Raw genomic sequence first — 144,179 nt, 5'->3', positions numbered from 1 at the left:
AAAACTCATTATTTGTCTATTAAAAAACAAATGAAAGTTAAAAGTCCTCCAAACCTAAAATTACATCAAAAACAATACGATCTTGGTTTGATTTCTAATTTGATTTTCTCCTTTCCCCCCTGTCTTGCATGTTTGATCTCTTAGCTTGCAATGTAGCTTTGGGTCAGATTCATGGGTTTAAAGGTGAAATTTTTTCTGTTTGGTTACTTTGGTATGAAAATGCAATTTAAATAACTTCAACTTAACAGATGGTTAGTCTGACTATGGTTAGCAATGCATGTTCAATCAAAGATGAACAGTGTTGTTTCTTTCCCCCCAAAACTGACAAATGTAAGGATTTAATCCTATAGTGCACTCTTCTCCTTGACTTTCTGAGTTGAGCTTTAATAATTTAAAACATTATAATGCAAATTTGCAAGTTAAAAATCAAATTTTACAAATAGAATCAGATGTGATAATGACATAGTGTTGCAAGAATTTAAAGGAAACATCAGCTTTTCTTTCTTTTTCTTTTTCCTTTTTTTGATATTTATGCAATTAAATTTGTAGAAACTAAGCAAGATCTTTTATATTTCCATGGATCACCAACTTCATACATAATACAATTAAAGATTTCACAATGCAATATCTGCTTACAGTAGTATTATTGTACTCATTTAAATTTCATTTTTCTTATTTTTTATTGTTTCTGAAATGCAGAAGCTGCTGAAATTTCTGAGGTTGCAACTCCTTGTTGTCTACAATTAAACTGTTTTTCCAATTCTAGGTGTATCTTTGTTTTAAGCAGGAGCTGCCAATTGCCATATTCCATCTTACAAATATTATTATATTCATGCATAAAGAACCATTTTTCTTCCTGAAGTAGCAATTGTTGTAGATGATTTTTGTCTTGAAGTTGGAGCTGCTGCCTGCAATATTTGTTTTCTTCAAATTTTGCAGTCAGTTACATTTAGGTGCTATAAACTGACAAAGGAAGAATGACAAGAGTAGAGGCTATATATGCCAATACTCTGAAAATAGGATTTGTCTAACAAGGTTGCAAGTGAATAGTATGAGGTACCAATATGTTGTCTTCACCCCTACTGCATCCTATATTCTAAAAGTGATAAAAATCTTGATCACTGTTTGTGGCTACATGAGCAAAATGAGAAAGCTTCATTTAATTTGATGCCTTAGTAATGTGATCCTTGTTGCCTCTCAGGGAAGAGAGAAATTAAAGTAAAAGCGTTAGAGGCAGCTGAAGCTGCGAAGCGTCTTGAAGAAAAGAAACAAACTGAGCGTGAAATGCGGAAAGCAGCTGCGAAGGTAGGGCGTGCAAGGTTAGAGCAGGAGAAAGAACTCAAGCAAAAGCAGAAAGAAGAGGAAAGGAAGAAAAAGGAAGCAGAAGTTGCTGCAAGGAAGAGGCAGAGAGAAGAAGAAGAAAGAAAGGAAAAGGAAAGAAAGAGAAGACGTATTGACGAAGCTCGAAAATTGCAAAGGGAACAGGAGGAAAAATTCTGTGCTGAGAAAGAGGAGAGAGAGCTTCGGCGCAAAGCTGAAGTAAGCTTTTATCTCAATTTTTTTCCTGAATATTCTAATATCCATTTGAACGGTATGTTCCTTACATCAACATATATTTCGTGACTTTCATAGGCTGAGAAGGAACGGAGGAAGAAAGAATTGATGGAACAAGCAAATCGGCAACTGAAATCAGAAAAAGAGGGGGAACTTGCTGGGTGCAGAAAACCTGCTGATTTGGAAGCCGACACCACTGAGGTGGTAGTGAGGGAAAGGAAACATGGAAATAGTAACTTTGCAGGCCCCGATGTGTCTAAAGAATTAAATGATATTGAAAAGGTAATAGTGCCCTAGCAGATTTGGATTCTGCATTACTCATTAGTTGTCCTTTTGCGACCAGAAGTAATGTCATTATGCTGGCTTTGTTTACTTTAACTTCCCCATGATTTTATTTGTTTATAACTGAGTCTTTATTTGGCAATGCTGGATTCGTTTTCGCTTAAGTGCTATATGTTAGAAGGCTGTCTAAGAGGAATTTAGTTTATCAATTAGTAATGAAAATAATTGCTAGCTTGGATGAACCACAAGAGTATATTCTGCTGTTAAATTTTAAATCTGAATAGATCTGTACAATGACCTGCATCCATTCAGTATGAAGTTGCTAGCTGATCTAATAACCTTGATTCTTCTTGATCTTGATCTTATTGCTTTTGCAGTCGTATGACATGTCTCCATACAGAGACTCTGAAGTTGAGGATGATGATGCGGAAGAGGAAATTAGGCGCAAAAGGAAATACATTCCTTCATGGGCAAGGTGAACAATTGATTTCTATTTAGCTGACTATTGATAAAAGCATGCACATATCTTATAGATATTATGCTGTCATATGAGTTCATTTTCTACAAGTTTCAACAGTTTTAAAGTAGTAATTGTTGCTGCATTAATTGCATCGTGCATCTATTTAGTAACCTTAAATTTACTGAAAGTAATCCTGAAAATGAGATGATAGTATTCTGGTTGGTTAGGATCTTCATAGCAAAAAATGTCTGAATTGAGTATTGAAGTTTTCACTGGGATGTGTGACATGGACGGGCACATGCTCACATTGTTTTGATTTGCACACTAAGAGCCCTTCTTTATTACTAATTTATATAACAGGCGGTTCATTTGATTTTATATAGCACACTGGTATTTGCAGGAGAGAATGCTTGGATCAAATTTTACTTTCCAATCAACATCTAGAGCCAACAGAAATCTTCTGTCGTAAGAATTCTTTTGATTTAAATGAAGGTGAGTTCTAAGCAAAGCAACCAAGGATGCTTTATTCCCAAATGTATATTTTGCACATCAACTATAGGCTGATGGTGTTATCCGATCTTCGTTTTCTGCAGTTCTTTTGCCTCGTATTCTCCACTTGCCATCATGATAACATGGTCATGTTTTGTCACTTGCCTGCATGGTGACCTTTGATCTAGACAGTGGTGTATCTGCGGAGCTCCCTCAATGGCCTGGTTGTTGTGCCATATGTACCCGTTATTTAGGCATGATTTATGTTTAGTGAAGTATAGTTGGTTCCAGAACAACTGGTGGCAGGAGTGGTGGCACTGATTTTTCTTCTCTTTCTTTCTCTCTCTCTCTCTCTCTCTCTCTCTAGGTGTGCGAGTGTGGGTGTGGTTTGGGGGTGTCAAGGAGATGTGCATGCTCAATTACCCCCCTCCTCTGTCAACACTCCCCCACTCCAAAATATGATATACGTGAAGTTCACAGTTCTGATACCATCATGCTGTCAGTATGGTGCTCAACTTGCAACTGGAACACTAATAGTACATGTACCAATTATTTTGCATGCAGTTGGACTATTGATTGCATGGCCTTATTTTGCAGGTCCACAGAAAGTGTAAGGTCCATGATTTAACCTTCCTATTTTTGTACATAAGAAGTGATTCATAGAATGGTCGAGTTCCTTAAGGGAAACATTTTTCCACAGCTTACAAATTGACTTTTGTCAGATCTTTGCGCAGAAACTCTTATTGTTCTCCAGTGAACTCACTTGATAAAGAAAACTAGGATTTAGAAAAAGAGCACATTTGCTTACGGGTGTGTATTGAAAATACTAAATTGTCATTACGTTGTTCTAATAATGAACGCCATGAAAGTGGATGTGCATCATGGTAGGATAAGTGATCCTCTAGCTGCCTAGCATGCCTTACTTTTAACTAGAGATGGGTACTGGGCCGGGCCGCCCATGGCCCGGCACGAAACGGGCCGTGCTAGGCACGGCTCATAAAAGGGGGCCGGGCTGGGTTACCAATTCTTGGCCCGCGGGCCGAGCCCGGCACGACCCATAAGGGCCTGGGCTGGCATGACTCGTGGGCCAAGCACGGCACGGCCCGCGGGCCAGCCCGGCACAGCCCATAAGGGCCTGAGCCCGGCACGGCCCGCGAGCCAGCCCGGAACGGGCCGCGGGCCAGCCCGGCACGACCCATAAGGGCTTGAACCGGGCCTGGGCCGGGCCAGACACGACCCGTCCCCCTTAAAATAAATGAAAATAATTTTTTTAATAAATTAATAAATATTGAAAACTAAGGATTTATTAATATAAAGCCACCTTAATGGTGGGGGGTTTGGCATAGACCCCTACCAGTTTATTAATTTAAATCAAAATGGTACATGAAGGGAGGTTTGGACCTTGGTTTGACCTCCAGAATACAATAAGAAAGGAGAAAAAATAGAGATGACTCACTTTAACAATTAAAAAAATAAAAATGTACAATTATAAAAAATTAAGAAATCTTACTAATCATCAGTGATTCAGTATTCACTATTCAGTAGTGTTTGTATCATCATCATCAGAGGATATTGTATTTTGTCCATCTTTATCTTGAAGTCTCGCCTCAGCATCCAACCAATCTTTGAAGCAGAGAAGCATCTCAATCGTTTTGCCAGTCATCCTACTTCTCTTTTCGTCAAGAACACGTCGACCTGCACTAAAAGCGGATTCCGATGCTACCGTGGACATCGGCACAGCTAAAATATCGCGTGCAATTGCAGACATAACATGATATTGATTTTTAACACTCTTCCACCAAGATAATACATCTAGACTCTCTATTTGATTTTCATCATATGCAGACTGAAGATTATTTCGTAAATAAAATTCTAGTTCACTACTTAAAGATGAAGAAGATGAAGATGAACTTGAAGCATGTGTGTGTTTTCTCTGTGCAATGAATGAAAAAATAGATGACGAACGAGAACTACTAGAAGAAGAAATAAAGCTTTGCACGGAGAATCTAGATCCACGAATTTTTTCATCATATATAGCATAAATATCATAAAGAAGTTGTTTTACCTCAATTTTAGCAGGTTCAGGATCTTGAATCATATTTTCACAGTATGCATCAAGTAAAATTAGCACGCCATTCAATTTAACTCTTGGATCAAATACAGCAGCTAAGTTATGCATAGGACATATCTTGTCCCAATACTCATTCCATTTAGATTCCATTTGTTCAATAATAGGCATTAAAACATCATCATATCTATATTCTGCAAATTTTTGACTAATTATATATGATTGTTGTAAAAATGAACATGAAGTTGGATAATAAATACCAGAAAGAACATTAGTAGCATTATAAAAACTAAGCAAAAAATCTTTCAAATTTTTTTTCTTTATTCTAATCAATTTCAGTCAATGTAAAGCCTAATCCACGATCATTAATATATGCACTTAATAAGTTTTTATATGGGTATGCATCATGTATCATGCTATATGTTGAGTTCCAACGAGTAATTACATCAAGTTTAAATTTTTTAAAATGTTTACCATGATTTATACATAGTTCCTTAAATTTTTGAAGTCTTGATCTTGAAGCATGAATAAAAGAAACTGCATTTCTAATTTTTGAAATGACATCTTGAATCATGCCCATGCCAACTTGAACAGAAAGATTTAAGATATAACATGCACATCTAATATGCAATAAATTTCTATTTAACATGGGATGCAATGAGTCCTTTAATAATGTAACCGCAGAATTATTATTAGATGCATTATCAAAAGTAATAGACATAATTTTATCATTAATATTATATGAACATGCAGTTTGATAAATGGCATTTGAAATTTGTTGCCCAGAATGTGGAAAATCAAAAGCACGAAAAGCAAGAATACGTTTATTTAATTGCCAATCATTATCAATATAATGAGCAGTAATGACAATAAAACAATTACTACCTACAGATGCTGACCAAATATCAGAAGTTAATGAAATTTTTACATTTAAAGTAGAAAGTGTTTCAATTAAACTTTGTCTCATTGCTAAAAAGTTAGTCATAGCTACTCTTCTAAATGTACGCCTATTAGTTCTTTTGTAAGCAGGTTGTAGGTTTAATTGAACATATTCTTCAAAATTAAAAGATTCACATAAACTAAAAGGTAATTCATCCTTAACTATCCATTTTACAAGTGCTTTTCTTTGATTTTAATGATTATATGCAAAATTACCTACAAGTGATTCCCCTTGTATATTAAAGGTACTTTGAGCATGAGAATCATGTATCCTATGACTTTCTTGATGTCTTTTTAAATTGCCTATTCCCCCACTACTACTACAACTATAAAGTTTGGCACATTTTTTACATTTTGCTTTCCAGACTCCATCAACCATAATTCTATCAAATTCATTCCATACAGCATTAGTCCTCTTACGAGAAGAGGTTTGATCTTCACTCGGTTCACTAGTTCTAGAGGAACTAGGAACATGGGGTTGGGGATTAGTTTCTTCTCCCTCAGAAACAGGAGGAATGCCAAAATGACTTTCCTCAAAAGATGACATATCTAAATTGATGAATGAAAAAAAATAAAAACTAACCACAAGGAGGAATTGAGTAGAGGGTCAGAGGGCAGAGGTAGAGCCCAGATTTTTGAGCTTCCTCTTGTGCTCTCAACAGGAGTGACCTTCTCTTCTCAACAAGAACCTCCTCTTGTGTAGCACTTGAACACTTGCTAAATGCAAACTAAAAATTAAATTGCTAGAAGAGCACTTTAGAAGAGAGAAATAGTAGTAGTAGAGAAGGAGAGAATAGTTGGTTTGGTGTGGTGAGAATGAGGGAGGAAAGGGGTATTTATAAGACTCCAAATATTTTTTTTCCAAAATACCCCTCAAATTAGCCATTTTTGGATTATTGGGAGGGGTATTTTGGGTAAAAACCAAAAAATTGCCGTTTGGAAACGGCTATTTTCTTCCCCCTGCCAGACGGGCCGTGCCCTGGCACGGCCCGTAACGGGCAGATTTTATTTGCCAGACGGGCCGTGCCAGGCACGGCCGTTTGGACCCGTTACGGGCCGTGCCTGGCACGGCCCATTTCGCGGCCCGTGATGGGCCGTGCCCGGCACGGCCCATCTCGTGCCAGGGCTCGGCACGGCCCGCCACCCCATGGGCCTAGGGTCGGGCCGGGCTTAGCTTTTAGGCTAAGCGGGCCGTGCCTGGGCCGGGCCGGTGGGCCTGGGCCGGCCCGGCACGGCCCGATGCCCGTGTCTACTTTTAACGTGGTTGCAGTTGACCAGCTGCCTCAATTGCAACCCAAGATTGGAATACTTATCTTATATCTGTTTTGTAGAACTTCTCAAAAAGCAAATTCTAGCTATTAACACCTACAGAGAACTTACAGTATTTTGTGCTGCTTGTTGAAATGTTTAGTATTTGCTAGTGAAACCAAAAAAAAATCAACTTGGAAGCAACTCATTTTTGTAGTTGGAATTTTATGTTTATTGCGGGTCACCCTTCTCGACCTTTGTGGACTACTGTGTGAAAATGCTGGCATAATATTATGTTGTATGGTGTCTAAACGTCCGCTGGTGCACTTACGCATACAGTCTGAAAGAGGGACTGGCTTTACTTAAATGAATACAGGCCTCTGATTATATTTGCATAATTTTCTTTGACTTGCATAGATGTCTTCGTTTCGATACGCGGTTTCTTTTTTTAAACGTAGTTTGATCCCAGAATTTTAAAATCTAGTAATCTTAATAAATCTTCTAGGCCAAATTTTTCATATCAACACTTATCATTATTTTTGGGCTTTGTTTTATCTAAAGTTGCTCGTATGTAACTTGAATGTTAGAAACTATGGTGATCTGACATTGGTTTGAAATTTATGCTTAAATCTGTTGAGAATTTAATGAACTAAATCGACTGCTATTTTTTTTTTTTTGCTGAAAATCGACTGCTATTTCGCCTACGACAATGGGTTTTGAGACTATTGTACTAAATAAATAGGTGCTAAACCTATGTGCTAGATCAATCTATTTATAACTTGGTACTAGCTTTGAAAGTATTGTACTATATTATGCTATGTTGCTCGAAAACCTTTACTTCTCCCCCCCATCGGGAGCCTCTCTCCTACCCCAACACCCCCAACCTCGACCTCCCCTCTTTCTCACAGTTCTCCCGCATTGGGGGCAGCCTCTCCGGCATCCTGCATTCCCTCTTCATGATGCCAACAGCGTCATTCTTGCAGCAACTCAGTTCTCCGTCCCATCGTCCATTGGCTCTGTTAATCTCTCGACGAGCCAGACTGCATAACTTTCAGGTCCGGCTTCGATGTCGGGCTCCCAACGACCACAGACGGCTCCTGGTAGCGGGCTATTAATCTTCCAACTTTCTGATGAGGAGCTTGATAACCTGTTTGCAGTTGGCAGACTTCTCCTCCATCGCCATAAGAACCCCTACGTGGCTTGCCCTCACGAAGATAGACAAAGCTCACAACAGTGTTGCTTCCATTCTGCATGCTGACTCAGCCTTATAAGCTCTCTCTCTCCTGGGGCCTTTTGCTTCTAACCATGCTGCATGCAATGGGTTTGCTTTATCTTGCATAATATGATGTTAGTGTAATGGAAATTACGTGGCCTCAGCTGCTCCTAAAAAGGATAGGGTTTGTACAAAAAAAACGAATGCTGACTATTTATAGCTTTTCTTGCAAAGAGTCCGACACCTGGTCAATCAAAAGGATAGGGTTTGTATCAGAAGGATTCATTTTCCTTCACACAAATCTACCTACCGCACAGCTCTCAAAGCACTCCAAACTTTGCCATCCATCTTCTTGTGCAGATCACAAAGCGACCACTTGGCGATCCAACAGAAAGATATATACAACCTGAAGGAGTTCGGGTCTTTATTCACCGATCTCGACTCACCTCCAGAGGACATTGGCCGACCTTTCTACCCAAATTGGCTACAGCTAGTTCTGTCCCGACTACCCCAAACTCTTCTCCATAGATCTTGATGAGGTCGGGATTTTCCCGACCTCAGATCTTAGCCCCCACCGAACTGGAACAGGAAAAGAAGACTGCGTCCCCACAGAAGGTATTATCCACTTTGAGGCAGGGTACGACACAGGTCGGCCCCTCTCACGGTTTTGCTCTTTAAAAGGCGCCTCATGAGGGAAGAGTAATCGAGCCCTCCATTTAAGGCACAGATCTTTACGCTATTCAGTCAATGCGAGAGTAAGTCCGAGACCCTTTATTCCCACAACATCAGCCTCCCAGCGCGAAGCTCCGAGCTGAGATCAAGAGCCCCTACCTGGCGTGCCAATGATGAGGTCGGGGTTCCCTCGACCTCAGACCTTAGCCCCCACTGAACTGTAACAGAGAAAGAAGATTACGTCCCTTCAGGAGGTATTGTCCGCTTTGGGGCAGGGTACAACATAGGTCGGCCTTCCTCACAGTTTTGCCCTTTAACATGCGCCTCCTTCCGAGAGAAGGATAATCGAGCCCTCCATTTAAGTAAAACAGCAGCGGTGGCTACTAAAATAGTGATAACTATGACGTTGGCGAGGATTCTAAGAGATACCTATTTCTTATTTTTAAAAATAATAAAATATAATTTTTTATTTTTAAATAATAAAAATATTTTTAAATAATAAAAAAATAATAATATGAAATATATTTATTATCTTGCTTTGTGTAATTTTATTTTTAAAATTCAGAAATAAAAAATGCTAAACTGGCAAGCATTAACGTTATCTCTTTTACCATGTCTTGGCCTATTCCTGCCGGACACCTCGTGTGGACCCACCAGGCCACCCCGCTGCCCAGCCGCCACGTGAAATGGGGGGGCAGGCGGGCCGAAGCCCTTCCCGACCGTTGTAAGCCCAATTTTCAAACATGCACGACGCGCCCATTCCGACCGTTTAACGGTAAACTCCAAATTCACAGAGCCCCTCTGAATTTGAAATTCCAGAAACCGGCCAGAGCTTATTCCTTCCCTGTGGCTTTCTGGAATGCTTCATCTCTCTCTGTCTCTCTCTCTCCCCATTCAAACTTCAGCTACTCTCATTCTTCCATGAAATCCACATCCGAGAAAATTCCTTTTCTTCTCTTTGTTCCTTCATTTCCCCTTCTTCCACTCCAATCCATCTCGCAAACTTGCTGACATTGGCCACATTTCTCGCTAAATTCCATGGGCGCTCATCTAAGATCCTCCCTCTTCCCCCTCTCCCTTCTCTTGACTTTACTACTCTCTGCACAAGCCCCTGCCAAAAAAACAAGCTTCGACTTCGCATCCTTCTCTTTCCTCAACCTTACCCTTCTCGGAGACTCCTATCTCAGGAACGGGTCCGTGGGGCTCACTAGAGAGACCGGTGTGCCCTCATCGAGCTCTGGTACTGCCATATGCAACCTCCCTATCCAGTTCTATGACCCTAGAGAGAATGTCTCTGCTTCCTTCTCTACCAAGTTCTCCTTCTCGATCACGAACCCAAATCCCGAATCATATGGAGACGGCTTCACGTTCTTCTTGTCCCCGGGCAATGGAACACTTGGAAGCACAGGCGGGTATCTTGGTCTGTTTAACTTTTTAAGTGCCACTGGCAATGTATCTATCATTGCCATTGAATTTGACACCAGGTTGGATGAGGGATTCAATGATTCGAGTGATAACCATGTCGGTTTTGACGTCAACAGCCCTATTTCAGTGAAGGCGGAGGGTCTTAGCCCCCACGGTATCGAACTCAAGAGTGGGAATCTGATCACAGCTTGGATCGATTACTACAATGACGAGAGCATGCTGAAGATCTGGCTGGGAAACTCGAGTGATGATAAGCCTGAAAATCCAATCATGTTTATGAAATATGACCTCTCAAAGCATTTTCAGGAGTACATGTATGTTGGTTTTTCAGCAGCAACGGAGGGAAGTACTGAGGTCCACACGATCGAGGGGTGGAGCTTCCAGACCTTTGGGTTCACTACCCCTAATCTCTCATCTCATGTTCCTTACAATGTGTCTGATAGCTCGTGGAGCAAGATTCCGACGATACCCGTCGCTGGCCCTCATGGTGGCTCTCCCAAGAAGCTCAGTCTCAGCCTGGCAATCATAGGTCCTGTGGCTCTTAGTATGGCCTCCGTTATCCTTGTTTGGATTTCAGTTACAAAATGGATGGAGTTCAAAGCAAGTAAAAAAGAGGGCTTGAAATCAGAGCTCTTGAAGGGCCCAAGAAAATTCAGCTATAGGGAGCTCAGCTCAGCGACCAGAGGATTTCACAGCAGCAGAATTGTTGGAAATGGAGCATTTGGAATGGTATACAAAGCGGTTCATCCTAGATCCGGCATCACATATGCAGTGAAGCGGTCGAAGCAAGCCCAACAAAGCCAGAAAGAGTTCATTGGGGAGTTGTCCATAATAGCTTGCTTGAGGCATAAGAATTTAGTCCAGCTTGAAGGTTGGTGCACCGAGAAGGATGAATTGTTGCTCGTGTACGAGTTCATGCCTAACGGGAGCCTCGACAAGGCCCTTTACTGCAGGCCCGAATCGATGCTTAAATGGTGCCGGCGGTACAATGTAGCCACTGGCATTGCCTCTGTTCTCACCTACTTGCATCAAGGATGCGAGCAGCAAGTGATCCATAGAGACATAAAGACCAGCAATATAATGCTGGATGCCAATTTTAATCCAAGACTGGGAGACTTTGGCTTGGCAAGGTTGATGGATCACAATAAGAGCCCTGTTTCAACTTTGACTGCTGGAACAATGGGGTACCTTGCACCCGAGTATCTCCAGTATGGTAAGGCCACAGAGAAGACCGATGTATTCAGCTACGGGGTCGTGATACTAGAAATTTGTTGTGGGAGGAGGCCAATTGATGCAGAAGATGGCCAGGATCATAAGTTGGTCAATTTGGTTGACTGGGTTTGGGGATTGTATTCAAAGGATAAGCTTATCGAAGCTGCAGACCGAAGATTAAATGGCGAGTTCGATAGGGAAGAAATGTTGAGACTTTTGCTTGTGGGTCTAAGCTGTGCAAATCCAGATTGCACCCAGAGGCCTACAATGAGAAGGGTTCTCCAGATTCTCAACTCTGAGGCAGAGCCCATATCTGTGCCTAGATTGAAGCCTCTCCTTGTGTTCGCTTCTCATTTGAGCATGAAGGAGATTGTTTCTGACTGTGAGGAGAGTGCAAGGTCCAGCCCACTGTATGAACTCAAAACCAATTGAGTTGAGGTGCTCGTTTTAGTTTGGATTCTAGTTATTTCTTATGAACTTAATGGGTTGAATTAATTGTTCCTTCTGCTTTGCTTATCCGAATATCTGCTGTTATGAATCTCTTTCAAATTTTGGAGGCACACTTGGCTTAATGGTATTGAAGCGAACTGGTATTTACTGTCTCAAGTTGATTTTACCACTTGGAAATTTTATATGATATCTTTACGTGTTTCTATAATTAACTTGAATAGGAATTTTGATTAGTTACATTATCTTTATCTGGAGTTTTTATTACATAATTTAATGTTGCGAATCCACTATCTGTATCTTCTAGTAAAAAAAAAAAATTCTGAAAGAGTTTGAGGTTTGTGGTTTGTCTCCCTTTGTATAGGGGAGAGTTTGGTTAATCTTATGAAATTTTGTTAACATAGCTGCATCAGAATTTTATAACAGAATCCATGTTTGTCACCACTAAATCAAGAAGACAGTAATTTGTTTAGAGTTTTTTCTATGTATTATTCAGTCTAGATTGTTATTGTAAATCTTACCTTGGAAGGTGTTGAGGGGAAATTTATTTAAATATATGATCGAGCTCCATAGGCGAAGATTGAGATCCCTACATGTGTAGCCTAGAGGAGCTTACCCAAGTCATGAGACACAAAGAAAGATTCCTTTTGGTGTAATGAAGTCTTTCTGGCGTCTAACTTATGCGAAAGGGCATTAGAAAGTCTTCTCTGTAAGGAGAAGAATAAGCATATTGAAGTTAACAGCTAACAGTGAACTCATGTTGAAATTCTTCCATGGCTACAACTCCGTGGTTTTCATCGTTCCTTATATAAACCTTTTCTGGAATTTGGAGGTACCGAAACACGATGAGGCATTTATGTTGCCCGCATTGCAGGAATGCCTTCATACTAAAGGAATTATGAGAAATAATGGACTGCGGCAATGGGATGCCGGCTTTGCAGGAATGAGCTGGCGCATAGAAAAGGTTGTAACTTCTCTACAAAACCTCATTGTAACCTATTCCTCTCCTTGTATTCTTATTCATTGTGTACAAACAAATTTTCTACAGATATTAAATTTTCTACAACCCAAGTTTGCAGGAAATTTTTATAAATCCGGGCATGTGCTAGATATTCTTGATAGAAATTCTTGATAGGATTTTTTTCCCAATATAAATTTTTGCATGAAATGTAATCATAGCTACATTTCTTAAAACTGTTTTTTCTTTTAAATGTCAGGATCTATCACTACTGCTGTAAACAGAACTAGCACACAGGTAACGGTGTTACCTGAAGCTGGTGTTGTAAAGCCCTATTGGGAGGCTGCATGATACTTCACAATGTCATATTAGGAAGCCTTCCGAATTAATCTTCAAAGTGAACTGGTATTCACTGGCTCAAGTTGATTTACCACTTGGAAATTTTATATGTCATCTTTACGTATTTCTATAATTAACTTGAATAGGAATTTTGATTAGTTAGATTATCTTATCTGGAGTTTCTATTACATAATTTAATGTTTCTATCACATTATCTTTCAGAAGTGCTCAAACTTCTTTGGCCAAAGGCTAGGAGGGCTCCGAACTCACTAACCGATTGCAAGTCGCAGTCTCCTGCTCTCTTAGACACCATTTAGCTTTCAGGGGACGTTTGTCGTTCTGTGCTCATCAAATGCATGATTACTAAGAGAGGCACAAACTTATATTAGCAACATATTAAGAACTCGTTTAGTTTGCAAAAATCAAAAAAAAAAGAGAAAAAAATGTGGTCTATGAGAAAATAAAAAAATACCTCGTATTTGGTCGAGGATTTAAAACAAAAAAAGCGATGAAAAAATAGCTTTTTTATAGGAATAAGTTTTTCATGTTTTATAGAAAAAAATCCATGTAGGAACTTAGAAAGCCACTTTCTCACCAGTTAAAAATTATGATAATTTTTTTTTTCAAAAATATGCTTAAACCATCATAATCTTTTTAATATTTTTTTAATAATTAATCTTCAAATACTAAAAATATACTATTAAAAACTACTACAATAAAAAATAATTATGGTAATTTTAATAGTATACGCAACTTTGGGTACAGAAACATCCCGAATGGTAAACGCAACTTTGATCCATTAACAATATTGTCGCATATCTTAAATACCGGAATTAGTTGCCAAATGAGTTTGATAACAAGAAAATTTCTACCTTGCAATCCAAGAAAGCAAACACCACGTTCGAGGCCTGAGTGCCAGAAAAGCTTCGGGGGCATTTTGTTAAAGTCGCAGCTGGATCAACTAAAGACAATTTCTCATGATACCAACAATCACAAAAAGAACATATAAACCAGTCTTAGGTATCGATCATATGCTAAGGTATGCATGAGTTTTCCAAGAAAAATATTCCAACCAATCTTAAGCGAAATTTCCTTCTAATAATTAGGGGAAGTTTGTTGCCCGCTTGCTCCTAACTCAACATCTCTTTCCTGGCCAGACGTTGGCGGCATCGCCGGCTGTTTCTTCTCGATTTGCCGGATGGAACAACTAAGATGCATGATGGTGTAAGAAAACAGCATCACCACGCTGATGATGCGTGAAAAATCCCGAGTGCTGCCTGCGGCGAAAGCCACCACCAATGTGAGCATACCTCCAACCACACAACCCTTGAGCAAAGCAAGCCTCAGCTCGGCACGGAAGAAGCCCTGGTTCAAGAGCAAGACGATGGTGGCTATCGACGTCGCAAAAGCGCTGGCGTTGAAGGCAAAGAAAATATCGTATCGACTTGGACTCACGTCGGCCAACACCGGATTCCCAGCAGTGTGTGATGGTGTTGAGTCTTGCCAGAAGCCACCAGGCGGGTTTAGCCCGGCGTTGTATGTTACGGAGGCGGCGAGGGTGGCGAGGACCATAAGCCAGCCTCGCATCTTCTTGACCCATTCTTCCTTTAGCCTGAGCTCCTCCCTTGCTTTCCTTTCCTCCTCGTCCTCTTCCTCCTCAACTGTGACCACCCTGTCGCCACTAGATGATGACAAGGAGTGTGGCACCGTTTGATCGTGGATTTCGGTTGCTGCCGCCATCTGATCATTTGCCACTGAAGGGTCGGGGGGGTCGGTGGAGTTACCGAGGGTCTCATGGAGTGGCAGAGTCGCAGGCAAAGGAGGTGAATTCATGGGCATTAAGGCTTGGGTCGTTGCGTTGGTTGCGGAGGTTTTCGGAAATATGGGGAGCCTTTTATTTAAGCCAAGGTGATGGTGACGCACATACAAGGCATTAGAGTTCTCGGGCTCGGCAGCTCGTATTATTTTCAAACCATTCTAGCAATAATTTATTTTGTCAAGTTTGCGCGTTCTGCAAGGGGAGAGAAATTTTAGCTCAAGATAAATTTCTTCTTGCTGCCGCGGTGCAACTGATGTAGGATATGATTTGGAATTTGGGTTGTATTTTTCGGGGAAAAAAAAAATTCATCTTCCTCCATAGTGCCAATTGATGGATCGAGCAATAATTGTTTGAGATATACGTGATGGAAGAAATTTTGGACATTCCGACCTCGGATAAGACCAACCTCGACCTCAGACGATTCTGGCCCCGGCCGAGGAGCCAACCGTACAAGGTGAATGATTTTGGCCCCTACCGAGAATCCGACCACCGGAGGTGAGCGCCTTCGGCCCCGACTAAGAAGCCCATCAGTACATATCGATAAGGACTGAGAAGCTTAACAACTGACAGCCCTACGAGCCCATAGTCGTGGCAAACCACAATCTACACCCGACCAGTGCTGTACGTCGCCCATGTGGATTGACTCCACGTCACGGCCGTACTACTAGCCGTGACTTGGCCATTAGTGCACGCCACGTTTCCTAGGTAATGACAAATCCAGCTCTCCTATATAGAGAGGCAACCTGGAAGACCTCAGGTAAGATATTTATTCCACACAGAGTACTTCACTTTACTAAAATCTTCTCCCTTCCACACTGTTGTCTCTCTATTCTGACTTAGACATCGAAAGGTCCCCACAAGAAGAGACATCGAGTCGGACTAAGATACCAACTCTAGACCAAGATACCAACTCTAGTCGTGTGATGTGGTCTTTTTAGCAAGCTGCAAATCTCACGACACCGATTTGGACATGTCCATCATATGTGCTTATATGACGTATCACATTTGGCTGGACAGGAATATCCGCATCTTTGATAGTAGGAGGGTATCCCCGAGAGTTGTAGTGGACAGAGCCATCCGTCAGGCGACGGAGATTATCGTCGCCACCTGGGCACAGTCGCCAGAGTGGGCTAGGGACATCTGGGGATCCCATTTTGCTGCTACAGCATCCCGAGGTACTCTTATTTCTTCGGCACTCCACCCTCTGGCTACCTCAAGGTGATTTTTGACGGCAGCGCATTGGCGAGAGGAGACAGAGGAGGGACGGGGTTTGTTATCCGAAATCACGACTCTAGGTTGATTGCGGCAGGCGGGAGGCGCACCTATGACATGACCGCCATTGGAGCGGAGCACAGGGCAGCATGGGAGGGAGTCACCTATGCGAGAAGGATCCTAGGTGCAGACTGCATCATCCTGGAGGGAGACTCGATTACGGTGATTGAGTGCATCGTAACGTCAGGTGATAGGGCGATGGCCACCCCCTACTCAGAGACATCCATAGTTTGGTGGCTGGTTGCAGCTCATCTCAGGTCGCCCATGTGTTTCGGGAGGCGAACACGGTAGCAGACTGAGTTGCCTCTTTTGCTGCTCACCACTCGGGAGAAGTTTTATGGATAGGATTTGTTCCTGCTCCCCTTTCTTTATGTTCTTTTATTTCTATTGACATTGAGGGTAGAACTCACGCCAGGCTAACGTGAGCTACCGTAGTACCAAAAAAAAAAAAAAAAAAAAAGAAAAAAAAAAAGAAGGAGGGAAGCGCACTAATTACGTTGGAAGCATAATGATCTAGCCAAGAGGCCGACAGATGCATCCAGACAATTGGTAAGCTTGGCGTGAAACCTAAGCGCTCTTTGTTTTGTAGTTGAATTATGCATTCATTCCTCTCAGGATGCACCGTTTATTTTGTCGACCACGGAGCTATTTTCAAAACTATATGGCTAACGTATTACATGGGGTTTTATTGGTACGACTCTAGACCAAGATACAACTCTAGTCGTGTGAGGTGGTCTTTTTAGCAAGCTTCAAAACTCACGACACTGATTTGGACCTGCCGAGGAAATAAAAGCCAGAACGCCAAAGGAAGCGGACAAATTACCTGGGAAGTATCTAGCCTAGCAAGAGGCCGGCACATGCATCCAGACAACTGGTCACTTACAAGGAAGCTTCGGGGAAGTCATGAGATAGTCAAATCAATCATGGTCAATTGAAGAAGATGAGTGAGAACCGAGTCCATCCTTGGAAATCTTGAGCGGGTGTTTCATGGTTGTTACCAACCTCGAGCGAGAAGCTCTTTCCAAGGCAAACTACTAACGGCCCAAGCCATCTCGTCTGGATTCGGCAAAAAAGGGAAGCTCCATGACAAAATAGTAAAGGGATCAAAGGCAAGTATTGACAATTTCTTTAAAGAATTGGTTTGACAATGCAGGCACAATACAAGCAGTGGAATGATTTGAGGTAGGAAAAATGGCTTCGCTCTTTCGGTCAGTCAAATTCACATTCTGAAAGAATCAAATTGATGTTATATTTGATGGCACATTGACATACTAGAGTGGCTCAATAGGAGAATCAAATACTATTCTCTCTCTCTCTCTCTCTCTCTCTCTCTCTCTCTATCTATCTCTATCTCTCGGCTTAAAAAATAATATAAAGAAATATTTCGAGGTGCCCCTAAATTGTATAAGAAATGTTCATCTAGTCTACAGTCACTAACTTGGCAAGTCCGCAATCAAATAACCGGTAGGTGTTTGGCAACAAATTCATCCTCCATTGCCACCCCATGCAAGAGAATTGTTTTAACATTCCTCTAAAATATATCATCCTCTCTCAGCTATCCACTTAAGATCACCTTATCTTGTGAGATACTGGGCTGAAGCCGGCAGACCCAACCGCCTTCAGCCCAACGCCTTTTTTGGAAGGGGCCAGAGCAGGGGATCGCGATCCCCTCCGGCTTCTCCGGGCGCAGAGACGTCACAGGCATCCCGCGGTTGCACCGCGGTTGTCCCGCATCCACCCCGCGGCTGTTGATTTCGCCCCACCGCCGCGATTTTCGCGGCGGAGAGCCGTTGAAATGGGGTTATAAAACCCCCCTTTCCTCCTTCCTTGGATCCTCCACCGAGCACCTCCTCTCCTCCTCCCTCTCCTCCCTGCTTCTCCTTCTTCTCCGATGACCGCGTGCGCCACCCCAACCGAACTCCTCCACCCCAGGTCTTCTTCTTTCTTTGGATTTTTTTTTGGTTTCCTCCGCTTCCCCTGTTTTGAGATTTAGTTTGGCTGTTGGAAAGCCCCACCGCCGCTACCACCCCAGGATCGCCGGATTGGACAACCGTAACCGAGATCTCCCCTCCGCCACTCGCTGGTGAGTTCTGCTTGTCCTTGTCCCTCTGTTTTTCTTTATTCTATACCGGACCAAGCATGCCCTCGTTTTCTTCTTCACGGCCGAGCCACCGCGGCATCGTGCCGCAGGCCGCAGCCACCTCACTGCCGGCCACGCCTCCACGGCCGGGCCATCGCCCTCCCCTTCCTCTCCCTTCTTCCTCTCCTCCCTCTCTTCTTTCCTTTCCCTTCCTCCTTGTCTCTTGGCCATCGAAAGGAAGAAAGCTCTTTGGGCCGTGATTGGGCCCTATTCAATGCGCCATATTACTTGTGGGCTGAATCCATCCATCATGGGCCAAGTTGGGCCATATCCATCCGTTGTTGGCCATAGTCATCTTGGGCCTTGTCCAATCAGGTTAGGTCGCACCTATTGTGGGCCAAATTTGGGCTCTGTTGGACCATGCCCATTGTGGGCTCATCCTGTTCATCACCATTGTGGGCCATATTGTATTCATCATTTTGGGCCATGATCATTTATTTTGAGCCTTACTCATCTATCATGGGTCATATTCCTGTTGGGCCCTATTCATCCATTGTTGGCCGAGTCTGTTCATTTTGTATCAGATACATTGATTGATCCAAATCAATCCAGGTGAAATACCTCTTTTTCGATTTTGGTCAAACCGAACTAAATAAGCCAAGCCTCTGATTGGACCTAACTAAGTAGATCAAGCCCAAAAGCTCAATTAGCCTTAAATTGTGTATTTCTTTCTCTCTCTAAGCAAGCCCACATTTTGACTCGATCCAGACCTTCTCTCTGATAGTTGGTCCGATCAATTCAGACTAAGCTCAGACTAAGATCAGACCAAATCCAGACTCGAGCTAAGATTATCTCTCCTCCTGTTTCTCTCTCTAAACAAGCTCGGGGATCCTAGTGTAAGTGATGTCCTTCTTGTAACTCAGATCCAAGTTGACCCAGTTTGGAAATTTTAAAACGAAAAGATGTAACTTAATGCTTCAAAGTGCATTTTTCTAAATTATTTGGTAAAATAATTATAGTGGATTAAATTTTGAAATATATTTTATATGTAGTAAAATGGGTCAGGCATGTTAAATTTTATTTGAAAATTATGTTATATGCTCTGAAATTCGTAAACTATGACTGAGAAATTTATGAAATCTGTTTTTATATATATGCATTCTCAGCATGGCTATGATCTGTTCTGTTCTGTTCTGGCCCCGCCAATGGGGATTATACGTTGGCCCTGTCGACTTGTATCTGTGAGGAACCGGTTTCGACACCGTACCACCGGTAATTAGAATAGTGGTATTTGTACACCGTACCACCGGTGATTAGAATAGTGGTATTTGGACACCGTACCACCGGTACTTAATAATAGTGGTGTTTGGCACTTTGTGCAACCCATGCCACTGGGTTACATGGCCATAGTCTATTATGTTGAGATTCTAGTATCAGAGTTTTTTTGTAAAAATGATAATAAGTTTTGGAAAAAAAATGCTTATTTCTGATTTAATTTCCAGTCATTATTTTGTGTTTTGTTTTGTCATCTGATATGCTATGACCTCACTCTGGGGTATTTTGTTTTTTACTGGGCTAGTGTAGCTCATTATCTTATTTTCTCTATTTTTCAAATCTAGAAGCTTGATCGTACGGGATTGGGGAGTGCGTTAGATTTTCTGATGATTCCTTCAGTTATAAGCATTTTAGTTAGATTAGCTTGGACATTTGAATTATATTGACATATGTAATTTTGAAATTTTGTAAAGCTGCTTTTGAATAACTTTAATTATTTATGTTATCTTTAAGCATCTGTGATTGCTTTGATATGATCTGCTGTCTTGCACACCTGTATAGTCCGCCGTGCGAGCGTGCGGCGTCTGTCGTGCTTTGAGTTTGAGGTCTAATAAAGAAAAGAACCCACCCCCCCCCCCCCCCCCCCCCCCCCCCCCCCAAAAACCCCTCCTCCCTCTGTGGAAGTAGATTTAGACAATATTTTATCTTACGGTGTCTCTCCAGATTACTTTACAGCTTTTTTTTTTTTTGAAGTTCTGAAAGGATGTCAGTTTATTTTACGGATGGAGGGGGATGCCACCTGCATCCGCACTAATGAACTGAACCAGATTAGGAGGAAATTCTTGTCACCATACCCATTGATGTTGATCAATGCATGTCATGCTTGACTATCGATTAGCTGCCTAATTTGCTTCACAGAGAATGTGAAAGCAAGAAAAGCTGGACAGAGTGGAGCAGAGCATCTTGACGTTCCTCATAGATGAATGCTGTGAACGCTTGTTGCCATTGATCCATTTGGCTAATTTATTTGAATCCTCTTCAAGCAAAATTTCATCATTTTGAAATATGTTTATTGCTGTTTTGAGACCAAGCCATGCAACTATTAATTCAGCTATAGGGACAAAGTTTGTAAACATAAGATTAGACGCTGCATAAAGAGTTCCTCCCAGTTGATTTCGAATAACAAACTCCACACCTACAACATTAGGCTGAGCTGATGGGTCAAAATGTTGCATCAAAAATGTATGCATATACCCCACTAATGGTGCCCTAGATGTGATGTGTCTACATAAAGTTCTATGCGGAAGTAAATCCGTATAGTGTGAACATGCGGACGTCCGTATATGAGGTGCATAATTACAGAAGTGGCATTTCCATTGTCCCAGCTCTGGCAATGCCTCCATCCCTTCATCTGTGACGCAACCACTATCATCTAAATCTCTGGCAGGTGCCTTCACTTTTTCCAAATCGGAGAGCAATCCTCAGTCCACAATCATCTCAATTCTAGAAGTGCTCAAAATTCTTTGGTCAAAGGCTAAAAAACCCAATGTCCGATCCCAATTTGGTAATGAATCCAATAACCCATTGCAAGTCGTAGTCTCCTACTTTGTTGGGCACCATTCAGCCTTCAGAGGATGTTGTAGCAATTGTATTCCAAACAAGCTCCATCAGCATGTTGGGCGGCGAGCTGAAGGCATTGGCAGCGAAAGTGGGGATGAAGGGGAGGAGTGGGCCTTCTGATGGGCAGCAGCCGGTGCTATGGGGGGAAGAGGGGGGAGATTGGGTGGGATGAAGGGGGGAGTGGAAGGAGGATGAAGGCGCATGGGGGCTTGGGGGGAGGGCAGGGTGGATGGTGGTAGGGTCGGCGTTGATGAGATTCTCGATATCATTGCTCTCGGACTAGGAGGAGGGGTGGAGAGAAATGGTGCCGTTGTGGGATATCTTCACTATTTGCAGCTATGATCGATGGCATAACTATTGGATTCGGAAAGGATGAGAAGAGAGGAGAGAGGAATTGAAGGAGAGAGAGAAAGGGGATGCTTAGACATTTTCTTTTGTTGGATTTTACGGTCGCTATTCTCAGCTGTACACTAGGCCAATTCGTGTTTTTTTTTTTTTTTCCTCACCTTCTTTCCTTGGTCGCCTCCCTCCAATCCCAACTTCTCCTAACACCAATCCCTCAAAACCCTAACCCTACCTCTCTCCTCCCCTCCCTTGCTGCCAAGTCTACCCTCCTCAACCTCATCTTCCTCCTCTGCTTTTGTGCCCTATGCTATTGCAGTGCTGGCACTTCCATCCTTGCTAACTTCATCGCCCCCCTCGCTATCAAATCCTTCTTTGTCACCCCCACTGCTTCACCGGCCCTTAGTTTGCGCGTTGTGACCACCAGATCCATAGCCTCGCAACCATAGTTGTCACCATCTCCCTCCTCTCCTTTGGTTGGGAGCGCGTCGGCTGCTTTCCTTTACCCTTCACCCCTCCTCCCACTGAGAGATGGGCCCGGGTTGCCCCTATGTTGCTCTTTTTCGTTATGGGCTTCCTTGCCAACCACGAGCGAGCCACCGCCTACTAGGTTCGCAAAGGCGATTGACCAGAGAAAGAGCGGTCGAGTGGCCGGAGCAATGCTCGTGATAGGGCGGAGAGTGGAGCAACACTCGGGAGGCGGAGAGCGCAGCCGCGCAGGCAAGAATTTTGGAAGAGGGGTCAAGTGGCCGGAGCAATGCTCGATAGGACGGAGAGTGGAGCAACACTCGGGAGGCGAAGAGCAGGCAAGAGTTTTGGAAGAGGGCAGAGGAGCAGCGCTCAGGAGTTAGAGGATGCCCGGGAGAGAGTTAAGATTAGGATGCTTGTGGCACAAGTTTGGAGGACGGTTTTATTCACTCAGTATAGAGGGGCAGGATGCTCGGCTAGGGTTTAATTTGCTCGAAAGATCGGGCAGAACGCTCACTTCTTTTTTTTCCCTTATGGTAAAGTGGCTAGAATGTCTACGTGGTGGAAATAAATTAACCCGGTGTATTAAGAATATAATTTCTCGAAAGAAAAGGGGATAGATGTAAGAAGAAGTGAAGGATAGTAGGATTAGGTCTGAGTCATGTCAGAATTTGAAATTAGCTATTTAAGCATAATATGGATCTAAATCGGCTTAGGTTTCGAGTTCATTGTTTCGATGTAGTGTTAAGCTTGGACTTCATGTCAAACTCGAATTGGGCCAACTACTAACCCGAGCCTAATCCAAAATCTAATCAGGCTATATTTTTAGGCTGAAGCTTAACATTAACAACCTCAAGTCAGCCCAAAGCCCAATCTAAAGTTCACTTGGCTCAATGAGAGCTAAGCCTATTTCCAACTTTGATAGTAGAAGTTCATACATAGATGAGAATTTCCATAGGCGGTGGTCACAAGAACTTGATGCCGATCAGTATCAATCTATTGCTTAGGTGCAAGTGTTCCCTAACTTCTTTAACAAATCTCTCTCTTATGTCTTTATCACTTTATCTCTCTCTCTCTCTCTCTCTCTCTCTCTCTCTCTCTCTCTCTCTCTCTCTCTCTCTCTCATACACAACTACATAAATTTGTTGAGGGCAAATCACAAGCACTCTCAATATTTCCATCTCGAGTGTGGTCAAGACTTTCCGCATCATGCGAATCCCTTGTTTTATTCATCTTATCGGTCTTTAATCTATTGGGCATGCTTGTAATTGGCCATCTTTGCAAGAAGAATATATTTAAGATCTGTTTCACCAGAAACACGCTACTCTATAGGTTAGTCTTTTTCATAACAAAGAGTACGTACAGTTTTAACTAATAAGATTGAGGATATTGATTTTTTGTGACATTGGTACTATAGAGATTCTTAATATAGTTTAATGATGATCTTTATATGAGAAGTTCAACTTTTGTGACCAAGTTAAAGATCGAAAGATTGAGTTTATACTTAACTTTGGGAAGGATGCTAACATAATTTGCAGTGGGCGGATCTTTTTCTTTCTTCTGCATCTTCTTCTTGTTATTATCAATTTATTTTACATTTTAAATTATGACATTTTCTATTATTACTAACTTCAAGCCACAATATTCTCCAAGTTTATCTAATAGATTTGATCTGGTTAAGAGAAATAAAAGTGCGGTGGTTGCATCATCTATTGTGAACTTAGCTCCAGGTAGAACAAAGGTAAAGCATTAAGGGATGATTATATAACATAAAAATCTAACACAACAAACATCATGCAGCTGATATGCGATGAAAAACAATATGCATCAACAGAGGTTGCAATCAGCTGTGCATGTAGATTGTACTTTGTGCTGTGAAAACATAATTTCTCAAATACACACACAGAGACATACATCATACATATAACACGCACGCAAATGCAGAGAGTCACGCATATATTTATTCAAGGACATCTCACGAAGGTCGCTGCCCGTTGGTTGACTCAACGTCCCCCCTGTGGTCCGTGGGGAACTTCTCCCTGGACGCGCGGCTCCCTGCACCACACATCATAAACAACAATCGGAAAGATCACCACCTGCAAAACTACAGCAATCACGGACGAAACCAGCTCCCGAGTTGTGCCAGCTGCGTACGCCCCTATCAACCAAAACAAGTCCAGCAGCAACCACGTTCGAAGAACGTTCAGCCTAACCTCCCCATAAAAGAACGTCACCTTCATGAGCAAAACGATTACGATTATAGAATTCACAAAAGCCATGGAGTTGAAAACATAGAATATCATGTATCTGAGCAAGGCCTTGTCGGCGAGTATCGGGTAGCCAGCGTTGTGCCCTTTCTTGTCGCCCATTGGTTCCACGGTGTCGTCCCAGAAGCCGCCGGGCGGGTTCAAGCCGGCTTGGTACGTCACCGAGGCGGCCAGAACGGCGAGCACCATCAGCCACCCTCGCATCTCTCGCACCCATTCCTCTCTCATCTGTTTCTTCCAGGCGATCTCACCGTCGATCACGGCGTCGCTCCTCGTCGCCGCGGGGTGCAGCAGCGTGCCCGGCGTCTGCGTCTGCTCGATGCTGGTGGTGGTGCCATGTCTTCCTGACATATTCCGGCGAGATGCAAGGCTGCCGTCGACGTGCAGTGGATTAATATTAGGCGGAACTGATGATTTGCCGGACATATTTGATGCCTCCAACTTTGTGGTTTTGCAGAGTCCTTCTAATGGAGTTAATGTTGGAATGCTTGGAAGGGTTTCTTGCATATATATATATATATATATATGAACGATTAGTCGATGGTATACTACGATAGCTCGATTGATTGCACTACTTGTCCCTTGAATCATTCTTTGATAAAGAAATAAGTGTTTAATTTAATATGCACGTGCTTTATATTTTATGCCGAGATGCATACTGGTTACGTTTGCTTCACGTAGTGTCCCTCGTTTCCGTTGCGGGGAATACAAAACTATAGTGGCGTTTGGTTGCGTAGTAGGTAGGGATATCCTTGTCAAACACGGGCCAAAGGTCATAACTGGCTAACTGTCCAACCACTCTGGTGGCACATTGTGAACCTGAGGAGTTGAGTTGCATAGGATATTTCGTGATGTGTTGTTTTCTGATTTTATTGAATGTGTCCGTACTCATATAGTCTAACTCACTCGTTAAGAAAAAAAAATCATAACTGGCCGTGAAAATGATGGAATAAAGTTATGCCGTAGAATAGGTTTGCCCTTACTCCCTTTGGTTATCGTATTTTACTCCTGCCCACTTTATAAAAACTCAAGGAGACGGTAATTTCATCGTTGCAGTAAATTTGAACTGTTGCAAAGTTAAATGCACATCAAATGTCCCTTATTAATTCTCTATACTTATCCCTTGCACTTATTCATCCAGCCAAATATCAAAAAGTTCCTATTCCATAAAATAGCTCTATCCTTTAATTGCACAAGGATATCCCTTCCAAAATCTATTCACAACCGAAGAGGCCCTTCAAATGCATCCTAGAGTACGAACAGATTCGAATGCATGAAAAATAAAAACAAAAAAATAAAAAATAGCCATTATAATGTTATGTTTATAGGCCTTTCACTATCATCTACATGTCAGTAAGGAAATTGTTCAAATAACAACTATTATTTAGCAGTAATTCTATTTTACGACCGTAAATAACAAAAATTAAAGTTGGCATCTAATATTTGCATTGTATGATCCAGTTTTTTGATTTAAACATGTAATATTGTCATTTTTATTTTCGTTCTTGACCATTTATTCTCAGTATAATCACAAATAAAAGCTATATAAAAGGTCATTGTTCTAATTTTCACAAATCATTTTAATTTTTTTAATAAAACGATGGAGAGATACATGGCTCATTTATGATGCATGAAACGGGGGGCAAAAAGTTGGAGGAAACTTTTAATTACAAAAAATATCATATCGAGCATATCTGACCTAATATCAATCATTGCAACTGTACTGCTATAACAATTAATCTTGCTTTGGCAGGAGGCAATTTTAATAGCATCATGGTTTTAGTAAAACCTCAGATCTGTGATTTGAGGGTATCAACTCATTGCTTAAAAGCCCGGCGATCCAACTCAAGAATCGCTCGGCCAGGTACGATTAGTTAGACTCTTGGTTGGATTATTTATGTTCTAGTAAACAATTTAATCGAAAATTTGGCGATCCAATTTGATAACTCGGTCGAGTTTTTGAATGGATCGTACTTCCAACTTAGTCAGATTTTCGAAATTATTCTTATAACGATCTATATTTCATACACTTGGATTTATATAATTATTATTTAGTACTTTGTATTTATATTTTTATATTATTTTATATTGCTTTGGTACTACATGCATTATACATATTCGTATGTAATTTGTATATATATTAAATATAAATACATAAATTTGTACTTTTGTTACTTGTATATAGTATTAGATATTTGTATTACTTAGATATTATATTATTTTACATTAATTATTTTTGTATTGATTTGTAAGTCAACTTGTCCAAATCGCTAACCCACTCGAGTTGTTGGAAATCCAAATGAATTGAGTTCTTGTGTTTTTAAATATTATCTAGTTTTAGATATAACATTTGTGAAATGCCTTGTTCCAATTTTCGAAAGATCCAACTAAATTGTGCACATATGAAACAATAGCAGATATCTGGATGATGCAAGAGTGTATGTTCCATCCTATCCAATTCTTGCCTACTCATATGCCAATCAATCACGCTTGTGTTGTGATCCTTTAAAGTGCATCTTTTGCATCACAGAGTGCTACGCATGTATAGATTGCCCCCATATCAAAATGGAAGGCTCTCACTCATTTTAGAAATCGAGACCGTCATGTAGAGCATGCAGATAGTTGCCAAACATGCTAGATACAGAAATTGTGTGAGAGCCATCTATTTATGAAATTCAAAATAGGGTGGCAATCATATGTATAACCATCTGCGGAGCAAAAGATGCATCGCATAGAATCATGCTTCCCTCTTTTCTAATACACATGCGACAGTTGATGTTGTATTAGACTTCTCCCAAGTCCACTAGGAGCTAGAGAGAATTATCTCCAAATAAAGAAGGTTATGTTGGAGTTGACCTAAAGTATGCATGAAGCATACAGAGTTAGCGCTCTTGCCTAGCACCTACTAATCTCACGTGTATATTGACATGTCTCCCTTGATGGACATAGCACATGTGACCAAGTCAGTCAAGTTGAAATTTAAAATTACAACCAACAAAGACTAAGCTTAATTTAAAGAGGGTACATTACTAGGGCTCCCTATCTATTTGATGACCAATTCTATTATTCTCAATGGTGTGCATCTGAAGTTGGATAGCATTATCAGAAATTTTCTATAGGAATCATTTGATAATTTAAAGAGGGTATATTTGATTTTCTAGGATCGTGTATGTCAGCCTATCCAAGATGATGGTTTGGGCATTTTTTTTTTTTTTGGTTGCCAAGAGTGAGGCACTAATGGCTAAATATGTTGCGAGGTTCCCTTTGGTTTAGGATGGTTTTTGGAGTTCATCCATGCAGGCAAAATATGGTACTGGGTCTCTTATGTCTTCCCCAGTTTGCCCTCCAAGTGGCTCTCCAACATGGAAAAGATTTGTTCCTATCCTGTAGTTGTTTATTCTAACATTAAATGGTGTATTAGGAATAGTGTATCTGTTGATGTGCTTTATGATCCATGGTTGTGATCCACTTCTCTAGCACAGTGGCCCACTCTTGTTGATATTGATTCATTACAAGGGCTTATGGTTAAGGATCTTTTAATTGCTTGTGAGAGTAAATGGAATCAGCCAATAGTTCCTCTGCTTTTTTGAAAGGAGTTAGCAGAAAGAGTTTTCTCTATTTCAATTCTGGGTGGCGACACCATGGACAAGTTGGGATGGGGTCGTGATACTAGAAATTTGTTCAATATTCTAGCCCACTCTAAGGGTATAAGTACAATATTCTAGTCCACTCTGCAGGGTATAAGTGCGATTCTATTTTTGGCCTAGCCACAGAGTATAAATATGACCATAGTCTAAGGCTATTGAGTTGAATGTAATATATTTCAAATCGAATTTATGATTACTTATACGAATATTTGAAAGATATAAATTTTTAATTGATTTGTGTTTTGAAACGGAATTGATTATATCTTTATATTGATTCATCATAATTTATATTTATATTTTATGTTATTATGTGAATTGTCTATCTAAAGTATTTATTACTTACTCGGTTGTCTAACCCATTATATGATTTCTTACTATTTTTTTGTAGATCCAGAGAATTAGCTCGACTTAAGAGATTTATCATAGGAGAGACAACATTTTGACATTTTTGTTTAGACTATATTTTGTTTTAGAGTTGATGCAAGATTTAAAAATATTATTGGTTTTGTAAGACTTTTGATTCTATTATTTAATTAGAATTTGAATATTATTACTTCAATTATTTCTACTATCTCATTAGGATATCATAATAAGATACCTTGCATGCTTGTGAAGAGAGTTTTCTATGAGTATACGGCGGTTGTTGCAACCCTCGGCTCATGATCTCGGGTCGGAGGTGTGACTCTTCTACCTTATTTGATTCCTCAGTACAGATCTCTATAGATGGATTAACTATAGCACCCCTCGACTCTTCTTGGCAATTTCGGTCATGATCTCTTTTGAACTTAATACAACATTCATGTGATCAAACTTCTTCTACTCCAGATTTTCTTCTGAACCTGATTGACCCTTAGGCTGATCAATTTTGCTACACCCTAAGTCTTCGAAACTTGAACTAATATCTAACTTATTAAGCTCCCTCTGATTCAAATCTTTATATTTGAATCAATTATGATTTCTTTCGAATTCTTAAAGAAGTTTGTAACTAAAATCCACTATTGAAGCAACTTTTGTTTAAAATGTCCAACATTACCTGAATTTTAGTGAACGACTGCAAGAATATCCCATGATTGAGGACCATTGGCACCATCTCTCCTCCATGGGGGAAGAATTTTTTGGCTCTTGTATATCCTGGATATAATTTTTTCTATCAACTGAAATTTGAATAATCCACATTACCTTCGTAGATTTTAGATTCAACTTTCTTTTTACAACCTCATCGTTAAGAGTATCTGTTGGCATCATCTTTGACTAATCCATGATATCCCATAAATCTTGTTTTTTTTCAGATAAGACTTGAGAATAGCCTTCCAAATTGGATAACAGTTGTTGTTCAATTTACGAAGAGAAATAGTAGTAGCAAAAGCAGTTGTATTGATGTTGGTGAGGATAGACATATTGAACCCATTGAGAGAGAAGATAGTAGCATTAGCCATGATAATTCATCTTTTGAATCACTACAACAAGAGTCCACATGCTTGCACCATTGTACAGCGAGTTACTGGATACTTTTCAGCCACACTAAGCTACGAACACACGAACTACTAATAATTAAGTAGCCGCTTTAAAAAACTATGCTCCGAATAAATATGATCGAAGCCGCAAACCGCTCATCACTCTCTAGCCTCACTCTAATACTATGTGGAACAATACGTTATGCAGAGTAGATCGTCCATGCCGGCCCAAGATCTAAAACAAACACCAAACAAAAAAAAAAGAGAAAAAAGATGCTGGAAGAAAAATAATTAGGAGAGAGAAAATATTTTATTTAAAAATTGAGCAATTCTTTAATAAGAAAGACAATTCTCACTCTTTCTTTCTCTCTTTTTTCGCGCCACACTAAAGAAGACACCAACAGTCATTTTAAATAAAGCATCAATGAGTGGGATGTTTGGTTCCTACTCAAATTCAACACTCACTAAAAGATAAAACTTATCATTACTAAAGAATAAGGATAAGTATCATCCACTAAAAGATAAGAATTATCACTACTAAAGGATAAGTATTCTAGTAGAATAAAACTAAGAATAAATCTTAAAGTTATTAAGACCAATGACCAACTAAATAAGAATCTTATTAGGATTAAAACTTGGCGATGTATCTCAACATAGTATATATTAGGATCAAAAAAATTGTGGGACAAAATGAAAAGAATAGATCGATAATGGATCTCAAGTTGAAATGCTATGTTGGACTATAATGAATACGAAGAAGTTTAATTCAGCTTGATTGGAGTTGAGTAGGTCCCACTTAATTCAACTAGAAATTAGTTTAAAAATTTGAATATGGTCCCTCAAACATAAACTTGATCCATATTTGACTCAGAATAATCAAACAACCAAACCTAGACCTACCAACTAATTGGTTGGATCTGTGTCTAAATTTTTAAATCGCTTAACTTAAACCTGGCTCAAGCAAGAGACTTGCTTCCCTGTTTTCTATTGTTTTTCTTGAGAAAAGCGAAGGCAAAACCTACCCAAGGATTTCATGAATACAGCAGAATACATGAAGGTAAAAAAAGAAACAAAAAAAAGTAGAGGAAGAAATATATAAATAAAAGGTAAAGACTCAAAAATAATAAAGATAGGTTACTAGGGATGCAGATGAATTAGGTCGGACTAGATCATAAGAGACTCTGACCCAATCCGGTTGCTTGTTTGGGTCCTAACGTTAGACACAGACCCAACCCAATAGAAGATCGTGTTGGCTTTGATTGGGTCTACGGCTAAAATTTTTGACCCAACGGGTCATTCAAGTTAGGTTGGGTTTATTTATAACCCGATCCCAACTCAAAAATTTCGGTCTGGATCGGGTCCGAGTCAGATTCCTATACTTGTCTTTCCTTGTACTTAATTTTTTTTTGTTTTTAATTCTATTCCATAGTTAAGTGGGCTTGGTTTTGGGTGGTGGCAGACATTAGAGTGAGAAAGAAATATAGAAGGAAGGGTTGTACCGTGAAGAATAAATGTAGGGGGTTGCATTTGAGAGAGTGAGATGTATCTAGGGCCGTCCTTCCAAGACTTTAGCTTCACAGTCACATTTGATCACCACATTGGGTGCAACCTCTCAGTTGGCCCACCATCGCCCAAACAACAATCAATATAGTAACTAGGCGGGCCTACATGGTTGCAGTTGAATAGGCCCATGATACTCAAATGTCATAGCCCAAGTAGTGCGGGCTACAACATTAAAATTGGGCCCAATAAATTCCGAACCTTCCAAGACCAACGGCATATCGGGTTTGAGTCGGATCGAGTTGGGTCATAAGATAGGAAATCCAAAATTGCCCCAAAAATTGAATGGGCCGGGTTGGGTCGTATTAGAATTTAGTAAATCCATATCCAATTTGGAAAATAGAATGGGTTCAATTTTAGAATATGATTCGGCCTCATGACCTCTTTAAATCGAATCGAAACGAGTAGGGCCAAATTAGGTAATGGGTCAATCCGGCCCATTTGCGGCCTATAAAGTTGCGTCCAATCATATAGTAGGGCCCGCTGAGAATATGCCATGTCGCATATGCCGGTGCCCATTTAAAAAATAAAAAACACGTGGCCCTCCTCTCATGACTTTGACGTAACCTTATTCCGTGTAATATTCTCTAGCACTCCATACTTGAACAGAAACCTATCATCCAATCGCCTATAATTTCTTATTTACTTAAATTACGATCTTACCCCACGAGTACTTTTTTTTTCTTGTTGTCAGCTGGTTATTCTTACAAGGAAAGAATTAAAGACAAAAATACCTTAACCTTAAATTCTTTTTTTTTTTTTTTCCATTTCCATGTTTTCTGTTCAATAAGGGCGGGCTGAACAAGGATATAATCGTCGTTTCATCGTAACTGACGAATCCAAAGAAATAAATAAAAGGACATTCTCGTGCTCAAAAAGTAAAATGCCACCTGTATTCCATAGTAAATGACGTGTCACGTACCTGTCTCCATCTGACCCATCAATCCCATCTAGTCCAGTCCAACGGTCGAGATTAGCCATGCCCTCGTGTCCGCGACGCGGCCAGGGCGTGCAAACGCGGGAACGCCACGAGCCCTGGGCTCCAAGCCATCCCATTGGTCCACGTTTCTAGATTCTCTTTCCTCCCAATAAACATGCGCCACGTCAATGGTGACCTTTTCTCCCATAAAACGCCACCGCTACCGCAAAATTATGGCGTTTTCGTGATCCCCTCCGGAAGCGCGCAATGGAGGCTACCGGCGCCGCCTTCTGTCGATCTCCGGCTTTCTCCGGCGCCCGAGTCCGGCGGGGGGACGCCAGAGATCCCTTATTCTCCGGTGTCCGAAGGAATTTTAGAATTTCGGCGCTGCCGAGGGGGCTTTCCGGTAGCTGCGGCGGCAAATTCTTCGACGAGGGGCATCTGAAGTATTACGTGTCGCCGGCGAGGTGTGATGCGAGGAAGAAGGAGGAGAAGAGGAGGGCGAAGCTAGTGAAGGTTCTGGTGAGGGATCTGTCGGCGTTCTACTCGATGGGCTTCGGCGTGGAGGCCGGCGATGGGCTGGCCAGCGAGGTCAAGGGGAAGATGTTTTCGGTAATGTTTCTTTTCAATTATCTCTCTTTCTTCACTTCTTTTTTTGAATTTGATCTTTCTTATTCGATTTTTTTCATGTTATCTTCTATTGTTGTATGACCTTTAGTAATTAAAGTTGGAAGCATGATAACTTCTTTGTCACGTTAGTGTCGGATTGTATGATGAACTTTCGGAACTTCTGGCAGTCTCAGATCCTTATGATTTTTTCGGAAAACCCTTATAGGGAATCTATAATTTTTTGCCCTAGTTTTCTATTTAAGATTATTATCAGATGCCTGGATGATTTATTTTGGGACCCTTTTTTTTCTTCGCCTTTTTTTTAAAATCGTTTTTGGGGTCGCAAGTAGGCATGTATTAAGTAATTGGAAATCTTGGATTAAGTAATTTTGATTTTGATTTGATAATTTCGCAGTCCTAGTTACTTTCTTATCATCCATAAGGTTGGTTTAATTTTAATTAAAACAATTGAGGTTTTAACCAATAATCCGGGGAAGCTCCCATGTTCTGTTCATTGATGTCAAGGTATCCAGGATAATCTGTTCGCATGAATTTAACAATAGATGGATCTTTAGATGATTATTAGTTTTGCCTCTCTGAAACTCTTCGTGTCGTGCCTTTGGTTTCTGAATGCAGGAAGCAGCAGAGCTCTTGCTGACACAACTGAAGCAGCTGCGGGCTCAAGAGAAGGAGATGAAGAGGAAAAGAAAAGAGAAGAAGGCCGCAAAGAAGGCTGCCAAAATGAAAGATTGCGCTGATGACAGCACCTCAAGCTCTTCATCTGAATCAAGTGACAGCGAGTGTGAATCAGTTGTCAAAATGAGGAGCCTTACAACAGCTGCAATCCCAGAACCCAAAACTGACGCCCTGACGGGTCCATCTGTAACTTCTTACTGCAAGTCAACCTCCCTTCCTCTGAAACTTAGTAAGACAGGGGAGGGTATAGAAGAAAATAGCTGTACATTGAAGCTTGGAGCAGAGTGCAATAACACCAGCGCCACCAGCAGAAGTAGTGCCTCTTGTAGTTGTTGTAGTAACAGCATTTCACTGGTCGATAGGCCTATGGATAGGATTGAGGTGTGCATGGGAGGGAAGTGCAAGAAATCAGGTGCATTACAGTTATTGGAGGAATTTGAGAAGAAGATAGGTATTGAAGGAGCTGTTGTTGGGTGCAAGTGTATGGGCAAGTGCAGAGATGGACCCAATGTTCGAGTTATCAATCACTGCACTGATGAGGATAATGTTAAGGATGTGAAAAATCCATTGTGTATTGGTGTTGGCTTAGATGATGTAGGGACAGTAGTCGCCAAATTTTTTGGTGAGAAGAAGGGTATAGGTCTTGTGACTGCATAGACAAAATTTCTATCTTGTTCTTCTGTACCTGATTGCACATGATCAATAAAAATGTTTGTGGAGAGATTATTTATGAACTCAAGAGAATAAAATATATGCTTGAATTTAGGAGATTAATCTAAGAATTTTAGTCTTTTGCTTTTCTACTTTACCAGCTTGGTTACCTGCACGGAATTGGCAACTCACCCAGTTTGATGTACAGATTTTCAAGAAATTGGATGACTAGGTTAGTAAGTTTTACTTTGTAGCTGACACTTTTGATGTGAAACATGCGTAAATGAGCATACAAAGCAGATTACGATGAATTCACTTTCCACTTAATTAGCGTTTAGTTTGTGCAGGAAGAATGAAGAGATAATTTTTCACCATACATCTGAAATGCGGCAATTTGGTAGATAAAAAAAGACAGAAATGCTACAATAAACACCTGAACGATCACAGGAAAGAGGCAACAGAAATGCCGCAAATTTCAAGCAAAAAGATAATAGAACATTTTTCTTGTAAAAGCTTAGCATGGGTATTCTGTATTAACACAATATATGTAGTTTCAGGTTTTTTGATGGAACAGTAATCAACTAGGACTGAAAGTGGATCGGATTATATTCGATTGTTTCTATTTCTGTGTCCAATTTGGATTGGATTTAGATATTATTTTTATGTTTGATTGGATTGGAGTTCAAAAATTTTACAGATATGAATGCGGATTCATGTGATTTTTTTTTTATTTGGATCCGAATATTCGTATAATAAGGATAAGTAAAAAAAATATTTAAGCTAAATTAAATTAGAAAACCAATTAAGTGAATAATTAAATCTGAACTAAAGGGAATCAAGATATTGGATTACCATCATTTAAAACAGAATATCCGGTTTGAATAATTTTTTTCAAATGACTCTACATGCTTGAAAGACTCAAAGTTTTTGTTTGTCCATTTCGTTCGGGGTTTTGAAGATTCATCCACTTTGTGATTTTCATCCGACAATTGCAATTGACGATAGTCATAAAACGCCTTTGAGACACCATATATCCCGTTTATTTTGGTGACGAGCAATCTTAAGCAGTATATTTTTTATAAAATTAATTTTTATTATTGATAAATATTTGTTAAAATTATATTTTTTAAATTAATTTTTTTTACTGTCATATTTTTATTATTAGTTTTCATCATTGAATTTTGCTTAAATTTGATTAATATCCTAAAGATATCTGATTTATATCCATATTTGGATTAAAAAATATAAATATAATTAATATCAAATTCATATCTGTATGATAAATATGGGTATACTTAATATCCGATTCATATCTATATCGGTTTAGAATAAATATAAAAATTAATTTTCATATCAATTTAATATTAATATTTTATATTTATATTTATTAAAAAATATAGATATCAATATAAATATATTCCTATCCAGCCAGTAACTAATCAGCTCTAACCACAACCTGACGATGGGACATCCTTCTTTCAAACGCCAAAAGATAATCAGGACAAAAAAAGTCAACAATTTTTGGATTCAACTAATGTAGATAAGAACCGTATAAATTGGCAGTCCATCCCGCGTTATGGTGCTAGAGCTGCTGTAAATATCTTTAGATCCCCTCCTTTTTTTATCTATCATTTTCTGAATTTTTTAAACCAAATTATGGATGGAGGCCATCCAACCTTCCAACTCCATTCATCCTCTCTTTTATAACCCTAACCAAACACAGAGTTAAAGTAACGAAGATAGATATAAAGTTTTCATGACCAATGAGCTAACAAGATCTACATGATTTGAAATCTTGATCATATATATTCATCGAGTTTTATTTCATTTTTCTAAGTTTGCTTTTCTACCTAATCTTTGTATTTTTATTTGACATACTTCTAAGTTTGTAACTTTAGTTTCCACTTTATAATTTGTATTCTTATGTGAACTTATTTGTTATTTGCTTTTCTAGTGTATATTAATGATCTATTTTTTTATTTTATTTATTAATCTTGTCTTATTTTACAATAATTTCTACTTCTTTGTTTTATGCTTTAAAGTCGGTCTATTATCCATCATTAATATTATTGTTAAATAGTATTTAATTTCCTCATTTTTAAGTCTAATCTATATTTTTACATTTTTATTTAATAAAAATAATTAATTGATGCATAATTTTTGTATAGATGTGTGTGTGTGTGTGTGTATATATATATATATATATATATATGTATGTATGTATGTATGCATTTTTTAGTATGCCTTACGTGTGCTGGGCTTTTTTTTTTATTTAATATATGGGACTTACTTTGGGTAATTTATTTATTTATTTATATATGTTGGTGAAATGTAATATAGGCCCTTGAAGGCGTGCTATTGCTCAACCAGCCACTCGGCCGACAAAACTTTACCACATCTCGGAGGGCATCTTTAACTGAACCGTTTCCCAATTCCATCCTCGAGACCTCTCGGCCGAAGCTGCTCCCCCGAAACATAGAGATCTTGTCCCAATAGATACCGCGAAGCATGTTTAGAGCCTCCCAGCTTCCCTCCCTCTCTTGTCCAGCCGCCTTCTTGTCCAACCTAAGGCTCCCAATCCTCTCCTCCCTCGATTTCTCTTCCTTTAAATCCCCGCCCTCCTTTTCCTTCTCCAAATTCCCACCTCTCCCGAGACTGAGAGCACCCGTCGCATCCCCATTCCCTTCTCCTTTCTCCAGGAGGCCCCCATCCATGGTGGGTAACCCGAGGCTTCGAGGCAAAGGTTAGTGATTCTTTTTTCTTTTTTCTTTTTTTTTCTTTATGCTTTTAGTTATATGTTAGATTTTATGTAGAAATTTCGCATCAGTTCTGTTCCTTTTGGTTGGTTAACTTCATGTAATGGCTCTTCTTTGGTTGAAGTGAGCGATCACATTCCCTATTTTGATTAACTTCATTTGAATGACTTGTGTTGATTTCGTTTACAGCTTCATTTAGTGCTGGAAGTACTGGACGAGAGAATAAAGAGTTATTGGTTCAGCATTTGCTTGTTGGTGAAGACAACCTTAAGCTGCTGCTGGATCTCCAACAGCGGCTTTCAGGAGGTTTGTTATTGTGATGCTTCTGCATTAAGCTCAACTGATCTGGCATTACTATTTCTTTTGCTTGAACAATCGCTAGTGGTTATTCTGCTATGGATATGGTGGTAAAGCTTAGGAAATGGTTGAAAGAGAGATAGAGAATGCCAAGCCTTCATTGTTTTCTCCTCCTTTTTTTCTTTTTCTGGGCTGAGTTGAACCAGTCCAAAAACAAGTTGCAACTTCTCTCCAGGACCATTTTGATTCTTTTGACCAATCCTTGGAAAACGCAGGCAACCTTGAAATCAGAAGATGCAATATTGTATCAAAAAAAGAAATCCAAAAACCAGTGAAGTAGATCAAGGTCTTATATCTTAGACTAGGATTACGTACCAACTGAACATGAACAAGTATTCTAATGTGCAAAGAAGGGCCTGTTCATGTTTTGGAAGCTAAGTATTGGCTTTCTGGATTTTCAGAAGCTTGAGAGCAGCTTATATAATTTCAAGATTTGATAAAAGTCAGTGCCGACCGTGTGGTCCGGATAAGTGCTCATACTATGGAGACTTGATTGACATGGATGTAAAGGAAAGGAAGTAACATGATAGTAGGATGGAGTAAAAGAAGAAATGGAAATTCATACTTGTTAGTCAATAGGCATGGTCATTGGGTTGGACAATTGATTACTGCAATAGTATTTAGGGCATCAAGAAGGATCTAACCATACTTAAGGTGCTGCAAATTATCTTCTTGAGGAATGGTGCTACAAATCAACATGCACAACATTGAGAAGTTGACAATGGGGGTCTCCACATTAGGTTTGGGGATAGGAGAGTTTAGGCAACAATACTGACTAGCACAAAATGGGCTTAGGATGGGGAGAGGAGCAAGGGAGGAAGAAGAAAGTAATATTAAGATAAGGGAGGGATAAGACCAAGGAATTAGAATCAAGACAATGGTAAGGTAAGAGATATGGTTGCGAAGAGGATGGGGTAGATATGGATGCAATAGTAGGGTGATGAGATCATGGTTATGGTGGGAGAGACAAGAGAAAGTAGATATCACCAGGACCTCGAGAAGGGGGTTGGGGCAATCAAAGAGAACTAATCAGGGACTATGAACTTGGTTGAGAAAATTTACTACTACCCATTAGATCTAAATTTATTGCTTGCAGTTGATATTCATTTTATCTGTTGGACTAAGATCCATTGGCTTAGACAATTTGTATTACCATTTTTTAATATTAAAATGAGTAATGACTAGTATCTTTTTGACAAGTAAATAGTAGTTAAATATGTACATATGTTGAATATTATATACTAAGATTTATTAAGCTAGAGATGAGCAATCCAAGGAGTTACCTAAATTTCCATAAAACTTTTGCTAACTTTCGTCTTTGGTTCATGCCTAGCTTGTTTTAGATGGGTGAGCTTTTTCTGAGGCAAAATAAGTGGAATGCCACTTGCTTTCCAGTGCTTTGCTGAATTAAAAATATTCTTTTTTTTAAGCTAGTCCTAAAGGTTCTACTTTATGAATTGGTAATTATTCTTCAATGGAAATGAGAACAATGCAATCACTAGTTATAATGTGGGAAAATATGACATGACTATGCTCACTATGGCTAATATTACCTACTAGAACCAAGTTTTGAGTTTCATGGACCATGCTTTGCGGACTATTGAAGACCATTACATGATTAATTTCTATAGTATTCTATTGTTAGATATAATTGTCCAGTTTGATTGATGTGATAGCTATATATACGGGAGCTTATGCTAGTAAATACTCGATATAAATATTCTTGTGCAATCAAGACAAGGATAAACCATAATCATAACATGCACAATGATAAGAAGACAAATGTTAAACATTAACAATCACATATCATGACAGTTACAAACATTTACACTTGATCAAGGTAGGCAAAACTGGTATTAAGATCTGTATTGCTTGTCCAGTGATACGGTATGGTACTATGTTGTGCTGACTTGCAGTGTACTAACAAAGGGGAGTTGAAGAGGGAAGGGGAGAGGGAGAAGGAATGAGAGGAAGAGGGAGGGAGGGAGGGCGGGGGAGAGGGAGAGGAAGGGAAAGAGAGAGGGAGAGGGAGGAGGGGAGAGAGAGGCTGAGAGATGGAAAGGGAGAGGGCTTTTGAGCTCCCTCTCATCCTGCTATGGTGTAAAGAAAGAGTGGAAAAGATAGAGAGAGGGAAGGAGGGAGAGTAGAGAGGTAGCGAGGGAGAGGCTGAGAGAGGGAGAGGGAGAGGACTTTCAATCCCATCTCCTTCGGCTATGGTGTAATAGGCGCAAAGCCATTGTTTTAAAACGACATAGGGGCTTTGGCCCTTTTTTTCGAATTTTTTTAAAGTCAACAGTCATTGCTGACTTCACTAAAAAAATCAAAAAGAAAGAAATAAAGGGGTTGGGGCTCCTGTTTTGTTTTGAAACAGGTGCTCCATCCTTGTTACATGTGCTAGAGGAGAGGGTTCTCAAACCCCCCCCCCCCCCCTCTCTCCCTCTCTCGGCCTCTCTCCCTCTTTCTCCATCTCTCTCTCTCTCTTTGCTCTCTTTCACTACCGACTTCACTAAAAAAAATTCAAAAAGAAAAAATTAAAGGGGTTGGAGCACCTGTTTTGTTCAAATAGGTGCTGTATCCTTGTTATGTGTGTCAGAGGAGAGGGTTCTCAAAACCCCCTCTCTCTCTCCCTCTCTTGGCCTCTCTCCCTCCCTCCCTCTCCCTCTCCCTCCATCCCTCTCTCTTTCCTCTCTTTCCTTCTCCCTCTTCTCCTCCCTCGTCGGTGTCTCGATCTTAGGGGCGGAACTGCATTAGTCCGCCCTGGTACGGCTCGGTATGCTCCGAACCGGGTGCTTTGGGGCGGAACCATGCACTTAATCGGAATCCTCACTGGCAAAAGTTAAAAGCTTGTCAGCCAAAAGAAGAACAAAGGCTTAATGAATAGGTGAACCAAAAGACAATTATGTTTTCAATCATATCTCCTACCGCTATGAATGTTGACAACCTTGCAGCATCTTTAAGGTTTTCTTCAATTACAATGGATAGTGGTAAGGAAAGACTAGAACCAGGGAGTAAAATGTGAATTGTCTCCAGGACGGACTTAAAGCAAACTCATGCTAGCACATGGTTGTCAAGAGGGTGGAGTAGCTGGAAATGTTGCACCTAGTCCCAAAGTTTTTAGTTGTGGAGATCTTGGTCATCTAGGAGAGAGTCCAACATTGAGATGGACTGAGATTTTAATTTATCTTAGGCGAGATGCGAAGTCCAGGAAAAATAGGAAATATCCGAGATTTCGAAGATCTAGGATGATATTAAAGGAACCAAGATCAGTTAATATAGAAAAGCCCTGGGTTAGCTTCCATGTTAAGCAAGTGATTTTAATATTTTAGTTAAACATCAATTTAAGAAACTAAAAGGTGGACTAGGAAATCTTGGCCAATATTTTGGTTATTATATCAGCGGATATATCAGGATATATCCTGATATATCAGTACATATCAACTGCTATAATGGGGGCTAAGGTATAGGTTATATCGTATTGGTGACAGTCTGATGCCGATATAAACTGATTTGGTCAAGATATCAGCCAAGAGGACTTGTTGCTTGGTCCATGGAATTGATAATGAAACCAATATCCAATACAATGACTTTCTTTGACATATTATTAGTCCAAATCTATGTATAAATATTCGCAATATGAGACTGAGGAAGTGTAAGAGAGTCAAAATGTGTGTGTGAAGAGAGAGAAGATGTTACTAAACAAATGGAAAAGGACAAAGATCGGGGAGGCTAAGGAAGTCAACATGGAGACAGGAGGGGCAATTGTGAAGGGAAACTTGGTGACAAAGAAGTATAATAATATTTATCTACGGAGTCTTAATCAATTTAGACTAGTAAAACGTTTAGCTTTATTGTTCAAGACTATAGAAACACATGCAGCCAATTAAGCAGGATTCTTTGAACAGTTAATATGTGGAGGAGAGCCATGTAAGTACAACTGAATAGTCAGGATATCGAAAGTACTGAAAAGGACTCTACTTGTCCCCAGAAAAGGATAATGAAGGCCTTCAATGGATTGGAAAATATAGTGTTTGTTATGGTAAACTATGAGGAGGGCAACTTCAACGATGATTAGCAGAAAATAGAGAGTGAACGATTTCAAGGATATAGTGGCACTTTTAACCACCAATTTGTCAATTTGTGTGCTGACATATAAGCCGAGTTAATGATGCACTTAGAAAGGAGTAAAGACTGAAACTTAGTACATATACTAAACTCTAAATTCGATGTGAAAATTCATAAAGACTTTATTAATTATATTGGTGGTGCTCAAAGTAAAAATATGTAAAGCACGAATGGTGAAAATATTATTAACAGTTTAACACCTTTTTAAAGGAATGAATTTCAGTAACGCTGTTTACACTGCATTAATAAGAAGAGTAACTGTTGGCTTTTTTCTGGAAAAAGATTGGAATAAATGGTGACGCAGTTTGTGGGCGAGGCCAAGACTGTACTGAATAACCAAGTCTGGTATGAGACATCTCCAATATATTTGATATTTAAAGATATTTACAGTAGATTGTCATACACTCACAAACATTGCTCTGGTGCATACTTTGAAGTGTTCTAATCTTAATATAATTTTCCAAAAAGAGTGCTGGCAATCTACCTCAAGTTTTATTTCCTAGGTTGTATGCTGCATCCAGTAAAAAATGTAATATTTGAGGCTTGACCCAATTAAACATTCACAGGTTTTTTAGCTTTTCTACATCTCTATCTCTGTTGATGGTCATTTATTGGGGAAATAATTGGAAAAAAAGTTCAGGTTACAACGAAGTTTTCATGCCTTTGCCCACTGGGTCGTTAGCTTGATCCTATGGTGTGCATGTTGTTATATTTAATTATTCCATCTATTGATCCTTACATGAGTGATCGTCTATCAATCTACACATGCTATGATATATTACAATCATCATGTTTCTGTTAGATTGTTTTTTTTTTCTTAAATGATTTGCAACTTTATATTGATTTGTTCAGGAGATGATCTAAGTGATTTGGCTGTGGAGTACTCAATATGCCCATCCAAAGAGAATGGTGGGATGCTTGGGTGGGTTCGAAGAGGGCAAACGGTATGCATAAGCTGGCTAATCTAAATTATTTTAGTTTTACCTAGAAAACTAGAATCATAATGATATGGCTTTGTAACAGTAGAATGTATGCTCTTTGTGTCTACATGTGAGATTATCAGTCATAACCAACAAGAACTATGGGAAAGTACACATATTTGTGTTGTCTTTGGGATATAAATTTGAGACATAGCAGCCAAGCAAGATCATGCTTCACTGTTGGTAATTGATATTGACAAAAAACCAGATAAGCTTGTATATTGATGAGAGCACTAAGAAACATAATAACCAAATGACTGGAACCCAGTTGATATGCAAAGTTCCATGCCTTAAAATCCATGAATCTTCAAAAAATGTTCAAAGAATGTTCATATACAGATTAAATAGCCTGTTCTAGATCTGCTTATCCTTGATACACTCAATTTATTTTCTATACTTCTGTATTGCACTGCACTCTAAGTCATGTCTTACTGTTGTTCTATAAAATTTTTCTTTATGTCTCCAAGATTTGTGCTTGTCGCATTATATTCCAGATGCACGACTCCACTTCATTCAACTAGCTTTAGTTCTATTACATGTATCTTCATCTATCTTCCTATTATTTTATATAATAGATCCTAAACAATAAAGTTGGTAACATTGTAGTATCTCTTATCCATCAATCTTAATTGATGTTATATCGTTATTTCCATTTTTATTAAATTTATATTGTATATACTTTGGATTTGTTCTATTTTTTTAAGCCTTGATCCTGAATATTGATTATGCTCGATGAAATTCAAACAATTACAACAAAAGGATGCTTCACTGGGGCTAAAAGAAATAGGTAATTTGTTCGGTTAATTTATTTCAAAATGCTGGAGTATACGTGAAAACATTTGCATAGTCAAATTGGTACTATTTGTCTAGTAACCGATAGTCAAATTGGTACTATTTGATTAGTAACCGACTATCATAACTGTTGGTTAAGGATTCACTTGCACACTAACTATTGTACCTAATTCTTAAGTTTCAACAGAAACCGACTATTATACTAGCTGTCTGAGGGTTCAATTAAATTCAATAACCAGAGGATTAATTTCAATCTATAAAACAAGAGCAATATGGGAGTTAACAAACATTTCAGCTGATAGAATATAGTTCACTATCAATTGCTTGAATGCTGTAAGATATAGGAGTGGCAATTTGTGACCTGACTCTGATGCAATGATCATCGAAGATCAGCTTCTAAGGTCTAAGGGAGCGTGCAACAGCTTCAAAAATCAGCTCTGAAAGCAATCACAGCTGTTCGGACCCATAAAGGGTTAGAGATTACAAGGCTATATCATAATTGAGGCATCTTAGGGCCTCATCGCACTGCAAGGAGCATCTATGAGGCAAGATGACCCCAAATATGTTGCTAACCGATTAGCCTGCTGTTTTATTTTCTTATTATGCTGTTTTCACATCAGTTTTGATCTTAGTTCAGAGATGTCACTGTTCACATTGTACTTTACTATGAACAGTATTCACTACACTGTTGTGCATAATTAGGGATCCTAAAGGTTTTAGTTAGTTAGTACGTTAAGGGGGTTTTGTTAGATATTGTTTGCTGAAGTAATTGAGCCCTAATTTGACTAAGAATAGGAAAGGTTAGGGATTTACTTAGACTTATATGGGGCCTTCTTTTGGGTGTCAAATAGTAATTTTCGCAGAAAATTTTGAAGAACTATAGAACTTCTTTGAAGCCTGGTTCGATTGTTTTCCCTTCCCTATCTCTCATATTTCTTCTTCTCTTTCTTGTTATCTCTTCGTTCGTTACTAATTTTGATCTCTATATCATTTTTTGTTAATTGATCAGTGCCATTGCTATATTCATTATCATCTGATATTCAGTTTTTTCTTCAGTATTCTAGTAGGATTTAATCACTGCCATGAAATATTTGCTGGTTGATGTTCTAGGTTCTCCTTGTTAACTTCTCTTCAGACATTATAGTTATTGACATGGCACAGGCTGGAGGGTCTAGCACAGGCTTCAGATTTTCTAGACGGAAGACTAATCAAGTGATTGATGCAAGGAATTAAATCTAAAACCTAGAATTTAAAAGCAATTATCAATTAAAAACCAAAGGCAAAGAGATCTACTTGTTAAACTAAAACTAAAGGAAAAGCATAACTAGCAGCTTCTTGCCTCGCTACCAAGAGGGCCTTGCTGTCACCAAAGACTCCACTAACTAGCCGCATCATCTTTCTCTATAATCCACCAGGGTCGCACAGAATCGACCGTGAAAGAGAAAAACGCAATATGTTCACTCAAGAAAAGAGAAGCTTATTATTAAATTTTCAATACTCAAACTGTACAGGATGTGGTATTTATAGGTCTGGAGCCCTTTCAAAGCTAGGGACATCTAGGTATCTCAGAGTTTGAAAATAATAAGAAAAGCTACTACTAAGCTAACTAAAGTAAGCAAATTCGCCTCTCTTGACCTTCTAGAAGAAAATTGCTTCTGACAGTAACCTATCTGCTACCACAATCCTTCAGATGTCAGTTATGGCCCGTCAAATCAACTGAAGGTGACTAGATCCACCGTTGATTGCCCTGGATTTGGAGTTTATCTTGGAGTAAAGGTAGGAGCCTTTTGATGGTAGGAAGCTACCATAGGATACTTTTTGATGGTGGCTAGCTCACTTTAAGTTGTGTTCTGATGGCACTCTATTATTTGTCAGTAGGGTTTTGTGTCCTAGTGCTTTATTTTAGGGCTTGCCTTGGTTTCGGCTTGGTCCTCCTGCCTGTTAAGTCTGATGTATTGACTACTGACATCAGATTATATGCATATGTCCAAATATTAAATGGAGTCTGAAAATCCTAGATTTTAATTTTCTTCCCTCCATACATAGACCTACAAGAAGATTTGGTCAATCCGAGAAAACTATGATTAGTTCTTTGCTGTCTTGTTCTCAGATCTTGGATAATATGCAATGAAGCTGCTTCAAACTGAAGCTATCCTATTCCTAGGGTCCTCCCATGCATCGCAGATGAACCCTAAGTTGTTCAGCATCAGATTTCCCGAATGACTGTAACCGACTTGAGATAAATGGGTTCGAGTTTGGCATAAATGATTTTGGATTGTAGACGGGTTGACCTGACTTAACTACTTATTAAATAGATCAGGTTCAGTTCAAAGTCCGACTCCTCGAACGCATTTCAATCTTTTTAATATTTGGGTCAGGTTTTAAATGCTATGGGACAGGGGTGTCCCGATTCCTCCATGGAATGGGACACCCTGTGCATTGTCATATCTTGGTTGAGCATCCTAGTCCTTACTTGTGACATCCTTTTTATATTATTTTAACTTAATTTTTATTAGAAACTTTTTTGTTTTATTTGTTTTTAAATATATTTGGATGGGGGTTTGATGATTGATGGCCATCAATGGGCCCTGATCCCACTTTAAAACCCAAATTGGAAGGAAACACACCTCGGGTGCTAGGGTTCCACTTAATTTGAAAAATATACATGAGAGCACAGGGGATGTCCCTAGCAAACAGAAGCAGATCCCAGATTGAAGCCTGCTGCTCTGCTGTCTCTCTTCACCATAATGCCAAGTAGGTTCCCATCGTCTCTCTCCCTTCTTATTTCCTTCCTTTGTTTCTTTTCTTCTTCCTTTCTTTTCGCCTTCTTTCCTTTTCTTTCATTTTCTTCTTCCTTCCTTCTTTGTTCTTCTTTATTTTCTTCATTATTCCTTATTTTCTTTCCTTTTCTTCTTTGTTCCTTTAGCCCGTTCTATTCCGTTTCTTTGTTCTTCTTCTTCTTCCTCCTCCACCTCTTCTTCTTCTTCTTCTTCCTCCTCCTCCTTCGTGGCTTCTTTCTTTTTTCCTCCACTTGGCTAATTTGAGTGCCTTTTCCAACTGGTCTATCCAGAGATAGAGGAGGCTAATAACCACGGGAGTTTATCTATTTAGCCATGCCAGTGGATTGGGAGTTCTAGTCCTCATCAACCATGGGACAAATTAGTGGATCACCCATACTTGTTGGTGTCTCTGACGGGATGAACGTAGGACGGTTGGGGTGTCTTGCCTGCAAAAGGTACTGTGTCTTAAAATGGACTGAATGTTCTTTGGTTTTCTGGTTTTAACGACTGATGTGATTTTGCATTTACTATCTTGAATAAAATCTTGTACAAAGGGATTAGGGAGATTTTTTATATTTGATATATTAGCTTCAAACTTGATTTGCATATCTTAACATCAATTGTCCTATCCTTTATGGTGTTTTGAGGCACATAATTACACTCTGTCATATCTATATTTGCAAATAAACATAGCTATTAATATGTGAAATTTTTTCCATGAAATCTGACCAGGTGCCAGAATTTGAGGAAGCTGTATTTAATGCTCCTTTAAATAAAGTTGTGCGTTGCAAGACTAAATTTGGCTGGCACCTCTTGCAAGTGCTTTCTGAGAGGTAGACAACCAGACCATTCTTTGCATTCAAAGCTTTGCTTCATATTGAGCAAATAGTCCACACTCTAGAATAACTCCTTTGTTGAACATGTTGCAATGCCAGGGAAGAATCTATACTACAGGATATTGAGCCAGAAGAACTTCATTCAAAAATGCAAGATCCAAGTTTCATTGAGGGAGCTCAGTTGATAGATGTCCGAGAACCTGAAGAAGTGTATGTATCCTTTTATTTCTGTCCCTCATTTTGTGATCAACATGAACTCATCCACAACATCTGTGGTATCATGGGCATCTTATGCTTGCCAAATCTCGTAGCAGGATCAAATAACAAATCAAGAATCATGAGTAACACCAATTGATAGATTTCCAGCATATTGGAATTTGGCATTTGCTATGAATTTGTCTAGAGGTGTGGGCTTAGCTCAAGCATGACTCAAATATTGAAATGCTTGTGAGTTGTGACGGTAAGATTTTGACATGAAAACTTTTTTCCGTAATTAACATTCTTGGTAAATTGGTGAGGAAGTAAAATAGAGATTATTCGTACCGAACTCCAATATGTAAAATAATGAACTTATTTTTATATAAGTTGATAAAGTAATTACTTTCTGTCTGTTATACATTATTTATATTTTTTCCAATTTATATTGAATAACATTATATTAATATAATAATCAATCACTTCTTTGAAATGGCATGATGTGAATATAACAAACTTAATGCGTACTTTAATTACGAACTTGAAGAAAGCTGGGGTTTGTTTGCAGAAATTACTCTATGAAATATTTGAAATACAGAGTTTTATTCACTTCTATTTTGTGGTTGTTTGTATAGGGCTCTTCGCCATCAATGATCTACCAAGATTACTGGGTGAAAAAATAAAGAACTAATAAACAAAAAAGCTTTCAAGTTTTTGATAAGAAATAGTAGATATTTCTTTAATTACTACAGTTGGCAAGTAAATTCTCAAGCCTGCAGCGGCCGCTCAATGCTGTAAGTTAGTATGTAGTCACCTGCTAGTGATTGGTTTTCCCATTGTTGATTTTGTTCAACTCAGTCTTCTGATGGATGATTTGTTTATGGAGCTCCCCTTATCAGCCTATTTTATCTTATGATGCTAATGTTCACATATGAATGTTTCATGGTTTGAATTTGTTGCTATTACAACAGTGAAACTCATGGTCCTTGCTGCTTTGGCCAAAGAGTTCTTGTACTTTGATTTATAAAATTAGCATTGATGATTTCCTTGACTATAGTTTGTGTGTCCACCGACATGCACGCCCTGCATCCATGCATGTATGCATGTGCTTCTTTTGAAAATTTCACTTTGTTTTAGAGGCAAATTCTTGGCACTATGGAAAGAAAATATTAGCAGAAATTGGGAGTGTTAATTTGTTCTTATCTGGAGCTGAAATCCTGCTGGCAATAAATTTTGACCGAACTTTGTTATCTAGTAGCTAGTTTCAGAGATTTTTGCCTTCAAATGTTCGTAAACCTCCCCATTCTGTTGATATATGTTGAAGGACTTTTGTTTGTTTTGCATGTCAGAGCTCAAGCTTCTTTGCCAGGTTTTAAAATACTTCCTCTCCAACAGTTTGGAACATGGGGATCTGTAATAACAGATGAGTTTGATCCTCAAAAGGACACCTACGTTTTGGTAAGTAGATATTCTTTTGGGGGACTATCCCTTCCTTAATTGGACCTCTTCTCTTTCCATTTTCATATTATACAGAAAAAATAATGCATAAAAAATTGCGGAAAGGGATCATCATATACTATCGAATCATATTGAAGAAAACCCTCACTAGGTATATGTTCTACATATCTTCCTTTGCATGCTCATTTGAAAAGAGATTCTTGCCTCCAATTTTCAGTATATATGGACAGAGTATGGGGTCTTCATATTACATTTTATTCTTGGGCATGCTGACTTGCGTGCATGATACCATTGATATGATAATTCTTTGCTTCGTTGTCATGCTTACTCTGATTTATCTGAACCAGTGTCACCATGGTGTACGGTCGTTGCAAGTAGCCAAATGGTTGCAGACTCAGGTCTCTCTCTCTCTCTCTCTCTCTCTCTCTCTGTATTTGTGTGTGTGTGTGTGTGATATACATGTGATCCCTCCATTTTTCGCTCAATGCATGCATGATTGTGGATATACACCAGCATGTGTATATTCACCTGATGAGAACTTTGGGCATAGGATAGCCTGGAAATCAGCATGCCGAGTCCGGCCTGGTCCCAATTTCGTCTAGGAGTGGAAGCTCTGGCCTGAGACCACCCAAAGTATGCCGAAGCTTCCTGTAATCTAGGCTGGGGCTCAGTCTCTTTAGGCCTTCATGCTCGGGTTGGTCTGGCCCATGACAGCCTAACTTGCAACATATTTATGCTTCTTCTTCTTCTTCTTTTTTGTGTCAAATGACTTTCAGGGATTTAAGAGGGTGTTCAATGTCTCGGGAGGGATTCATGCATATGCACTCAAGGCCGATCCTTCCATCCCAACATATTAAGCATTATCACCATTTGTCACCCGTTGGAAGAATTTGTTTGAATATGAGTTATATTGTAAAGTTGATTGTGGCAACTGGCTTTATTTTGGCAGTAGTTAGTTAGAGAATTGTGAGCTTGCAAATAAATGACCAGAGAAATGCAGGGGGATGTTGCTGAGAATTCGCAGTTTTCTTGTGAAATATGACCTTCAAAATACTTCTCAAGAAACAAAATTCTTGTTTTTCTTAATGAAATGAAGGAAACAAAATAGGTTCGTGAAAACTGGTAACAGAAGCATTTCTTTTACTGGTACCATAGTTCATTTCTTTGATCTTATTGTTCCTATCATAACAACTGTCCACTTTCTACTCAAGGACCTATCCATTTCTCAGTCCAAAAGTTTTAAAATGTGTTTAAAAAAGTTAAAAAACAGAATTTTGGAATTAATAGTTAATAAGAAATTGAAATTTAATGGAGGTGCAGGGATTCAAAAGCGGGTGCTCTACCATACGAAGAACACTGTTTTTGGATCAGGCAGCAAGAATCGAATTCTCGGCCTCATTTACTTTGCTATTTCAGAAATTAGAATATTGCATATATGCTTATCTTGTTTTTATGTTTTTTTTTTTTTAATTTTGTCTTTAAGAATGGTCCAATTTTGTTGAATGTTTTGGCCTCTGACCTCAAGAATATACTTTGTGAACTAGCATTTTGACAAATATGTGTATTTAGTATTGGAAATATATTTATCTGGATGCAAAAACATATGCACATTTAAATTTGATGGAATGAAAAGCTAGACTCCATCTGCTTGGGAGGACATTTTTGTAAAAGAAAAAAAGAAAAGCACAGTCCGGATTTGCAAAAATGAAACGTTTTCGCAAAACCCCCTTAATAGAAGCTTTCAATCAATTTTTCTCCGAAGCTTCCTCAAATTATGAAAGAGAATATCAATGTAATCATTTCTCAAAATCTTAAGATTGGCTTCTCAACTTTTGTTTGAGTCCTGTACATGCTGCAAGTGCAAGCAATTATATAAATATTTTGCAGCACCTTTATTTTGTGTCTCATGCATTGTGTGGGGGCTCACGGCCATAGGTTCCTCACTGATCAATCATCCCTAGCTATCAAAACTTCGTTTTCTAGCATGGACTTTCTTTTATGCTTCATTTTAAGGTATGGATCAATCTATCTTCAAGTTTCAGTCTCCTTTGAAACTTGAAAATCCCAAATGCAACAATATTTGAAAAGATTTTTTTTTTACAAATGATTGCTCCTTGTATGAGTAGATTAGAACCTTTTTTGGCATGCTTGAATGTTGGAGGGAAGCTCTTGATTGCCCATTTTTTGTTGGAATCTCAAATTATTGCTTTAGAAATGGTGGTTACTCTTATATTGAATGCCACTGAATGTGAAACTCTTTTCTCTTGTTTCTATTTATTTTCTATTTGTGCCATGTGTAGTTGGGCTGATGGGCTACTAGGATTAAATTGATTACATGACGTTGGTGTGGTTGTATCGGCCTAATAGGTTGGGCCAGCCAGGAGCCTGTCATAGTTTAGGTTAGTTGAAGCAGAAAATTCTAATGACAATAAGTTTAAAAGAAGAGGGACGGTTGGAGGTACACTAAAATGGGGGAGTGGGTGAAACCGGCCATGATGTGTATGCATAATCGCATAGGGAGAAAGATGATACAAAAACGAGTTTGTTGAAAGGAAAGAGGGCCTTTTCTAGAACAATGAAATCTCTTTTATATTATCTTCTTTACATTGCTATAGTTTTTATAGTAGATTTATGGCAGATCTATGTAGCATTCCATTATTCTCAAAAGTCCTTGAAGCTTCAAGGCACTCGAACCCTATCTTGTCTTCTTTGAGTTCCAACCGCAGGCCTGTGGCACGCCGTGCAAGACCCTTGCTCGACTATTAACTTGCTATCTCATTTTCGGTCAGAAAATAAGAAAAACAAGTTTTTGGCATGCCTATGACAGAATAGGCTTGGAAATATAGCCGAAGCTTCCGAGCTGAGAAGACGAGGGCGTAAACCTTTTTCTCCAACTTGGAGTACCTGTCTCGGTGTCGCACAGAATCTGACTTGTGCAATAGACTGGCTTCTGGCGCTTTTCTTCCTCCCGTACCAAGACCAAACTCATAGCAGATGGAGAAACAACCAAGTACATATAGAGCGTTTCTTCGTCTTATGGATTTGTGAGAAGAGGTGACGAGCTGAAGTACTCCTTCAATTGATCAAAGGCTACCTGGCACTTCTTGGTCCATTGGAAGTCCTTTGGATGCTTCAAGGCCTTGAAGAATGGGAGCCCACATTTCGCCGACCTGGAGACAAACCTCGCCAACGCAGCGACCCGACTAGTTAGACATTGAACCTCTTTGATGGTCTTCGAGGGTTGCATGTCTTACACTGCTTGAATCTTTTCTGAGTTCGCTTCAATGCTGCATTGTGTCATCATGAACACCAGAAATTTTTTCAAAGTGACTCTGAAGGCGTACTTCATCGGGTTGAGCTTCATCTAGTACTTTCTGAGGGTGGCAAAGGTCTCTTCTAGGTCGGTAATGTGTTACTCTACTGCTCGACTTTTTACAAGCTTGTCGTCCACATACACCTTTATGTTGTGGCCAATCTGTTCCTTGAATATCTTATTGACGAGGCGCTAGTAGGTTGCGCTTACATTCTTTAAGCCAAAGGGCATTATTTTGTAGCACTAAAGACCTTTGTTAGTAAGAAAGGTCGTCTTCTCCTCGTCTTTGGATACCATTAGGATCTGGTTATACCCGAAGAAAGCATCCATAAAGGTCGAAAGTTGGTGCCCCAAGGTTACATCCACAAGGTGATCTATCCTCAGGAGCGGAAAGTTGTTTTTTAGGCAAGCTTTATTTAGGTTGGTGTAGTCGATGTAGACTCGCCACTTTGCATTAGATTTTCTGAGAAGCACAACATTAGCCGGCTAGTCTTGATATCTTACCTCACGAACAAAGCTGGCTTCCAAGAGTTTGTCGACCTCCTAGTTTATAATCTACTGCCTTTCTATGGCGAAGTTTCTTTTCTTCTACCATACAGGTTGGTGGCTTAGGTCCATGTTGAGCTTGTGAGTGATCACCCCGAGGCTTATGCCTGGCATGTCTGCAGCCGACCAGGTGAAAACATCCTTGTTGATGCAGAAAAAGTTGATCACTTCGACGCGACGCTCTTCACTGAAGCTGGAGCCGATCTGAATGGTTCGGTCAGGCTTAGATTCTCGAGGCGACCTGCACCAACTCTTTGGTTGGTTCACCTCGTTGCTTCTTCAACTCATCCCTTGTATCCAGTCTCTTGATCGGTGGTCTCCAGCAGCTTTTTTCCTCTGAGAGTTGTAGCACTGGCGGGCTATTGTTTGGTCACCTCGAATTTTCCTCACTTCGTATCTTGTGGGAAATCGCATAAATAAGTGGCAGAGGGATACCACAGCTTGGAAAGCATTCAGGCCAGGTTGATCCAAAATTGCATGGTAGGCCGAAGGGACTCAGGCCACGAGGTAGTCTAGCTTCAATGTGGTAGAGATATTTTTTCTTCTTGTATAGTACAAAAAAGAATGGAGCACTCTTAATTTCAGTATTTTGCACACTTTATTTTTTTCAATCATACTATATATCCAATTCCTGAATTTCTTGATCAATCCTAGTTTGCTTGCTTAATCCTTTGTCTCCTAAATCTCCTTCAAATCTTAGATCAAAATATTTGTCATTGATGATTCCTCCTTGGTACATATAATCTCTACTTTATAAAATATAGATTTTGAAAAATGAGAATATTCCTCTCAGTTTTTTTATCATTTGTGATCCTAGAAATTTTATTTCACTTTTTCCTCAAGTACCTATACAATCTTAGATATATAAAAATATAAACATTTTCTTGTTTGTAGCTATAAAAAAAAAATTCTTTTTCTATTTTATTTCTAAATTCTTAAAAATCTAAACATGCTTGGTATATCTAATTATTTTAGAAACATATATATATAAATATGATGATGGTGACCAAGATGGTAATAGTAGTGGCAGAGATAGTGGAATTTGCTGGGTGGTGATAGCAGTACCAATAGTGGCGGGGCATTGTTAAGTGATGCTTATAGTGATAGCAGCTATGTGTTAGATGTCATGGTGGTGGTAGTGATGGTAAAAACGGTGGAGGTGGCAACAGTTGTAGTTCTGATAGCGATGGACGAAGTCGGGTCGGGTTGGATCCTGGGTGACCCTGATCCGATCCGATTTTTTGTTCGAATCCTAATTTTGGACCCAAACCCGACCCGGTTGAAGATCGGGTCGGGTCGGATTCGGGTCTGCATCGGGTCCATTTTTTTATGTTTTTGGGAAAGGATTTGGGCAAATCTAATTTGGTCATATCATAATTATGAGGTGTTGGGTGACCCATGACTTGAAAGACTTGCAATTGACCTCTAGTCAGAACAGATGACCCTTGACTTACTAACTAAGTCGGTCTACAAGCCAAATTTCATATCACACTATTTTTTGTCCATATGACTGATTGGACGGAACTTGGTGTCTCCCAGCTCCCCTCTCACGAGGACAAAAAAAATCCCAGACCTTCTTCCAAAATCCAATTCCATTGCAGAAAACTGGCACAAGACCCATATTCAGTTCAGTGTTCCCTCACTTCCTCCCCGCAAGAGTTAAAAAAAACAGAAATCAAAAAACCGAAGAAAAAAAAAAAAGAAAAGCCAGCTACCGAGACTCAGGTATCAACAGTGTAATAGACCGTGAGAAGATCCTGACAGACCAATAGTGCCACGACCCACACAAAAAAAAAGAAAAAAAAAAGCTATCTTTTGCTTTTTTTCCCCTTTTTCTTTTTCTCTTTGGATCCATTCGGATCGGATCGGGTCCATTCGGTAAATCCAGACCCGACCCAGAAAATGATTTGGGTCCAATTTTAGGATCCGACTCGGATCCGAGGGTCCTAAAATTCGGGTCTCGGGTCGACCAGACCCATTTGCAGCCTTACTCCTACCACTCCTTGCTCTGATTGGACACCTGCTTTTTTTTTTTTTTTGATCCGGTGGATTGAGTAACACTATTTTGACCAATTTGGTTTGTTGGCTGCAATCACCCTCCCAACCTTTTCCTTTTTCCTATTGAAATCTTTTTTTATGGTCGGCCTTGATATTATGTGAGGGTGCAGATATCCAGACAAAAAGAAGCCTAGTAAGAGATTTTATGCTCAAGTCCTTGAATTTAGGTAAACTATTAATCCTTTATTTATTTAGTTTTGAACTAAGGTAGGATAAATTTTAAACTTACGAGTATTTCAGACATTTAAACTCTAAATTAGAAAATTAATAATAATTTATTCATATTGATTTTAATTGGATATATTAGGTGTGGACTAGTACACACACTGTTTGAGTTGGTTGCCGAAAGAGGTGAGATAATTTATATACGATCACTTGTATATATAATTAATTATTTATGTATTACGTATCTGCAGTTTCTTTGGTATTGCATGGGATGATCTCATTTGTTGCATAATTGCCGCTATGAATATATATAAGTATAGTTTCTTTATTGTGTATATATGTATTAGATATCAATATTTTTAGATGCATGGAATATGATATCGGTTGCTTCGAAATTTTGCAAGAAATATGTTATAAAATTATATTTTATTGAGCAAGAATAAAATTGATTGACCAAATAGATGAGTGAGAGGTATTTGGACTAACTATGTTATTATAAATTACCTTATCATAGGCTAAAAATATGGCATTATAAATTATCCATTATGGGCAGAAAATATGACACTATCGATTGCCCAATCACAAACGTAAAATGTATCTATGTAAAACCGTAAATAAAGTATGTGCATATGAACCTATGTGGGCTCTAGGCTATATCTCATTATTATTAATTGCCCTATTATAGGCTGAAAATGTAGCAATATAGATGGTCTCATCATGGGTGGGAAATGTAATCGTGATTGGCCCAAAGTTGAAAAGATAACTTATCTCGTATACAGATCATGTTAAGAAATTTAAAAGATAAGCCACTTGCCACCACTGGTTATTTGTTAATATATGATGTTTACTATTTTATTCAAGCTATGTTTGATAATGGCTATATGATTTCATGATATTTATATTTTTTTAATATTGATTATTTGCTATTTTTAAATTTACATTATTATGTTGGTGTAGATGAATGGGAATTTCTAATGGGCTGCAAAACTCATACCATGTCTTTTCTTTTTCTTTCAGAGTTGCAGAATGCATAGTACTTGGCTATGGTTTGGGTTCACTAGTGAGACAATGAATAAGTAGAGCATCATTGATGCTAGTTAAATAATTAAATTTTGTATCAAGATTACTTTTGTTATTTATCAATGATGAAACTATTTTGTTATGAATTAAGGAACATAATTGCCCAAAATATTGACATTATGATAGAAATGTACAGGTGTTGCATATTCTCTCGGACCTTGTCTTAAAGAGTATGTGACCTTGTTACATACTGACTTGGGTGATGGATTTGGTGCATGCCAACAATAGTTGTGGTGATGATGTTGTGGAGATGACAATAGAGATAGTAGCAGCAAGATGGAATTAATTAAGATGGTAAAAGATATGAGTTTCTTATTTTTAAAAATAATAGATATAGAAATTCTTATTTTTATTTTTTCTAGAAGTAATGATAACAATTTCTAAAAATAAAAAAATAAATATTAGTAAGAAACATATCTTTTATCTCCATTCCAGTAATTTTAATTTTAAAAATAAATAAAAGGAGATAAAAAGGCCAAACAGTCTCTAGACTTCACTTTATCAATCTAACTATTAATTCCAATCCCTCCACGAAAAGCATCCCCATTCCCCACCCAAAAACCGTTGCTTCCCGCCAATCCCTCCTCGCCTTTCCTCCCACGCCCACCCAAACTTCCTGAACAAATCATCCCACCTCCTTCCCCGCTAAAACTCCTCTCAAGTCACCATCCATTCTCCCCAGTCTTCTTCCATCTTTCCTTCTACTCCGTCCTCTCCCTCCCTTATTGCATGCAAGCCCTTTCCCAAGCCTCCTTTTCATCTCTTAACAGTCATATTCCCCTTTCTTTCTTCCCATCACCATGGGCAACTGCTTGTCCCATGGCAGCAAACACAAGGCTCCGAAACCCACCAACCACCGTGCCGCACCTTTTGACGCCGTCCGAGCTTCAAAACCCTCTCCGCACAATGCTTCACCAGCCGCTGCTGCTGCCGCCACCTCCCGGCCGCCTGCCAAGCCTGCCCGCATTGGACCTGTGCTTGGCCGCCCCATGGAGGACGTCCGTTTCACATACAGCATGGGGAAAGAGCTCGGCAGAGGGCAGTTCGGCGTGACCCACCGCTGCACCCACAAGGCCACCGGCGAGCAATTCGCCTGCAAGACCATCGCCAAGCGGAAGCTCGTCAATAAGGAGGACATCCAAGATGTTCGCCGGGAGGTCCAGATCATGTACCACTTGTCGGGGCAGCCCAATATCGTCGAGTTGAAGGGGGCTTATGAGGACCAGCAGTCAGTGCACTTGGTTATGGAATTGTGCGCCGGAGGGGAGCTCTTCGACAGGATTATCGCCCGAGGGCATTACACAGAGCGCGCAGCCGCCTCACTCCTGAGGATAATCGTGCAAATAGTCCACACATGCCACTCGATGGGGGTAATTCACAGGGACCTGAAGCCGGAGAACTTCCTTCTGTTGAATAAGGATGAGAATGCCCCACTCAAGGCCACGGATTTTGGGCTCTCAGTTTTCTTCAAGCAAGGTAAGGTTTTCCTTCCCTTTTATTTTATCTTGATCTCCTGATGTTAGAAATTTATGCGTATGTATTGAGAGGATTGGTACATTTTCTTTTTTCCTAGATAAAGGGGAATGGGGTAATTGATGAGAAGAAACTCCACGCACGTTCTTTACAAGAAAAACTAACTCAACTTAGCTCAACTAAGCCTTAATCCCAAACAAGTTGGGGTATGTTCATTACTAGAAAGGGGTCACATAAAGGCATTAGTTGTTCATACAACTGACACAAACTTTCTTAAAATTTATCCTAGATCAAAATGATATCTTAAAACGATGCTTCCGGAGTAACAAACCCATTCAAATAAACTATTTCAAATGACCGACATGCTCATAATTTAGTTTATTTTTCCTGACGTACTTCTGTCAATGACCAGTAATGATCTGATCCGGAAGAAGGAAGATTTTTTTCAATCTGCTCAACTCGAATGTCTCGAAAAAAAAACTAAAAAAAGATGGTGGAATCTCGAGAGTAGGGCTTTAAGTCTCTTTTTTTTTCATTGATGATTCTTCATACCTTAAACTGAGGTACATAACCTCTATTTTTAATACTAGTGAGTTCTCTCTTTCACAATTTGGGTTGGATTCCTCTCCTAGTTCGAATAGGACTAGATATCCTAAAATAAATAGATTAATAAAAATATTTTAGAAAAAACTAAAATTTTTGAGGAGGTACATCTTGTCTTCTATATAAACTCTGCCTTATGTCGCTCCACCTGATTCTTCTCGAACAGAGAGCTATGCCCGATCAAAGCCTTACCCAAAAAGAAAATTTTCGGTTTGACTAGTCCATTTCGGAGCCTAAACGATAGAATTTTATCCCAATTCAACCTCCTAAGAGGTTTATCCAAAGTTGTAGATATTGAAAAGATACCCAATTTTAAAAAAAATATTATTCCAATTGGGCATTGTATGACAAGTTATGGTCTCCGAAAGTTTAGCATGCAGCTCGATTTTTTGATGTAACGGATCTCGCTTCTGAACTTTGTCCAGCTCTGCTCATAGTAGCCAAAATGTTCTACATTAAGTCTGGTGATCCTCCTGGATATCCGTGGTTGCCAAAGTATTTTACATCGAGTTTAGGGATCTCCTTGAATACTCGTAGTGGCCAAAGTGATCAACGTCGAGTTTAATGATCCTTCTAAATACTTATAATGGTCAAAGTGGTCTACATCGAGTCTGGTGATCCTCCTATATCAGATCTTTTCTTGTTTAGGAGATTTAGCTTTTACTAAATCAGAACTAAAGATAAAAAATTGCTTGCATCCTTGCCTCACAGCTGAACCACCTAGTTTTGCTTGAAGATAGAGTTATTGGTGCTTGTATTGGAGGTATTGCCAATCGAAACACGATCTCAGTGAGTTGGACTACCATCTTCTCTAGTTATGCGAGACATTCCATCATCTCATGATCCTTCAAGGTAAAAGTAGTAGCCATACTCACCTTTATTTTTCAATGTACTTCAAGCACGAATAATCCTTCTCTTGACTGCTTGTTCCACTCACACGTCTGGACCATGCACTAAGGCTCCCATAGATGTAAAGGACCAAAGCTCTGATACTAACTTAATTTGATTAGATCAAGTTGGAATTCCACCAAGTAAAAGCATAACTCTGATACCAACTTACTCTCATAGATGTAAAGGAACTTGGCTCTAATACCAACTTGATTCGATCGGAGAGAAGAAAGATTTCTTCAACTCGCTTAGCTCTAATCTTTTAAAAGAAAACTAGAAGAAGATGGAGGAATCTCGAAAGTAGGGCTTGAAGTCCCCTTTTCTTTCATTGATGATTCTTCACACATTAAACTGAGGCACATAGCCCTTATTTATAATACTAGTAAGGTCCGCCCTTTTACAATTTGGGTTGGATTCCTCTTTTAGTTCGTATAGGACTAAATATCCTAAAATAAATATGATTAATAAAAATATTTTAGAAAAAGCTAAAATTTTTGAAAAGGTAGATCTCGACTTGTACATCAACTCTGCCTTCTATTGCTCCGCCTGATTCTTCTCGGATAAAGACCTATGCCCAATGAAAGTCTTACCCGAAAAGAAAACTTTCAGTTTGACCAGTCTGTTTCGGAGCCTAAATGATGGAATATCAATCCGGTTCAACCTCTAGGAGTTGGCTAAAGTTGTAGATCTCAAAATGATACCCAACTTAAAAAAAAACGATCATCCCAGTTAGTCCTCATATGACTAAGTTATACCCTTCAGAAATTTGGCATGCTACTCAGCTTTCCGATATGGTGGATCTCGCTTTTGAATCTTGTCCAGTTCTGCTCGTAGTAGCTAAAGTATTCCATATCGAGTCTAATGATCTTCCTAGATATCCGTAATGGCCAAAGTGTTTCTAATCACGTTGGTAATCCTTTTGGATACTTACAGTGGCCAAAGTGATCCACATTGAGTTTGGTGATCCTCTTGAATACTTGTAGTGGTAAAAATAGTCCACATCGAGTCCAGTGATCTGCCTGGATCAAGTAAACAGTTATTATTCATATCTATTAATATATAGAACAATTGTTAATATTCACCCATGCTACAATTATAATAGAAGAAAGAGTGATGATAATGCTTGGAACCATTTCTTTTGCCCTCTTCTTGGTCATCTATCCTTATCATAAACAATTGAAAGATATGCTTTAAATTGCTCTAAGACCAGGATAATGTGTTTTGAATATTTAAAAAAGATCCTTAAGGAAGTTCATTCGCCTCTTTTGGCAGGATACAACATATCTTTATATTCTTAAAAAGAATATTCCATAACTTGATGTTCCTATGACTGTTGTGAACTGGAGGCAGTCACATTTCTCCATAGGATGAGCTTCTTGGACTACAACTTGGGAGGTGAACACCAAGTATATATGGATTTGGTAATTTACTCCTGCTAGGTCTTCCCTCTTTCTCTGAAAGGGGGAAAAAATAGTCCTCATGGTCGTAACTTTGCTTTTTGCTTTTGCTTCTTTTCTAAGCTAGGAGATGGTAACTTTAATTGTTGAAGCAAATGTTTTATTGCATCATCATCATGCCTCTTTCTTCAGTGGTTCAGTGCAAAATTTATGATCATCATTATATTAGACATGCAAATAGATGTAATGTGTTGTGAATTGTTGTCTTCATGCTTCATTTTGTCTGAATTGAAGAACTTCAATTACATGAAAACTAGCTTTTCTTGTAAAAATACTTGCATTCATCCATACCATGTTCTTTCTCCAAAATCCATTTCAGCAAAATTATACATGTTACCCATGTGCTCCTTATTTGGTAGTAATTAGATGTGTCATGACTTGTAATAGGTTCATCAGAAAATTAAGAAAAAATGGGTTAAGTCAAAAATATTCATGATCTTGATTTGGGTCAACCTCTTCCTTAGATATTTCAATACCATCTATTATTTTTTGAATCCATGTTCAATCTGCATTAATTGATCATGTCCATGAACACTTCACCCCAGCTGATGAATTATTAATGTATCATTGCATGTTTTGGCATGCTATACTTGTATAACTTGAAATGGCTTTTAAACACCTCTTAATATCTGATATTGTTTCCTTACCACAGGCGAAAAATGCACAACAAATGTCATATTTATTTTCTGTGCATATCGCTATGAGATATGACATCCATGTTATTTGTAATTTAATTTTCTAGTTTTGAGCTAACAGTTTTGTTGTTCCTAATTAGGTGAGGTATTTAGAGACATAGTTGGCAGTGCATACTACATTGCACCTGAAGTACTGAAGCGAAGATATGGGCCAGAAGCTGATATATGGAGCATTGGGGTTATTCTCTATATTCTTCTATCCGGAGTGCCTCCTTTTTGGGATGGTAATCCTCTCCTTCATTTTTTTACTTGCGCTTCTTATCCTGCTTTCGCATGAACATATATTGGCCTAATAATGGACAAGAATAAGAGAAACTAGTCATGGTAAGCTCATTGAAACAGAATCAGAGCATGGAATTTTCAATGCTATTCTGCGAGGACAAGTTGACTTTGCAAGTGACCCATGGCCGAGCATCTCCTCTGGGGCAAAGGATCTTGTCAGAAAGATGCTCAATTCTAATCCCAAGCAGAGGTTAACAGCCTTCGAAGTTCTCAGTAAGTGTCATTAAGTTTCTAATTTCTTAACAATTTCTTTAAGAAAATATATACATTACATAAAAGCTCACAAAACTCAGTAAATAAAAGTAAAACAAATTGCTTTTTGTAACAATTTGTATTTTTGGATTCTTATGTTTGTCTTGGTGATTGATGTGCCACCTCCTAGCATCCAAGCTAATGAGCTAATAAACAACACTGGTTTTCCAGTCAGTATTCCTGTAGCTTTTCTTTTGTTGCATAGTTAACAGTGTATTAATGACAACTTTTGAAGCTACATGTATTTTGTATTAGGCTGTTTTGATTTCTTTGTCACAAAAAATAATGCATTAGATTTTTTTATTTTTATATTCTTTTTTTCTTTGATGCACATTATGTCAGTTGAACATCGCATTAATCGCTTATAAACACATTCTTCCTTAGCCACCATTGGGAATATTACTGTTGGCTGAAATTTTTAAATTATAAATCATCAGTATTTCTATCTAAGGTCTTATTTTAGTTTTGTACTTCATAGGATTGTGTCTCAAATGCAAATGGTTTTTCGAAATGTTTTTAGTTACTGTGCTCTTACTATAGTAGGTCACATTCCATTGAAAATTTTGTGATTATCTTGTGGGAGTCACCATCACATAACATGGTATCTTTTATCCTGCAGATCATCCATGGATCAAGGAAGATGGAGAAGCACCTGATACACCTCTTGATAATGCTGTTCTCAACAGGCTGAAACAATTCAGAGCAATGAACAAATTCAAGAAAGCGGCCCTGAGGGTAAAATTCTTGTTTTATTTTAATGTATCGATGAAAATTAGGATGCCAGTAATTTGTTATATGATTGCTTCTAATTTCTCATCATTACTTGCATAGTCACCAAAGCTTTGTCCAACAATTTCTTGGTAAAACTATCAGCAAGTAGCATGCTGAGATAACGCATCGACCTTACTGGTTAATATTTAGCAACAAATTACACTCAGATCCAGTCATCTAGCTTGGCTACTGTTTTGTATTAAACATCTAATAAAATTTATCCCACTAAAGGTCAGTTTGTCTATTCCTACATGATTGGGCTAAAAATTCTGTAGGATTCGTAGATTGGACCATTTATTTAAGCATGATTCTGAATCAACCAACTCTACCCAAAAGAAGACCTCTATAGGTCTCTTTTTCATTATTATTCCTGCATCCCAAAGACTAGGATCTAGGTTAGGCATGGCAGGTTCTCAGAAAATGAAAACTAGATGGGCTAACAGGCCCGATTCCTACAGAATTTTCAGCCCAATCCTGTAGGAATGTCCAAACAGGCCTTAAATAAATTTTTCTGCTAAGACGTAATCAGGTCGCTACATTCATCCATTACCAAGGAAATGGCAGCACATAGTCAGATACTATCCTCTGGAAGAGAACATCCATTAGACCTTAAGACCTCAATGAACGCTACATGCTTAATCCAAATGTTTCTCATTCTGAATTCTGCAGGTGATTGCTGGGTGCTTATCAGAGGAAGAGATTATGGGTCTGAAGCAGATGTTCAAGAGCATGGACACTGACAACAATGGAACGATAACTTTTGAAGAACTAAAGCAAGGGCTCTCCAAGCAGGGGTCAAAGCTTTCGGAATATGAAGTTCAACAGCTAATGGAGGCTGTAAGTACTGCAGAAGCTTTCAAACATCGTTCAGTATTTAATTATTCATCTGCAGAGGCTGACACTGCTCAAAACAGGCTGATGCAGATGGAAATGGAACAATTGATTATGAGGAATTCATCACAGCAACAATGCACATGAACAGAATGGATAGAGAAGAGCATCTCTATACAGCATTCCAATATTTTGACAAGGATAACAGTGGGTATGTGCAAAAATGTTGATGGACTAGAAGTTTCCAACTAGTAGTTTTTATTTTTGAGAACATATTCGAATGATAAACACTGTGATGAAGTAGTTGTTGATGATATTAGTTCATTAATTCTTCAGTTATATTACAAGAGAGGAGCTTGAGCAAGCTCTTAAGGAGAAGGGCATGTACGATGGACGAGATATTAAGGACATCATTGCTGAAGCAGATGCCGACAATGTAAGTCGAAACAAATCATATACAAACATCAATTATGATTAGATAATTATCATAAAGCTCAAACCAAAATGGCAACCAGCTGATACTTCTGCTAACTTGTGGTTTAGTGATGCCATAGATTCTCTACTGTGTTCTAATTCCTCTTCATTTCCTTTATACAGGATGGAAGGATCAATTATGATGAGTTTGTGGCAATGATGAAGAAAGGGAACCCCGAGCCCAACCCAAAGAAGAGAAGAGATGTATTTGTTTGATCTCCACATGAACAAAGGAAATGGGATAGAATTGTCAGATGTTTTTGAGTGAACAATTGGCTACATCAGCATTTTGGCATGGTGAAGTATTTGAGAGGGTACATTGAGAGTGTATAGCATTCATGAAACTATATACTGAAACTGATTCACGAATTTCATGTAAAATATGTTGGGACTTGCGTGGAGCTAGCTGGGGAAGTAATTACTACATTTTCTATGGTTTAAAGGTGCCGGTTATCCTCACTTGACTTAGGAGGACAATATTCCAATTTAATCCAAAGCCTAGTAATAGATTTTAGCTATTTCTTTTTACTCTATGAATGTGATACAATTAATAATGTTGCAAATATCTAGTGGCAGTAAAGGAACAAGTTGAAAGAAGAACTTCATTTGAATATCAATTAATAGATCAGCACAGTACCCCCTGTGCAATCAATTGTACCATCAAAAGTGATATTTATGTAGCTGCGCTAATAATAACACTGCTTTAGCTTTAGTTCACTCATGCACGGACGTGCTTCGGTGTGCATCCGACTCCCATTTGTCAGGGATCAAGTTGGGATGATTTGCTTAGTCATGGATTATTACTGACCTGAGGGTTGGTTCAGTTCTAATGGAAGGAAATGAGCAGGATAGACACGCTTAGCAGTTCTATTAGTAGTTGTCACAAAAAAATTGTTACAACTTGTACTTTCTACCGGCATAGTTGCCATGCAGGTTTAACTTGTGGTCTAACTTCTAATCAAGTCATTTTTAAACTTCCAACAGTGTCGATGTTTGATTGTGGCATATTTGGCATACAAGATGTCCAAATTTTTGGACATGCTGAGCAGTTGCGTAAACAGAATTCAATTTTGGGAACTTAGTCTGCATAATGTTAGCTTCATATATCTTTAAAAATCATCAGCAACAAATAGCTTCTTGTTGCAATGGAAAAGATTTCGTAATTTATCATCGATATATTTATATTTGAGGAATCACCTTGAAAAAATTGATGTGCACATAAGCTGTTCTCATGCGGAATTATGCTTTACCATATTTACCCTCCAAAGGATTTTCATCAACTGCAAGTACATGCCATGCAGTGCCCAAAAGGTACAACAGTTTGCTATTGGAGAAATTTCATCATAAACTTTTCTTATGATATAATAAGTTAATTACCAAGCAACAGGACACCATCAATTCAATCAGAAAGGCTAAGCTAAACATATATCTCGGGTAACAATCATTAGCCTGTATAGCAAGGAAGAATATTAACAACTAGTTTAGTACCCATCACCACTGAGTTAGAAGCCTTAGCATCATGTTGGGTGAGTGCATAAACTCGCCCTTAGGTCCTAGAACTCTGTTGTCGCCCTCCTTGTTGTTGTCCATCATGAGATGCTCGCTTTGCTAGAACTTCTTGAGTGGACAGAGGCACTGGTTGCATCTGACAAGCAACTGTCTTGGAGCCCTGCTGATTACATATGAAGCAATTTCCACTAGGCTGCTTACACTCTCTCAAGTAATGAGGTCCACTACATTGGTAAGACTTGATATCATCTTGAGACTGCTCTCTGTCTCCAGCAGCAGGGTTCGATCTCTTGGTCTTTGACTCGAAGGGTCTACTACTTTGACTCTAAGAAACATTTGGTAGGACCCTTTTCTTCAAATATTTCTCCCGCAGCAAGGTTCGATCTCTTGGTCTTTGACTCGAAGGGTCTACTACTTTGACTCTAAGAAACATTTGGTAGGACCCTTTTCTTCAAATATTTCTCTTTTACAGCTTGAGCATCATTAGGTCCTTTCTCTATCATCAAGGCTTTGTTAACAACCTCTTTATAGGTGAATAGCTCAAGTGCAATCAATAGATGTTGGATTCGATCCCTAAGTCCATTTTCGAATTTTCTAATCCCGTCGCTCTCCACTGCTATCAAAGTTGGAGCATATCTGGACATTCATTCAAACTTTGTTGCATATTGGGCAATCATCATACTGCCCTGCTCCAGTCGGTAGAGCTTTCGAAATTTTTGAAATCGGATACTCTAGAGAAAATACTTCTTATAAAAGACCTCTCTAAATCCTTCCCAAGTAAAGGATGCATCATTCATCCCTAGCTTTCCTTTCTCCATCTCCCACCACTCAGTTGCCTCCCCGTGTTGCATAAAGGTGGCATAAGTAACCTTCTCTTCAACGGGACAGCTCAAGGCCTAGAAAACTATCTCCGATTCTTTTAGCCAGCTTTCAGCCTCCATGGGGTCGGAAATGCCATTCAATGCTGGAGGTGCATACCTTTTGAAGTCTATCAAATTGACTCGATGCTCCTGCTATGCCCTAGTACCCTCTTGATGTTGTTGCTGCTATTGTTGTTGTTGTTGATATAACATTTGTTGCAACTGCAACTGCTGCTACAAGAATTGTTGTTATTGATGTATTAACTATTGTTGTTGTCGTTGGATGAATTATTGTTGTTGATGTATTAACTGTTGTTGCTGTTGTTGGATGAATTGTTGTTGTTGCTATTGTTGTATCTCTGTTATCCTCATCATATCTGCTCTAGTAGCAGCTTGTTGTTGCATCAATATTTGCATCAATTGGGAGGTGTTGACTTGTTCTCTAGGCTAAATTTGAGGTTCACCTGGAGTTCCCATCTTCAAATTTCCTGTCTCAAGAGTAATATTAGGGAGGTCGATAGGATGTTCTTGCTGGGGCTAAACCTAGTCGGCGAGCGCGAAGCACCTTCTTGCCGTTTGGAAGGCTCCCAAGTAGTGGAGCCATCAGCAAATTGGGTTAGCCTCCTAGCATGCTCATGTCCACTTCCACATGTCATATCAACGTACATTCATCATTAGTAGCATCCCAAATTACTTTAGTCTAAATGACTTAAATATCACGAAGATGCCTCGTATTCATAGCAATGATTTTAATTTGCCCCAACTTGAAGGTCTACCCAAATATACTCTCCTTGAACCTAAACCCAAGGCTCCTAATCCTAAGCTCTGATAACACTTCAATTTCATCCTGAACCCATCACTTGGGTGAGCCATATGACATGGCCACATGAGTTCTAGAGCGGCGCACTAAAGATCACGTAAGGCCTAAGATGAACATTTTTTCCAATTAACTTCAAAATTTAAAACTATGGATAATAGCCAAATAATCCAACTAAATAAATCGATTATGAATAAATAATCAAACTAATTCAATTAAAAAAATTCAAACGATCATTTGGTATTAGAAAATAAACTAAGTAAAAATTCCATAGCTTGAACTCTACGCCCAAATCCATTCGAATTTATGCATTTTGCGACTCAAGAAAAAAATGCAACAAGAGATATGAGCTTTACAGCCCAATAAGAATCCTCCACATATACACACCAGCATGAATATGAAAACATCTTTTAGCAAATATATAGCTGATTAAAAATAGTAAGATTCATACATCAACAATCTGCTAATTCAATAATACTTAAAAGATCCGATGTATATATTTATAAAACATCCATATAAGCCATGTCTGCATACACATCAAGTTTTAACTATATAACAACAAAATTACATATAAATCACCATAATTGAAGACTCGAGATACATGTCATATATCACCATAGTTCTGTGTAAACACGTCATATATTGCCCAATCAACAATTCTATTCAATAGTAATTCAATGAGATTTTAACGGGTTAACATAGTTCAAACACGGACAATGTTATCATTCCAGCACTGGACAAGTCCTGCCCATGATCCAGACCATGGCTGGCCATATACACAACATTTTTGTTCATGACTAGCAACAATAATATCGTATCTCACCCTATAGCTGATATCACATATATCATAATTCATGCATGCCGGCTAGTCCAGATGCCCCTCTTATCCCTGATCTTATAATTATGCAAAAAAATCAATTTACTTATAATTAAACAAAATTTAACATCTTGATTTGATTTTGGCAACGGATTAGTCACAGCCATGCTTCAAGTCAAGGCAGGCCAAACACATGCAATGCTTCCACTCATAGCCGGCAACCATAATATCACCCACAACCGACATACCATATTTCACATATGGCCGACTAGTCCAAATGCCTACCTTTTCCCCACTCTTACATTTATGCAACATTTGATTTAATTATGTCACAACTATGATTAAATATAGATCATTATCTGGAATTGATTTTTGGCATTGGACTAATTACATCCATGCTCCAGCTTATAGTAGGCCAAGCATAATGCTTCACTTTAGCCCATGGCTGACACAACACATACACTATGTTTCTTACGTGGCCTACCAATCCAGATACTGCCCATGCCCCATCATATAATTATGCCAAAGTCATAATTTTTTTTTAAATTTATTTACACTATAGGATTTCTATAATTAGTTACCAATTAATAAGTTTCATAGAATTCTAAACTAAGTAACATCATAATCCATACAACATCAAATTATCAACACATAATACACGCCAATATGTATAACATATCCCCAATCATATAAGGTACATTTATACATAGAACTTTCATAATCATGTAGATAATTGTGTTGGAGGATTCTTACCTCGATCAATGACAGACTCAATCACTGCATATACTACTCGGCTCTTTGATCTAAGAACTAGAGCTAAGTATCTTCTCATCCAAATGATGGCTCCCCAAGAATACCAAAATCAAACATCGAAAGAATCAATAGGTGGCCATAGTCAACCAAAAAAAATTACAGAATGATATAGTAGATGATTCGTATAATGCCGGTCTAGGACCTCTCCTAGTGTCAACTCGAATCCAGAAGACATCTTTGGACCCACCATTGGTCCACTAAAACATTAGAGAGTGAAAGAAAGAGTAGAGAGAGAAAAAAGATGAGAGAGAGAGTAAGAGAGAGAATGAGAGAGAGGATATGAGAGAGAAACCTATGGTTCTACTCTTAAAAGAAATGAAGGAAGAGGGCTTTAGGGCTGGCTACCCCCACAGCAATGACCCTTGATGGCAGCAACAGCAACTCCAGCCCCCGACAACTCGAATATGGCCACATCCAGCGTTTATTGTTGTTTCGGCAAAAGAAGCAAAGAGAAAAAAAATAGGGGAGAGATAATAGGGCATCCAAATCTGGTGATTCTCTAATGGCAATCAAGCTAATGATTGCGATGGACCTCACCGGTTGACTGGGGACTAGGAACGAAGCCTAGAGGGGAAATAGGAGAGTCTTTTATAGATCGAGTCCTAGAGTTTCATTAGAATCCAGGCGAGCCTCAAAATCCTCTTCCTCGATGGACTCGGGGAGAAAGATCACTCCTTTCAGGAGTCTTCTTCTCCCTTCTCATGTTTTGGGCGCACGCTTAGCAGCCCAAGTGGCTAGTCCAAGCCAACGCAGGCTTGACCAGGCTCGCCATAAACAGGCCCTTACAATTACCTTAAAAGTGCATCTTAGAGTGAAAAAATTAAAGAGTCAATTCACATGTGATACATGTAAGTGAAAAATCATGAAGAACACTTTCTTTAGAGGATTTACACAGATATCAAATCAAGCTAGAAAAAAGATTAGCTAGTGGAATAAGAAAGGAAAACTATTAACTCAAGGCCAATTGGTGAATTCCAACACTTTGAGGACTATCTCAAATCCCGTTGGGATCTGCCATATAAATAATAGAACATTTAGTGCGTTCAATGCAATATGCAGATTCCTTGCAGTCTCATTTCCTTTTTGCATGGCAGGCACAAGCGCTGCAGCTGCGGCCCACAAGACCGTGATAGCTGCAATAAACAACCAAATCAAAATGTTGGAAATATTAGTAATGAGATAAAGCTGAAGCAAATTTATACTAGTACTAAAGTTGAAAAGTTAGTGAGATATGGAAAACATTGACATGGAAAATATTTATAGAGGGGAAGAAGAACCTTGAACTTTGAATATAGGGCTAGGAATAGAATGACATGTTCTAGATGCAAGAACCTCCTTTATAAATATGTATCATGTTCTTGCCCAGCTTTATCATTCAACATAATAGTTCAGTTTAGTAGAGTAAAGCTATTTAAAGGAGGACACCTCACTTATGGGGGAAATATTGTCATGTCATGACTTTCTAGACATATGGGGGAAATTCAAAAATAGGAAATGGTCATAGATCTCCGCAGATCAAATAATTCAAAGATTTTTAGATTGAAGAGCAATCTCACTTAAGCTAATTATTTCAGGAAAACAAACTCCTGACCCTTTAACATTACATTTGTTTCATGCTTTTTGAAATGTTTATTTCTGAATAAAATAGATGAACATTGACCGTACGAACAACAGCCATCACTATAAGAGGCTCTCTTTATTCTTCAAGAGTGTATATGGATGATATTCACCTTACATTTTTACCATGTTTTAAGCCACCTGATTTTTCTAAAAATACCGCAAGTTGTCTATTCTCAGTAACATCACCCTTGCACAGCTTCCCTTTTACATTTAAGCATATGATATTTCTCCTCAAAGATTACTTCCATGGTGCCTTTCTATGCCTGTAAATATTGTCAACAAATGAGGTGGGCTCATAAAGATGGTGCTATTGTAAGTAACATGGAAAAAGAGTCTTCTATGATCAACATATATCTCCCTCCAGACTAAATTTCATGAAAAATGATTGATTTTTTTCACTCGATACTGAATATGATTGAACCAAATATGGAGTTTGCAAAGTTGCAGAGCGAAGTCTTCTGTTAGAGAATTGCCATAGTCACTTTACATTTTTAGCCAATTCAAGGGTTTATGCTGATTTTTAATCCAAATGATTTGATAATGGTGAATTAGTTTAACATTCAACAATATGAGTATAATCCTCCATAATTTTATTAAGCAAAAGGAAAGTGATATTATCCATCAGACTGTCCCTCCGTGTCTAATATTTTTTATTTAAGACTAAGGCCCCATTTGGCAAAGCTATTAGCAGTAGAACTTTCGAAAGTAGAGATTTTTGAGGTAGAGGTTTTTAAAATAGAGCTTTTATAAAAAACTATTTATTCTTTGGTAACTACATTTCTAAAATATCGTGAGACTTTAATATGTATTTCGTAAACGAACTGAAAAAGTACTTTTGGTATGACAAAATGACCATAAAGGACATTGCACAATATTAGACAACAGAGCAAAATAAAATATAATATGTATTAATACATAAATATATAATATAGTATAATATTACTATAACGTAATATAATATTATCATAATATAGTAATATAATATTGTATACTATAGCATAATAATATAGCATTAGTTAATATTATATAACATAATATATCAATGCATTATGATATAATGTAATATAATATTATATTTATACTATAATACAATAATAAAGGTATTGTTGCATCATCCACTATAGAGGCAGAATTCATCACATGCTATGAAGCTACATCACAGGCACTATGGTGGAAGAATTTATATCTAGCCTAAAATTTGTCAATTCTATTGCTAAGCTATTAAATATTTTTTGTGATAATTCGGCTGCAGTTTTCTTCTCTAAAAATAACAAAAATGGAAGCCGAAGTAAGCACATCAATATAAAGTATTTGATTGTGCGAGAAAAAAAATAAAAAGCAAGAAGTGGTTATTGAGCATATAAATACCGAGTTAATGATCGTTGATCCTATGACTAAAGGTTTGCCGACAAAGTTGTTTAGGAATCATGTATGTCATATGGGACTTGTTGGCTTATTTTGAGTTATTGCTTTTAATTCTCTGACTATTATGTATGTTTAGGCATTTTGATAGACTAGTCCAGGGCATGCGCAGAGCATGTGGGTATTCAAGGGAAAATTAATTGATGAACAGCTACTATTCCACATAAATCATGATTCTGTGTAATACATATATGTAGACTCATGTATATATACTCATATCTACACAAGCACACATGCAAACTCCCTCATACAGTCTGTATTTTGTTGTATTTTAAAGTCACTTTTAGAGAGCAAATATGGAGGGATATGTTTGCTAAAAGAAAAGTGCACCAAAACATGGGAATTGGGAGGTATAAGGGCATCGCACAAGGTAGAATTAACAGTAATAAAAAATGTAGATTCTAATGAATAGCAAGTGTTCATTTTTATTTTTATTTTTATTTTTCTGTTGGTAGAGGCAAGTGGGTTTATTTCAATATTGGCATTGTCGGCCCTATTAGATTAATGAAACATAATAGGATAATATGGCAATTTGTTTGTATGTTGGGTGCAGTTTTTTGAGAGGTTGGTTGGCCCTCTGTTTCTTTATGGTGCTAGATTATTCAGTTCATTTATTAAATTATGTGGTCATGTCATGATATATATTATTGATTATTTACATGCAAATAGCAAAAACCATGTGGTCTTTGTTTTGACCAACACAGTAAATAACAATCAAAAGTATGAAATGAAACAGGGTATGGCACTACCATATATTTTCTATTATATTTTATTTCTCACTCATTTATAATCTTATTATCCATTTATTTATCATCATAACTTCAATCTATACTTAGGGTCTTATGGCGGCAATATAGGGCAGGAGGAGAGAAGTAACAGATAAGTTGGCCACATTACAACAAAGTATAGGTCAAGAAATAACAGGGTGAGAGATGAGACATAGATAATGTGATAGTGATTATAAATTGAGCAATAGTTCAGTGAAGTAGCAATGATAGGAAAGCTAGAACATTTATTTCTCATTCATTTATAATCTTATTATTGACCTTTCATCATAACATCAATCTACCTAAGATCTTGTGGCCACAATATTTTTTTTTTTTTTTGTTTTGGAGAAGGGGAGGGGGGGGGGGGGGTGTTGGGGGTAAAGAGGGGAGGGAAGTACCAGAGAAGTTGGCCATATTACAAGAAGGGCAAGAGACTCGGTGGGAACAAAGATAAGCCATAGATAATGCAGTAATGATTGTAAACCGAGCACTAGTTTGGTGGCGTAGTCATAGGAGTGAATAGCTAGTCTAACAATGGAGTGAATAGCTAGTGGAAAAAAGGGGGCCGAACGTCTTTTGGTTTCGACAAAATCCATTATTCCCCTCTCGAGTATCGCCTCCCTTCCCCCCAAAGCCACTTCTCTCATATGATGGCCCCTAACATTATAGTATGATCGAGTGGGCTTGGACCTCTCTTTCATGATAGTTTACTTGAGCCTCTGTCCCTTTTGTGATCAATGCATTGACTTTTCTAAAAGAAAATAAAGACTTCTATAAGGTTTGGAAATCCTTTTATATCACATGAGAGTGACATGAGATAATGTCCAACATGGCATTGACGATCAACTTTAGACTTACATCATTAATATGAATTTTTCTATACATGTCTAGAATCAAAGAAGCTTGATGATCTTGTTAAAATGATGGTTAAAGCTAAAAAACATATTTTTATATTCATTGGTTACAAATCTATCAAGGTGGCATTCAATTTACTAGTTGAAATGGCTATTATTAAAAGAGCATTTTCTACTATAAATATCAGCAAAAAAATGGGTGCATAATTAAATGGAAAATTAATAGATGAATAATATTTTCGTTGTCTATGTCGACAAAGAAATATTAGATATTGCGATAATGATGCAATTATGCAACAATTTCAAAAACTTGAGGTCATCAAGTACAATTAGCCTTTTTGTTCTTTTAAAATCAACAAATGAGATCTGAGAAAAAATGTTGGTCGATGCATTTTCCTTTTTAAATGAACTTCTTAGATTTCTATATGTTAATATAAAAGCTAACATCTAATCAAGCTTTTATTATCATCTATTAAGAATGATGGCCCCTACAAGAAATTTTTAGCTCTATCCTTGTGAGCCATGATAGAGTAAAGGATAGAAGACTAACAGTAGGACAATAGAACAAGAAGGGGGAGAGAGATGGTGGGATGGTAGAGGAAACACTAATGGTTTGTAGAGTTGGTGGAGTAAGAAGAGTTGTTTCAGTAGGATGATAGAGGGTCAAGAGTAGGATCATTTGAGCATAGAGATGCAAAGCATTAATTGAGTCTGGGGGGGAGAGAGAAATAGATAGAGAGAAATGGTCAAGTGATGAAGCACCATGGAAGTAGGAATAAATGTAGCTCACTCCATTTTAAACGAACTTCTTAGGCTTCTATATGTTAGGTTTACTTGTGACAAAACTAACTTCTAATTAAGATTGTAGCTATCATCTGTTAAGAATAGTGTCCCCTATATAAAATCCCTAGATCTATCATTGCACACCATGCTAAAGGATAAAGGAATAAGAGTAGCGCAATAGAATATGAAGGGAGAGAGAGATGGGGAGAGGTAGCAATGATGATAGATGGAGCACTAATAGTTTGTCGAGTTGGTGGAGAAGTAATTTTGTTTAGGTAGGATGATAGAGGGTGAAGAGCAGGATCACTTAAGCATAGAGAGAGAAGCAAAGCATTAATGGAGTATCAGGGTGAAAGAGGGAGAGAGAGAGAGAGATGGTAGGGTGGCAACCATGGATGTAGGAGATATTGTGGTGAGGTAGGACAATAACTTACAATTAATGGCGCATAAACACAAAAGAAGATTGTAGTGATAGTATCTCGGGTGAGATGATCATATAATGATACTAAGGTTCGATAAAGAAAAGCTGAAAAGCAAAGGGTATTGAGAATGGAAAAAGGAAAGATGGATTAAGGATGGAATTGTATTTGCCTTTCATTAACAAGATTTTAGTATGTGCCATGTGCATGAGAGGAAGGACAGATGGTTGTCATTCCTTCATCTTCTATGTTTAACCAAAGAGCTCTATATGACTGAACTTTCAATTTGCAATTGGATTCTTCTTTGTAGAAGAAAATTTTCTAATTATAAAAGGATTTAAAATCCCAATGCAGTTAGAATAGAAAAATGAGAAATAAAGCCTCTAAAATTATTATGACATCCTTCTTTACTTCAAAAATCCAACCAGAAAGAGTGAAAAGATAGAGAGAGAAAGAGGCATGATATGGGGAAACAGGGCACAGGGAGGGTGTGGAGAAGAGGGAATTTTAATTATGTTTCTTTTGCCTTCTTACTTCAATTATCCACCTAATGCTACCATCTCTAGAATAAATCACATGCATCCCACGTGTGTGATTCTAAACTTATTAAAGAATATTATTTATGATCGCTTACCCAAAAAAAATTATTTCTGATCTTGTTTCCTTTTAGAGAGAGACAGTTGAGAAATTGGTTTTTCTTCAAGTTTCCAGTTTCTTAAAAATTTCTCTCTTATTTTTCCCCTCCTTTTCTCGATTAGGTTTGCTTTCTAACATAACTACATGTGAGACAAATAATTAAACATTTAATTCGGATGATGGATGACCAACAAAGAATTACTTTTATATATAATAGTATCTACTATTATTACGGATATTGTTATAGTGGGAACTCGGGCAGGTGCATCTGCACCTCTCAAATCCTACCTACCTTTACAAAAGTCCTGAATTCTCACTGAACTCATTTGTTATCTAACTCCCATTTCTTTCTGCCACGAATCCCAACAGCTTGGCATGTTAGGGTGCCATGTGCATCACATACAGTTTTTATAACCAAACCAATTATAGAGGCTCCTGCCCCTACTGATCATGAGTTAGTAATCGACAAGTCTTTTTATATAGCGAGAAAAGCATGCAAGGACAGACTCTTGGAGCCACTGATTAATTATTGAGGCTTATATATCCCAGTACAGAATATAAGAGAATTTTAACAGAAAACATCTTACAGTCCCATTCTATTATCAAGAGAAGGCCAAGAAATATGTAATTTTGCTCTCTCAAATTTTGATAGTGCACTCATGAAGCTCCATGCCTATAACCAGATTTCTTCATCCACATGCATTGTGCATGCCACATTTGAGTGTCTAATCCATATAAGCTTAGCTTCTAAGTCCACAAGACCTAATATGGCTTATCTACCATGGGTATTTTCGTTGCCGAGCAGTGCTATGTTATTGGTATCTCACAAAAATCACTCAGCTGCCTTGCACCATTCATTTCACTTCATTTCATGACATGGGAGCAATAAGGATAAAACAGGAGCTGAGTGACTTATCGAATGGTATTATTGAGATGGCATTGTGCTGCCGAAATTAACATATGAAGCAAGTACGTACCAGCGCCGGCGAAAAGGTGGGGCCCCGGAAAGAGCTTCCCGGAGCGGAACCATGTGTTGAGGCCACCACCCACCGACTCGAACACTCCGAACCCCAACAGTATCGACCCCGCATTGTAGTGCCGATCCCGGTACGACCCCTTGATCAACATCTTCCTTTCCTGAAAAAATTCTTATTATTATTTTAAAAAGTAGATGGACGATTTAGAATCACAAAAGGAAAAAAGAAACTACCAAACAAAACTTTGGGGATCTCGTTTCAGAAAAAAATGTAACTTTACAGACTCAAAACAGAAGCCCTCACTGACCTCGGTGAGCTGCTGAATCTTGGCTTCCACCGGGGAGATCGCTGCAGTTGGCGGCGGAGCCTCCCGGGTGCCGTCGGCCCCGGCGGCAACAGCGGCAGCGGGCTGGGCGGGGGCCTTCACCTGCTTCTTGAGCTCGTTGATCTCGTCCTGGATGGTCCGCACGCGGCGCCACTGCCATCCCAAATAACCAGCCCACAGCGTGTAGAAGAAGAGGCTTCCCATCACCACCGGGTGGATCAGCGATAACGTCCGGCCTTCCAAGATCCCAAACTCCCCGCCGACCGCCAGAGCATCCTTCGATCCATGAAATCCATGATATCAATTAGAACGAGGAAAGACGAGGAGAGGAGGAGGTGGGAGAGAGAGAAGGAGCACGGGAGGTGAGGAATGGAACTTGCCTTGGGGTCGAGGAAGAGGGGAAGGGACAGGGCCGCAGCCGTGGCAGGGAGGGGGAATGCTTTGGAGAGAAAATGGAGGGCGGCATGTTCGAGGTGAGGAAGGGGGGAGTGGGTCCGGGACAAAAGTGGGAGGTCTGATGATGGTTTTGGGATGAGTTTGGAGGAGGGGATAGAGCTGGGGAGGAGTTTTAGTAGACCGAGGGTGGGGGTGGTGGTCATGCTGCTGCTCTCCGGGAGGCTTGTCGGATGGCAGCGAGGGAGCAAGGAAGCCAGAGATAAGAGAGAGAAAAAAGATAAGGGTGCGAGCTCATTGGACATGTGGATGGCCTAAAGAACCGCTAAGGTTAGGTAGACCTGCCCAGCGGACGGGCTGGGCCGAATTCGAGCCTGGCTATCCTTTAATTTTTTCGGTTCATATCCGGCCCGATCCGGCCCGATCCGGCCCGATCCGACATTCAGTTTTACTTCCCAGATCCAATGACTTCGGATTGTTTATTCAGGCCGCAACTTTGCCAGGAAAATCACTTTTTTAAACAAAAAAAAAAAACAAAAAAGCACCTAGGGAGGGGAGGGGGTGAGAGGCAATAGGGGTAGTGGGAGGAGGAGAGGAGGGGGAAGATGAGATGAGAAAGAAGGTGAAAAATATTTTGATAATATTGTATATTATATAATATTTTTTATGTTATGTTATGTTATATTATATGTATCATATATAATATATAATATAAATATCAGACTCAGACCGCGTTCTAGCTAGGTCCATGTAAATCCAAGCTCGGCTCGTTTAATAGGTAGGTTTAAATTTTAGGCCCAAATCGGCTATTTGGGTTTGAAAATTAGGTCTAGATCTGTCCAAAATGAATCAGGCTCGAACAGGCTGCCTGATTTTTGAAGAGGTCTAATACCAAGTTTTCAACCCAAACAATGTTAGCATGTTGTCTTGAGATTTGTTGAAAAGAATACTACGTCTTATATAAGCTTTTATGCTAACTAGTTGCATAACATGTGCTAATGCATATGAACCTACACGTAATAATTAAAAGAAATTATAAATACAAGTTAATCATAATAATAAGCGATGGCTTGGATAGACTTGGTACTTCCAATCAACTTCACCACACTCTTATGGTTAATGTAAATAGATGGGGAGATGTCAAAATAGAAAAGTGGATGAAATTATCAATGGATAAAATCACTAAAGTATATCTTGAAGAATTTGAGGGAGCTAAGGCACCCTATGTATACTATTTTGATATGAGTTGCTCAAATGGGAGACAAAACAGGAATTAAGTTTGCTTAACAATATAGAGTTGTCCAATCACTTAGGTTTCTGATTAGTGTACCATCCCTAGAGATTGTGAGGTCTTAACTTATTTGATATCCACCAAGTGATTTGCAATACGCGGCCCTTTTAAAGGTAGTAATACTGAATTGGGCCTGGTCCACTTGACCGAACCAGCCCAAAGATCGCAAAGGCCTTTGTTAAAGAAAATAGACGCACATGCCATGAAGAGGCAAGCTCCAGATGGGAGTCACCTTCTTCTTCGACTCCCTATGGGAGTCCGAAGATGGGAAGACTTTTAGGGCTGAAGGAGACCCTGGCTCTGCTCTATTTAAGAGCCCCTCAAACCTCCATGCACCTCCCATCGAACACCACCGACCACTATTGCCAGTCCCTCTTCTTTTCATCTTGATAACTAGTAGCCATATTCTCTATGTTCAACACAAGGAATGAGTCATCTCCCAAGTACTCAGAAGCCATCACCCAAACTCAAGAGTTGAGCAACACAAGGAATGAGTCATCTCCCGAGTTCAGGAGTCGACCTATATAAAGCTGGGAACCGTCTCATGCAAGAGGAGCTGACCCTGCGAATGGTCAGGAGCCGCTTCCCAAAAGCCAGGAGTCATCTCCAGTGGAATGGATAAAAATAGATAAATTCAAGAGCCATCCCCAGAGAAATGAGCAACTATGGAAAAGGAGGATGAAACCACCTCTAGAACCATAGCGGCTGGACTTGTCACATCTGCAGCACACCGAGCATCCCAACGACTAGCCGACCGTACATTAATGGAGTAGTAAAGGCATTTACCACTAGTTTGTTTGTTATTTATTATTTTATTACTCGATCTGTTCCTTCACAACACTGCAGTTATAGTACTTAAGAAAATCTAAGTTGCAGTTATTTTTTTTTTTTTTTAAAGAAATATAATTAATCCACCCTCTTCTTAGGTTGCTAGCTTGGTTAATATATAAATACACCACTGAAAAGGGTCGTCTTTGGAACTGTTATTTTCAGTAAAGATAATGTTTGCTATTTATCCAATTTAGCCTAATTGGATTTATTTCTAAATAAAATTTAAATATTTAACTGAAATTATGAAAAATAGAGATTACCTTTCTCATAAAATTTTATTGATCAAAAGGTCCCACTTCCTGAGCCTATTTAAAATAGGTAGTGCAACTGTGAGTTTTGCTTCGAGAAGGAGCCCCTCCACAGCTGCACCAAGAGAGGTGTGAGTTACAGCTTGCTTATTACCAAACACTCTTTTGGAAAGTGCAAAACAAAATCTCAGTCTGCAGCTTTGAACTTGCTTAAAACATCCGTTATTTGCTGCTTGAATCTTCCGCGGTAAATTGAAGTTAGCTTTCTAGTAAGTAAAAGCATTGCTTCAGGATTTTGCTTGGAGAGTTTGCTTCGAACTGAAATATTCACCTGTTTCGTTCTTTCCATAAATACCAGCAGGTTGTTGATACTAAGCAATCCAATTGTACCTTATGAATACTCTTGGGCAAATCTTTTCTTCACGTTGTCCAAACTTCTTGTATAGAACTTGGCCTCCAAGTTAGCTTCTAATTTCAGATATTTTTGTTGAAAAGTCATGTCCTCTGCCAACTAACTAAATTCCCTTAGGTCATGAGTTTCTAGACTCATCCCAAATTGAACGGAATGGAAAGGGCAGCAACTCATCCCTTCTGGTTGACTCCGACAACGCTTATAAGCGTCGTCTACTTCCTCTGCCATCGGCGAATTTCGGCAAATTTTAGCGCCGGGGCCAAAATCGCCCATACTTCTACCTAGGGTCGGCTTCCTCTAGTCGGAAAATTCCCTTTTTTCTGTAGTGACACTTTTGGATGAGTTGGGAGAAACCTATAGCATATTCCTTTATAAGATCCATCACCTATCTCAAGAATTGACTTGCTATCCCGAGTAGATTAAACGTGTCGGCTCATGAGTTAGAATAAATACCAATTATATCAAACAAAAATAGTGAAAAAAAATTGGAGAGAGGAATAAATCACTCTGAAGAGAAGAAGGGCTCTTTTTTACAAAGACCCCTCTCTAAAATTCTTTCAACTCCAACTCACGTAACCCTCTCCCCTTCTTAAAAAAACTACACACACTCTCCCTAAACATAGAAATAGCAACATCTCCTATTAAAGGACGATAGCATCGATCCCATTTCAACTAGATAACAAACTCTAATATATTACTAAAGTGGGCTAGCAGCAAAAACAAATCCTAAATGAAATAAGGATTTAGCAATGAATATCAACACTATGAAAAACAATTTCGGTGATTAGTATATGCGTTACCTCCCATTTGAGTTAGGATAAAATAAGATACGTACGGAACTCATCACATACTCTAATTACTACAAACTTATCTTAACGTGGAACCTGGATTGTTTAAATCTCTGAAAAAAGTAAGCCACATTCAGATGGGATCTGATAGGATCAAACCCAATGGTTATGGCGCTCTCTCTCTCTCTCTGTCTTTCTTGTTAGATTGAAACCCAAGGCTCTTTTTTCACGCAACCACACACATACGTGCTTCCTTATCCATTTATTGTCTGAGTTACTCAATCGACATTGATATAAAACAAAAATATTTAACTCCTTGGGAAACAACCACGCAAGTAAATTAAAGCACGGTATTTCATATATAGGCCTCCGGTGCCAACCGTGGACTTGCAGAGGCTTTGAGAGGGACGGCCTTAGGGAGAGCCAGGCCAAACTTCTCGTCCATGTTGAGCTCCTCTCCTTCAGGAAGACTCCAGTCAAAGGAGTGCAGCAACGTACCTAACATATACTGGACGAATACCATTCCCACCAGTTTGCCGGCACAAATCCTTCTCCCAGCCCCAAATGGTATGAGCTCGAAGTAATTGCCTTGAGGGTCTATCTCCGCTGTCTTGCCGCTTAAGAACCTCTCCGGTTTGAATTCCAGGGGATCCTCCCACACGTCGGGGTTTCTACCAATAGCCCAGATGTTAACAAGAAGACGCGTGTTTCCAGGAATGTAATAGCCTTCGACCTCGCATGGGTCGAAGGAGAAGTGGGGGAGGCTGAGAGGGGTGGAAGGGTGCATCCTGAGCGCTTCCTTGCATATCGCCTGAAGGTATGGGAGCTGGGGTATGTCGGATTCTTCCAGTTTACGGTCTCGGCCGATGACTCGGTCCATCTCGGCTTGTGCACGCCTCAGAATGCTTGGGTTCTTGAGCATTTCGGCCATGGACCATTCGATGACGACGGAGGATGTGTCGGTGCCGGCGGTGAATAGATCCTGTCAGTGAATGAATATATATTAGTTTGCATGCATCATGCACTCTGGATCTAGACTCAAGAGCAAGAGCATATTGATTTTGGAAGTGGCCATGTTCTAAATTAATTTGTTTTTCTCCTCTAATTTGAAAAAATAAAAGTTCTCTGAAAATTTTTGATCAAATAAAGGAGGGCGGAAATGTCAAACCGTGGCTAATTTGCACGTCGCGGTCGTATTAGATAAGGGTGGTGGTTGGAACATAGATATCATGGATCAAGAAAAAATTATCGGCAACATTGTTAATTAGTTTTGCGTGTGTGGACGAATCTGCGCCTGTACACGTCCATCCATTTCATAGTGCAATTGGGATAGCGTTGGCTCAATATTTAACGAAGTTGGAGCAAATGGTGGATGGCGAAAGAAATGTATGACAAAATAGAGGTCGGCCATCGTTCACTTACAATTCAATGAATAAAGGTTGATGGGCCATTCTCATCGTTCACTTACAAATTCAAAAAAGTTGAAACGTCACCCATATACCATGCTGCTGTCATATATAAATATCTGCAATAAAATTTGCAGTGTATGCATCTATGATGTCCACAAATAATTAAGATCTGCCTACATGCATGATATATATTGCTGGCCACTACAAAATGACCACAAAAGGATCGAGCAGTCCATTGTTTTAGTTATTGAGGAATGATGCATGACAAAAGAAATGTTCAATGAATCGTGGTCGGATAAAGGATGATGGGCGCCCATTCTCATCGTTCACTTACAAGTTAAGAAAGTTGAAACGTCACCCCTATGTCATGTTGCTGTCATACATAAATAATTGCAGTATAAACATATATAATGTCCGTAAATATGATTTTCCGTGCTTGCATCGATGGTTCTGCTCTGATATCATGTTGAAATCACCATTTGTTTTAAAAGCTTAATTAAGCTGATAGGATGAGATAAATTTATTTATATATTTTATATTTTTTACAAAATCTGCAGTGGTTAAATGGCTGCAAGAACTTTTTTTAAAGTAATAAATATAACAATTTTATAATTTAATAATATAGTAGTTTTATCCTATGTATTCAAAACTTTTTTTGTGTTTACAAATTAAATTATAACTTGCAATGTAGCCTAATTAATATTGTTCATAGAGTATGTACTTGAGCTTTCCTCTTGGAACAATTCATTTTGAAAAAGCTAGCAATTTGACACTATAATACATGTGAGTGAGAAAAATTTGAACAATAAACATAAGCCTAACATAAGAGAAATAATTTTGAACTAAATGAAAATAAAATACAAAAAGTACCCAAAGGAAGAAAATAAGTAATATTTAAATAAAATAAAATAAATTCGAAGTTGTTTGATGGATGGTTGTGATTCCATCAAGAATTATGATATTTAAATTTATTTATATATTTACGTATTTGTGTGCATATATTTGTTGGAATTCCAGAAGTTTATTATTGAAGATATCTCCATTTAAAAAACATGGGTATTTGCCATTCGCTTTTTCCCGGATAACACCTTTGGGAATACGTGAGGCTAATTGATCGAGAAAAATAAAAACGTGAGGCCAAACAATCATGAATATTTCATATAAGGACAACGTGATACGTGACATTAAAGCAACTATGATGGAACAAGGGGCAAGCAGTTGGACAGTCAAATCAACAGATGTGCGTATCTACCATTTGGTGACACTACCAAAAAGATTCTAGCATTAACATTAACAATTTATATCCAATTCAAAAGAACAAAAATTGAACATATCGTCATGTTTGTGAGAGAAAACATTAATTTCACGTAAGAAAATATTGATTATCGTGACTCACATCTAATAACTTACTCTCAGTTTTAAACAGACACACCTCTTGATTTTTTTTCCCTTAGAAATAAGCTAAGAAATGAACTAATTTAGATGCATTTTTGTTAAAGCAAGACGCACCTATAAAGTGCAATATGGGGGTAAATAAATTTCACCCACCAAAGATGGTGAAACTCCTATTTTGTGCACCCGGAAATTTCCTTTGCCGCATGATTTGAGAGAATTGGTCTAACTAGCCAAAATTTTTATATTTTAAGAAGTAGTTCCTCGGCTAGCATTATGTTATCCCAAGAAACATTTTATGTGCAGTAACAGATGCATTCCTTGCAACAACTATTGCACCCATGTTATTAAATTCCATGTATACCCTAGTGGACCCAACTAAAGGATGAGGATCCATAATCATGGCTATCCATGCATTATGGGACTGTTATGGTGTACTGAGGCTCATGCGGGATGGATAAGGGTTGTCTCTTTCGCACCAAAGAAGGATTAATTTATCTTTCTTCGTGCGAATCCACTATTAAGTCTTGCTGGTACAGCGGCAGCTCAGCCTATGAAATTAAAAAGATAAGAGAATGCAAAGATGATGGAACTAAGGATAGATTGTCCCAAGTAAATAAAAAAAGGTCCCGATTGCTTTGAGATCTCCGGATTTAAAAAGGAAAGCAAGCGAATACCACGGCAAAATTAACAGGTAGCAGAGTTGGACCCAGATATTAAGTAAATAATAGTGATAGAGCATAGGAGGACATACAAAGACGAGCGCCTTGATGTTTACATCGGTGATGGTCTGCCCATCCTCTCCTTCCCTGTTCGCCTTAATCACATCCAAGAAATCCGGTTTCCCCTGCCGTTGCTTGGCCGACGCCGCGTGCGCCTCCAAAAGCTTCGTTACCATCCCATCAAACCTCTTGTGAATCCTTCTCAGTTTCGCCTGCACTCCCTGCAAGTCCATCCACGCGATTGCCGGCACGAAGTCCCCGATGTTAAACAGATCTCCGCCGGTCAACAGCTCCACGATCATGTCCTTGTACTGGTTCGACTCCTCCCCTTGGGCGTCGAAGATGCGCAGGCTCAGCGTTATCTGGCTAATTATATTGGCGAAAGCACAAACGAGCACGTCGGGCAGCGTGACCGGCCGGCCTATCCGAGCCGCGTCGAGAATGCAGCGGACCATGTGCGCGGCCTCGGCACGGCGCACGGGCGCCCAGTCGGCCAGGGCTTTGGCGCCGAGGAGATGGAAACTGGCGAGCTTGCGGAGGAGCTTCCACTTGGGGCCGTAGTTGGAGAAGACCATGTTCTGGTATCCGTACGTGACCTCCTTTGCGCTGATGGCGGAGGGGCGGTTGGCGAATTGCGCATCGAAGGCTTTGAGGAAGGTGCGGGCGGCGGAGGGGGAGGAGGCGACGACGACGCCGCAGGTGCCCATCTTGAGGTACATGATGGGGCCGTAGCGCCTGGCGAGGCGGGCGAGGGAGGAGTGGGGGGTGGAGCCGACGAGGGGGAGGGCGCCAAGGATGGGGATGCCGCGGGGGCCCGGGGGGAGTGGGAGGGTGGAGGCGGGCTTGCCGAGGAAGTGGCGGAGGGCGAGGTGGAGGAGGAAGCAAAGCAAAGCGCAGGCTACGAGGAATGGATCGATGGCCATGGTGGTTTGCTGTGGGTGTCCACGGCCTCGAATGGCTCTTCTGGATGGGTTTGGTGAAGAGCCTGGCGAAGTGTTCTCGGTTGTGGTTTATATAGACAGAATTGGAATCGTATCAGGCCTTGACGAAGTAAGCATGGAAGATGGATCCTACGATGATGAATGGTTCCGAGCAATGAAACGACAATTATATATCTTATTCGAGGGATGATATCACTTAGGGTTGGAGATAATCATATATCTTCGAAGTCACGTAAGAGGTATATATCCATTTACCAACCACGTATTAAGATAGATCTGTACCATGACCTAGTAACATGTGGACAGCTATAAGAGAATATATAGGGAGGAGAGGACCCTAAAATTTAATATAAGTTAAAAATATCGTGGGCTAATTTTCAAACTTGAATTTCGGTGCCATCAATGGCCAAACTATGTACCACTGGTACGTCAAAGAAGATATTTATTAGTCTAAATAATTTTTAAAATATGTTTCGGTAAACAAAAGTTTCGAGAATGTCAGAAATACATAAACCTAATAACAAATAGATAATGAACATGAAATTCGTTTTTTTTTTTTGGTACTAAGGCGGGTAGATCATACCTGACGAGTACGGATATACACCCAATAAAATCGAAAAAGCAAAATGCCTCGGAGTACCACGGGCAGCTTCCTATCTCCAGCCCACAGGGTACTGTCAGAGTGACTGACTACATAATCAGCAGCCACCCAGTCCGCAGCCCTGCTTTATGGAAAACATGCTTGGCCTGGAAGGTCCCTCTGTCCCGCACCAAGGCTCAGATGTCTCGGAGCAAAGAGTGGACGCAACCATTACCTCTTGGACCCCTTCGGATCCAGCTGATGACCGTGGCCGAGTCTTCCTCTAGAAACATAGAAATTCTTCACTATGGCAACAAAGCGCATACTTGTAATTTGTAAATACTTGGAGATGCGCCCTCAAAATCTCAAGCCAGGAACCTTCATATACTAGATAGGAAAGTGTGGCTACAGGGACAACAAACTTCTCCGAGAAGGATGATTGTAAGCCTTGGGATAAATGTTTTATTTAATTCTTTACAACAATTATTATTTATGCTTTTTTTTATTTTTTTTAACTTTTTTTTGGTACCTCTCCTGATCTCTTTCTATTAGCAAGGAATTTTAGTGAGACTGTGTCGATGCCCGGCAGGAGACAATTTTAACTGACCTTTGGGGACAGGACAAGATAAACATGATGCCGCCAGAGGTGGTGCTCCTCGTTTACTATAAAGGATATCCTATCGCTAGATTTGGTTTTCCCTTTTTTTTTTTTGAGGAAAAGATTTTGTTACTATTTGTATTTCACAAGTAAAGTCGATCGTTGATTTAATGCTTTGGATGGGATATTAGACTTTGATATGGAGGGGTTGAGAAGGAAATGAGAGACATATATATTCGAGCTTATCTTCCATAGCTCTAAAGCGTACGTAGACTTATTTAGAATAACGTTAATGTCATACAATTTGGCTTTAAGTCTTTTCCACAACACAAGAGTGTGGATCAAGCATTGCTCTACCTAACATGACAGATACTTAAATGTTTATATATATCATTGTTGGGTTTCTTGGATACAAGTTGGGCCCCATGATGGAACGATCCAGGACTAGGAGGAATGGTTTTGGGGTGTTTAAAAACAGTTACCACCTCTCCCTACTTCTTAAATTCAAAAGGGATGAAAAAAAAGAAAAAAATTGCTGAGGCTCTCTCTGAAATGGGAGGCAGGGCATTTGAGCAGTAGAAAGGTATGATCTCCATACTAAGACTTCACACGACTTACTGATATTGTAGTGATGGTTTTATATATGTAAAATGATCCAAACAATTTTAGATTACCTATGTTTTGATCTCAACAAGGTAAATTCGTCAAACTCTATTTTTATCAAAATTTTCATTCCATAATTATCAACTTTAGTTTTGTTCGCACAGTATGCTTGGTGGTAAGATAGTATTGTCGATAGCTTTCCTTATGAAAAGATGAAAAAGATATTGTAAACTCTCGTACCAATTTAGTAGAAAAACTCCGTTTTATATAAGTCTGAATGTACATCTTTTGATTATATTTGAAAATTAAAAAAATATTGTTTATAAGGAATGTATATCAGAATGCCTATAATCATGGGTGAATGTGATTTGGTTTGACATTGGGTAAATCTTGCTATCGTAGGTAACAAGGAGGAGATTATGCCTTGATGTAGGATGTCTTAACTGAATTCAAATTTGGAGGATTTTGAATTTGATCCTTATCACCTTGACATGACGCACATGACGCTAGTTTAGTGCTGGTATTCGTATCGACCATATATTAGAAGCCTTAGCCTATTATTACAGGGGTATTTTCGTCCCAATTCAACTCAGGAGAATGAAATAGCTGACACCATTAAAGTTATAGTTGTTGGAAAATCCAAGTAGATTACTGTCCTACGGAGTATTTTATAAGCCTGAGGTGTCTGACCAAACTATTTTGCTGGCGGCATTCAAAATGCAAGGGATGACCCGCTGGCAAAATCTAAAGTGAAAGAAGCCTCTATCTTATTATACACCTAATGAGTTATGAGTGTCATTTAATTTTTTGCACCTTTGAAGAAAACGGACTCTATCTGCACATGAGAACATCTATCAGACACCATGGACTTGCAAATTATGAATACATCTTTCATTGAAATGGACTTGCTTCAAAAAAATTTATTTGTCCTTTCGCTAAATCAGTTGAAGGTTTTGTTTGATTGTATTTCATTATTGTGTAAAAACTATTGCAACTATTATCATACTTTCTTGTCTGTACTTCCCTCTACCTTTGTACTTTTTTTTTCATTCTTAATAGATTTAGGTAGCCTGGCCTCCTTTTCTGTCAAAAAGAAAGAACTTCTGTCGAATGAGAAGGGATGGGGTAGGGAAGTTGAGCACGTGAGGTTAGAAATTTTTTCGAGCGGATGAGAGGGTGGGTGGGGAAGAGTAGAGTTGAGATTTCAGAGCGAAGAGAGAAACGCTAGTCTGTGGACCGGCAATTATGAAACCAAAGACTTTCCATCACAGTGGGGTTTACAAAGGAACCGACAAAAAAAATATTTATTTGTTTATTTTTGGCTTTATAAGGCATGCTAACCTTCAAGATTTTTCTCATTATTTGAACAAATCCACACATCCTACCCCCTGCCATTTAGAAAGTGTGGATATTCTATGTTTTTGGGACCACTATAACCCCATCCAGTCTAATTTTAAATAGGTTAGTATCATAATTCTTATTAGATTGATAATGTGAGGATCTGTGTGGACGTGTGTTTAGTTCCATATCAATTATTCGATGAATAAATTTTGAATACTTAGATAAAATCAAAAAAAATTATGTTAGGCTGGAGCAGTCGTTTTCAAACAAATATGTGGTATCTTATGCGGTGGAGCAAGATACGGAGTAGTCATTTTGGGACACCCAAACTGAGAGCTTTCTTTTTTTTTAAGGACAATCCAACTTGCCTCATATTCTTTTCCTGTGATTATTGTAAAAGATGCGCGCAATTCCCTTGATCATTAGAAAAGCAACAATTTATTCCAGTATCTTGATCGATGGGATATAATAACTTGCATAGAAATTTGATTATTATCAGCAGAGAATTTCATTGCTCATTGTTTCTCGAAAGAATTCGTGGGTCATTAAATTAAAATAAAGTTTTGTTAAAATAAGATAAGTATATATTCAACGTTGAGAATAAGATGGAGTTTAATTTGTAATTGTGACCCATACCAACTTCTTTATTGAGATGTCTATCCAGCTTCTTGGACGAACACCTCACCTGGCGGACTTACAACACAGGTTGTATTGAATTAGGTCTATATCAATACTTGGAATTTATTATATAAGATTTAAGATTAAAAAAATGGCCAATTAGATAATTGATATATACTATATTAGATGCTAGCAAAAAAAAAAAATTTCTTGTTGAACCCAATTAAGGGACAAATATGTTGGATAGCTTACGTTGCATTGTGGCATACAACATATTTGTTCAATTAGTTCAAGGACACGCTCGGAAGCAATGCAACCTTTTTCTTTTCTTTTTCCTTCCCTTCCTTATCTCGTTCCTACCTTCCACCTGCGAAAAACGAAGTACAGTTCTGTACGACTGTATCACGTCCACCTCTCTAACCCCATTTAAAAGTTCCATTCGAATCTTTTGAACTATTTATAATATGAGAGAAAATTATAAATTTAAAATCCCACACGGTTTATTGCCATAAGTGCAAAATGATGGATGATGGAGTTACCGCCGTCGGCGCGGTTGCCTCACCGGTACGACGTCGGCCACCGACTGCACGAGTTGGGATGTAGTTTGGATAGCAATGTTGAAGACATCAGAGCAAACGGAGGAGTACTGCATGAGGACGACCGTGAAGGATGCGTTATGCCGGTCATTAATTAGTTGTTAGTAGAGAATTGCCGCTACATCACCTTTAGCGGATTAATACATTGCTTATGAATTCTACTTTAGTGTACTAGGTTGCGGGGTCGCAATTGGATTAGATCGAATCCAATATGAATTAGATTGAATGCAGATCGAGTCAAAAATTCAGCAATCTGAATCAAACTTATTTATTAAATAGATAAAAAATTCAAATGTGAACCTAATCTATTTATTAAATAGATTTTTTGATCCCACCTAATGAAAAATGTATTGAACACTTGACCTTGGATAACACTGACCTCTCCATGACCTTGGCATAAGTTGACCTTGGGCCTACCCAAGGTGAACAACTTCAGCCCCGACGAAGAGCCAATCAGTCGAGGAGAACAATCAGCATGTGTCGACAAAGGATGATAGTCGTAACAATCGACAGCCCTGGCAACCCGTAGTCGTGGCAGCACCATAATCTGCGCCCGACCTGCACTACCGCCGCTCACACGGATTGACTCTCGTACCGCTGTCGTACTACCGGCTGTTATTTGGTCATCAGTGCATGCCATGTTAGCCTAGGTAACGATAAAATATACTTCTCTATATAAAGGGGAAGCCAACCCAAGGGACTTCCGGCATGCAACAAAAATTTAGAAACACACGCTATGCAAAATCTAAACCTCACTCTGCCGAAATTATCTCCTTTCTATACTGTTGTCTCTCATTTTTGACTTTGGCATCGGAGGGTCTCCTGCCGGAAAATCTTCGACAAGCGGACTTCTTACAGGCCATCTCCGGATGAAGCCAGCTCCAACACACCTCAACCAGCCTGCCTAGCTCGCCTCCAGCCGACTTCAGAGTTGTCCGAGCTGCGCTCCGACCTCGATTTGGATCCAGCGGCAATAGATTGGAACTACAGAAAGGACTTGCCCCCAACTACATCAACATAAATCGAAGGGGGAGATAACTGGCATGAGGTCATAAGGAGCCCACGACATATTACATGCTTTGCAACGCCATGCTCCGACCTCCCAAGGGTCGTTGCAGAGTCCAGAACCTACTCTGCCAGAACAACCCATTGCGCTTATGGACAATGAGTAATTCAACATGCTCATTCAACAGTTTTAGGCGCTGACCGTGGCGGTCTAGGACCTGCAGCAAGTAGCAGTACGACCGGAGTCAGTCCCGCCGGAATCCTACTAGCCCAGCCACCCTCTTAGTCATCGGCGCACTGCATGCGCTTAGTTAGCCACCACTCTCAGGACCAGGACCCCGAGCGGTCACATTAGAGCCAATGCACTCAACAGAGCGGTCCTGGTCGGAATGGAAAACGATGTACTTCAAGCCCCCATTCAAGCAGAGACTCCACTTCGAGCCTCTCATTTCCTCTCCATATGGAACCCTTGCCTCAGTGGAATGCCGACCTCGATAGGAGAATCAAAAAAATGGGCTAGTAGATCCAACATCTTAGAGGACAAGCTCCAAGGAAAAACAACGACCTCAAGTTCTCCTCGAAGCCTCCTTCTCCTAACAGATCATGAAGGAACTGATCTTACTTCAGTTCAAGTTGCCCCAAATGGAGTCGTAAGACGGCACCATTGATCTCTTGGATCATCTGAAGAGAGCTTCAAGGCTCTCATGATGTTGCATGGAGCCACCGACATCATGTTGTGCAAGGTGTTTCTCGTGATCCTTCGCAAAGTGGCTCAGCTCTTGTTCTCTTGGCTTCTGTCTGAATCCATTCATTCCTTCGAGCAGCTCGCCCGCCTCTTTATGGCACATTGCATCTCCAGCGGAGATGGGGCCATAGTTTGGACGTGGTGCTCGACATCAAGCAGCAAGAGAAAGAGTCCCTCAGGGACAATGTTAGCCGCTTTAATGCGGCGACACTAGAGGTCTGCGACCTAGATCGATCGGTCTTGATGTTGGCAATGAAGAGCAGCCTACGACCGTCGCGCTTCCTCTTCTCCCTAGAAAAGCGCTTTCCGGCGGACTTTGTCGAATGCTGGCGTGTGCAGATAAGTATGCGAAAGTGGAGGAAGCCATGGCCTTCTATCACGAGTCTGCTGGTGGAAGATTTCCCAAAGGATCCAAGATGGGACGCGAAGAGTAGAGGGAGTCGAGGGATGCCTCACCTCAACATGAGAGCGGCTCACGGCGGTACAAGAGCCCTTCTTGGAACTTTGGGACGTACAATCCACGCTCCGCCCCAAGGACTCAAATCCACATGGAGATTGAGGGCCAAGGCTACCTCTTCCCTCTGTGCCCGATGAGGACTCCAGCGGTCAAGAAGGACCAGAAAAAAAACTAATGCTTCCACCGGGACAACGCCCATGACACCGAGGAGTGCATCCAGCCCAAGGATGAAATTGAGGTGCTCATTCGGCATGGGCGACTCGATACGTGCACACTTGGTAGGACCGAGAAGCGACTACTTCAGCCTCTAATTCGTCACCTTCGAAGCCGATCGACAGCCATACGATAGCAGGCGTCATCAACACCATCGCTGGTGGACCTCCTGAGGTCCCAAATGACTAGGGCAGCCGAGCTCCCCAAGAAGCCAAAGCTGCCCCAAAGAGACGAGTGTAGGGGACATCATCACCTTCTTCGATGCCAACCTAGGAGTACAGACTCCTCATAATAATACTATAGTTATTTTTTTTACTATTACAAAATATGATGTAAAGAGAATACTTGTTGATAATGGAAGCTCAATCAATGTGTTATTTTATGATAGTTTCCAAAGAATGGGGTTGCCAGCCGAATAGCTCCAAAAAGTCAACACTCCTCTAGCCGAAAGCTCCAAAAGATCAACTTGCTATTAAGTTGGTGCATCAAGTGCTTCGTTTAAAAATCAAATTGCAATATTTGATGTCTTTAATACCAATATAATTAATCTTTAATTGCTCTAATTTAATGAAAAAGGGGGAGAGAGAAAGTTAACTATTGCTAAGTACGAAACTTTTGAAGCTTAATTCTTGAACCTCAAGTGGTCTGATACGTCAAAGTTGAATGACTAAAAGCTCTAAATCTGATCTTTCTTGCTGGCATCCATAAGCTCTTCAATTATCCCGAAACTTGATTAAGATAAATTTGAAGCTGCTATAATTTTTTTGACATTCTCTAATTTCAAAAGGCAACTTTTTGAAGCCGTCAAAATGGGGGATACAGTAGGTTGAGTATATGCATAATTGAATATATTGAATATATTAACTTGAGTTAATCTAAAATTCTCAAAGTTTTATGAAGCATTCATGAAGTATGTTCTTAAGGCATATATTTGTTTCCTTCATGTTTGACATAAATGAATTAATTATGCATAAATCCTAGAAACACAATATGCTTTACTTTTTATATATTAAAGTTTTGTCATTATAAAAAAGGAGGAGATTATTGACCCAATGGGTTAATTTTGATGATTACAAAATGTTTAAGTATAATACTAATGATTTTGTATTTTTGCAGTGGTTAATTTGTTGTGTAGTGAGCTCAATGAGTTTGAAAGGTTAGAGAAAAATGAAAAAGCCTTGAAAAAAAAATTCAAAGTTGGAGAAGTATTAGAAGTATTTTGAAAGCTTTTGTAGTGGAGGAGTCAACCTCAGGTGAAGAAGAGTCGACCCCAGAACCCCAGGAGTCGACCCTAGATTTGTAGGATTCGACCCTAGAAAGCCACAGGTCAGAAACAGAAGACGGTCATTTTCAAATACTTTAGGAGTCGACCCCATAGTTTCAAGAGTCGACCTCAACATTTCAAAAGTCGACACTAGGATTCAAGAGTCAACCTCAAGATTTTAGGAGTTGATCTCAGGATTCAGGAGTCAACCCTAATACTTCAAGAGTCGACCCCTTATGCGTGTGACAGCTTCAACGGCTATTTTTTCTACAAGCATGGAACGTACGAAACGACTTCAAACGGTTAGAAATAGCTCCTCAAGAACTTTTCAATCTATAAATACTTCCAAATTAAATTGGAGAAGTGAGGGATCAAGGAGAGTGAGTGGATGAGGTAAAAGAAAAAGAATACAAGTCAAGCACCACTCTTAGAGCTTCAAGTTCTATCACAACATATAAAACAATCAAGAAAGGGAAAGAGAAAGAACTAACTTTCATTCTTCGAGAACCCAATATTCAGAGCAAATCAAGCACAAGCTACAATACGAAAAATCTAATATTTGTAAAGGTCATTGTGTATGTATTTTCTATCTTTGTTTAATACATGAGATTAGAAAATCTCATGTGGGGTTTATGGTGTAGCTAGCATTGTTAAAAATCAGCTATCCTATAAAGTTTGACTATACTCATGAAATAGCTAGGTTGTGAATGATTATCTTGAAAAATTGATTAGGTTTTGCCGAGCTTGAAAATTGGCAATGAGGTCCTAAGTGTTGAAACTCGAGATTGGTTTAGCTGTACCAGCAAAACAGCTTATTTTTGGTTGATTGCCAGAAAAAATAAATTAAGTTTGATTGTTAGTCCGAAAAACAACCAAGTTATAAACTTGTTTATGGATTATAGTAGAATTCTCAAGAATGAAGTCTTGGAAAATGGATGTAGGAGCTAAGTTTGGCTCCGAACTGCTATAAAATCTTGGTGTTCAATTTGTTTATGCTTGTTGTTATCTTCTGTACTTATTTATCATTTATTTCACTATATATATTATTTTTAAATTTATTTTACTTAATTATTATTTAAGTTTGTGCAAAATTTTGAAACTCTACTTTACCTCGTTCTTTCTCTTGGGTCACCATTTTGGGCAACAAATAATAACTTTGACTTGGAGGGCGCTATAATGAAAGACTTGGCTTGAATTTGTACTAGAGTAGGTTTTATTAAAGGAGGAAAAGACAAACCACTAGAGGATGAATTGCGGTAAAAATACCCGCGTCTTTCTGAAGATTCGGGCTAGAAAATTTTGAGGATAAAATTTTCTTGGAGGGGAGAAAATGTAATATCTGGCCCTTTTGTGGCTTAAGACTGAGCAAGCCTTAGACCGCCTGACCTGTTTGGAGCTTTTTGGGACACAGCTTGGCTTGTTACCCAAGCAAGGCCCAGATAGACCGCTCTGCTAGTTGGCTGTTAAAACCTCCCAATCATTCCGTAAGAGGCGTTGGATAATCGACCTGACGTCCTCATCAGACTAAAATTTAAATCTTTTCAAATCTAATCATAAACACCACAATCGACTCATGGTCAGCTGCAATGGATCCATGTTGCAGCATCCTCTAATCCACATAGATTATGGGCCGAATCTGCTCTGATACCATTTGTAATAATCCTGTACCTCATCCAAAATGGCTAGCCGAAAGGTATTATTTGAGTTCTTTGATTTCATATAAGTATCTAAAATCTATCTAGCGAATAACCGATGTGTGACTAAACATATGCCCGTACGGATCCTCACAGCTTTAGCACTCCATGTGGCCGCTCAGTGGATGTCAGCTCCTGATTAGCATTTAAAGCCTCAAATAGACATTGTTTGAATCAATCTTGCCTTCCCCCATTTTCCTTTAAATTTTCTTCTTCTATCGAACACCGCCAATGCCTGCCATGGTTGCTGACTTCTGGCCTTCCGGCCATGAACCACCCCTTCCACCCTCAAGTCATCACAATCATGACTGCCTTCTTGAGAGAGACCTTGTGGGCCTCTCCCTCCCACTCCGTCCTTCCCTATTCTCTCTCTTTCTTTTTTCCTTTCCTAGCGGGTCCCTCTATTTTTCCTCTCCCTTTCATTTGATTTGTTGGTCTACCCTATTAGTACGAGGTCTTGAGCTAGCTGCACCCGATGTCAACCCTCGTCAGGTACCATTAGGTTATATCATCATCAACCTCCACTGTGTTATCTGTGCCTTGGTCCAGTCTAATTATTTTTCAGTAATTTTATCAGTTGGATTACTCATATCTAATAGAGTCGAGCTATCAAACAACCCAAACTGGCTTGCATTGTTATCTTCCTCCAATTCTGCCATCTATATTTCTACAATTTCTCATACCTTTTGTAATTATTGGACTTGATTTTGCATAGAGATGTGATTGCCTGGACAAGAAAATGTCCAACAAGGGGCGCTATCCTATAGCCCATCAATTAAGGTTTTGGAGGAAAATATTCAGAATTTATTTGGATTTGATTGTATTTACAAGATAAGTAATGCACAATCTTTTTCTACATTTTTCAATAAATTATACAATATTTAATTAATTTTGAGTTGTACTATATGTGATATGTGAATTTGATGGATTAGTATTTTTATTATTATTGAATAGTATGTTTTATTTTGAATATTATATGACTCATAATTGAAAGTAATATTTTTGTTATTGATTATGCTTATCACTTATCGATTAATTTCAATATTATATAGTTTATGTTTTTTTAAATTTGGAACATGAAATATAATTGTGAAAAAAAAGCTTCGAGTTGAATTGGTTTTGGACTCTTGGCTAGAATATGCTAAGGATCCCAACAATGGGTGTTAAATGTTAGCACTTGACTTGTCTAGAATGGTTTATGCCACAAAAAGGTGCGACACAAGAACCCCACCAATTAATGGGGGTTAAACATTGGCGCAAAGACCTTGTCAATGAAGGTTAAATATTGGCACATGAATTATCCTAAAGGACATATGCCATAAAAAAGGCACGGTAGAATCCAAGAAGGAAGTAGTATCATAAAAAGGGCTCTACCATAGGGACGATATAGTCATAGTTCATGTTTGATGAGTTGAACATGATATTTTTGCAAGATTGGATTCATGAACTTAAATTTTGGGAAACATTGGATTTGAATGCATGATATTTTCTATGTGAAGATAATACCTTAACATTTGATTATTTGGATAATGTTGGATTTAATTTTGAACTAATATATTCCTTATTCTTATTATCAGTAAAATTTCTTATTATCCTTTTGATTGATTTATCTAATTAAAGTGCTCATTACTTATTGGGTTGTTTAGTTCATGAACCGGTATCATACTATTTGACAGATTCAGAGAATTAACTTTTGAAGCAAAGTTTGATTTCTTTAATTTAGATTAGAATTTTATTAAAGATTAATATTAAACCTTTGGATATTGTTGGATTTTTATGAAATATTAAATTTTGGATTTTAGTTATTTAAGTTTAAAGTTTGGTCTTAAGTTATCTAAATTATTCCACTGTATGACTTATGATATTATGATGGAATTCTTTGGGAAAAGTTTTCCATAAATATTCGGTGATTACTGCATCCTTAGCTCACATACATGGTCAGGGTGTGACAGGGAGGCTTGTGGTGCAGATTAGCTTGGGGAGCGAAAAGAAGAGCATTTTAGATGAATCTCAGAAACAGTGGAGCATTGTGCCTTAAAATCATTAGAAAAGGAAAAGGCTTCAAGAAAATCACCAGAAGGAAAAGAGTCCTCATGTTGGGCTTTAATAGCAGAAGAACAAAAGAACGAGGGTTTCAGGATGTGCCCCAAAAGAGAGAGAGAATGTGAGACACAGGCATATCCAGATTAGAAGGCTCCTTAGATGTCTTACTGGTTGTAGAAAAGTATGATCCTTAGAATTTGAGAAAGATACTGTGGAATGATCCTCAAATGATAAGTTGTTATCTAGCCTATCTGATTCTAAAGTAGAGCCGACAACTGATAATTTTTGATTTTGTGAATTTTTTAATTTTTCAAATTTTTTGGAGACATTTCTCTAAAGTGAAATGCTAAAAATCGAAGGTACTGCCTCTGGAAGATGACCCCCCGAGCAAAGTCCATGATCTCAATAAGTGTATGAGAAAGTAGAATGCTTCATCAAGATGTCTCATATTTCATTCCCCTTAGTGGGTTCGACTAACATTTTCCTCGTAGATATGCTTATATGAAAGTTTCTAGGAGCCACATTTAGCATTCCTTGCACCCATGCCATGCTTTGCGACCAGCTTCACTGATTTTTTAAGATAAAAGGCAAATTCAAATAGGACTCCTAATATATTTTTATCAGTTATCCCACGAAACCAAGCATGGAGGTTCTATGCCCTATAGTTTCTTCATATCTTTGTTGTTGTCTTAAGCACAATCGTGAAGGGTAGTTATGGTGGTGTGTTCTCTGCCATTTTTTACTTCAGCCATGATTTGATTCGATGTAAGGTGCTGCAGATCAATTTTAGCTCTCTTGTAACCTAGCAAGCTCACCAATCAAGATTTGTGGAGATTTTTGATGAAAGGGCTGTCTTTATAGTCATATAACTAATCACAAATTTCTAGTCATAACCAAGGACTTCATTGTGTTCACCTTGTTTTTTTTTATCATGAATAAGTACTAACACCACAAGAAAATCAAGCATTGCTGTAGCTTTTTAATGTATATACCGACGCTTATAAGCATCCGTAGTTTTATTCCCATGCTTCCTAAAGCGTCGCAAAAGCGTCGGTAATGTAAGCGTCGAAAATCAAGCACTTAGCAATGCGTATAAGTGTCGGTAATGCTTCTTTTAACGACGCTTTAAAGCGTTTAGAGCTATAAGCGTCGTCTTAGTCTTGTCTTCGGACGACGCTTATAAGCGTTGTCTTAATCCTTCTTGGCTTCGGCTTCCAACGACGCCTATAAGCATCGTCTTATTATTGGCTTTAGACGACGTTTATAAGCATCATTTTAGTTTGGTTTTTGACAACGCTACTAAAAAGCGCCGGCAAATTTTGGTGCGGTAACTAAATTACCGACGCTTTTTTCTAGCATCGGTAGATCAGAGTTAGAAAAAACAATTTTTTCTATAGCGTAAAGAGATATAGAGTGGAGTGAGGACAGTGATCATGAGCAAAAGAAGAGGCTCAAGAGAGAGAGAGAGTTGTGAGGAAGATCCCTGGGAGCCATACCTTCATAGAGGGGAGGAGATCTCGTTACAAAGATAATTGCTGGACTTGCAGGAGGCATTGGAATGGTTGATTGTTATTAAGTTGCTAAACCAGCATTAATGGGTCCAAGAAAACCTTGGTGTTCACAAAACGAGCAAACCAAAGCTTAAAAGCTTGGGGCTTTGACCAGAATTAGCAACCGAGGGTTCGTCTGACCACCACATTCCATTTAAGAGAATTGTTCTGTTGTTTAAAAAACAGAAAAAACTGAAAGGACCCAAAAGAAAAAGACAACAAGGAGGATAAATAAGGAAAGCCATGGAAAACGGAATATTGAAACATTCCCTCAGGCTTCTGTCGTTCAATAGCACCTCTATAAATAAGGGTTGGCCATATCAGACTCCAAGGATCCCCATCCCCCGCTCTGAACGAGTCATGGAGCACCTCAAAGAGGTATTTCAAAAGCGTGAAAGAAAGAAAGATCATATTTTCACTTTATCATTATTTTGGGATTCCTATTAGTTCAGTTTAATCATTTTAGGGGCATTGTAATTTAACAACTTTATATTGTTTTTCTCTTGAATGTTTAGAAAAGAATATTCTTTGATATCAACTGCAGAGTTTGTTTCAAATCAATTGCAGTAAGAGAGCATTTTCCTTTCAAGAAAAGAAGCATTAATTTATACATTTTTCTTTTGTGCTGGGGGCTGATGTTCATTGCATGACCTCATGTTCATTAAAACCAATCTTTAACCAAATTAACATTTCAGTTACTTATTTCTAAATTTGTTTTAATAGCAATAGGTAAAACAATTGCTGTGATGTAAAAGAAAATTGACTTGATGTTTTCTGTCTATTTTACCATTTGTGGCACTCCTCAATTTGTATAAAATTCTTTTAAGGATTTGGCCCTGCTAATATTCTCTGTATCGTTCCAATTTTATTGAATGTTAAAAGTTATTTTGCACTCAGTCTAAAATTTTATGTAGAATCTTCTGTGTCAATGAGTCATATATTAAATTAGCTATTCGTTTATTGTCTCCATTTGCAATCACAATATTCTATGGGAGCATAAATGTTATGTGGGCTGAACTTTTGGTCTGTAAAATTGTTCTTATCTATGCCTCTTTAACCATTTATTGATCAATTGAGGTTTTTTTCTTTTTTTTTTTTGTTTTTTTTCTCTAGAAGAATGGTTGGAAGGCTATCCCTCAATTTGGGGGATGGGATCAAAAGGCTGGAGGTGCCACTAACTATTCCATGGTCTTTTCACAAGCTCGTGCTAATAGGAAGCAGAACAAGACTGAGCTGAAACGACCAGGGTATGAAGAGGACCTCATGGCATACCAACGTTATCAGCGTTATGAAGATGGCTCTGTGACGGTATATCATTCTTTTCTTTGTATTCCTACTTCTTTTTTCTTGGATTCAGCATCCTGCAAAGAATTGCATGGTAGTCAACAATTCATTTCAGGACTACCTAGTAAACATAATAAGCTACATAAATATTTGTAGCAAACATATAAGCAGATTATTTATTTTAATAAATCTAAGATTTTCTAAAGGAATGATTTGGTTATTTTGTTGTTTCAGTGCAATACTCTAGGTGTTGCATCCTATAATTGGGGCTTGGGCATCCATGTGGTTGCAAAGTGCATGTCTTCGATATGGATCATAATTTTTTAGAACTAGGATGGGATGAAGTTTGGCCAAAACTGGATGTGTATAGGGTTTGAAAGGTATCAACAACTAGTGACTTTGCCAACTAAACAAGTTAGGCACCCTCTTAGTATGCGCCAAGGTAGATATTGTGAATATGTTCACAATGTTATGATTTAGTTCGAGTCCGAAGCATGTTTTTGCATCTAAGTGGAGCATGGATCTCTTCTCCCTCTCTCTCTCTCTCTCACACACACACACACACATATCATAATCCATACTCCATATCATACCTTTAACATTACAAAATCTAATACAAATCTTGCGTCATTTATTCCTTAGAAGTTTAACATTTAGAAAAAAGAAGATGAGGAAGTTAGAATAATTAAAATAAATAAACAGCATTTACCCCAGCTATATTCAACAAGTCTTTTTACTCATTATATATCAGAAATGGACATGGCATCTGTTTTGAAACAACCATGCCTACTAGATTAGAGAATAGATAGAACTTATGCCATACTTCAGATAAATATCTAATGCGTACCCTTGTTATATCAAACAAGTATCTTTAGTCATTTTACATCAAACATGAAGCAATCATATCTCCAAGATTAGAAGATATATAGAAATTACACAATATATGAAGAAAATGGTAAAGAATTGATTAAGACAACCTTGAATGTATAAGGAAAAATACATGAGGTCTTAATAAGCTATATTTGTTCAGTTTATATCGAAATCCCTGGAAAACTGAGGACCTAAGAAAACATGAATGAGAGTTCTTTGAAAGGATTTAAGAAGCTTGAAAATGACTAGAATATTAGAGCATTAGTTAGCCGAACTCGTGGTTCAAACGAGGCTCAATAAAATATGTTATCGTCTTACTTGGTAATCATATAGAATAGATAAAATCATATAAGAAGGCCTTAAATAAACCATTAAGTAGGACAGTTACATTCAAAAAAATTGTTTAAAAAAATCTTCTAAGTCCTTTAGGTTGTCCAATGTTAAGGACCTTAACAGAAGATATATAACAGAGCAATAAATACTTTGAGTGCCTCTAGTTTTCATATATTACATTTAATAACATTACTTCGCCCTATTTAGTCTATTTTGATATATATTTTTTGAAGTTATTTCATTCTATAATATATATTTACGTCCAATCTTGGATTTACATTATCTTTCTCTACACCATGGCCCCATAATGTTCATCTATATCAGTATAGAAGTTGACTTGAGATCTTGCACTATAGTGAATTTAACCTCTTCTTTCTCTTACTCCTTGATCATCTGTATTCAAGCATTCTTTTGATCCTGCTGAGCGAGTCACAAGGTTCATAGATTTAGTTTCCATTTGAAATTAACTTCTTTTGGCTGGAGTCTTGGTACATCTTCAAAAATATGAACATGATTACTACTTTCATTATTCTTCCTCTGTTATATTTTCACCTTTTATAGTGAAGATTGGGGTGGGTTAAGTGGGTTGTAATAGAGGTTAGGTTACATTTGTCGATGCCTTGAATTTAGTTAGTGCCTAAAGAACACGATACACTATATGTACAACAACCCAAATATCTCCCAAATAGTTAATATTATTTTTTAAATTATTGGAAAATTATGTAATATAATTATAAAAATATGTGAAGTAGATAACAAGATCTATTTTGAAACTTAAAAGGTTACAGTATGGTTCTTTTCAAATTCTTGATCAATTCCCTTTGAAATTTTTGTCCCTATGTCCCACTGGTCTATCTTTAAATTTTAGTATATATGGATGTCTTAAGGAATCAGTCTCTAAATGTAAATTGCATTCTACAACTTGGTCATTTTTCCAATCTAATAGCGTGTGAGATAGCATTATGACTGATGTGATGGCAACGTGGAATTTAATATTCAGAATAAGCTCAAAAAGCTAGACTAGGACTCTCTTCATCACCAGATGTCTATAAAAATTACATTATAAATTCAAGAATACTTTGAGAAATTCAAGAATTAACACAATAAAATTTATGGGGCTTAACTTGTGTGGCACTGTTCTGCTTAGTAATTTCACTACCTTAGATCATGGACCTAATGAAGTCACATATCAAGAATAAGGGGCTTGATATCCAGAAACAATTTGAAAAAAAAAAAGATACTTAGGATTTCTCCTTGCTTTAACCTCATCTCAGAAAGGAGGATAACAGTTGATAGTTGGAGACAAGAACATACACATCCCTCTGAATATTTAGTTGTTTCTACTATTATTAGTAGTCCTTTTCACTTGAAAATATTGTCTTGAGAGAAATAATTATTAACGTCTTTCATGACAAAAGCAGAAAATAAAAAATTTGAAGCAAACAATATGTAAAAAATTCAACACAGACTGATCTAAAACACAAATAAAAAGGCATAAATAATTTCTTGTTGACACAATATTTTCAGCTATTTTGATATACTGTCAATAAAATCTTTCTTACTTCTATGTATTTAATTTTTCTTTCATATACTCTATGTATCTCAGTTAAAAAAAAAATCCAGTTGATATACAACAATTAATTTATTCTGTAGAATTCTTGTTTTCTAACCAACAAATCATCCTCTACAAGAATACCAAAATACTAATGAGTCAGAATGTTTTGACATAGAACATCAGTTTGAATCAATGTAGACAACTCTGCAAAAGATGATTAGACTTTTCTATGAGTAATCCCCATCAGTTGCAAATTGTTTGGAATGATATATATGTATTGGAATCTTAGGTCAATCTAGCAGCCTTAAAAAGATGGTAGTCCTTATGATTGATGCAATGTGTTCAAGGGAATGGTTGAATCTTAGTAGCAAAACAAAAACCACCCAGGGTTACAAAACCTGTTTGGAAGCTTGTGAGCAAAATATTGTTATAAATCCTTACCAATTGGTTTTTTATTGGACATAGAATATTTGGAGCAAAATGACATAGCAAAAGCATGCTATGATGTAGATGATGTCACATAGTTGTTTTAATTGGTAACCTATCGACATCATCAAGTCATTGGCATTTCTATTTGGCATCAAGCTCCAAATAAAAGCTCAATATCTATAAAACATTGAGAAGTTCATTACATATATTAGATCAAGCACATCATGCAGTTCCATTCATAAGCAACAGAACTCCTGCTCTACTAACGTGCTGATTGAAATTGCTAAAATTCTTTGCTCTTGCAAAAAATTCTTAGTTCCTTAGCAGAAAACAAAAAGTGCTAGAGTTCATAGGTATGTAGGGGGTTGCACATTTAAGATCTTAGATTGGTGGGTCTAAGGGCCATATTTACCAGAAGTTTTCAACCGTTGGCCATCCTACTGTGCTACTAATGGTGATCCTAGCATTTGAAACTTTATTAGTGGTTCTGCTGTGTTCCAAACTTCATGATTTTTTTTTGAATATCTCAATAAATTAAGGAGGATGTGCATTAATTAATAGTATATGGTCTACACAAGCCTTGTGTAAGGCAGGAATTATATTAGTATGAAAGGACATATAAGGTATATGATCCAAAAGTGGCACATGTAGTCACAAAAAAATATTCCATATTAATTTAGTAGGTGAAGCCACTTAACTAAAAAATGTGAAAAATATAAATTTTGGTTTTTGAAAAGAAAGACCGAGATAATATAGTTGTTGCTGTCGAATCCAGGCTAAGGTTGACGCGAAGCTCGAACGATCATGAGGTCTGCTGAAGATGAGCTGAGTAAGCTGACTAAGGTGCATGGGGTGGATCTCCTGCGGACGTGGCATGTAAAAGGTCCACTTGCCGGAGAGTTTCCAGTAGGAGACCCTCCGATGCCTAAGTCAAAATACAGAAGCAACAGTATGAAAGGAAGAAATTATCATAGGGTATGGTCTTGTGAGTAGTATTGCATGCGTACCTGAGGTCCCACAAGCTGCCCCTTTATATAGGAGAGTGCATTTTGTCGTTATCTGACCTGACATAGTATGCAATGATAGCCGATAACAACCGATAGTACGACTAAGGAGTGGGTGCCAATCCGCGTGGGCAGTAGGCCGCACTGGTGGGGCGCAGGCTATGGCGCTACCACGACTGCAAGCAGTTAGAGCTATCGGTTGTTAAAAGTGTCAGTCCTTGTCGGCATATGTTGATTGTTTTCTTCAGCTGATGGCTCCTTAGCTGATCGGCTCCTCGGCCAGGGTTGAGGTAGCTCACTTTTGTTCGTCGGCTGCTCGGCCGAGGCTGAGGTTATTCTCCTCAGCTTATGTCCAAGATAAAAGGGGTAGGTTTGTCTCGAAATCGAGGTGTCCAATATTTTTTCCAACACTTGCCCCCCACTTCCGAGACTGAGCTGCATCTTAGTTCGGACGATGGAAGTCAAGTTGTCACTTCAATTGAGGGTGAGATTTTTTTCATGGGCAATAAATGTGCTGATTTGTCTTTCCAAAGCGTCGATGGATTCAGGCCATCCCGAGATGCCATCATTGTAGGGCGACTTCTAGATGCTATTAATGCAGCGATCCGATGGATCACCCCTTGTCGTGTCCTGTGTTGACATGTGGCTTAATCTGCCTGGATAGCTAGACTGATGCTTTGATCCGGGTCGTTCGCGCCCCTATATAAGGGCATCCCCGACCTTTAGTCTCTACTTGTTTCTCCATTTGCTCTTTCATCCGAGTGCTTAAGCATCTAGGCCCCCGAGTGGTACTCTGTCGAAGTCTTTCATCTCCAGCTCCAGTATTTTTCCTGCTTCTCCATTTCTAGTGGGTCTTTGCTCTTTGGCTATTCAGCCCTTCTTCTTGTCTTCTCCCTTCTCCATTTCTTCATCTTTTTCTTTATTTTCTTCTTTATTTCCCCTACCATGAGCGATGGTGAGGTTAACGCCTCAGAGGGGAGTTAGTCACTAGACCATTCTCCCCAGACTTGGTAGCTGTCACCTTCGGCCGAGTCTGGGGTCCAATCGGCCCAGACTGTGAGGCATTCATTCTCACACAATAGAAGATGGACCTTGTCTGAGCCCATCATTTTGTTCCTCCTAAGTTCATCTTCGAGCTCACCGATCCTAGTGACTAAGTTACCCAACACCCTCCTTAGCTCAGCCTGTATGAGGAGACTCTACAAGCCGGGCTGAGGTTACTTCTCTACCCCTTTTTTGTCAAGCTAATGAGGGCCTATAGCCTTGTCGCGACCCAATTGGTTCCGAATTCCTGGCGGGTCCTGGTTGGCTTCCTCTCTCGTTGTTTTCTTTGAGCATATAGGCCTCGACTTTCCTCTTTTGGAGGTATTTCACTCGGAGGAAGCATCCTCAGAATAGCAATTGGTGACACTTTTCTCCTCGAAAAGATCGCCAGCTGATCTGAGGCACTCTCTCTTCCATTTATAGATGGAAAGGGAGATTTTTCTTTGCTCACTCTAAGCAGCCATAAGGGTTCGAGACCATGTGGAGGGCGTCTCAGATCGGCTATGTGGAGGGCGCCTCGGACCAACTTGTCTCATGGTAATCAAAGGGCCTTGGACAGGCTTTTGAAATCTCGATTCAAGATTTCCGCCCTCAAGGGAAAATGAAAAGCTACCGAAGAGCGGGCTGAAGTGGCCAAGGTGAAGGACAAGTCGGTCGAGGACAAGATCAGATCAACGAAATGTCGTGCCTCGGCCATGCAGGCCCAGGCGGAAATAAAGGAGGCCCAACTATGCGTAGCCAGTTAGGTCCTCAAAGCCACTAATTTGAAGGCAATGGAGTTTTCTACATGGCTAGCCTAGGCCTAGCAGAGGGCCAATAAGGACGAGTGGCAGGCCGCTGAGGCCAGAGAGCAAGTCCTCTATGGTGAGGCGAAGGTTGTGAAGGCGGTCAAGAAGTACCTTGCCTCCGAGGAGTACAAAGAGGAGGCCTTGGAGAGCGCAACCGATGCCTTCGGGAAGGGCTTCGAAGAATGGCGAGCTCAGGCTTAGTAGCTCTCTCTGGGGATGGACTTCTCTGGTCTCAATGATGATGATGATGACATTGGTGAAGGTGGGGGCGGCAGAGGTGAGGACCCTGTTGATAGAGAAGGTGGCAACGTCAGTCATGGTGAAGGTACTAATGAAGGCAAGGGCAAAGGATGAGGTCTCTTGCCGCACCATTTTTGCTTCTTTGCTTGGATTAGCTGAGCTCGGTGTACTTTCCTTTTGATCACCTCCGTTGAGGTCAGTGTAAAAATTCATAGTATTAATGAAAATAAAAAATTTCCAAAGTACTTGGCTTTGGTTTTGTCCTTGTTGTTTGCTTTCTGTTTGAGTCCAGGTCATCGCAACAAGCTTCGACCTTTTGTTGTAATTCTTTTTGGCATAGTTTCTATCGAGATTAATGTATTTAGTAGAAAATAATGAAAGTAAAGAAATTTTTTGAAGTACCTGACTTTAGCCTTCACTTGCATTTGACCACTTGATTTGAGCTTGGGTTATCTCACCGAGCTCTTCCCCTTGGGGGCTTTCAGCCCATCTTGGCTCCTTAGTCAATCTTTCTGGGTTCAGCTCCCAAGAAATTCTGAGCAAGGTAGGCTGAAGAAGGTCCTAGGTCGGCCCGAGATGTCTGTTTTCATCTATGGATTATGGTCCTAGAGGCATCCCTGGATTGAGATCCGAGAGAAATTTTGGATGAGCTCAGTCTTCTGCTCGGGATGTTTTCGACTTAGGAAGGTCGGTTGATACACCAAACCTTCGGTGGAGGCCAATCTCTTGTATGGGCCATTGATGACCTGAAGGTTGAGTGGTATACCAAGCCTTTGATGTGGGGGCCGGTCTTCTGCTTGGGTCATTACGATCTAAAGAGGTCGAGTGGTATGCCAAGCTATCAGTGCAGGGGATGGCCTTCTACTTAGACCAATTACGACTTGAAGAGGTCGAATGGCACGTCAAACCTTTGGTGCAGGGTCTGGTCTTCTGCTTGGACCATTTACGACCTAAAGAGGTCGAGGGGCATCTCAAGCCTTCGGCGTGGGGGCCGGTCTTTTGCTTGAGCTATTTTATGATCTGAAGAGGTCGAGTGGCATGCCAAGCCTTCGGTGCGGGGGCGGATCTCCTCATCTCTAAACTATAGTCCCAAAGAAATTATGAGTAAGCTTAGTCTTGAGGAGGCCCAAGAATCCTCGGAGTGACCCAAGTCAAATATGTTTGTCGCAGTCATCCAATTTGAAAGACAGAAATACAACAAAAAGATTTTTTTATTCAGGCTACAATGAACCTCACTGATAATGGGCGTGAGGGTTGCCAGAGTTCCAAGCATGTGGGATAGAGGCACCGTTAAGGTACCCCAATCTGCATGCTGAAGTCCTTCAGTTGTTGGATCCCAAGCTCCTTTGAAGACTTGAGTCCGGTGACTAGCGCCTCATCCTTAGTTTCGTTGTTTGAGGTGGATAATTTGAACCGGAGAGTGTACTTTGTGGTTACTCCATCAGGGTTGATGAGTATGGTACCAGCTGCTACCTCTCGGGCCTAATGACCATCCATGTGCAGAATCTACGGCCACCTCACAGTCTTCTTTTTGAAGAGCTTGACTACCCGGGGCACTTGGGGGTCTTGATAAGTCTACCAGCGATGGTATTGATGACGTCTACTGTTGGGCGATTATTAATTTGTTCTAAAAGCAGTTCCTTAGAGGCTAAGATGAGCACTTCTCGATCCCACTGAGGGTGTGCATATTGGTCCAGCTGCCCCGCTGAATCAGTGCTTCGATTTCGTCCTTCAGCTAAACTCTCCCCTCGGTGTCGTGGTCGCAATCTTGGTGGATGCGACAGTACTTTTTCTGTCCTCTATTGATCGTCGATCCTTCATTAATTGGAATCAGAGGGCACAGATAGCCTCAGACTTTGATTTCCATGAGGATCTAGGTCCTCGCGGTAGTGAGAGGGGTGTGCTTCTCAAACTTCAGAGGAGAGCTCATGGACAGTCATAAGCCCCTCTCATGCCAAGGTGAGACACTCTGCAACTTTCTTTGCTCCTCGTATCTCCCCTTTCCTCCTCAATGAGGTCTTCGGTCAGTACACTCATGATGGGAGGACATGGCTTTCTCCACATTGGTATACTTGTTGGCCCGCGCTAGCATTTTAGCAAAGTCGACAGGGAAGCACCTTTCTAGGAAGAAGAAAAAGCTCGACAGCTGCAAGTTGCTCTTCATTACTGACATCACGACCGACTGATCTAGGTTGCGAACTTCTAGCATTGTGCATTAAAGCGGCTAATATAGTCTCTGAGGGACTTTTTCTCCTTCTACTTGATGTTGAGTAGCACATCTAAGCTGTGATGCTGTCTTTGGCTAGAGACAAAGTAGGTTGCAAAGAAGTGGATGAGCTTCTCGAAGGAGTGAACGAAATCAGGCAAAAACCTATAGAACCAGAACCGAGCCACCTTGCAAAGGGTTGCAGGGAATGCCATGCAAAGTACGGCATTGGTGGCTCCATAAATCATCATGAGATCCCTGATGTTCTTAAGGTTATCCAGGAGATCTGAGGTGCCATCGGCTCTACCTGGAGCATCTTAAACCGAGGTGGAATTGGTTTCTCCATGATTCGCTGGATGAATGAGGGCTCCAAGAAAAAATTGAGGTTGTTGTTCACCCTCGGAGCCTATCCCCTAAGGGCCTGAATTTATTAGGCCCATTTCTTTAATTCTTCAATCAAGGCCGGCATCCTGTCAGGATGGGGCTCCATGCGGTGAGGAGGTGACAGGGTTGGAGTGGAGTCCTTGCCAAAAAGGGGACTGGGAGCACAACATTTTCCCTCCCGACCAGGACTGTTCTGCTAGCTACATCGACTCTAGGGGACTGCTCTAAGACCTGGCCTCGAGAGTGGTGGCTAACCAGACACTTGCCATGCGCTGGCGCCTAAGAGTGGTGGTTGGGCTGGCTAGATTTTGGTCGGACCGGCTTTGGTCGGGCCACTGTTGCTGCAGGCCTTAGCCGCCGCGGTCATCGCTTGCACCTATTGAGTGAGCAGGTTGAACTGCTCATTATCCACAGGCACGATGGATGTTTCTAGTGGAGCAGGTTCCAGAGTTTGCAACAACCCTCAAAAGGTTGAAGCACGGTGCTGCGAAGCACGCGGCGCTGCGAGTTCCTCGTGAGTTCATGCTAGTTGTCTTTTCCTTCGATGGATGTTAATATTACTGGAGGCTGGTAGCTCTTTCTTTAGCGCCAATCTGTTATCGCCGAATCCGGGCTGAGGTTAGCGCGAAGCTCGGACGATACTAAGGTAGGCTAGAGATGAGCTGAGCAGGTTGGTTGAGATGCAGGGGATGGATCTCCTCTGGACGTGGCCGGCAAAAAGTCCACTTGCTAAAAAGTTTCCGGTAGGGGAGCCTCCGATGCCTAAGTTAGAATAGGAAGGCAACAATATGAAAGAAAGAAATTTCCATAGAGTGTGGTTTTTGTGAGTAGTATTGCATGAGTCCTTGAAGTCCCCAGGCTACCCCTTTATATAGGGATCCCATTTTGTCGTTACCTAGCCTGCATGATATACAATGATAGCCAAGTAACGGCCAATAGTATAGCCGAGGTGTGGGTCCCAATCCACGTGGGTGGTGGGTAGCGTTGATGGGGCACAAGCCGTGGCGCTGTCATGATTACGGGCTTCTAGAGCTGTCGATTGTTAAGACTGTCAGTCCTTGTTGACACGTGCTGATTGTTCTCTTTGACTGATGGCTCCTTGGCTGATCGGTTTCTCGGCCGGGGCCGATGTAACTCACTTCGGTTTGTCGGCTGCTTGATTGGGGCTGAGGTTGTTCTTTTCGGCTTATGTCCGAGATAAAAGGGGTAGGTCTAGCCGAAGGTCGAGGGATCCAATATTTCTCCCAACAATAACAAAACTATAATATACTTCAGATGAAGAGTTGATGAGATTACATCTCATTGATTATAACTTTTCTAGGGATGTGAATTTACATGGGGAAAAAAACCCAATGAAGGGGTTTGATTGGAATGTAGGCTATCTTATCATGATGTTGAGAAATGTCAAGAATGCTCAGAATAAAAGAAAAAGGAATATGAATAGTAATATGGAATTATTTTATAAATTATAAGATTATTAAAACTGAAAGAGAACGTTTAAGAAGTATCTCGGCTTGACAATGCCGCCACATGGCTCTGATATCATGAACAGAGTTTAGATAATGTGGATGTCTGGCATAGCTTCAAATAAGAGTTTGTTGTATAGTTCACACTACGAGGATTACAGGCTAAGAACTACATGATAAAGATTTAGTTACAATGAGACATGCCTCATCTTAACCATTATTTCTTTCCAAAGCTTGCCATAGATATCCACTGATCAGAGTAGCATCTTTGATGAATCTAATGCTAAGATCTTCTGCCCATTTTTAGCTTGCTAGAAAGAGGATAGTCTTGGATAGATCGCTTTAAAGATGGAAGACAACTAGACTCAATTATATAAAACAAGGCTGAAGCAAGAAAAATTCTACTAAACATTTAATACCCAAGAAGGATAAGAAACCTAAGCGACTTAACCGTCCAATGTGCTGAACAAGCAAAATAGAAATAAATGATAAAGTAATATAGAGATCACTTTAAGTTAAAATGATCCTTTGAGTTTAAATGCCTGTTTTAGTTTGTTTGCATGAATATTTTGGCAGTTTACCTTTATTTTCAAATTAGGGTCTATCAAATGCTTATATAAAGAACGATGACCTAACAAAAGGTTAAAATTAGAACAAGGTCATGGAAGCATTGTTGTCCATGCTAGAAGATGCATGGATATAGATGTATATAACTAGTCGAGTTACATTTTTAATCTTATGTACACATGATCTTTAGAAAGGATGAAATTGAAAGTGTTTGCTAGTGGTTTCCAAATAACAGGTTTGAAGTTTTTTGTTTTATAATATTCGAACAAATTCCTTATTTAATAGCGTTTTGCATTTATCTGCAGCCTACGCAGAAAAGAAAGAAAGTTCTCCGCTATTGCTGTATCGTGGCTTGATTTTTCTACAGTCCAACGGTCACATCAGTTCCAGTGACATCAAGTCTATGCTGAAGACAGGAATCGTGTATTCGTACTTGGTGTAAATAATTGGAGGTCTTGTGAGAGTTTCCTATTAAGACTTAAAACTGTTTAATGTGATTATGTTTTCGAATTTAAGTAATAAAATGACTATGATATGAAACAATGGTCAATAATTCCATTAATGTTTCAAAATAAAAAAGTATACTGTTTGTCTATGTCACACCCATGCGCACCCCATGCAAGAATACATATATAAATACAGACATACACATATATACATTCACATATGCATACATATATATAATGGAGTGCTTATGAGAAATCCTAATTCATACTTTGGGAAATGACTTCTAAACTTCACAAAAACTACATATATACACAAAATTTTCTAACCTCAGGAAGTGGTGGCATGGCTTCAAAAATGATGATTATGGGTGCTTATATTTTTTGTATCTTGCTAAATAGGAAGTTAAACTTTGAACACCATGTTTGGGCTTTGATGTAATGAGTATAGAATAGTAATCCAAAGAGGAAAAAACTAGTGTGCAACATATGCCTTCTTAGCATTAATTCAAAGAGAGAAGGGAAAGACGCATCCAAGGTAAATTACCTACTCAAGAACTATAGCCCATTTACTTCTGCAAACAGAAGATCTAGATTTCTGCTAATCTGACAACCAATGATAAGGATCATCATATAATTGCAAGAATACCTGCTTCTATTTTCTCGATCATCATGAAAAACACTCATCAAGTTTTTGCTCACAGAATGATAAACTTTATTATGTGAAGCAATTTCTGCGGATAATTATTTCTTGACTTCATAACAATGGATATTTCTTTACTTACACCGAAAAAAATTATTTTTAAATTCACAAATATGAATTTTGAAACAAAAAAATATAATGATCCTGGTCACAGGAAGTGCTTTTGACTTCCAGGATCAGCGAGTCATCTCAAGGCAGTTTTTGAGGTCAGGCACCATGGGCATATTCCAGTACAGTATGGCATGACTGTGCTTAAATGTCAAATAATGCTGGCATTATAATTTATAATCACAAATCACATTTGGTTTGATTCCTATTGCTGCTACTGTTTGGCTTGCATGTCAATTATATGAAGCATATCCCTAAACACCGACTAGAGATGCAATTTGTTTGAGATTACTGTGGGAACAATAGTTAATTTGACTGCTGCCTTCAAAGGGAGGTGTTATTAATTGATCTCCAAGAGTATCATCCAGTACCAGTCTCAGCTCCATCTTGTGATACTCCACAAGAAGGAGAAGGTGATCTGGCCCCTTAATCCTTACCATCCATAACTCACATGAGACACATTTGTTGTGTATTTAAACCAGGGCCTGCTGTGTATGACTATAACCTTTTTCTTTCATGCATGGCAGAGAAGCTGAGTTCTTTTTTTTTTTTTTCTCTTCTAAAACGGACATTTCATATATTACGAATACATCCAGTAGAATCAGTAAATAAAAAGTCCTGAAGTGCACCGAACATCTCACCCTCTCCAGGATGCCTCTTGAATGGCTCGCTACATATGCCACCATCCAATCCACCTCCCCGTTAGCCTCACGATATATATACATAGCCTGAAATATGATACCCTCCCTCACCGGCTTTATTTCTAGCTAAAAAATATTACACCCTCTCAATCCAGTTCCCATTTGGACACTTCACATAATCATTACAACCTTCTTCAAGCTTTTTTGACCCTAACTGGTTAGCATATGCATGTGGCTTTATGCTTTCCAAAATTCTTTCTTGCTATCCTTTCAGATATTATTTTCCCCTAAGTCCTGGCAAAATTCATTTCCTAGTACAATACAAGTTTCTATTGTCTCATCACATAAAACTTCCATTCTGGCTTTTCTTGTTTTAAAATACCCGCCTTCTTAGTTACAAAGGTCTGTAATAGGTAATTGAAAACATACATATAAAAGGATGTAATAGTAGCTCTATAATAACGCACCATGCCATTCACTTTCAATCCACATCCTGGCTATGGCTCCAGTGTTTTATGGAGCATTGTTGATACATAATCTTGCTGTGTATTTCAGCAAACTCCGTATCCTGTAAAAACGACTCATCCATATAATAATCCATTCACAATTTATAACTGTTCCAATATTTTCAACAGTGTGCGCACGTGCCAAATATCTAGTATTTTTAAAGACAACAACAAGAGCAACTTTTTCACTTCAAGTAACATAGGTGGTAATGTTATTCCATCACCGTTCACAGCAAGAGCATTAAAGAACAGAATAACATATTAAACCCACTTAAACCTTCATGCCAGGGCACATGTTAAGCAATTTGTTACACATGTTGAGCAAAAGCTATTACATGAAAAATTGTAACAAAGAGACTGACATGAACAAAATCCTCAGTAAATCCAATCAGGCAGAGACACCCAACAATTCTGCTGCTCCCTAGTCAATAATTCTCTAGCGTAATCCTGGTGTAAATAGAGTTTAACATAACTACATTTTGTCATCAACAAAATCAACCTCCATTCAGAAGAAATTAGAGATAAAAACGTAAAAAATTAAAGCCTTGATGACAACAAAATGTACACGAGATTAAGGAACCAAGTTCCCTAATCCTCCAGGTATGGATTTGAGTTCCCTTGTTATTTTTGCATGTTTCTCCTATGGTCCCATGATATGTTCTGCACCTTTAGAGAAACTGCATGATAATCTGTACAAGTTTATGCCAAGTAATAAATGAGCACAAGTGGTCTTACCAAGGCAACTGCAACTACTTTATGACTCAAAAGTCTAGTACCCCGAATATGGAGTAATCTGGATCACTGGATCCAAGCAAAGGATTGTATTCTGATCCTCTAACATGAACACTAAAGCAAGCTGCAAATGCACATAAAAAAAAGATGTTCGTAAATACTCATTTAACAAAAAAGGTACAGCTTTTAATTTTCTAACAGAATTATGTATATGTACACATACACGCAATTCCTAATATTTGGCTTTGTAAACTCAATTGGAAGCCTGTAATCATCCTTCTCCTGATATTGACTTTATATAACATTATATCAAAACACCATCAACAAAATTAATGTTCCTTTCCTACCTTTTATTGACATTTCAGCATGACAAACAAAGTCTGTAGAATACAAGTAGAAGACAGCCAAATATATAACTAAGATAACACAAAGCAAGAGGCGGTAACATAGACAGATCCACACAGAAACAATCGAAATCAAGTTATAGGCCCTATTAGCCTTCGGAATTGCAGTTCTACTTTTATCTGCCAAAAATATCACATTCTGGCTGTCATTGTCAATTTTTTGATCGCAGATAATGAACACAACTTGCTTTTGGATCCTTCCATGGCATCTTCCCTGCTCAACTACCCACCTGTCAATCACTAATATGTGGGACTTGCTCAGATTAGCTGACATATGGAAATTTTGTGTGTCTGAATCTTGGAAGACCAATGAAAGACAGCTGGGCAGCTACATACAGGATTTCCATGCACATCCAGACAACTAACAATCTATATCTGTCATTTGATATCTTAATAGAAAATAATGAACAGGTGAGCTGGCATTTCCCATGCTCAATAACCAATCTGGTCTACACTAATGTGCGGAGATTTGCACTCACGTGAGATGACATATGGAGAACTTTTGTTTGTGAATCTCAGAAGACCGATGAATGGCAGCTGGGCAGCAACAGACAGGATTTCCATGCACATCCAGATAACTAAATCTCGCCCATAAAAGATGCCAAGCCTTTCAACTATTTTTCAAAGCTGAAGACTGCTAAATTAGGCCATTAATTGTGTTTGATCTGCTCACAATCTTTCTCAAAATTATAAAGAACATTAATCTGCCATGAGAAACAGGGTCCAAACAATATCCACAATCATAAACAAACGAGTTGATATGCAGAAGAGGATATATTCGGTTAAAGATTCATTACGTTACTAATTCCTAATGGAGACAAAAAACAATTCAGGATTTTTTTCCCCGGCTCCCTTGCAAAATCAGGTCTTCAAGGCCCTCTAGCCAGGAACTTTACATCATGATAGGATCCTCACAACTACTGTCCAAGAAATTGACTACAAAGGAACATCTACAAGAGGAAACTAGCTTTGCAGGTTCTCATAGCACAGTCTGAAGCTCGATGCCATCTGACTACTATAGGACCCAGGCTGAAAAGTTCCTCAACCTTCTGGCTTCCCTATGGGCATATGAAGGTTGAAACAAGGGAAGCTTGTATGATATGCCTTGTTAGTCAAGATCCAATAGTTCATAATCCTCAAAATAAAAACTTGCAAATATAAACAATAGTATAATTTAATGTAAGCTAGCTCACATTGCAAAAAACAAAGGAATAATCATAATCATGTAGCCTGGCCTTACAGATCCTTATTTGTCAAGTATTCCCATCTAGAGCCACTTCGGAAGTCATTCTGTAGTGCACAATATTTCAAAAATTAGTTAAAATTGTGGCTTCAAGTTAAGAAATTTGGAGACCAATGAGAAAGACCATGGGATTACAGTCCAACAGTCAGACAAGCCTCATACAGCAGCCTACCCTGCATAACACTTGAAGTCCACCAAAAGACAGTCCAAAACCAACCAGCATGGGCTATCCAGATTTAAGTGGGTTACTTGAACAGGCACTAGATGCTAGGCAACCAGCATACATAGGGAACTGCCTAGATGCTTAAGCATGGAGCAAGGCAACCAGTGAACTACCTGAGCCCAGGCAGCTACCTTTTAAAATAGTGAACTGAAGGTAAGTTTGTTTTGAAATGGAACTACACCCTGAGTTTTAGCATGCAACCAAAGTCCAACAGATTATTCAAAAACTAAAATTTGATAAAAAAATTTATCTTAATTTTAGTATCTTTTGGATACCATTGTTATGTCAAAATAAGTATTCTATAAACGACAATACCAAAGCTGCATGCATTAGATGTATTAATTATACCTATCTTTAATTTGCAAGCTCCTTTTGAACAATATATTATGTTCAACCATAACAGAGAAGATCATATCATTAAATATTTCTTAAGAGGAGAGCATAGTACCATTTTCAATCTTCACTACACTTTGAAGCATTGTTTCCATTTTCTTCTTCATCTCAGAGTTGTCATCCATACGAGGTACAACAAGGGTTAACTCCCTATATATATCCCGTACAAATTGACATATCTTCTCAGCATATTCTACTTCTCCATCTGATATTCGACCAATGGCTAGTCTCATCAGTTCTCCAGTCAAATCTGCAAGCTAAAACAAAATAAAGAAAATGGAGCATTCCATTTTCTGGAAGAAACTAGGAAATGAACATAAAGGAAAAAAGAAAAAAACATAATAATTACCCCCAAAAGGTAGTCAAGAACATTTATCTGCAAGGGTTCAACAGATTGATCACTAAGTGGTAGCAAAGAAGCATTAATCTCAGCAAGATTCAGTAGAGTCCCAGTCTTGCAGAATCTACACAGCGTTGCAGCTTCAACATACTCCTGGACCTGCAATAATCCTAAAATTTTGAAAGAGTTACTTCAAAATACTGAAATAAAAAAGGGCCTAAGGTTGCTAACTGCAAAGGTATAGGCACGCCTGAGCTTCCAAAAGTCAGTCCCTTGCAACTCTTTTACTAATCTGGATATATACTGATCAGTCACAGCTGCAAGATCATTTTCAGCCTTCGCCAAGACTTCTTCTTTATTATCTTTACTGATTCTGGAATAAGGACAAAGAATTGTTCCAGGAACATGCATATTATCAATTAACAACCAAGAATTTATACGATGCATTCAAATAGAAATCTATAAATAATTCAGGTGCAGATATTGCATTAACAACACAAGGCAACAAGTTTCTGTTAGATGAACATGAAGGTGAAATTGCATTAGAGAAGACAAACAGAGAACCTTAGATATATTTTAGAACCTAAATAATCAGGTGAATAAGGTAAACAAATATTTAGTCTTTGTAGGTCAATGCATGTTGTCAAATATCTGCACCAACTTATCAAAACCTCCAAGGCTTTGCCCATAGTAAGTGACAAGATTTAATCATCTGATTAATTAATTACTGTTGAAAAAAATGTTCACAAACAAAACAAGCAATTTGACCAAACTGTTGTCGGATTAAAAAGAAAGTACATTATTGTTATCTTGTGATCACCTATCAGACAGTGAATTTTGGCTGACTACTTTCAGTAACTACTGAGCATATCATATACTGTTGGAGACTCCCTTGGAGTATAAAATCAGCAGCCATACAAATAAGAAAATATGAAGAGGAAGTGGGCAGCTGGTTCTCCTAGTTTGAACTAAGGTTATTTCAATGAGATAAACACAATGTGGAAAGGAAAGCTGTTTGCAGTGTAACAACATAGCAAGATGGTAAAAGTTACTACCCTAGAAAGTGAATCAAAAAAGATAATGCAAATGACAAAACAAATCATGGAGCCAATATGCAGATTTTCCTGATCACCTGTGCACCTGGAATATGACCTTTTTGCTGTTTATCGTCACATCGCGACTTGCCTTCACAACTCTCTCCCTCTTGTCATTCTGCATTAGATGTATAGTGATTGATCACAAAATAATAATAATAATAACAATAATAATAGTATGATGATGATGATGATAAAATAAAAACAATAATATATTAAACTATTGTACTAAACAGCATTATAACACTTGCATAGAAATCTTTGTAGTCGTAACCATCAAAGAAGCTGTAGAAGATTCGCAATGCCTTCTCCAACAATGCATAAAGATAAACTAAATGGTAAAGTGATTTTCAATTTGCAAAATCCAGTAAGAAGAAACAGATCCACTAGTACAAATACCATCAAGCTGTTTCCATTTTCTAGCTGGAGAAAGAACCTCAGATATCCGAGAGCAATTTTGGACAACCATCCAATGGCTAAGAATGTCGAGCAGAGATGCTTCTGTTAGGAATACAACATGATAAAATATAGGATATAAAGGTCTTGGAACTCCATCTTAAATTGGTGAGGAGCATGAAGTAGGCTATGTAGTTGTTTTCAAGAACCATCAAAAATCTTAGCCTGCCATATCCACCAGGCTTTGTTCAAACCATCCTTTGTCTTTTCTGATATAAAGTGTTGACTCTTGGGTAATTGGCTGCCATATGCGAAGAATGCATCCAATGCAAAAAAATGGACCACAAGAGCCATTACTACTCTCTGAACTTACCACGTGCAAACTGCAAAATAATCATCTATACCAAATTTGTTCAAATAAAAGAGATACCCAGCAGCATCAATTTCTCAGAACCTCTGAGTGCTTCTAAGGATTTGAAAAAGAGCTATTACAAGTGTACAAAGTTCAATTATTTAATGATAAACACTACTAGCCGCATCTTTTTACTTGATATAGACATATACCATATACTCTTTAGGGGATGGAAAAGTTTCCAAATTTTGAATCTACCTAGATCTTCCATGTCCGTGAATGAAAACCTGAAAAAACTACAAATCAGAAAGAAAATTATCCATGAAGACTCTCCCTCTAAACCTGAAGCACCTAACTAATTAGTCTATGACTCCAACTTGAAACAAGGCGAAAGTGAACAGCATTAACGAGTGAAGCCCCCCTCCCCCAGAACACCACACGGAAAGTACCACTATTGAAAATTGGAAAGAAAAAATAAATGTGTTTCTACAGCCACGTATTTTTCAAATTGCCCTAAAATAAAACTCTGATCCTGCAGATTAGATGTCCCAGACATCTCTCAGCTCCAAAAGGTGTCATAATACAACCTTAAGTAATTTGAAACAGGTGATAACTGAACTAGAGAAGTGTTATCACCACACTCGATCACCTCCAACAATAGTACCCCTACTTTACGTGGCCAGCCAGTTGTGATGTCTGAAACTCTCCTCGGCTTCACTAGAGGCTGCAAAACAGCCATCAGTACACAATAACATTGACATGCACTGTTACATCATCTTTGTCATAGGTCTACAAATGGAAATTCAAACTCCAAAGTTTCATAATTTCAGAGTAGAAACTCAGTCAAGCTTCCCCTTCATCTTCCTCTCCCTATCTGAGTACCTTGCTAGGACTAGCTAAATAACCTCTTTCTTCATAAGACATGGTCACATCCATAACAGCATAACCAGCATCAAAAGCAGAAACTGGGAACACAAACTTCAGTATCAATTTTTCATGAGAACTTGATGCCAGGCTATTTTCCATATTGTTTTAACAAGGATTATAATCATGACTATGGCTACATAATATCATTTAGACACTAGATGTCACCAACAAATTTATAAACAAGTAAATGAATCATGACAAAGACACTAGCAGTATATGTAACATGCCAGATTCCTGGTAAACTGTATTTATCACATTTGGGGATCAAAATGAATCAATTCCAGGTTGAGCCACTCTTGGCTGACCCTGTCTGAATTAATTTACTAATGCTTCAGGTCAGGCCTAGCCCTACACATTGTCTGAAAACCCAGCCCCAACACCTTCTTTTAACAAAAGAAGGAAAGGGGGAGGGGACCCGGTTCCGAATTGGGTAAACTCGGTGCGAACTGAACGGTTCGCATCGAGTTCGAACGGAGGAATCCGGTTCGCACCGAGTTCAAATGGAACCGGCCGGTTCAGTCCAGGGGCCTTCAACAAGAAATGGGTGAATTTGGCAATGAGAAATGTATCTTCTCCCAAGTTTGTTGTATTAATTAATTGATCTCCTACAACATTCTCTTACTATGTGCTAATATGTTGTCCCTTGTCACTATATTTCTTTACTATATGCAAATATTTTGTCAAAATCACTCATAAATGTCCCTTTAAGATCTCTTGAGGATATAATGCTAGCTAGAGACTCCAACGGTGTCCCACCTATTTGCATATGGTAGCTTGTATGTATGCAATTGAGTTAACATGTCAATTTGAAGGAGCCCTATGTACACTTCAACGCCTTCTGCAATTCAAAGGTCGTTAACAAGCATACTGGGCATCAATATCAAAGGAGTTGTCAGATCTATGTGGGCATACCTTGGCAAGGATCAACAAACTTTGCTCCTACAAAAACAATATCTTGAAAAAGCTAGGAAATTAGAAATGGAAGAACTTGCCACTAGTAGGCAGGCAACACTTCTACAAGATGTTCTATGCTTGATCTCCCTTTATCACTTATTGTGCTTACCCATTCGGCTACTCAGTAATCTCGAGCACACTTTCTGTGGCTCCCTTAGGAACATGTAACAAATCAGCATAAACTATGCCTGCTTTCATACGAAGCTGTGCGCAAATCTAAGACTTCTTAGGGATCGGGGATCTGAGTTATGCAGCCAAGAAGAATCATATTGATGGGTAAAGATAACCACAAGGCTAGTACTACAATCAAGAACTCTCTCGAGGGAAGCAGTGCCTTTCAATTATAACTTTCCTAGAACATATGACCTTCGGTTTTTCTTCCATCTAGCATGCTATACATAATGGAGGTAAGTTAATAAAAGATGATGCAGCCTCTCAGAAGATAGGAAACTACAAGATTTAAACCAGAAAAAAAATTCAGAATTGAAGTTTGATATGAAATCTGCACACTACTGAAGCTTTTTTCCCCTTCTGAATGCTGGTAGAAAACAGTGTCACTCTAATCTCAGACATGAATATCAACTAAAGCTCTACTGTTAGTAGCAGGGTAAGCAAAAAAGAGAAAAAAGTGAAGAACCGAGTACAAGAATGGAGAGAATCTGCATGCTACTAATGAATTTTTTCCTTCTAAATGCTGGTAGAAAACAGCCTCACTCTAATCTCAAATCTGGAGAAGACGAAGAAGGCCTACAATCACCTTTATCTCAAAATAAACTCCATGTGTTGATTTTCCAGCTACACATATATCTTTCTTAATAGCTTCCATTGGCCACCTTTCTTAATCCTACTAGAACTCCTTTAAAAGGCAATGAACTAAGCCTTAGAACCAATTAAAACATTACTTGATAAGAAGCAGCCAGCTTCTATTTTGACTGCAATCTGGATTCCTAGACACGGAGGAGGGGAAAGGGGAAGAAAATTCTAGAGAATATCAACTAAAAGACACACACACCGAGAGAAGAGGGGGGAGGAAGAGAGGGGGGGGGGAGAGAGAGAGAGAGAGAGAGACCCTAAAACTGTTAATGGTACTGTTCAGTGAACAATTTGCTACAGTTTTAATGGGCTAATGTGGCACTTTAAAATTAAATTTCGATCGCATCAAAAGATAACTTCAACTCAACTTGTGGTAAATGAAGTTAGCATCAGTTTTCTACAGCACTTTATGGATTTCTCAAATTCCTAAAAATATGTTGCCCAGAACCAGAAATGTTGGTGGCTTATCTGACATGGCATGAATTGCAGATTATATTATAGAGAATGGAAAAGAGATATTAACAGACTGGCCACTATTTTTGTCTTTAGAATTAGTTGCTCAAGTTTCCTCTCTCCTCATTCTGGTTGGTAATTGGAGTGATAGATGATGTTTGAGAGACAATAATCACACTCCAGCTTTAGAAAGGTCAGCAACTTGGTGTGCAGCTATGATTCCTCTAGCAAAATTATGACTTGGATAGGTTTTACATGCAAGGTCATGTTGCAAGTTCAGTTTTTTCTGGTAGAAAGTAATATCTGTCATACTGGAATATGTTGAGTCGTTGAGGTTTCCTACCTTTAGTCTGATGCAGCTAGTGTTATAACTTTCTCTATCAAACTTCCTCTAGAAAATTAAAGAGAAATCTTCTACTACAGGTAACCATAGTAATGAAGCTGTTTTGATATCTTATATGGTTTATCAGATTATCAATGGCAAGGAACGAATGCATCTTCCAAAGTATCCATTGGAGTCCCAAATTGATTTTGATGGAAGCATCCACTCTAGACCCCAAACATATTCACACGGCCGCTTTGAAGGGAGCTTTGATAGCATAGGAAAACTGTGGCTCCTATCCCGCAAATTCTGCATTTCCTTGGATGATTTATTGCTCTTGGGAGCTACCACCCCGTTGTTTCCTCAAGGTCAACTTTGATGGTAATGTCCTGAATAGAGGTGCCTTTGGTGGGGCTTGCGCTTTGTTACCAAAAGTGCTAGCAGTACACTAGTAGCAGCAGGTGTGTCAAACATTTTGAGTCGATAGTACCAATGGTTGAGTTGCATGCAACATGGGAAGAATGGAAGCATGCGACGAAACATCTGAAGACGACTCATATTATTCTTGAGAGAGACTCTTTGACAGTGGTTAAGTGGCTATCAAATCATCAAACTACTGAGACTAGTTATCTACTTTCTTACAAGGTGGCATATGCCAATAAAGAAGCAAAAATAGTACTGCTGATTGGAAGGCAACATGTGGCCGATCACATGGGTACTACATTGTGGAGTGTTGTGAAAGATATTCCTTTTTATTTTTTGCATATTTTATTTTCTAATTCCCATGGATATACTTTCACTAGAGTGGTATAATAAATCCGACTTACCAAAAAAAAAGTTTGTAAAGCACCACGTACTTAGAGAATGGTAGAAAATTTTCTACAAATTCAACTCCCTCCAAAAAAATCTGTCGATCACTTGCTCAACGACATCAAGGGGATGAACTTATATTTTGAAATTATAATAAAAATATATTATTGTATTGTATATTTATATTGTGAAATTATTTAATATATAACTTCTATTTGCCTTATTTTTTAATCAAAATAAATATTAGTATTAAAATGATAATATATTATAAGTATAAATGACAATATTAATTATATAATAACAATTAAAATATATTTATAGGACTAATAATTTTTAGGATTAATAAATATATTTCTATGGTATATATCAGAGGTAGTTTTAGTATTATATGGTCAATGATCTTTGATTTTCATAGAATACCAAATAGGTTACTCATGAATACTCGGGGTTCATTAATTATTCAAACATAGCATACCAAACGTGATGATCTTAGATCATCAAGTATCAAATTACTCCGGGATAAGGATCACCAGTGATCTAAGATCATCTTAGTGATCCCATTTGGGTCTCCAAACGCCACGATAAGAAAGAAACATAATCATTCAATGTAATCTCTTCTTGAGTCCCAAGACTACATAATATCTTAACACATTAGAAATAAAATATGATCAACTCTAACTCAATCTTTTCTTGGTGTCCCAGTGCTACATCACTTCAAGTGTGAATAAAGAAGCATTCCAAGAGAAACATTTATCACATTATTATATATTCACACAAGGAAAGGATGATAGATTTAGCAAAAGTAGCAAAGTCACAGTTTTCTTAGGGAAGTTAAAAAGAATATGGGGAGACAAACTCCAGTGACTTAGGTTCTATCTAGATGAACAAAAAGGGAAAGAAAATGTATGTTTTAGGTAGTTTCGTAAGAAAATTTCCTAATTCTCTTTTGTTTTATTGCTTGACGCCTCCATCTTAAACCTTATAACCGAACCAAATTTTGAATGATTATAGAAAAGAAAATCATTCCCTTTTTGAGTTATGTTCTTTAACTAAACAGGCCCCTTCTCCTCCACAGAAATTGATGCAATCCCAAATTGAAGAAAGGGCCTAAGGTCATAATAGCCTCATGATATATCTCTTTCTTGTTTTTGGTGAAGATATGCCTCCTCTTTCTTGAACGAAGCCATATTTGCCCACTCATATATCTACAAATGCACCTCCCTTGGTCTTTTTTCTTTCTCTTTCTAACTACAACCCAAGGCATTGATAATGTTCGCATAAAGCTCATTCGTGCCAAAGCACATATCGTCCTATACACAGAATTCTCTCTGTGTATGTGTTTCTGTGTGTGTGTAAATCTATAGCACCTATCATCACATGCAGGAATAAGACAAAAGGGGTGACATATGATTTCAGATTTATTTTTCAAAACTCAACAAAAAAGCTCAACAAAAGAGGGCAGTGTAAAAAAGTATCAAAAGAGCACACATCATCCAAACTATGAAGGATGAGATGCATATGAGCTCAAAGCAAATGGATTTGATAACCATTTCCATTTCATACATAAATTGCAATGAACAAGAACAACTAGAAGGATAATATTAAAAAGAGAAGGGACTAGCTGGACTGTTGATTCCTTTTAAGTATTAGAAGATAAACTAAGAAAAAAAAGGCAGTTTGGTACACGAGGCTCTCGCCATTTTAGGATATGGAGAGGGTAAGATATACACAACCTTGCTCCCATATATAGAGTCGTTCTTTCCATGTTTTGAACCCATGACCTTCAAGCCACAATAGAGTAACCTTATCATTGTGCCAAGGCTCTCCATTTATTAGAACACAAATTAAAAACTATAAATCGATAGGAACCTGAAATTAAAACTTTAACGATTTGTTCATCCAAGCTAAAATCAAATGGATCACATGACATAGTCCATTGCTGAATCCGGAACTGTTAGACTAGCTAGACTAACAAGGAATATCCTGCACAGGTTTTCTAAAATAATATCTTCCTATAGGAACTACCTAAAGTATTGACCTATTCGTATAGTATTTAATTCCTATGATAAACATTACCTGTACATCCAAGATCCAAGCTGACCTAAAGGGGTGGGAAAGAAGAATAATGATCGGGATTTTATTTTCACATGCACTAAGCTTATCATTAAGGTGTTGTCCAAGATACAACTCTGAACTTTTGGGAATAAAAGAAATATTTAGGGTGAATTCAGCTGCCTTATGAGTAAGATTTTAGGTGGGGTGGGGTTATGATCTAAAATACGAGCTTGGCAAATTCATCAGCCATTTGGCAGAAGGGCCAGTTTCCAAGGAGTCCATGTTTCTTAAGCAAGGCTCAATTTAGGACATGGAAGGATGCATGCAGTAGGGAGATGACACTAGCATGTATTTATTCTCTCTCTGCCTCTTAGAAGCTGTGGAAAAGCCAATAAAAGCTCTCAATATCATTAGGAAATGGATTAGTGACAACACGGAAACATGGCACAAAACATAATACCAAAAAATATGAAAAAGTAGCAACACAACAAATACATAGATAGTTTGGCCCTTTCAAATTTGTGCTCTAATTTATTGACTGTCTTGCAGCAGCATTTGAATCCAAGTACTAAGTTTTCTAGATTATTTTATCCAAGTGAAAACCACAAAAAGGTATCTTAGCTGAAGAGATTATAAGCTGTGAAATGTGCTGTGTTTTGCATTATAAGTGTTTCTATGACGTTGCCAACTCTGACAACAGCCTCAAACACCATTGTAGGTAAACTTTCTTCGCTATCTTGGTGATAGCTTAAATAAATCCAATTCCAGTGGTGGCTCGCCAGCAAGAAATAAAACCAAATATATATATATATAAACGTAGCACATGCTCCAGTTGATGCGGGTCTTTAGAGTTTTAAAAATCCTTTGCCTCCAAATTCACCTCGTTATATTGATTTCCAAATGAAAGAAATGGAAGTATTTAAAGCCAAAAAGCAAGAGAGAGGCAGTGGGAATCATACAAGTTCGTTGAGATAGTCAGCATATTCCGTGAATTCCTGCTTCATGGTGGAATCCGTCGCCATCGTCCTCGGCTTCTTACTGGAGCTCAAAAGCGACGCCCCCACGACTGCAAGAACGAGGGAGCCAAGCCAATGAGCGATGCGGTTGGCAAGTTAGGGCTTTCTTTCAATTGATTTCAAAGAAGATATCTAGGTGATGTCTACATGCGAGAGTAAGAAAAAAACGAAAGAAAATTAAAAAAATAGTGCGAAACATAGCAGTTAATGCTACTACTTTGATGGAGGCGATGGGGTTTGCTTGCCGCCATGGGAAAGGAGGAGAGGAGGTGGCGGCAGGACGAATACAACATCGTCCCTTCACGCCACCGCCAGTTTGGGGTTTCGGGGGCGGTGAGCGAAGGGATTGGTAGGTTAATGGATTGGGCTGCTACTTGGATACAATCCGGTCCAAAGCGACGTCGGTTCGGCCTTCGGGCCTGTAGGTGGATTAGATACGAAAGTGCATGCTCAAGGAGGGGTGTTTGGTTCACGGAAAAAGAAGATGAAAAAGTATGGTCAACGAAAAAGTAATGAGATGTCTCTTATTTTGTTGGAGTTTTAAAATAAAAAAGTTGTATTTCTATAAAAATATGATTCCCACATTTCATAGAAAAATTTTTTCCATGAGGTGGGAATCACTTTATTTTTATTTTTTCCTAAAAAAGCCCTTCAGCATTAAAGAGGCATTAAAGAGCTAATTTTTATAAAGGGCATAATAGAAATTATACATAACTTTCCTAAAAAAGTGTATGGCCAACTAAACATAAGCACTTTGAAAATTTGTCACTTTTCCATGGTCAACCAAACATGCCAAAAGTACTTTCCTGGGCATACTCTTCCTAGGAATTTGTTTCCCATAAATCATATTTCTAGGAGGGAAAATGCTTCCCGCGAACCAAACGAGTCCTCAGTTAAAAGAGTGTTGCCAATTGGATGGTGATCTATATCACAAATCATACTATAGGATTCTTCGACAAATCTTCTTATCCAATTTTTGAATATTTTATTTTTTTATTTTTATGGATGTATTTATTATCCTCTTAAATGAATTCATCTGGTTTAACAAAAAAAAAGAGAAAAAAAGAAAAGTTTGATGGTCCGAGTGGGATTTCTAAGGGGCGAAGCTAGGATTATCAAATATGCCATTCGAGAGGTGGAGGAAAAGGCCAAACACAAAGAGGAAGAGAATGATGAAATTAGATATTTTTCCTTTTTATATGATGAATTCATCTAGAAAATTTTACTTTTGTTACATGACTTCGAAACAAGATAGTTTTTTTTCTTTTTTCATGCATGCTCTATTATAATTAAGCAGTGATTTTTTTGCGCATGGAGGAAAATATGAAGAATTTTTTCTTTTTTTACACGATTTTCTAAAATAATTAAGAAGAGTTCTACTCAAATTTGAATCTATTTTGATTTTTTTTTGTGCATGGAAGGAAATATGAGGAAATCTTTTCTTTTTTACATTTTTTAATTATTTTTTCAGGACTTCCTAAAATTATTATGAAGAGTCCGACTAAAATTGGAATTTATTTCAATGTTTTTGTGTACATGGTGAAAAATATGAGAAGTGAAATACTTTTTTTTTAATGATTGCAGAGTGAAATAATTTTTTTCCTTTATACAGGACTTCTTAAAATAATTAAGAAGTTAATTTTTTTGTGTATTGAGGAAATCATAAGGAAAATTTTCTTTTTTACAACTTCTTAAAATAATTAAGAAGTGTCCCAATCAAATTTGAATTAATTTTATTTTTTATGCATGGAGGGAAATATGAGGAAATTTTTCTTTTTTTACATGACTTTCTAAAATTATTATGAAGAATCCCATTAATTTTTTTTGTGCATGTAGAGAAAAATATGCAGAATGAAATATTTTTTGCTTCTTCGCATAGCTTTGGAACAAATTTTTCTTTTTTTAGTGACTTCTTAAAATAATTAACAAGCAATTTTTTTGAGTAGAAGAAAAAATGAGGCATTTTTAGATAACTGTCAAAAATAATTAAATAAAATTTATTTTCATTTAAATTAATATTATATATATTCTTTTTTTTCTGTAATTAACTTTTTTTCAGCTAATGGAGAGGGGTCGCGTTGTTTTTTTAATTGTTTACAAGGTGCCGAGAGGAGGCACAAGTTTACAGAAAAAAAAAAGACGCTACTGCCTCGTGACCAACCTAGTGGTGTCAATCTGGGAATACGTATGACCCAAAAGCGGCCCAAACGGAGTCGTTCGATGACCGGTCGCCTGCATTCCCTGTAAACAAGCATCCATCACTCGTCGTTCACGCGCGTTCTGGGTTTCTCTAGGGTTTTAGCAGGCAGTCCCCGTACTCCGATGGCGGGAGAAGGCGTCGAGAGCGCAGCAGCAACACCCAAAGTAGGATTAGAAGAAGAAGAAGAAGAAGAAGAAGAAGAAGAGGAAGAGATCGAAGGATGGGACGAATGGCAGTCAGACGAGGATAACTCGATGCCCGAATTTCTATGCTTGTTCTGCAGCTCGAGATTTGATTCTACTGAGATTCTATTTAACCACTGCAGTTCCGATCACGCCTTCGATTTCCACGGCATCGTCAGAGATTTAGGGTTGGATTTCTATGGTTCCTTCAAGCTCATCAACTATGTCAGATCTCAGGTGTGGTGTGTTTAGTCCATTAGAATATTTTGGAGATTTGTTTTTACTGGTATATTTTGATGCGATTTATCCCAAAGTTTGTATTCTCGGGTGATTTGGTTGTTTTTTTCGTTTTTACTCTTTTATTACTTGTGGTTTTATGCCAAAGTTTAGATTTTTGAGTGGTTTAGTTGCATTATTCGTTCTTATTCTTTTGTAGATTGTGATTTTATGCGACAGAGTTTGGATTTTTCAGCGGTTAAGTTGTTTTTTTCGTTTTCATTCGTTTTTCTTACGTGTGCTTTTATGCCAATGTTTGGTTTTTTTAGTGATTTATTGCTTTCTTTTATTATATATTACTTATGTCATGTAATTGGTTTTGGATGATGAAGTATCTGGAATTTGATCTCTTATGACCGGCTCTATGGGGTATATTGCTGTTTTTTTTTCCAACTTTTCGGCAGAGTTGATGCAGCTTGGTCAAGGAACTCTCTCATTATTAATTACAGTTGCCCCATAAACAGGGTTACATAGTGGCGTTGATTCTCGTACTTGCAAATTGTCTCTAAACTACCTTGTTAGAAGCCTGAATATGTATAGTTGGATTCCTGTTGTCTGTTTCTAAGATTGTGGGGAATCCATGTCTATTTGATGTTGTCCTTTGTTAAAATGCTTCCTTCAAAATGGTAATACTATACTTTAATCAGTGTCCTTGGTTTACCTATTGGTTAGTGATACAATGCACCATAGCTTCAGAGGAGTTACTCTTCAAAATCCCCTTCATAAAACAAGCCTCTGTAGATTCTCTTAGTAAATTCTTTATCTTGTGAAAATATTTGATTCAAGTCTAACAACAAGTTGCATGGTGATTTTATGGTGCTAAGAGGCTTAGCACAAAAAGAAACAGATAACATAGAATATTACCAAGAAAATTAGGATGCTGACTGTTTTGCTATTCTTGTTGGTTACCAGGTTGCGGAGAACAAATGTTGGCGTTGTGGTCTCACCTTTGAGTGCTGCAAAGATCTTCAGAACCATTTGCATGCAACAGTTTGTTATGAGAAGGGTGGAAAATTTCTTTGGGAAGATGATCAATATCTAAAACCATTTATGGCAGATGATCCACTTCTGCACAGTTTTGCTTCTGATGGAGATGATGAAGATTATAATGTATTGATAGATAAAGAGGAGCTTATAAGGGAGCTAGTGAGCAATGAAGATTTTACTGAACTTTGCAATGATAATCTGGAAATCTTAAAAGATAGTAGTTCTGAGCTTGATATTGTTCATGACATCAGAAATAAGCAGGACCATGCAGAGAATGTGACTTGTCATTGTGATAAAATGGAGGCCAATGGCATTCTTACAGAACAGAACCTTGGCCCATTTCATCAGAGAAGGAAAGATACGCAGCTAAGAGTTTCTATTGCTAATGTTAGTGCAAGGGAAATTAAGAATGTAAATGAAAACTATTTTGGAGCTTATGGTTCCTTTGGCATTCATAGGGAGATGCTTAGTGACAAGGTATGTGATGCTTCAAAAAACATTTATACCATTTCATGTGGATCACTATATATGTAGAGCAATTTTATGTGAAATGTGTTGCGTTAGGAATTCATGAGTCCTTATTTTTTTAAAGAATTGAATTCTGTATTGTTGTATCAAAATGAACTTATGCTATATCAACTGTTCAGGTAAGAATGGATGCTTATAGAGGAGCACTTTTCAACAATCCTTGTCTCATGAATCAAGCATCTATTTTGGATGTAGGTTGTGGCACAGGAATACTAAGGTAAAAATTGCTTATATTGCTTTTCCTAGTTTGTTGGTGATAGTGCAACCCAGAATTGGATGGTGAAAAGTGTAATTATGTAATTGCTTGCGCAAATATAAAATGCATAACTCTTTGAGGTTTTATAACTTGCAAGTGCAGGTTGATGACCCAACTACATACTAACATATCCTTTTCCTAGTTTGTTAGTGATATTGCAACCTTAATTCATAATTGGATGGTGAGAAGTGTAATATTATAATTGCTCATGCATATAAAATGCATAACTCTTTGAAGTTTTATAACTTGCAAGTGCAAGTTGATGGCCCAATTGCTTAGCCGTATTTGCTCGAACTGGATAGTATGGGACATACCGTACCATACTGGTTCGGTACCGGTATTCGGTATGGGTGGTGTACCAACATTTGGAACGCCAAAAAAACTCCATACCGTATTGTACCGACACTGTGCTAATATGGCATCGGTACGGGGTCCGGTACCGAGATGGTGTACCTTGCTTACTAACATATACTTTTCTAAGCCCCATTATTATGCTACATTGTATGAAAAATATCCTGAATGTTTTGTTATTTTTGTTATTATCTAAAATATTGTTGATAAAATTGCTACACTAAATCTAGTAGGTTTCATAAACATAGTGCTTCTTATGTATGTTGTCATTGTACATCTGTACTATAAGTTCTATGTCATTGAGTTAAAAGAATTATTAAATAATGATAAATAATAGGAATTTGTCAGTCTTCAATCTAAAATTTTCTTCTCACCATTGGGTGCTAGTGTCATTTTTTTTAAAATTTTCGAACCATGTAGATATTGGTCTGTGCATGGTATGCCATACCGCATTGAACTAGGCTGTTTAAGGCATATTATATCTTATCAGTTCGGTACCGGTACACAATACAGAGGCGTATCAACACTCCGTACACCGAACTGGTCTCCGTAATACGCGTATCGACATAATGACAGGGTGGAACCAGTTTGGGGTCTAGTATCGAGGTGGCATACCTTGGATCTATATTTGATGAATTGTAAGAAGTAGCCAAGCCTGTCATGGCCTGTGAAAGAAAAAAATCTACTGACATGTTCTTTTCCTTTTACTTGTTGAGCACATATAAGTCTATAGTATTCCATTTAAGTGCATTTGGCTGCTCAAGAAGCCTATGGTGGGAAGTGGAAATTGATGTATATCAGAGAAGATGGATGCATAATCTATGGCCTTTTGAGTAAGACTTTCCCAACTAAAAGCAAAGTTTTTTGTTAGCATTAAAGTGTAACTTTTCTTAGTTTAAATTTCAAGTTTTCTTTCGTTTCCTAGAAACTTATCAGTAGAAAACCTCTAGGATTATCTATAAGTGATTTTCACTTATAAAAAGTTTTTTAATAAAATAGAAATATTGTTTGGAAATTGTTGGCGTGCTTTCTATCCCCGTCCACGTGTCATGAACCCGTTGGCGGAGTTCCATTCCGGTGTGGCAGAGAAGAGTGGTGATAAGCCAAATGATGAGGGTAGATGTGCGTGGATGTGCCATTAGCTTCAGATTAGCCAGAAAGATGATAATGATCGAAGGAAGAATAGAGAGTAGTGTGGATTCAGGTACCTCGACCTTCAAGGACTTTCGTTGCTGTCACACCACTATCTAAAGAAAATAGATAAGAGGTGTAGAGCTAGGCTATGGTAGAGAGGTATAGTACAGGGCTACGATAAAGGGGTGTAACACTGGGTTATGGTAGTAAAAGCTAAATTATAGCTCTTTCGAGAGTATAAACTACCGGTAGAGTAAACTAAGATAAGATAGAATTCATTAGATTGGATTGTCGAAGGATCTTCAATATAGAGTACAAATCCATTATTTATTATACTAAAACATAATAATAACTACCCTAAAATATGATAACTATTCGTTCTGATGGTTATAACCCATGTTTAGTCTTCACTCTTGGTGATTCTGGTAACTATTGCCAATCGTCCTCTCACTATGCACAATAATCATATCCTATCAGAGTCGGCATAGCTCGTGTTGGTCGTCTCTCCTTCATTGGCCTACAATACGGTCTTATACACTTGAGACTGATTCGGTTGGCTCAATCTTCGACTAGCCTTCTTCACATGCTTTGTAGTTAATTACGACTAAGACTTGATCTTTCAGCCTGCTTTTTGGCTTGTGTCTCCACCCTATGATTTATCATAGCCGAACTCTATTCAGTCCAATGAGGGTGATGTGATTTTTGGCTGGTTTGGTTTCATCAACTTTGATTCATGGGGTGTTTGCTCTCGATTGCTAACTAGATTGTTGAGATGAGGTGTAAACAATGTCTCGCACATCCCATTGGTTGATGATCAAAAGGCTGATGAGATGGCTATCATCATCTTCTTAATTCTTGTCGAGTAAAAATCCTGCAATTATGATTTCAATTTGCTGGCCGATTGTGAAGCATTATTTCTATCTTTAGTACTTTGCTTACATCTTTTTCGATTCTGTGAAACTCTCCACCTTTTCCATGCATCTTCCTTCATGGAATACCTTAATGTGCCGACATGGCCTGCACACCACTCAAAGAATCTTCCACATCTATAGATATTTGGTTTTATTGTCTGCATTAATGGATATTTTGATTGATCTTCTGGTAAGGCACACTTTCTCTTTATAAATAAGCCTTGCATCTTTCTCTTCGAAGATCACCACTTTCTTCTTTCTGATTCTCCTCGTGCGTCTTGATCTCCTTTCATTTATTATGGTGCGATTGAGTATTAGCTAGAGGAACCCATTTGTTTGGATCGATCGATTTCTGACTAATTTGTTGGATCGGAATACCATCACAAGTTGGGGCGTTATCATGAACAAATTTTATTGCCGCATTTGAATTCTGTCGCCCCCAACTTGCTGTTTGGTCTAGGGCTTCCAAATCAGCAAGCCGATATTTTTCTAATTGGCCTTTGGCTATTCTTGAGCCTTTATCTTTTTTTGAGTTAGTTGGAGCGGATCCTTGCATATTTCCACTTTTATGAACTGTATCCACACCTAAGCTTTAAACTTGCTGCACTTGTTTGAACTCTGCTACAATCAACAATGAAGTGCGGTAAGCAAAACATTTGATCATCTTGAAGCTTCAATGGGCCAACAATAGTGAAGGATCTATCAGCCATAATCAAGAGCAAAGTGAGTACATTGAGAGAATTGGTTTGTTCAATCTTGTATTTGTGCTTGTATTAGTCAAAAGTAATAGCAAAGCACTCTCCAAGCTGAAAGAAAGAAGGAATGTCTTACTTTTCCTACCGCATGGTATGAGAGTTGCCACTTGAACTGGAGCAGCTTCGCACGTCCTTAAACATTTCAAAGCCATTCGAAGAAAAAAATGAATGATTACTGGAGAGGTTCTTTTTGAAGGAGAAACTATGCGCTTTTTGAAGTATGGTCTTTTAATTTTGGGTTTCTCTTATTTTGCCTTTTCTAATGTAAGCTTCCCAGTAATGGCTCGGGCATCAGCATGCTTCATTGTTCGGCCTATTCCTTGGCAAATCAGGTCGATCTTCAATGCTGGGTAGAAGAGCTGGATCAAATCCTTCAAAGCAAAGCTGATTGAAATCCACTGAGAAGTACGATTTCTGAAGAAGGCTGCAAATTGGCATCCGAAGTTCTCCAAGAAAGGTGGAATCCATCATAGTGAGGCATTATCATCTATATCAGCCACTTGGCCAAAATTTTTGTGGAATCCCTAACTAGATAATATATAAGACTATTATGTATTCCACTTTTAGATTGAATTCATCACTTCTTCAATCTTGCAGCAGCTTTTTTGTATAACATTGAGACCCATACTATGCATAATCCACGCGAGGGTCTTTAATTATATAGGATTTCTATTCATGCTCCCGATGCGAGAGGGGCAATCAATATGTCTGGTTCATTCCCAAACCTCTAAGGGTGTACTGCCAGATATTAGGCTGAATCAATCCTTGTGTTATCATGTTGCCTCCTGGCATGTGACCGGGAAATATACATTATATTGATGTTTGGAAGGACTTTTTGAGAAGGTTGCCTCCCAGCCCTTGTGCTGGTATTATAAAGTTGTTATAATTTTGTCCTTCACTCTTAGGCAAATGATTGAAAATTATTGTCAGAACTTCACCAACAGTTTTTTGTAGTTTACTATGACTAATAATCTCAAACATCGGCTAGGTATTGACCGAAGTATCCCTCAAATCTCGCTTGTGTAACTTTTGCAATACCTCAGTCAAAGAATTTCGAGAGCTCTATTGATTCATCTTCTGCTATTTTCTCTCGATGTGTTGATGGTTTCAATTTGGGTTCTTCTTAGACTCTAGTACATCCATACGTTGGTTGATGAGGTTATTCGTCCATCACAAGGATGGGTTTGGCTGTCTTCACCATTGATCTTGCTTGAACGTACTGTGATTTGTGTATCAATTTTTAACCATCGAAACAAGTTGTTCAACCCGTTCCAATAGCGAGGCCAAATATGCTGCATATCGGTCCAAAATTGGCCTTAGTATAGCAGACGCTTTCCTTATAGCTACTTTGCCGACTTCCTTCCATAGTGGTATGATGGTAATTATGTTGTTGCCCTATTGAAACTGATGTGACGATGACTACATAATGTCTCACTGAGATCAATGTGACAATGATTGCATGGTATCCCACTAGGATCAGTGTAACGGACTACAAGGGTTTCACCTGGTGTGCAACAAAACTTGTTGGTGCTTTTTCTATCCTATCTGGGCATGTCATGGAATCTGATGGTGAAGTCCCGTCCAGATGTGGTAGAAAAGAGTGATAATAAGTCATTTAGAAAAGAATGATAACAAGCCAAATGACGAGGGTGTATGCGTGTGGACATGTCACCAACATCGGATCAGCCGGAAAAGTGATGATGTGCTTGAAAAGAGGATAGAGAGTAGCATGGTTTTGGGTGCTTTGATCTTCAAAAACTTTGCCACCTCTACGTTACTGTTCTAGGGAGACAGATAAGGGGTGCACTGGGCAACATTAGAGGAGTGTAGCGCTCGGCTGCAATGATAAAAGCTAAGTTATATCTACTCCGAGGGTAGAAACTACTAGTAGAGTAAAACTAAGATGCAATAAAATTCATTGTTTTAACCTGATAGCAAAATGATTCAAGTTGATTGGTGAATGCATTGATTGTTGAACCTAGAAGGAAACATTGACATAGTCAACAATTCTCAAGTCTTTATTTTTGGCTTTGTAGAATCTTGACCAATATTGATGCTTTATTTCCTTAACGTATATCGTGGTCCTTGTACTTTGCATGGTTAGATTATGCAATTTACTCCTACACTTGATTTATCCTGGACCCATTAATCTTGGCATAAACTGAATTTGTATATTGAATCAACATAATTTTGCTACCGAATAAGGGATGTTTACTCAGGAAGTAAACATTTTTCCCTATCACCGAAATAGCTATTTGTCTTGTAGAACAAGTATACATCTTATTTACTTAATGTCTTATTGTAGCCTTTTTGCAGCTCAAGCTGGGGCTTCAAGGGTAATTGCTGTTGAAGCAAGTGTAAAGATGGCTTCTGTGGCTACCCAGGTAATAAATAGTTCAATTAACTTGATTATATAAAAATCTATTTATTATTTTAAATTTGCATCGGCTTATAATGAACACAGATTGCAAAAGATAATGGTCTTCTGTCAGAGGGGACAGAGAAAGGTGATGAAAAACAATGTTACGGAAAAATAAAAGTAGTGCAATGCATGGTTGAAGAGCTTGACCAACATATACAAGTTCCACCTCATAGCATTGATGTGTTAGTGAGTGAGTGGATGGGCTATTGCCTATTATATGAATCAATGCTCAGTTCAGTTCTTTATGCACGTGATCATTGGTTGAAACCTGGTGGTGCGATTCTTCCAGATACTGCTACTATCGTAAGGCCACTAAATTCTACTACTTTAACCTTTTGTGTACTTTCAAGCTACTTAAGCCATTATCTTATTTCATTCCTCTTATAGTTCGGGGCTGGATTTGGAAGAGGTGGAACCAGCATTCCATTTTGGGAAAATGTATATGGTTTCAATATGTCTTGCATCAGCAAGGAAGTTGTAGAGGACGCTTCTCGTATTCCAATTGTTGATATAGTGGATAGTCAAGATATCATCACAGAGTCAGCTGTACTCCAGGTGACTCACCCTCATTCATATAATTCTGTTCAATATGCGATTGAGAAAATGTTTTTCGATGGTATTCCCGTGCCCGGTCCTGTTTTTCTAACTCCTGTTTTTCTTGCATTAAATTTAAACAAGTTATTCTGCACGACCTGAATACCATATGGGAAGATACTGCAATATAAACTATATTTTTTATTTCAACCATTTTCCTTGTAATGTTTGTCAATCTAGGATTGACACATAGGTGTAGTGTCAAGATCTTGTAATAACTGGGAAATCTTTACGTAATTCGTTCTCTCTGCTGTCACAGCCCTATCTCCTGTTCACTCTGATTTTAAGGCCATATCTTCCATTAGTTCAATCTTTCTAACTACATTTATCTAGGTTTTAGTAGCTTTCCCTGCCGTCGCATATTCTGACTGAGATATTGGACCCCTATTTCTTGCAGGTTTCTGATAAAATTCACAAATGAAAAGAAATCATTTTTCAGTTTTTCAAGCTTCCTAGTTATTTTTATTCCTCAGAACTCATTGGTTTGTGGCGTGTGTAAACTTGTGGTGAACATGACCATACTCTTGTCATTCTTTTTGGTTTCAGTCATTTGACTTGGCGACCATGAAGCCAGATGAGATGGATTTCACTGCAAGCTTCGAGTTGAAGCTGAGATCTGACTTTCAAGGTGATTCAACTTCTTCAACTTCGGGGATATGGTGCTATGGAATTGTTCTGTGGTTCGAGACAGGCTTCACCAGCAGATTCTGCAAAGAGATGCCCACAGTCCTCTCCACATCACCTTATTCTCCAAAAACTCACTGGTCTCAAACTATCTTGACATTCCGTGAACCAATTGCGATGCAATCAGATAAATCTATCCCTGACTCAGCTGCATCTGTTGGTACTGAGGAGCCTCCTGCAGTGAGGATCAGGTCCCGCATTAGCATTGCCCGCTCTTCAGCACACCGCAGCATAGACATTTCCATGGAGACAACGGGGATTAGCATGGATGGCCGAAAACGCAGTTGGCCAGTCCAAATCTTTAATATGTGAGAGGATCCTATAGATCCATGTGGATGTTCCAGCTTGACAGGTTGCGTATCTGAAGCTGGTTTGTTTTGGCCTCACTATGTTTTTGTTTCTGTAATGTCATCAACCTATCATTTCTGAATTCCTCTGTTGGATTCCTTGCATTTTTAAGTTGAACCTGGAAAGAAAAGTGCGTTGGGTGATTAAAATTATAGAAACAGGAAATTCTGGGGAAGAATTTAATGCAATTTTTCCTTGTTGCTTCAGTCTTGTTAAATTTTCAAGATTAGTTCATCAGTGAAGCTTGAACAAATTAATGATTCCTAAGTTTAGATGACTTCTCATGGATTCAGCTCATCTTCTACAGAAAGATTTGCTCGCAGTGTAGGGTAGAAGCCTGCATATGAATATGATCACATCTAAACTTGCATCTGCAGGTGCATCGAGGGTCCTTGATTTGAAGAAACGTTTTTCCATATTGCCATTGGGCTGGCTCCTTTTCCAAGGCATAATGTCTATAAATTTTAATCCTAATTTCAGACTCATGCATCTACCACTGCATCACAAGGTAAATTTCCACATTGCCTTCACCTTTGCTGTGATGAGGTTTAGGTTTGATACTTCTGCGAGCCAGCATCTTTGTCCATCATATCCCTCTTGTATTGGTAAAACTGTACATGGAAATGCGCACACTGAAAGGACAATGCGATCAAAATTTAAATTATCTTGAGTTATATGCAAAAATTTGTCAAAATGATATTATTAAGTTTTTTGTTCCAATAATAAATCTAAAGTTTGGATTTATGAACTAATTTAGGGCATTCTTCAATGTTGTTGAGGTCACTGGTGAAATTGCTTTCATGATTATTATAGAAGGTTTTGGATACGTGTAGGGGTGGCAAAATATGATCCGACCCGCCAACCCGACCCGTGTTCGATCCGCCATAAATAGATTTGGGTTTGGCCTAAACAGGTTCGGGTCGTAAACAGGTTGACCCGTTTAACCTGTTTATTAATTGGGTCCGATACGGGTTTTAGATATCTGACCCGCTTAATCCGTTTAACCCGTTTAATATTTGTTGGATCAAATTTTCTGGCCCAAAAAAAGCCCGCACGCCGCTCGGCCCAATTTCACCGTGACCTCCTTTCTCCCTAGGGATTTCTCCGATTTTATTTCAATTTCACCCACAGTGTCCCTCTCCCGACTCCCGGTCTCCCCTCTCCTTCGCCCTCTTTGGATTCTTCACCTCCGCCCTCCCCTCGCCTCTCCTCCAGACCTCCGCCTCTGCCCTCTCCTCGCCTCTCCTCCAGACCTCCGCCCTCTCCGGATTCTTCGCCTCCGCCCTCCCCTCGCCTCTCCTCCGGACCTCCGCCTCCGCCCTCTCCTCCCCCCTGCCGACTACTTCCGTCTCCTCGTTAACGGCGACGACAGCAGGGACCCGAGCAAGCCCACGGACTGCGATGGAGGTAACGACGCAGCAACTCAAGGGTTTCGCGATCCGGGGGACAGTCTCCATCTACTCGGCGAGATCGATCTCGTAGCTCTAGAGCCGAGGCTTGGAGGGATCGTCGGGGTTCCAAGCTTCCAGTGGCAGATGGAGAAGGTCCTCATCCGCTTCGGCTGGGCGGACGGGGGCTCGAATTGGGAGGAGTGGGCCTACGCCGGGACCAGCCGCGCTGCCGTGGACGAGGCGGCGATGGGGAGCGGCGGACGGGTCGGGAGAAGGCAGCGGGCGGCGGCGATGGGGAGCGGCGGACGGGTCGGGAGAAGGCAGCGGGCGGCGGCGATGGGGAGCGGCGGATGGGTCGGGACTCGGGAGAAGCCAGCGGGCGGTGGCAATGGGGAATGGCAGATGGGTCGGGAGAAGCCGAGAAGGCAGCGGGCGAAAAAGGTCCTCTTTTATTTTAAGTATTTTATTTTTGGTTATTTACAGTAATATTTAGTTAAACGGGTAAGCATAAACCAACCCGGCCTGTTTAATCGACCTGTTTAATAAACAGGTTAAACGGGTCGGGTCGGGTGACCTGTTTATTAAACAGGTCGGATTCAGGTTGTAATTTCTGACCTATTTAATAAACAGGTCATGTTCAGATTTATACTTTTCTGACCCGTTTAACATCTGACCCGACCCGTTTATGCCTGACCCGACCCGATTGCCACCCCTAGATATGTGTGAAGGATCTCATTAAAGGAAACTCTAGGACAGATAACTGGGTTGGATTTACTCGCATGTGTTTTGATTTAGGGCCTTCTAACATAGTGGAACATCGCAAAATTCTTCTAATTGATTTTACTCAAAGAAGTTTAATTTGAAAGCATCTAATTGAATTAACAAGAGAATCAAGATTTGATTCATGCTTAGGATATGATAATTTAATTCATACGGTAATAGGCATAAATGATGATTTTGAATATGGTAATTGACTCGAGGGTTAATCAGGATGGATGTGCTCAAGGCAAACTAGGGATGAGACTCAAAAGTTCCCTTCTGCTTTACTTGAAATTTGGAATTTCAAATCATTTCAATTTACAATACTAAGTAATATTTTGGTTGAAAGTTATTTACTGAATCCAACAAATTTTGGTGGTCTAAAATCAGAGTGCATAGAGGAAGTGTGGTGGTTTGAATTATCATTTTTAAGTTGGTCAATAACAATAACTCTTTGAATCAAAAAGTTTTATGATAGAAGACATGATTTGATGTTTTCTATAAAAGAGTATTTCATTGATAAAGGAAAGAACAATATTTTTGATTCTTATCTAATTTTGATATCACGAAGCCATTTTCACTAGTAAGTTCTTTTATCTTATTTTGTGCTAAGAAAATTTTTAGCATCTTTGAGTTAAGGGTTAGTGGACCATTCATTCTTGATCTTGGATCTGAAATATTTTGGTGGGAAACTCTTTTCTCCTAGATCTAAAGCTTATACAACTCTACCTATTTAAAAGAATTTGAGATTACTAATCAATGTTAAAGAGTATTCTATGCTCAAATATTCTTCTCTAGAAGATAGATTGGAGTTGTTTATAATCTTGCAATAGATTGGCGATACCTTTAGCATAAGTACCAGCAACGCATGTTGCAAAGCTATCTCCTACAGCTTGAGATAAAAATCCACCATTTAGTGAGAAGGATGAGGATGAGCAACCTACAGGTACAAAAAATCTCTCGCTTCAATCATTTAAAGTTAAGGCTCGAATCAAGATCCCTACATATGATAGGGTTGTTGATGCAGAGAAGCTAGATAACTAGCTAGACTAGTTAGAGACATATTTTACAATCTATGGATACTTAAGTATCTAGAAGGTAGCTCTAGTCTGTCTCAAGCTTCTAGCCATACTTTTACCTAGTGAAATTCATGCATGAGGAATAACGATATTTTAAATCTGACATGGAATAAATTCAAGAGCCTAATCAAGAAGCAGTTTTATCCAATTGGCCACGAGGAGAATCGGTAGATCAAGTGGCAATACCTATGGTAGAAGTATGATTATCTGTTTAGGACTACACCACCGAGTACCACAAGCAAGCAATCTCTCTTATAATCTCTATCGACGATCATGCAATTTTTATGAAGTATGATGGAGGTCTCTATGAGAGCATCCAAAAGGAGCTGAAACTCTTCAAAGTTGAAGATATCTACGAACCCAACATGAAAGCCATGGGGATTGGGTTCGGAAAAGAATCAGCCTAGAAAAGGTAAAAAGGGTGACAAGTTTAAGAAAGGCAACAAAAAATCAAACTAGAAGGGAGAGCAGGGTAAAAAACAAGTCAACATGACTCAAAGAAATTATTGTGATGATTGTAATCTCCATAGACATACTAAGAAGAAGTGTTGGAAACTTCACTCGAGCTGCAGCCACAGAGGAAGACACTGAAGGATAAAGATTCTAAAAAGAAGAGAAAGGTAGTTCTTAATGTTGTAGAAGTTGAGGATCTATCTGAGCTTGAGCAAGTTGACTCCAAATTGAGCCTAATGGTGAAGAATCTTGAGATAGCAACTAAAGTAGATGTAGAGATGCAAAAAAAGAAACTCTTCCGCTTGAAGATCCAGGTGAAGCCGAGCATTGTTGAGGCTATTGTAGATCTTGGAAGCCAAAAAACCTCATCTTTGAAGTCTAGCTCAAAAGCTATGGTTGTAGACTAAGCCTCATCCAAATCCCTATCATCTTGGTTGGATTTAGAAGGATATTGAATTGAAGATCGTCAAGTAGTGTACCTTCAAATTTGCCATAACCGAGAGGTATATTGATGAGGTAACTTGTTAAGTAGTTCCTTTTGATGTTTACTAGGTCATCCTTTAAAGCCTATATCATTGGGATCGAGATGTAGTCTTCTACCAATGTTTGAAGAAGCACTATCTCGTAAAAGACAAAAAAGAGTTCATGATTAATGCCTCCAGAGCACAAGGTAACATTATCTTGCAGTTGCTATCTAAGCGAACTGATTTGTTAATATTTGCAACAAGTTTGTGATAATAGTATAAGAATCTGATACTACTTATGAGAGGCCAAACTCTCATTTCTTGGTTCCATTGATCGATCTACCAATCAAAATCGAGGAGTCATCATCGACGAGGAATGATAGCAAAGAGCGTTCCTACCATGAAGTCTAGATGCAAGAGCATAGCAAGTAGTAGTTCATTGATACTCAAGAGCAAAGAAAAGTCAGGCCAGAAACCATCTCTAAGTAAAGCAAGGTTGTTCAACCGCAAGATAGGGAAGCAGACGCTTTTCTATCTCTTGTTCTAATTTTGTAGAAGCTAAATCCCCTAAACAGGGGATTCCTGATCTAGGAGAATCCTCAGACTCAATGTAGACTATTTTGACCACTACAAACAATGCTGGATAGGGTTCAAGAGTGAGATCTTCTAAATTGAAAAACAGAGTCGCAGGCCAAACTGCTGGAGGCAATAACTTGGCATACGATACTTGATTGAGATACCTTTTTTCTAAATTGGGTAGCTTTTCAAGATCTACAACTAGAGTGTTGAATTTGGATGAAATTTCACCATTTAGATGGTTAAACTAAAGATTTTCTTTTTGGGTAAGACTTTGTTTAGGCATAGCTCTCTATCCGAGAAAAATCAAGCAAAGTAACATAAGATAAAGTTGATGTAGAAGTAGGATCTATCTCTTCAAGAATTTTAGTTTTTATTCTAGAATTTACTTTTTCCTAGAATATTTCTATTAGTTGTGTTTATTTTAGTATACCTAGTCCTATTCAAATTACACGAGAAATTCAACTCAAATTGTGAAAGGAAGGAGCTCACAAGTATTATAAATTGGGGCTATATACCTCAGTTTTGGGGTGTGGATCGTCAATGGAGAAAAAGAGGATTTAATTCCTACTTTCACAATTCTTCTATCTTCTTCTAGTTTCTTTCGAGAGATTCGAGTTTAGCTGGTTGAAAGAAATCTTTCTTTTTCCCGATTGGATCATGCGTTCGACTTATTGTACTTGGATTCTTTGGGTTGGCCCTTGGAGAAGCATTGAAACATAATTTTATTGATTATATATGTATGTATGTATGTAGGTATGTATGTATGTATTTGTATGTGTGTGTGTAGAGATAGAGAGAGAGAGAGAGAGAGAGAGAGAGAAAGGTGTGGAGAGAGTGGAGCAATAAGTGGATTAGGATGCTATGAAGCAGTATTGGAGATATAAGGAAGAAGGGAGAGATGTGGCTTTGTTTGATATAGGTTGTGTTGAAGGGCACAAAACAGGTCAATAACTGATGTAAAACAAAATATAAGCTAGGAGAATCCTAGTGAACTGTTTTAAGATTAACAAGCAAGAGCTTCTCATGAGACAGATTTTTTTCCAAGGATTGGGCGGGGATTCCTTAGACATTTTGATTCAGTTAATCAAACCACTCCTCAAAACATCTTGAAAGCATGTTCTGTTGCCGTTTGAAATGATGATGGGGTACCTGGCCAATTTCCCGTATAATTTCATAAGAATCATGTCCATCTAAACATATATGCACTGATAGTGTGAGACTCAATAAAAATAAAAAATAAAATTGTAATAAGAAATCAAGTTATCTATCTAGATTTATAGATGTTTTGAATTTTGTTGCCATAAGATACCTTTGGATTTGTTATTTGTTCCTTTATGTAATTCACCTATTATTTTTAATATTTTTTTGAATACAGTCAATAATTTATTTAGCATATTTTAAATATTTTGGCTAATCTGAGAACACCGTTGTCATATTATTAGGGGTTTGGTTGATTTGTTTCCAAGAAAAATTGGTTCAGTCCTACTTCCAAAATTTGAGACCATTGGTTCGATGCTCAGTAGCATTTAGGCCAAAACCAACCCAACCTATGTCCAACTCTAATTTATTGAAGCATATGCAAATGCTTCAGCTCATATTAATTCATTTTCTGATTCAAGGGGACTCAACCCGTAATCTCCATTTTTGTTTGAAAAACCAGGTTATATTCTGTAAACAATGGCATAATGAAATGAACGAAGTCAGTTTCATGACAAACTGCAAACAATCTGTGTTCCATGCTTGCTAAACCATGTTGCAGCAACCCTAAGTAACCAATGAAGCTTCGAACCCCAAAACTTTTATTCCTAAGAATGAATTTGGCTAAGCTCTAAGTGATTAAAGCGCATGGGAATGGATTAGATTCCTTGGTTCCCAACTACCTAGAGAAGCCCTCATATTACCAAGTGAAGGTGCCTACGTCCCATAAGGTTCGTTTAGTTCGTGGGAAGCATTTTTCTTCCTAGGAATATGATTCCTGAGAAGAAGATTTCTAGGAAGAGAATGCTTGGAAATGTACTTTTGGCATGTTTGGTTAAACATGGAAAAGTGACAGATTTTCAGAGTGCTTATGTTTCGTTGAACATCCACTTTCCTGAAAAAGTTATGTGTATTTCCTATTATACCCTTAATAAAAATTAGGTTTTTAATACCTCTTTAATGCTGAAGGGCCTTTTTGGGAAAAAATAAAAATGAAGTGATTCTCGCCTCATGGGAAAGTAATTTTCTCATATTTTTCATGGGAAAAACTTTCCTATAAAATGTGGGAATCATATTTCCATAGGAATACAACTTTCTCATCTCTTTCCTTTGAAAACTCCAACCAAACAAGAGGCATCTTATTACTTTTTCGTTGGCCACACTTTCTCCCCTTCTTTTCCCGTGAAATAAACGAGCCCATAGTTTATGTTTTGCTTCCCAGCCACAAGTTCCGTAATCTCATTAGGTCCCACTCATATCTGCCTTGATTAGGATAAGTTCTCTCGTATTCCTTGCGTCACCATTCTCGCCGTTCTCTTCGGTATGGGTAGGCATAGCCATAAACGAACCACGTCGACCTGGCTGTGCATTTTGGACCAGTAAGCAATCGCTTTCTGGGAATCGCTCCATCCAACTGACTGCTGGGAATTGGCTTTGATTTCATTCCCTTGGAAAGTTGGAACCTTGGCCCTCAGCCAGTTATCTAGGACCCCACAGTCCTAGACCTTATCCCCACCAAGTTTCTTGTAACACCTACAAACTTCTCATATATCAATCAAGGATTCATATACATCTTATCACAGTTTATCACCTTGGAAAGCATGAACATGGATAATGAAAAAGCTAATCCTGGGGGCCAATTCCTTGACATCCCTATCACCCATAGATCTCAAGAGGTTTGGTCCTTATAATTCTTTTAACACCTCAAATCAACCACTGGCCCTCCACAAGGCCAATCACTTTATGGGATTCTCCAGTCACCTTTACGGAGTCCATCCAGGATTGTTGACAACACAGCAGACCAAACACAATAATGATGGGTTTTTTGTTTTAGTGGGATGGTGTCTTTAGTTTATTTCTTTATGCAGCATCCATAATGGACCTAATGAGATAAAGAGGATCCATGATAATAGGCTAGTTCGAGACTCTAAAACCAACTCACCCACCTTGTCTCAAACTTCACAAAGTACAAAGCATCCTCACGTAACTCGTTGCGGAGAAAGGTATACTAAATACATTGGACTCAAAA

At 38.8% G+C, this 144,179-nt stretch overlaps 9 protein-coding genes across 16 annotated transcripts in view; 6 read left to right on the top strand and 3 right to left on the bottom strand.

Moving 5' to 3' along the window:
• Positions 1-3,066, top strand: part of LOC120107390 (uncharacterized) — an 11,199-nt gene extending 8,133 nt beyond the window's left edge. The window contains exons 4-8 of the mRNA XM_039120655.2: positions 1,202-1,539; positions 1,633-1,836; positions 2,214-2,311; positions 2,697-2,788; positions 2,890-3,066. Coding sequence (XP_038976583.2) covers positions 1,202-1,539; positions 1,633-1,836; positions 2,214-2,311; positions 2,697-2,788; positions 2,890-2,924 — 767 coding nt within the window. The 3' untranslated portion in view covers positions 2,925-3,066. The remainder of the gene's footprint in view (positions 1-1,201; positions 1,540-1,632; positions 1,837-2,213; positions 2,312-2,696; positions 2,789-2,889) is intronic.
• Positions 3,067-9,815: 6,749 nt separating this feature from the next.
• On the top strand, positions 9,816-12,118 carry LOC103713307 (Concanavalin A-like lectin protein kinase family protein). Its single transcript, XM_008800185.5, has one exon. The coding sequence runs from the start codon at positions 9,964-9,966 to the stop codon at positions 11,992-11,994; it is 2,031 nt and encodes a 676-aa protein (XP_008798407.1). The 5' UTR covers positions 9,816-9,963; the 3' UTR covers positions 11,995-12,118.
• Positions 12,119-32,261: 20,143 nt separating this feature from the next.
• DGAT3 (diacylglycerol acyltransferase) lies at positions 32,262-34,068 on the top strand. Its single transcript, XM_008800168.6, has 2 exons — positions 32,262-32,641; positions 33,275-34,068. The coding sequence occupies exons 1-2, from the start codon at positions 32,297-32,299 to the stop codon at positions 33,989-33,991; spliced, it is 1,062 nt and encodes a 353-aa protein (XP_008798390.1). The 5' UTR covers positions 32,262-32,296; the 3' UTR covers positions 33,992-34,068.
• Positions 34,069-36,345: 2,277 nt separating this feature from the next.
• LOC103713289 (rhodanese-like domain-containing protein / PPIC-type PPIASE domain-containing protein) lies at positions 36,346-49,380 on the top strand. 3 transcript variants are annotated; one of them, XM_008800167.4, is made up of 8 exons: positions 36,346-36,728; positions 36,931-37,047; positions 42,073-42,164; positions 46,505-46,605; positions 46,708-46,818; positions 48,153-48,261; positions 48,609-48,659; positions 49,038-49,380. In XM_008800167.4, exons 1-8 carry the CDS (start codon positions 36,494-36,496, stop codon positions 49,116-49,118), a joined length of 897 nt encoding a protein of 298 aa, XP_008798389.3. In that variant the 5' UTR covers positions 36,346-36,493; the 3' UTR covers positions 49,119-49,380. The 3 variants fall into 3 exon arrangements, 2 of the variants coding, with proteins under 2 accessions (XP_008798389.3, XP_088571401.1); XM_088715275.1 differs by having other exon boundaries at positions 48,817-49,052; XR_015975064.1 differs by lacking the exons at positions 48,609-48,659; positions 49,038-49,380 and having other exon boundaries at positions 46,708-47,068.
• A 5,980-nt stretch (positions 49,381-55,360) lies between these two features.
• On the top strand, positions 55,361-63,582 carry LOC103713305 (calcium-dependent protein kinase 2-like). Its single transcript, XM_088715272.1, has 8 exons — positions 55,361-56,899; positions 60,620-60,763; positions 60,882-61,034; positions 61,693-61,808; positions 62,514-62,681; positions 62,759-62,886; positions 63,012-63,111; positions 63,273-63,582. The coding sequence occupies exons 1-8, from the start codon at positions 56,224-56,226 to the stop codon at positions 63,363-63,365; spliced, it is 1,578 nt and encodes a 525-aa protein (XP_088571398.1). The 5' UTR covers positions 55,361-56,223; the 3' UTR covers positions 63,366-63,582.
• Positions 63,583-68,785: 5,203 nt separating this feature from the next.
• LOC103713288 (plant/protein) lies at positions 68,786-76,466 on the bottom strand. Its single transcript, XM_008800166.6, has 4 exons — positions 76,149-76,466; positions 75,751-76,044; positions 75,444-75,603; positions 68,786-69,098 (listed from the first exon to the last, which is right to left on the bottom strand). The coding sequence occupies exons 1-4, from the start codon at positions 76,464-76,466 to the stop codon at positions 68,920-68,922; spliced, it is 951 nt and encodes a 316-aa protein (XP_008798388.2). The 3' UTR covers positions 68,786-68,919.
• A 3,344-nt stretch (positions 76,467-79,810) lies between these two features.
• Positions 79,811-84,488, bottom strand: LOC103713287 (flavonoid 3',5'-hydroxylase 1-like). Its single transcript, XM_008800165.5, has 2 exons — positions 83,287-84,488; positions 79,811-80,713 (listed from the first exon to the last, which is right to left on the bottom strand). The coding sequence occupies exons 1-2, from the start codon at positions 84,175-84,177 to the stop codon at positions 80,087-80,089; spliced, it is 1,518 nt and encodes a 505-aa protein (XP_008798387.3). The 5' UTR covers positions 84,178-84,488; the 3' UTR covers positions 79,811-80,086.
• Positions 84,489-112,332: 27,844 nt separating this feature from the next.
• Positions 112,333-124,998, bottom strand: LOC103713285 (Translin family protein). Of its 6 annotated transcripts, none has more exons than XM_008800161.4 (8): positions 124,818-124,998; positions 124,544-124,650; positions 116,541-116,620; positions 115,640-115,781; positions 115,418-115,567; positions 115,124-115,325; positions 112,809-112,929; positions 112,333-112,750 (listed from the first exon to the last, which is right to left on the bottom strand). In XM_008800161.4, exons 1-7 carry the CDS (start codon positions 124,891-124,893, stop codon positions 112,835-112,837), a joined length of 852 nt encoding a protein of 283 aa, XP_008798383.3. In that variant the 5' UTR covers positions 124,894-124,998; the 3' UTR covers positions 112,333-112,750; positions 112,809-112,834. The 6 variants fall into 6 exon arrangements, with proteins under 6 accessions (XP_008798383.3, XP_008798382.3, XP_008798381.3 ...); XM_008800160.4 differs by having other exon boundaries at positions 112,333-112,739; XM_008800159.4 differs by having other exon boundaries at positions 112,333-112,733.
• A 1,718-nt stretch (positions 124,999-126,716) lies between these two features.
• On the top strand, positions 126,717-136,434 carry PRMT3 (protein arginine methyltransferase 3). The gene is made up of 7 exons (XM_039119359.2): positions 126,717-127,219; positions 128,171-128,722; positions 128,893-128,990; positions 134,486-134,564; positions 134,645-134,905; positions 134,990-135,157; positions 135,743-136,434. The coding sequence occupies exons 1-7, from the start codon at positions 126,923-126,925 to the stop codon at positions 136,190-136,192; spliced, it is 1,905 nt and encodes a 634-aa protein (XP_038975287.2). The 5' UTR covers positions 126,717-126,922; the 3' UTR covers positions 136,193-136,434.
• The last annotated feature ends 7,745 nt before the right edge of the window (positions 136,435-144,179 follow it).

The sequence above is a fragment of the Phoenix dactylifera genome, chromosome 2 (genome assembly GCF_051530095.1).
Source record: "Phoenix dactylifera cultivar Ajwa chromosome 2, Ajwa_hap1_PhDact_Kaust_v1.1, whole genome shotgun sequence".
Lineage (NCBI taxonomy): Eukaryota > Viridiplantae > Streptophyta > Magnoliopsida > Arecales > Arecaceae > Phoenix > Phoenix dactylifera.
This window is presented reverse-complemented; position numbering and strand designations above follow the sequence as displayed.

Bases quoted from the DNA above. Each gene is read 5' to 3' on its own strand.
- LOC103713307 (XM_008800185.5), top strand. From the start codon at position 9,964: ATGGGCGCTCATCTAAGATCCTCCCTCTTCCCCCTCTCCCTTCTCTTG.
- DGAT3 (XM_008800168.6), top strand. From the start codon at position 32,297: ATGGAGGCTACCGGCGCCGCCTTCTGTCGATCTCCGGCTTTCTCCGGC. The intron at 32,642-33,274 runs GTAATGTTTCTT...TTCTGAATGCAG, and splicing joins TCAAGGGGAAGATGTTTTCG to GAAGCAGCAGAGCTCTTGCT.
- LOC103713289 (XM_088715275.1), top strand. From the start codon at position 36,494: ATGTTTAGAGCCTCCCAGCTTCCCTCCCTCTCTTGTCCAGCCGCCTTC. The intron at 46,606-46,707 runs GTAGACAACCAG...TTGCAATGCCAG, and splicing joins TTGCAAGTGCTTTCTGAGAG to GGAAGAATCTATACTACAGG. The intron at 48,262-48,608 runs GTAAGTAGATAT...TATCTGAACCAG, and splicing joins AAAAGGACACCTACGTTTTG to TGTCACCATGGTGTACGGTC.
- LOC103713305 (XM_088715272.1), top strand. From the start codon at position 56,224: ATGGGCAACTGCTTGTCCCATGGCAGCAAACACAAGGCTCCGAAACCC. The intron at 60,764-60,881 runs GTAATCCTCTCC...TCATTGAAACAG, and splicing joins AGTGCCTCCTTTTTGGGATG to AATCAGAGCATGGAATTTTC. The intron at 63,112-63,272 runs GTAAGTCGAAAC...TCCTTTATACAG, and splicing joins CTGAAGCAGATGCCGACAAT to GATGGAAGGATCAATTATGA.
- LOC103713288 (XM_008800166.6), bottom strand. From the start codon at position 76,466: ATGTCCAATGAGCTCGCACCCTTATCTTTTTTCTCTCTCTTATCTCTG. The intron at 76,045-76,148 runs GCAAGTTCCATT...CATGGATCGAAG, and splicing joins CCCTCTTCCTCGACCCCAAG to GATGCTCTGGCGGTCGGCGG. The intron at 75,604-75,750 runs GTCAGTGAGGGC...GAATTTTTTCAG, and splicing joins AGATTCAGCAGCTCACCGAG to GAAAGGAAGATGTTGATCAA.
- LOC103713287 (XM_008800165.5), bottom strand. From the start codon at position 84,177: ATGGCCATCGATCCATTCCTCGTAGCCTGCGCTTTGCTTTGCTTCCTC. The intron at 80,714-83,286 runs GTATGTCCTCCT...ATTCACTGACAG, and splicing joins ACATCAAGGCGCTCGTCTTT to GATCTATTCACCGCCGGCAC.
- LOC103713285 (XM_026807026.3), bottom strand. From the start codon at position 124,893: ATGTTGTATTCGTCCTGCCGCCACCTCCTCTCCTCCTTTCCCATGGCG. The intron at 115,568-115,639 runs GTTAGCAACCTT...GGATTATTGCAG, and splicing joins GGCGTGCCTATACCTTTGCA to GTCCAGGAGTATGTTGAAGC. The intron at 112,763-112,849 runs GTACTAGACTTT...AAACTTGTACAG, and splicing joins CAGATTACTCCATATTCGGG to ATTATCATGCAGTTTCTCTA.
- PRMT3 (XM_039119359.2), top strand. From the start codon at position 126,923: ATGGCGGGAGAAGGCGTCGAGAGCGCAGCAGCAACACCCAAAGTAGGA. The intron at 128,723-128,892 runs GTATGTGATGCT...TCAACTGTTCAG, and splicing joins GGGAGATGCTTAGTGACAAG to GTAAGAATGGATGCTTATAG. The intron at 135,158-135,742 runs GTGACTCACCCT...TTTTGGTTTCAG, and splicing joins CAGAGTCAGCTGTACTCCAG to TCATTTGACTTGGCGACCAT.